This window comes from Rattus rattus, chromosome 3, assembly GCF_011064425.1.
Source record: "Rattus rattus isolate New Zealand chromosome 3, Rrattus_CSIRO_v1, whole genome shotgun sequence".
NCBI classification, from domain to species: Eukaryota; Metazoa; Chordata; class Mammalia; order Rodentia; family Muridae; genus Rattus; species Rattus rattus.
This window is the reverse complement of record NC_046156.1, coordinates 177356873-177496742: the sequence shown is the minus strand read 5'-3', so window position 1 is coordinate 177496742 and position 139870 is coordinate 177356873. Positions and strand designations below refer to the sequence as shown.

At 42.4% G+C, this 139870-nt stretch overlaps 1 protein-coding gene and 1 pseudogene across 6 annotated transcripts; both read right to left on the bottom strand.

Moving 5' to 3' along the window:
- Positions 1–11940: 11940 nt before the first annotated feature.
- Positions 11941–12583, bottom strand: LOC116896017 (annotated as a pseudogene).
- A 25447-nt stretch (positions 12584–38030) lies between these two features.
- Positions 38031–132022, bottom strand: Nnt (nicotinamide nucleotide transhydrogenase). Of its 6 annotated transcripts, none has more exons than XM_032898851.1 (22): positions 131380–131485; positions 127330–127532; positions 119430–119659; positions 116952–117169; positions 112319–112406; positions 107713–107801; positions 102475–102662; positions 85168–85301; positions 84409–84600; positions 83401–83554; positions 80612–80773; positions 79472–79582; positions 78370–78515; positions 76411–76606; positions 73850–74083; positions 72625–72785; positions 70510–70689; positions 60290–60449; positions 57429–57510; positions 42266–42384; positions 40860–40975; positions 38031–38902 (listed from the first exon to the last, which is right to left on the bottom strand). In XM_032898851.1, the coding sequence occupies exons 2-22, from the start codon at positions 127478–127480 to the stop codon at positions 38753–38755; spliced, it is 3261 nt and encodes a 1086-aa protein (XP_032754742.1). In that variant the 5' UTR covers positions 127481–127532; positions 131380–131485; the 3' UTR covers positions 38031–38752. The 6 variants fall into 6 exon arrangements, with proteins under 6 accessions (XP_032754742.1, XP_032754743.1, XP_032754748.1 ...); XM_032898852.1 differs by lacking the exon at positions 131380–131485 and adding an exon at positions 131884–132022 and having other exon boundaries at positions 38753–38902; XM_032898857.1 differs by lacking the exon at positions 131380–131485 and adding an exon at positions 131796–131813 and having other exon boundaries at positions 38753–38902.
- Positions 132023–139870: the final 7848 nt, after the last annotated feature.

Sequence of the window (139870 nt, the reverse complement as noted above, 5' to 3'; positions counted from 1 at the left end):
TGAAATAATTAGATAGTTATCAAAAAGATAAAAATGAATGCTATAGAAATGGTTCAGAAGTTAAGAACACTCACTGCTCTTACAGAGGGCCTGAGTTCTCTTCCCAGAAGCCACACTGTGGTTCACAACCATCTATAACTGCAGTTCTAGAGGATTCCAAGCCCACTTCTGGCTTCTGCAGGCACCAGGTACACACATGGTTTGAATGTGGGCAAATACTGAGACACACAGAATAAAAATAAATATTTTAATAAAATAAGAAAAGCTTGAAAATGTTTTTAACATCTATGCCATCGAGGACATGCAACTTGCTTCAAGATTCCATCCCTCCCCAGTTAAAATAGATATCATCGAGAAAATAAGTAACATCAACAGAGGAGGGAAAGGATGTGAGGATTGAGGATCCTTTGGTAACTGCTATGGGATGCAAATTTATGTGCACACTATGGAAATCACTACAGCAGTTCATTAAGACACTGAAAATGGAATTACCTTATGTCCCAGCTATACCATTCTTCAGTGTATACACAAAGGACTTGAGATCAACACACTACAGAGAGACTTGCACATCCACATTTATAGTACTACTTGTTGCAAGAGCTGGGAAATGACCCAGCCTGGATCTCAATCAAAAGATGACTGGATAAAGAAAATACAAAACCGGCCCTGTCAACAGTTATGAATATATGAGGGACCCTATTCAGAAATTGGATCATTTTGAACAATTTGTGTGTGTGTGTATGTATGTATGTGTAAAAGTTTAGAAATATATCAATTAAACATTTATTCATCAAACACTGGGTTTTTGCCAAGCTCTAGCAGAAAATAAGTTTATAAACTTACAGATTTTGAAATATAATTTCACTGCTAAAATGACATCCTTTAGGAGACAGGGAGTCATTATCTTTAAATTATGCCAACAGGTGGGTCCACCAAGTTCCAATGGAGTTGCAAATCCGTGGGCATGCAGCTGACCATGGTTTAACTCAGTGGCCACAGAAAAAGACATAGATGTGGGAAAGAGCTTTACAGGGCAGAAGGAGAGTTAACAAAAAGGAGAAGGAGACAAGAGGGATGGGAAGACAGCAAAGCAAAATACCTTATACACACAAAAGTTTACAAAGAATATGTTAAGTGTTTTAAAATATATATATATATATATACACACACAATGGAATTGCAATAAAATTAAATCATAACATCTGTAGGAAAATGGATGCAACTGGAAATCATTATGTTAAGTGAAATAAGCCAGACTCAGAAAAATAAATATCTCACGTTCTCACTCTGGGACCTTAATTTCAAAATTAGATATAGGTGCATGTGTACTTGTGCTTGTGCATGCGTGTGTGTGTGTGTGTGTGTGTGTGTGTGTGTGTGTGTGTGTGTGTGTTTGAAAGGTACAAAACTAGAAAGGGGATTAGGAGAGGAGAAAGAAAGATCCCAAGGGAAATGGGAAATAGAGAGGGTAATGGGTTACGTGGATAGCAGAAGGAATGCGATAGGAGGAGAAGGAAGAACGGAAGAACTAATTAGGGAAAGAAAAGATGATGCACTGGAAGTGGAGAGGGCACAAGAAGAGAAGTGGATGATGAAAAAAGGCAAAATAATCCTGACATATGCCTGAGGCTTCATTGTGACACCAACAACTGTTTTGTATACTAACTATAGTGATTTGAGTTAACTCCTATAAACTCAGACATTTGAATACTTGGTCCGCAAATAGGAGGCACCATTTGGGGAGGTTTAAGAATTGTGACCGTGCTACAGGAAGTATGTCACTGGGAGCAGGCTTTGAATATTTATACTCTTGCCCCACTTCTGTGTGTGATCTCTGCTACATGCTTATGTTGTACAGAATGTCAGTTCTCTGCTCTCTGCTCCCTGCTACTCAAGCACCAGATTTTGATTATTGTCAATTTAATTAGCTTCTAACTCATCCTTTTCTTCCACCAAAAAGTTACAAAGCATCTAATATGTGGTTGAATGCTAAGACTTTAAAGATGGCTTAGAGAAAATCCCTTGAGTGTTTGTTTGTTTGGGATGGGGGTTCTTTGGGGGGTTGTTTGTTTGTTTGTTTAAGTATAACCTATAAGAGAATAAATGTAGAAAAAAAGAAAGAAAACCAAATTAGTAAAGGACAGGGAAGGCAAAACTCAAAAAGACAGGTAAGAACTACTAAATAATAGTTCAAAAGTTCTCCAAGCCAAAACAAAAAAACAACCAAAAAACAACAACAACAACAACAACAAAAATGACTCCTATAATTCTAATTCATCTACCCAATAGCCCCTGAACAAGTTTTTTTTTTAACAAATTCTGATTAATTACACACCACTTTTTTGGGGGAAGGAAAGGATTTATTCAGCTTACACTTTCCATATTCTTGATAATCATCAAAGGAAGTCAGGACTGGAACTCAAGCAAGTCTGGAAGCAGAAGCTGATACAGAGGCCATGGAGAGATGTCACTTCCTGGCTTGCTTCCCCTGGCTTGCTCAGCTTACTTTTTTTTTTTTCTTTTTTTTTTTTTTTTTTATTAACTTGAGTATTTCCTATGTCCATTTGGCCAACATCCCCCTCCCTCCCCCCCCTGCCTTATGGGTGTTCCCCTCCCCACCCTCCCCCCATTGCCGCCCTCCCCCCGACAGTCTAGTTCACTGGGGGGTTCAGTCTTAGCAGGACCCAGGGCTTCCCCTTCCACTGCTGCTCTTACTAGGATATTCATTGCTACCTGCGAGGTCAGAATCCGGGGGTCCAGTCCATGTATAGTCTTTGGGTAGTGGTTTAGTCCTGGAAGCTCTGGTTGCTTGGCATTGTTGTATACATGTGGTCTCAGCCCCTTCAAGCTCTTCAGTTCTTTCTCTGATTCCTTCAACAGGGGTCCCTATTCTCAGTTCAGTGGTTTGCTGCTGGCATTCGCCTATGTATTTGCTGTATTCTGGCTGTGTCTCTGGGAGAGATCTACATCCGGCTCTGTCGGCCTGCCTTCTTTGCTTCATCCATCTTGTCTAATTGGATGGCTGTATATGTATGGGTCACATGTGGGGCAGACTCTGAATGGGTGGTCCTTCAGTCTCTGTTTTAATCTTTGCCTCTCTCTTCCCTGCCAAGGGTATTCTTGTTCCCCTTTTAAAGAAGGAGTGAAACATTCACATTTTGGTCATCCGTCTTGAGTTTCATGTGTTCTGTGCATCTAGGGTAATTCAAGCATTTGGGCTAATAGCCACTTATCAGTGAGTGCATACCATGTATGTTTTTCTGTGATTGGGTTACCTCACTCAGGATGATATTTTCCAGTTCCAACCATTTGCCTACGAATTTCATAAAGTCATTGTTTTTGATAGCTGAGTAATATTCCATTATGTATACCCACATTTTCGTATCCATTCCTCTGTTGAAGGGCATCTGGGTTCTTTCCAGCTTCTGGCTATTATAAATAAAGGCTGCTATGAAATATAGTGGAGCACGTGTCTTTGTTATATGTTGGGGGCATCTTTTGGGTATATGCCCAAGAGAGGTATAGCTGGATCCTCAGGCAGTTCAATGTCCAATTTTCTTGAGGAACCTCCAGACTGATTTCAGAATGGTTGTACCAGTCTGCAATCCCACCAACAATGGAGGGAGTGAGTGTTCCTCTTTCTCCCACATCCTCGCCAGCATTTGCTGTCACCTGAGTTTTGATCTTAGCCATTCTCACTGGTAGACACCACTTTTATACTATCGTTCACCTCCCGTCTGCCCTCTCTCCAGTATCACCATTAAACTCACTCCCTTGTTTATACCTTTAGTTTTGTTCTCCTCTCCTGGATTCCTAGTGAAACTCTAGTTCTACTTGAATGCAGCTCCCCACATACTCTGTACAAGCCTAAGCAATTCAGTTTGCTAGGAAAAAAAAAAGTACATCACCATGCAACAAATCTCACTTCACGGTTATTCTCAGTGATCTATAAAAAGGCTCCTAATACCATGCAGCAAGTCTCACTTTAACTCCTCTATTCACTAACCAATGCTCCTGGAACACTTCTCACTTCAAAAACACCTCCTCTGCCCCTTTCCTCTCGCTGAGAACAGAACCTATCACAACAGTAATTTCTACATGTTCCCCGCATCCCTTCTACCACTCCATATATTCTGCCTTTCTGCCTACTACGTATGGTGACTTTAATCATGTCCTATGCAGAGTCAACTTCTCCACATGGTTGCCATCTCCGGACAAGTAACTAAGACATCAGCTCTACAGTTGTTTCTTTCTACTCCTTTCTGGATTGCCAACTTCCCTCTCTCTGCTTCAACAGTAGGGGGCAGTATTTTCTTTCCTTTTCTTATGAGTTGCTATTCTTTCCTAGTTCTCTTTCTATACTTGGGCGTGCTCTAATTCTATCTCCATTGCCCTTCTTTACTTTATACTCCACAACTTTTAGATTAAGAGCACAGAGCCTCTTCTATTCTCTAGCCATATTCTCCTTACCTGTTCTCAAGCCTCTTGGGTTCCATTTATATTTTCATGCTCTCCAGTCCCAATTTCTCCTCTGGATTATACAGAGTACTTGAAGTCAAAGATTTCACGAGAACATCCACAGAGAAAGATGGTCCAAGTATGAATCATAGCCCAAGTACAGAAAGGGGAGGGCCAATGTGGGAGAGAAATTCAGCATAAGTGTAAAACCTCAGACATGCCAAGAAGGATGTCTAGTCAATGGATGAATGGTCTGTGCAAGGTAAGTAAAGTATGTGTGTGCATGTGCATGTGCCTGTGCCTCTCTCTGTGTGTGTGTGTGTGTGTGTGTGTGTGTGTGTGTGTGTGTGTAAAGAAAACAGATCATCATAAAATACAAGAAGTCAAACAGGGAGTCGATCCTTCAAAAGAGTTTGGCCAAGTACAAGAATCACAGCCTAGCACAACTGAAGCAAAAAGAAGTCTGTGTTGCCATCACTATAGAGATAGCAGTTCAGTGTATCCATTCACAGAAGAGACCAGTGCAGACATGAGAACTAAATGCAATGATCAGCATAAACTAGAACACAGAGGATCCCGACACACTTTCTCCTCCAGTAAACTTGAGCTGTGCAATCTATGCAATACAAAGTGGCCTAATAATTTGTTAGAAAGGGAGCAGGTAGGTATGTAAGTATAACCATGTCTAGATCATAAAAGATGGAATACTGTTGCTCAGATGGTAATTCATTAAATCGCTTCCCATATATGGAGAAAGGGAGCAAAGGTAATCTAGACAGAAGTAATAGCATGTACAAATTAGAGAATCAGTCAAACAAATGCAATTTAGGGACCGAAGGTAATCAAAACAGTCTAATAAGATACTTTAAAGAGGAGATGATCAGAAGAGACAGATTCAGAACAAAGAAAATAAAAGGCTTGTAGTAATGAGGATGACTTACAGGAACACATCCAGTTCTAGGGTTAGATTTTCATTATTATGTCTGATTCAGAAATTATTCTTCACATGGCTCTGAGCGAATACTTAATATTGTAAACCTTCATTTCACCACCTCAAAAATAAGAAGTAGGTATTTTGATCTAATTTCAGAAGGCATTATGAGCATGAGGCTGATAAATGCTATCCAGAAAGAGAAGATGGGGTTGGGGAGGAAAGAAGAAGAAAGTGAGAGGAATGGAAAAGGAAGAAGAATTTTATACACACAGAAGCCAGGAGCTTCCTGTAGCTGTTTTCTTGCCCTGCTGAGATACTGCCATTGGACTGCGCCCTCAGTTACAGCCACTTCTGGTCCTACTACACGTCAATTTTTTGCAAAGTGACTAAAACATATTTACAAACCAGGAGGCTCCATAGGGAGGTTGAACACTAGACCAAATTGAAGTTTTATAAAGACAGGAGGGGTGAGTTGCCAAACTTACTTACAAATGCAGTGCATGGCCAGTGTGTCATATCCCATGATTTTATCTTAGATATGATAAAAAATGGAACATAATAGCTATGGGTGAAGCCTGGTAGCTCATATATTTACGTCTAATTAACAAGTATATGTTAAAATGAGCTGTCGAGTGCCTGTCATTGTAGCAAGCAGGAAGCTGGGATATCAAAAGTTTAAAAACATGGGAGATCTTCCCATCTTCTGAGGTCTTCTTCAATTTCTTTCTTCAGAGACTTGAAGTTCTTATCATATAGATCTTTCACTTGCCTGGTTAGAGTCACACCAAGATATTTTATATTATTTATGAATATTGTGAAGGGTATCATTTCCCTAATTTCTTTCTCAGCCTGTTTACCCTTTGAGTAGATTTTGTTTGAGTTAATTTTATATTCAGCCACTTTGCTGAAGTTGTTTATCAGGTTTAGGAGTTCTCTGGTAGAATTTTGGGGGTCACTTAAGTATACTATCATATCATCTGCAAATAGTGATATTTTGACTTCTTCCTTTTCAATTTGTATCTTTTGACTTCCTTTTGTTGTCTGATTGCTCTGGCTAGAACTTCAAGTAATATATTGAATAGGTAGGGAGGGAGTGGGCAGTCTTGTCTAGTCCCTGATTTTAGTGGGATTGTTTCAAGTTTTCTCCATTTAGTTTGGTGTTGGCTGTTTTGTTTGCTATATATTGCTTTTACTATGTTTAGGCATGGGCCTCGAATTCCTGATCTTTCCAAGACTTTTAACATGAAGATGTGTTGTATTTTGTCAAGTGATTTTTGAGCATCTAATGAGATGATCATGGTTTTTTTTCCCTTTGAGTTTGTTTATATAGTGGATTACGTTGATTGATTTCATATATTGAACATCCCTGCATACTTAGGATGAAGCTTACTTGCTTATTGTGAATGATCATTTTGAAGTGTTCTTAGATTCGGTTTTTGAGAACTTTATTGAGTATTTTTGCATTGATAGTCATGAGTGAAATTGGTCTGAAGTTCTCTTTCTTTGTAGGGTCTTTGTGTGGTTTAGGTATAAGCGTAGTTGTGGCTTAAAAGAACAAATTGGGTAGTGCTCCTTCTGTTTCTATTTTGTGGAATAGTTTGGAGAGTACTGGTATGAGGTCTTCGTTGAAGGTCTAATAGAATTCTGCACTAAACCCATCTGGTCCTGGGCTTTTTATTTGGTTGAGAGACTTTTAATGACTGCTTCTATTTCCTTAAGGTTTATGGGACTGTTTATATGGTTTATTTGATCCTAATTTAACTTTGGTACCTGATATCTGTCAAGAAAATCATCCATTTCATCTAGATTTTCTAGTTTTGTTGAGTATATGCTTTTGTAATAGGATCTGATGATTTTTTAAAAATCTCTTCAGTTTCTGTTATGTCTCCCTTTTCATTTCTGATTTTTTTTTTAATTTGAATACTGTCTCTGTGCCCTCTGGTTAGTCTGGCTGAGGGTTTATCTATCTTGTTGATTTTCTCAAAGAATCAGCTCCTGGTTTTGTTGACTCTTTGTATAGATCTCTTTCTTTCTACTTGGTTGATTTTAGCCCTGAGTTTGATTATTTCCTGCCATCTACTCCTCTTCAGTGAATTTGCTTCTTTTTGTTCTAGAGCTTTCAGGTGTGCTCTCAAGCTGCTGATATATGCTCTCTCCAATTTCTTTACAGAGGCACTCAGAGCTATGAGTTTTCCTCTTAGCACTGCTTTCATTGTGTCCCATAAGTTTGGGTAGGTTGTGCCTTCATTTTCATTAAATTCTAAAAAGTCTTTTATTGGGGCTATACCCGCTATACTACTCCTGGGCTTATACCCAAATGATGCTCCAACATATAACAAGGACACATGTTCCACTATGTTTATAGCAGCCTTATTTATAATAGCCAAAAACTGAAAACAATCCAGATGTCATTAAACAGAGGAATGGATACAGGAAATGTGGTACATTTACACAGTGGAGTACTACTCAGCCATTAAAAACAAAAAACCAATGGCTTCATGAAAGTGGCAGGAAATGGATGGAACTTGAAAAAATCATCTTGAGTAAGGTAACCCAGTCACAAAAAAAAAAACACACATGGATATGTACTCACTGGTAAGTGGATATTAGAAAGAAAAGAAAAAGCTTTTAATACTCATGATACAACTCATGGGCCATATAAAACCCAAGAAGAATGAAGAACAAAGTGTGTATGCTGTAGTCCTACTCAGAGGGGGCAAGAAAATAATCACAGGGTCTGGGAGGGAGAAAGGAGGGGGTGGGGATAAAGGCAGCAGATGTGGGAGGAGATGGGGGAGAAGTACAGAAGATCAGGAAAATGAATGGAGGTGTTTAGCAGTGGGGAATGGAGAGCTGGTGGCAGCCACTAGAAAGTTCCAAGGACCCAAGAGGTTCCCAGGACCCAACAGGGATGACATTAGCCAAAGTACCCAACAAAGGGGAGAGAGACCCTGTAGAGACCATACCCAGTGGACAGGCATGGCCCCCAGTTGAGGGATGGGGCCACCCACCTATCTCAAAAATATTAATCCAGTATTGCTCCTGTCAAAAGGAAATGCTGGGGCAAAGAGTGGAGCAGAGACTGAAAGAAAGGCCATCCATAGACTGCCCCACCTAGCAATCCATCCCACATGCAGACACCAAACCCAGACACTATTGCTGATGCCAAGAAAAGCTTGCTGACAGGAGGCTGGTATAGCTGTCCCCTGAGAGACTCTGCCAGAGCCCAATCAATAAAGATGCAGATACTCATAGCCAGCCATCAGATTGCTCCTGGGGACCCCAATGGAGGAGTTAGGGGAAGGATTGAAGGAGCTGAAGGGCTTTTCAACTCCATAGAAAGAACAACAATATCAACCAACCAGACACCCCCACCCCAGAGCTCCCAGGCATTAAACCACTAACCAAAGAGCACACATGGAGGGACCCATGGCTCCAGCTGCATATGTAGCAGAGGACGGCCTTGTCAGGCATCAATGAGAGGAGAGGCCTTTGGTCCTATGGAGATTTGATGCCCCAGTATAGGGGAATTCTGGGGCGGGGAGGCAGGAGTGGGGAGTGGGAAACACCCTCAAAGAAATGGCGGGGGAGAGAGGATAGGTTTATGGAGGGGAAACCCAGAAGGGGGATAACATTTGAAATGTAAATACATAAAACAACCAATAAAAAGAGTTTAAAATAAATCTGGGCTACATAGAGAAAAGACCTTGTCTCAGAAGAAATAAAAGGAAGGAGGGAGGGAGTCATAGAGGGAGGGAAACGAAAAAGGGAGAGCATGGGAGAAAGAGAAAAGAGAAGGGAGGAAGGGAGAGAAGGAGGAAGAAAAGGTGAAAAAGGGAAGAGGAAACACTAAAAGTTCCCACATAGAAAATTTGATGCGGTGGGGGAAAGACCTCTCAAGAGCCCATAATCTAGAAGACATGTCTGACAAAGCCGAGAATTTCTGGAGACAAGTGCACAAGGGCACCCCAGTGAGGCTATAGGACCAGTGGTAGCATAGCCTTCATCAAACGGAGCTTCAGGCCAGCACACCGTGGCAGAACAGAACACAGAAAGAAGGCTCTGCCAACCGAAGCTTGAGTCACAGACCAGAGAGCACTCAGCATGTACACAGGGTGTGGAAAGAAGAGCCACCTGTCAGACGTTGGTTTTTCCCCGCCACAGCTCATGTGCGGCAGTATCATCTTCAAATTATGAGGGACAGTTTCATTCTATAACTACCCAGGCATGCAGAACGCCAAAGAAGGATAATAATCTGTATTGAGAAGTTAATGTCTCAATAAGGCAAGCCAGTTAGGAAATGTGTCATTTAGGATGCTGCTGCCTTTGTTTCTAGAATTAATTGAATTTTCTTGATTAAACCGATGTCTCAAGAAAATGGACGAATACTGGAATGAGTCAAAATGGCGTTTCCATACTAGTTTTGTCATACATGGGCTCTTCAGTCTAGGAAAAGGTTTTGAACTTCTTTACATCTTTACAAGTTCCCATCTTATCCCAAAGCATAAATACCGGCAGACGATTACCATTAGTGATCACAAAAAGATATGACTTAGTTTTCACACGTCATCCCCTGGGGTGCTTTTTCCTAGGTGCCTGGAAACAGTCTGTTCCTAGCTTCCTTTCGACGAAGATGTAGAACTCTTGGCTCCTCCAGCACCACGTCTGCCTTCACACTGCCATGCTTCCCGCCATGGTAATAACGAAACTGCAAACCAGCCCCAATTAAATGCAATTATAAGAGTTGCCTTGGTCATGGTATCTCTTTACAGCAATGGAAACCCTAACTAAGATACCTGCTCTGTTTGAAAGCAATGGAGCATAAGCCTATCAATCATATCATAGGGTAACAGTAAGGTAGAGTAAGGAACTCACTATCTAGATCTAGCTTATGACTTACTCATGATTCTTATATATGCATTTAAGAATTTTTTATTTTATTTAATCTTTTTTTTCACACTCCAGATTTTATTCTCTTCCTGGTCCACCCTCCAACTGTTAGACATCCCATACCTCCTCCCCACACCCTTGTCTCCCCTGAGGATGTCCCCCACCTCCCCCCCCCACCCAACCAGACCTCTAAACTTCCTGGGGCCTCCAGTCTCTTGAGGGTTAGGTGCATCTTCTCTGATTAAACCCAGACCTGGAAGTCCTCTGCTGTATATGTGTTGGGGACCTTATATCAGCTGGTGTATGCTCCCAGGTTGGTGGTCCAGTGTCTGAGAGATCTCAGGGGTCCAGGTTAATTAAGACTGCTGGTCCTACTACAGGGTTGCCCTCCTCCTCATCTTCCTCCAGCTTTTTCCTAATTCAACCACAGGGGTCTGCAGCTTCTATTCATTGGTTGGGTGCACATATCTGCATCTGACTCTTTCAGATACAAATTGGGTCTTTCTGAGGGCAGTCACAATAGGTCTCTTTTTGTGAGCACCCATAGCTTCAGTACTTGTGTCAGGCCTTGGGGTCTCCCCTTGAGCTGGATCCCACTTTGGACCTGTTGCTGGACCTCCTCTTCCTCTGGCTCCTCTCCATTTCCATCCCTGCAGTTCTTTCAAACAGGACCCATTAGGGGTCAGAGTTTTGACTGTGGGATGGCAACCCCATCCTTCACTTGATGCCCTGTCTTTCTGCGTGGAGGTGGGTTCGATAAGTTCCCTCTCCCCACTGTAGGGCCTTTCATCTAGGGCGCCTCCCTTTGAGTCCTGAGAGTCTCTCACCTCCCAGGTCTCTGGTACATTCTAAAGAGTACTCCCAATCTCCTTCCTCCCAAGGTCGCCTGTTCCCATTCTTTCTGCTGGCCCTCAGGGCTTCAGTCCTTTCTCCCACGCAATACCAGATCATGTTCCTCTCCCTTCCCCAAGCCCCATTCCCTTTCCCTCCCAGGTCTTTCCCTCCCTCCCTGCCTTGTGATTGCTTTCTTCTCCCTCCCAAGTAGGACTGAGGTGTCCTCACTTGAGCCCTTGTTGACCTTTTTGAGTTCTGTGGACTGTATCTGGGTATTCTGTACTTTTTTTGGCTAATAGCTACTTATTAGTGAGTACACATCCTGCAAGTCCTTTTGGGTCTGAGTTCCCTCGCTCAGGATATTTTCTAGTTCCGTCCATTAAGAATTCTTTAGTTTGGCGTATCTATTAAAATGCTCCCTTTTTTCTCATATACATTTTACTACCACCGTGAGATTTTTCCGAAGGATCTGCAGCCCAAGCCTAGCATCAAACTAGCAGCAATCCTCCTGCCTCAGCCTCCTAGATATTTTCTTTTGAAGAATAGACCCCTTACACACTTCTCTTTTCTACTCAGCTACTGGTCAGCCACCGACAGCAATCTGTCAGCATTAGCTGGCCCCTGGCTGAACCTTCCTCCCCATCAACAATAGCCTCATTTCGTTCGTTCTTCCTTTCTTTCGTTCTTCCTTTCTTTTTTCTCTTTCTTTCTCTTTCTCTCTCTCTCTCTTTCTTTCTTCCTCTTCTTCTTTTCGCTGTTTCAAAAAGCTTTATTTTGACTTGGTCAAAGACTTGGGAGAGGCTCCAGGGCAGTTACAAAGCTGCCTAGTGACTTGAGTGGTTCATGCAGGAGGTCCTGAGCGGTCTGGTGCAGAGCAGAGGAGGAAGTCCCTGGGGAGAAGCAGAGAGCTTTAGAGTGAGGCACTCAAAGAGATACTCGCCCAGAGATGCAAGGGGCATGCCAGTCTGCGCTGGTTTTGACCCTGCCACCCTACAGAGGTGGGTCAGGCGGTTGCCCATCTTCTTGATGAGCTTCACCTCCTTATCCAGGAAATGTCTTTCCAAGAAGTCACAGAGGTGAGGGTCTATGCCCGCAGAACCCAGGGAATGTAGACCCAAGAGGTCCTGGTTCAGGTTCTTCTCTGGGGCCAAGGTAGCTTCCATGGCCTCCTGGGTTTTACTCCATTCATCTTGAGATGGCTTCTGAACATCCTGGAAGAGTGCCCCCACCTCCACCCCCAAACCCGTGATCATTCGGCAACTTGAGGAGATGCTCTGTGTCCTTGCTCTTATCCTCCGCCAATTCGTGGAGGAAGAAATGGCCTACGCCCTCTAAAGCCACGTCAGACCGATCAAAAAGGAAACCTATAGAGAGGTAAGTGTAGGAGACTGGCAGATCCAAGTTGACCAAGCGGTTCACCGCAGCTTCCACGTCGGTGGAATAATCCTGACGAATCTGAGAGGTCATGGCTGATCCCAGGTATGAGCCTAACCTCGAAGATGGTGAGATGGTACTGGCTGGTCCTAGGAGCTGAAGGTGGCAAGGAGACGGTCCAGGAGACTGCGACTGGAGGACTTGTAAGGCGGCTGGAAGCTACTAAACTGGAAGCAAACACTGCTGAAGCAAGACATAGATCCACGGGATCTCCAACGCGCTCCTCTAGTAGCTTCATTTCTATAACTACAACCTGAAAATAAACCCGTCCCTTTCAGCTAAAGTTTCAGCTTAGAACTTAAGTTGTCCCTAAATCTACAATTAGACCATAACTGCTTTAACAAAAACAGTGCTTAGTAAAACGCAAGCGAATTTTATGTAAGTAGAGAGAGTAATCACAGCTTCAAAGAGCAGGAAATAAACACGAAGTTAAATTGCAGTTTGCTACTACTGATTTATAACTTGAGGTGTGCTAGTGTCCCTTAGTAAGTGGAACAATAAAATATGTCATTGCTATTACATTCTGGAAGTCTTACAATATGCGGGGCCCTGTACTAAGCTTTTCACATACATTAAATTGTAGGAATCTTATGAGGTAGAAGCCAATGGCACTTTCATTTGTAAAGAAGAAAAAGAAAATATACATGGGCAAAGTACCAGCATTGCACAGGTCAGCTGATAGTTTCAGAAGCGGCTCTATGGTTTAAACTCCTCTACTGTTCAGTGCCCCAGATACAATTAAGAGAATGTTGATTATCAGACAGCATTAAAAATCTGGACGACGACCACACCCGCGGATCCCGGCCCGCAGCAGCTCTCTGCTCCCAGAACCCGTGGGAGAGATACCTTACCGCCTGGTCAGGAGGGCACTCCTGAGGCTGCAGAGCGGAAGAGACCACCAACACTGCCCACCCCTGCCCACATCCCTGACCCAAGAGGAAACTGTACAAGGCCTCTGGGTTCCTGTGGGGGAGGGCCTAGGAGCAGCAGGAGCCCTGCCTGAGACACCGCTGGAACCTGAAGGAAACAGACCGGATAAACAGTTCTCTGCACCCAAATCCCGTGGGAGGGAGAGCTAAACCTTCAGAGAGGCAGACACGCCTGCGAAACCATAAGAGACTGCTCTCTGCACACATTACTGATTCCAGAGGAAAGCACCAGAATCCATCTGGAACCCTGGTGTACTGAGGCTCCCAGAAGAGGCGGCGCAGATCTTCCTGGTTGCTGCCACCGCGGAGAGCCCGTGGGCAACACCCCCCAAGCGAACTTGAGCCTCGGGAGCACAGGTAAGACCAACTTTTCTGCTGCAAGTGACCTGCCTGGTGAACTCAAGGTACAGGTCCACAGGAACAGCTGAAGACCTGTAGAAAGGAAAAACTACACGCCCGAAAGCAGAACACTCTGTCCCCATAACTGACTGAAAGGGAGGAAAACAGGTCTACAGCACTCCTGACACACAGGCCTATAGGACAGTTTAGCCACTGTCAGAAATAGCAGAACAAAGTAACACTAGAGATAATTTGATGGCGAGAGTGTTTAGGAACCCAAGCAACAGAAACCAAGACTACATGGCACCATCTGAGCCCAATTCTCCCACCAAAGCAAACACTGAATATTCAAAACACACCAGAAAAGCAAGATCTAGTTTCAAAATCATATTTGAACATGATGTTGGATGACTTCAAGAAAGACATGAAGAACTCCCTAACTAAACAAGAGAAACAGAGAGGAATCACAAAAATTCCTAAAAGAATTCCAGGAAAATATAAATAAACAAGTAGAAGCCCATAGAGAGGAGTCACAAAAATCCCTAAAAGAATTCCAGGAAAACATAAATAAACAAGTAGAAGCCCATAGAGAGGAGTCACAAAAATCCCTGAAAGAATTCCAGGAAAACACAATCAAACAGTTGAAGGAATTAAAAATGGAAATAGAAGCAATCAAGAAAGAACACATGGAAATAACCCTGGATATAGAAAACCAAAAGAAGAGACAAGGAGCTGTAGATACAAGCTTCACCAACAGAATACAAGAGATGGAAGAGAGAATCTCAGGAGCAGAAGATTCCACAGAAATCATTGACTCAACTGTCAAAGATAATGTAAAGCGGAAAAAGCTACTGGTCCAAAACATACAGGAAATCCAGGACTCAATGAGAAGATCAAACCTAAGGATAATAGGTATAGAAGAGAGTGAAGACTCCCAGCTCAAAGGACCAGTAAATATCTTCAACAAAATCATAGAAGAAAACTTCCTAACCTAAAAAAAGAGATACCCATAGGCATACAAGAAGCCTACAGAACTCCAAATAGATTGGACCAGAAAAGAAACACCTCCGTCACATAATAGTCAAAACACAAACGCAGACAAAATAAAAGAAAGAATATTAAAAGCAGTAAGGGAAAAAGGTCAAGTAACATATAAAGGCAGACCTATCAGAAGCACACCAGACTTTTCGCCAGAAACCATGAAGGCCAGAAGATCCTGGACTGATGTCATACAGACCCTAAGAGAACACAAATGCCAGCCCAGGCTACTGTATCCTGCAAAACTCTCAATTAACATAGATGGAGAAACCAAGATATTCCATGACAAAACCAAATTTACACAATATCTTTCTACAAATCCAGCGCTACAAAGGATAATAAATGGTAAAGCCCAACATAAGGAGGCAAGCTATACCCAAGAAGAGGCAAGAAACTAATCGTCTTGGCAACAAAACAAAGAGAAGAAAAGCACACAAACATAACCTCACATCCAAATATGAATATAACAGGAAGCAATAATCACTATTCCTTAATATCTCTCAACATCAATGGCCTCAAATCCCCAATAAAAAGACATAGATTAACAAACTGGATACGCAACGAGGACCCTGCATTCTGCTGCCTACAGGAAACACACCTCAGAGACAAAGACAGACACTACCTCAGAGTGAAAGGCTGGAAAACAACTTTCCAGGCAAATGGTCGGAAGAAGCAAGCTGGAGTAGCCATTCTAATATCAAATAAAGTCAATTTTCAACTAAAAGTCATCAAAAAAGATAAGGAAGGACACTTTATATTTATCAATGGAAAAATCCACCAAGATGAACTCTCAATCCTAAATATCTATGCCCCAAATACAAGGGCACCTACATACGTAAAAGAAACCTTACTAAAGCTCAAAACACATATTGCACCTCACACAATAATAGTAGGAGACTTCAACACCCCACTCTCATCAATGGACAGATCATGGAAACAGAAATTAAACAGAGACGTAGACAGACTAAGAGAAGTCATGAGCCAAATGGACTTAACGGATATTTATAGAACGTTCTACCCTAAAGCAAAAGGATATACCTACTTCTCAGCTCCTCATGGTACTTTCTCCAAAATTGACCATATAATTGGTCAAAAACGGGCCTCAACAGGTACAGAAAGATAGAAATAATCCCATGCATGCTATCAGACCACCACGGCCTAAAGCTGGTCTTCAATAACAATAAGGGAAGAACGCCCACATATACGTGGAAATTGAACAATGCCCTACTCAATGATAAACTGGTCAAGGAAGAAATATAGAAATAAATTAAAAACTTTTTAGAATTTATTGAAAATGAAGGTACAACATACCCAAACTTATGGGACACGATGAAAGCTGTGCTAAGAGGAAAACTCATAGCGCTGAGTGCCTGAAAGAAAGAAACAGGAAAGAGCATATGTCAGCAGCTTGACAGCACACCTAAAAAGCTCTAGAACAAAAAAGAACAAATACACCAGGAGGGTAGAAGGCAGGGAAATAATCAAACTCAGAGCTGAAATCACCAAGTAGAAACAAAAAGGACCATAGAAAGAATCAACAGAACCAAAAGTTGGTTCTTTGAGAAAATCAACAAGATAGATAAACCCTTAGCCAGACTAATGAGAGGACACAGAGAGTGTGTCCAAATTAACAAAATCAGAAATGAAAAGGGAGACATAACTACAGATTCAGAGGAAATTCAAAAATCATCAGATCTTACTATAAAAAGCCTATATTCAACAAAACTTGAAAATCTGCAGGAAATGGACAATTTCTAGACAGATACCAGGTACCCGAAGTTAAATCAGGAACAGATAAACCAGTTAAACAACCCCATAACTCCTAAGGAAATAGAAGCAGTCATTAAAGGTCTCCCCAACCAAAAAGGAGCCCAGGTCCAGATGGGTTTAGTGCAGAATTCTATCAGACCTTCATAGAAGACCTCATACCAATATTATCCAAACTATTCCACAAAATTGAAAGAGATGAAGCACTACCGAATTCCTTCTATGAAGCCATAATTACTCTTATACCTAAACCACTTAAGACCCAACAAAAGAAAAGAGAACTTCAGACCAATTTCCCTTATGAACATCGACTTAAAATACTCAACAAAATTCTGGCAAACCGAATCCAAGAGCACATCAAAACAATCATCCACCATGATCAAGTAGGCTTCATCCCAGGCATGCAGGGATGGTTTAATATCTGGAAAACCATCAACGTGATCCACTATATAAAAAAACTGAAAAACAAAACCACACGATCATTTCATTAGATGCTGAGAAAGCATTTGACAAAATTCAACACCCCTTCCTGATAAAAGTCCTGGAAAGAATAGGAATTCAAGGCACATACCTAAACATAGTAAAAGACATTTACAGCAAACCAGTGGCTAACATTAAACTAAATGGAGAGAAACTTGAAGCAATCCCACTAAAATCAGGGACTAGACAAGGCTGCCCACTCTCTCCCTACTTATTCAATATAGTTCTTGAAGTTCTAGCCAGAGCAATCAGACAACAAAAAGGAGGTCAAGGGGATACAGATCGGAAAAGAAGAAGTCAAAATATCACTATTTGCAGATGATATGATAGTATATTTAAGTGATCCCAAAAGTTCCACCAGAGAACTACTAAAGCTGATAAACAACTTCAGCAAAGTGGCTGGGTATAAAATTAACTCAAATAAATCAGTAGCCTTCCTCTACACAAAAGAGAAACAAGCCGAGAAAGAAATTAGGGAAATGACACCCTTCATAATAGATCCAAATAATATAAAGTACCTCGTGTGACTTTAACCAAGCAAGTAAAAGATTTGTACAACAAGAACTTCAAGACTCTGAAGAAAGAAATTGAAGAAGACCTCAGAAGATGGAAAGATCTCCCATGCTCATGGATTGGCAGGATTAATATAGTAAAAATGGCCATTTTACCAAAAGCGATCTACAGATTCAATGCAATCCCCCATCAAAATACCAATCCAATTCTTCAAAGAGTTAGACATCTGGAATTCATCTGGAATAACAAAAACCCAGGATAGCTAAAACTATCCTCAACAATAAAAAAGGACTTCAGGGGGAATCATATCCCTGAACTCAAGCAGTATTACAGAGCAATAGTGATAAAAACTGCATGGTATTGGTAGAGAGACAGACAGATAGACCAATGGAATAGAATTGAAGACCCAGAAATGAACCCACACACCTATGGTCACTTGATTTTTGACAAAGGAGCCCAAACCATCCAATGGAAAAAAGATAGCATTTTCAGCAAATGGTGCTGGTTCAACTGGAGGTCAACATGTAGAAGAATGCAGATCGATCCATGCTTATCACCCTGTACAAAGCTTAAGTCCAAGTGGACCAAGGACCTCCACATCAAACCAGACACACTCAAACTAATAGAAGAAAAACTAGGGAAGCATCTGGAACACATGGGCACTGAAAAAAATTTCCTGAACAAAAACACCAATGGCTTATGCTCTAAGATCAAGAATCGACAAATGGGATCTCATAAAACTACAAAGCTTCTGTAAGGCAAAGGACACTGTGGTCAGGACAAAGCGGCAACCAACAGATTGGGAAAAGATCTTTACCAATCCTACAACAGATAGAGGCCTTATATCCAAAATATACAAAAGAACTCAAAAAAGTTAGACCGCAGGGAGACAAATAACCCTATTAAAAAATGGGGTTCAGAGCTAAACAAAGAATTCACAGCTGAGGAATGCCGAATGGCTGAGAAACACCTAAAGAAATGTTCAACATCTTTAGTCATCAGGGAAATGCAAATCAAAACAACCCTGAGATTTCACCTCACACCAGTGAGAATGGCTAAGATCAAAAACTCAGGTGACAGCAGATGCTGGCGAGGATGCGGAGAAAGAGGAACACTCCTCCATTGTTGGTGGGATTGCAGACTGGTACAACCATTCTGGAAATCAGTCTGGAGGTTTCTCAGAAAATTGGACATTGAACTGCCTGAGGATCCAGCTATACCTCTCTTGGGCATATACCCAAAAGATGCCCCAACATATAAAAAAAGACACGTGCTCCCACTATGTTCATCTGCAGCCTTATTTATAATAGCCAGAAGCTGGAAAAGAACCCAGATGCCCTTCAACAGAGGAATGGATACAGAAAATGTGGTTCATCTACACAATGGAATATTACTCAGCTATCAAAAACAGCGAGTTTATGAAATTCGTAGGCAAATGGTTGGAATTGGAAAATATCATCCTGTGTGAGCTAACCCAATCACAGAAAGACATACATGGTATGCACTCATTGATAAGTGGCTATTAGCCCAAATGCTTGAATTACCCTAGATTCCTAGAACAAATGAAACTCAAGACGGATGATCAAAATGTGAATACTTCCTCCTTCTTTAAAGGGAACAAGAATTCCCTTGGCAGGAAGGGAGAGGCAAAGATTAAAACAGAGACTGAAGGAACACCCATTCAGAGCCTGACCCACATGTGGCCCATACATACACAGCCACCCAATTAGACAAGATGGATGAAGCAAAGAAGTGCAGACCGACAGGAGCCGGATGTAGATCGCTCCTGAGAGACACAGCCAGAATACAGCAAATACAGAGGCGAATGCCAGCAGCAAACCACTGAACTGAGAATAGGACCCCTGTTGAAGGAATCAGAGAAAGAACTGGAAGAGCTTGAAGGGGCTCGAGACCCCATATGTACAACAATGCCAAGCAACCAGAGCTTCCAGGGACTAAGCCACTACCTAAAGACTATACATGGACTGACCCTGGACTCTGACCTCATAGGTAGCAATGAATATCCTAGTAAGAGCACCAGTGGAAGGGGAAGCCCTGGGTCCTGTTAAGACTGAACCCCAGTGAACTAGACTTTTGGGGGGGAGGCGGTAATGGGGAGGGTGGGGGGGAACACCCATAAGGAGGGGGAGGGGGGAGGGGGATGTTTGCCCAGAAACCAGGAAAGGGAATAACACTTGAAATGTATATAAGAAATACTCAAGTTAATAAAAAAAAAAAGTGTAAAAAAAAAAAAAAAAATCTGGACGACGACCAACCAGCTTTACAAAATATGTTAGGTAACAATTTAAATATGTTTGCTTCCAGTGAAGAGTCATGCTGTGTCATAAGGAGAGGGGGAAAAGTAAAGAAATCTTTTAATTCTCTATGTTTAGATAGCCCGCATCCAGAATTTGATGATTGCAATGTCTTAAGGAGTAATTTCTTTTTCTTCCGAGTGTTTGACATTTGTACCAGGAAAGAAGAGGAGGTCTGTCCAAGCAGTTGAACTTAACTATAAAGGGCTCCCTTAAGTTGTTCTAATTTTCATTGCCTTGTTTTATTTAATTCACAAATTTCTCATTTCCTCTTGAGTGAACACAGTTTAGTTTTTCTTCTCTTAGCCCACAAGCACCATCTAGTGAAGAAATGGCATAAGGACAGGGTGGTTCCCAGCCAAGGCCTTTGCCTGTTGTGTTAACAAAGCCTAAGGGCAGCCATTTCATCGTGACTAAGGACGGTGTGCTTGAGATGTGCGTTGTTCTAAAGTTGTGGAAACTGCTATTTTCATCCCTGTTGGTCTTTCTCCTCTCGATGAGTGCAGATGCTTGAATTCTCTTGGTTTTATATCACCCTACACCCTGCTTTTCCCCCTTTTCCTCATTTATCACACTATGAGCTTCTTACCGGCTGTTTGAGAATTTCATACAGTGCGTTTTGACCATGTGCACTCCCCTCCTCCATTGCCTCTTAGCTCCTATACACTCTTCTAATCATTTACCGAAGAGGAGATCTCCCTCAAAGCCCTTGCTTCAGTAGACTTAGACTTTGGCGAAATATATTTTGTTAAGTGTTGTGGTGGGGTATAGAGTGGAATTAACCATTTGTGGTCGGGAGGCACAAATGAGATTGGATGCTATTTTGTAGTTTCAATGGAAGGTGATGAAGACATACGATAGTTTTCTTACCTAACCCTCCCCTAGCCACAATCATTGATGACGTCCGCTGTATCTGTAAGATATAGTGATTTGTGCCAACTGCACACCGAGTGCTCAGGGATAGTGTACTAATCTGAATACCCATGAGTCACTGTCCCTATTAGCTGAAAAATACACCTAACGAGAGATAGCTGAGGGGGCAGAGCTAAGGCTGTGTGCAATGCATTTTCCCAGCATGTGCAAGGCTCTGTGTTCAATCAACCACCAGCACCACAAAAATCAAAATAGAGAGGCATCATCTGTACTTTCTCCCTAAAAGTATGTACATATTTATACTTAGATAATATTAATTGTATAATTGAGATAATTAAGACATCAACCAAAACATCTATGAGAATTGTTGTTAGCAGAAATTAAACAACTATAAAAGATAAAAAAAGTAATTCTGTATTTAAAACTAAGCTGAAGAATATTTTAGGCTTTCCTATAATTTATAAAAGTGCCTGGAAACTTTAACTGTTACTTACAAATGCATTTTTATGCAAAGGAGACTATCTTCAGCATTTACAAGGCCTTAAACTTTAAAGTGACATGAGATTTTAAAAGTGACATAGAATTATGTAAATTGTGTAATAAAAACATAAAATGAATTCAACATTGTGGAAAAAATAAAAACAGTAAACTTAGTGCTTTAATTTGTATTTAAAGAAAAAAGGAGAGTGTAGGAGATGTCTATCTTTGGATGGACACCTAAAATGAAAAAAGAAAGTAGACAAGTGTTCCCAAATCTCATATTCCTATGTTTACTTAAAATATCATCTCAAAAACTACTCTGAAACAGAAGACTTTACCTGCAAAATCAAAGAGGGTTTTGTAAAAGGCCTGCTCACCTCTGAAGCATGTTCAAAACACTGAATCTGTAATCTGCCATCACTGAGACATGAGGAAGAAAGAACACGAGAACTGCGACAACTTTAGAGGTGGGAGAACATACTCCTCATCAAAAAGTACCAAAGAAGAGATCTCACAAATAATGCTGCCCGCGCTTAGCTCCACTTCTGAGCGTACCCTTAAAGGTTCAGATCGTGAGAAAGGGAAAGGAGAGAACCACGCTCGCTGTGGATCAGATCTAGTCCACTAGAACAAGGGCTACCCAAGTTCAGCCATTTTGGTTTGGTGTGTGTATTGTACACGTTAATTTTCTATGTCTGTGTATTTGAACTTGACAAATGTTCTAAAGAATCTACCTGGGGACTCATTGTGGGGAGAAGGACCAATGGGAGGAGAAGAGAGATGAGGTCATGAGGGCATGATAAATGCATACATGTATACACGTATGAAAATGCTACAATGAAGCCTGTTGGTATTTATCGTTACTATATACTCATTTTTGAAAGTATCATCTCTTTTTAGAGGAATCTACCTGAAAAAATGTGAGGAAATGAGAGGTCAATATGCTGCCTTTATTACTGCTTCCACGTAATTGTCTCAACAGATCAAAAAGAGCTTCAGCCCACGTTGTTGACTTTTGCCCTAGTCTCTGCACAATGAGATTGCCTTTTAGACCTCAGTGAATGCAATGAGATGGCTGGTGTCACCACTGCAGCAGAAACAAAACCAAATGGAATAATCAACTCAGTGGACGCCAAACTCAGAAACATGATCTCAAAAAATAGAAAATTGGCCCGCACAGACTTTGAAAATTACAGAAACATAAATAGAAGAAAATGGACTGTCAGAAACATCTGTGTAAAACGGTTTAGGGTTTTAGATAAGTTCAGTATGAGAACACATAAATATCAAGAGTTAATGTGCCTACAGACCATATCAATAAAGGGGTAATTCCTATTGAGAAGATGTTTTCCAGAGTGTCTGATTACTGGTAACTCTTCTAGGAATGTCCAAGAAGACAGCATTCTCACATTTATATTCAGTAAAAAGGGAGTCATGGTAGACTTTCAAGAGTAATTGCCCTTAAATAATTAAGGTGAAAGCCAACAGAACAGACTCAAAAAGTAAACAACCCCTTTGGAGCTTTAGCTCAGCAGTTAGGGGCCCTTGTTGACCCTCATTTTGTTCCCCACATTCAGGCCAGGTAACTTGCAGCCACCTGTAACTCCAGTTCCAAGGGATTCGATGTCCTCTTCTGGCTCCCATAGGCTGGTGTGTGTGTGTGTGTGTGTGTGTGTGTGTGTGTGTGTGTGTGTGTACAATTAATTAAGAATTAAATTAATTTTAAGTTCTCATGATTTAGAGGAAAAAATAACACAACTAAACTCAAGCACCACATGCTTGCCACCTCTGGATTATCGTCCAGCTTTCCTTATGCTCTGCTCCTAATCGCCAGTAACCTTTGGAATCTATGCTCATCTTACATTTATTTTATATAAGAGCCTATCAGACAGACGTTTTTGCAACAAAAAAAAAACTTTCTATCATTTCTGCTTTAAAGAAACACCCTATGTAATAAGCATGGAACACTGAGACAGAATGATGGAGAACTCAGAGAAGAGAAGGACTAGGACTAAGAGAGAGAGAGAGAGAGAGAGAGAGAGAGAGAGAGAGAGAGAGAGAGAGAGAGAGAGAGAGAGAGAGAGCTTACCCAAGCCAAGTGATGCGATAGGTTTTTAAATTTCCTAGTAAGCTCAGCAGTTAGTGCAAGAATAACAATATGGTTCTGAAATTTTGAAGTGTTTGTAACTTGGTGCCATGCTGTGAACACTTAATTATATAATGAGGTGAAAAGTTCACATGAAAGGAAAGGGGAAGATGGATGAGAGAGACGCACACGAAAAGAGGAAGAGAGAAACAGAGATAGAACAGAGAAACAGAGACAGAGACAGACAGACAGACAGGCACCCAAGAACTCAAGAGCCACCTGCACTTCAACACTTCAAAGTGAGTATCTCTGAGCTTAGAAATGAATCATGTGATCCTTCTGACAGCAAACAAATTATTTTTTATTTCTACAAGTTATAGTCTTTGGGGAAATTTGTTCAGCTAAGTGCATGCACAAAATTAAGCAAAAGTCAGAGGGGTATGTTGAACTGTACCCTGCTTCCTAGTATCCTGAAGACCTCACAAACTGTAAGGAGCTTCCACTGTAGCAAGATTTTCCTTAGAAAATCTGTGCTGACACTGTAGTGCTGTGGTTTCAAATGCAGCCAAATGGCCCAGGTTCAAATCCTGATTCCATTATCTGCTTAATTAATTGGACCCATATCTGAAAACGGGACACCTACACAAAGAGTGCAGCTAGTAAACTATAACACACAAAACCCTCCAGACCTTAGGCACCAACTATAGCCAGAGCTTAGCAAATGCTTCCTAAGTGTTAGCCGTTGTGAGCATCTGTACCTGGACAGCAATGAGGGAAGTGATTGCTAGAGGGAGGGCATAAGTCAATGAGGATGAGAAGAAACAGAGAAATACATCACCAGGGATTGGCTGACACATATGCCTCTCTGTATGAATAGGAGGAAACGTCTCTACGTCACTTCAAAACCATATGAATGCCAAAGAACTTGATAAACCAAACCAAAATAGGTCAAACAAAAACCAATTTATGGCGTTTCAAAGTTCTATGACAGACATTAGAAAATTCAGTTCAATGTATCGTTCCTTCTCGATGAGTCACAGTGCAATTATCAATCGAGTGACTTTAAAAAGAAAAGCATACTACTTTAATATTTTCAAATTTTATGTGGTCCATAGGAACCGCTCTTTTGACTGTTACATGCCGTTAATATCGCACTTTGGGAAAGGCTACTGTAGGGCAGTCACCCCCAGATATTCCGAACTGAAGAACAAACGGAAGCCATCACTACGCAAATGAAACCAGAGGCTTTTGATTCACTCTGCTCAGAGAATTATAGAAATGCCACTCTTGATTTTCATATTGGTCAAGCCCTGGTTGTCATTCTTGCTCAACCCATTCAAAGTCAGGACGGTAATGTTAAAATAAAAACCTACAGTTCCATAGCTTCCTTTTCTCAGCTCGTATTGGTAAACCCACTATAAATAATTCTGCATGTAAGTGAATTACCACGGGCTTTAATGAAGATTAATTTGAGAGCGGCAAAGTGTATGGAAGCGCTTTAGTTCTTCCTTAACAAAGCTGAAATTATTTAATTGTAAAAGAAAGGAAAGCTTTTAACTATTATTGCATGGAAAAACGGGAGTAATATTTATTGTATCCTAGTGATGGTTTTACAATGCATGCCAGTACAACGCAAGCCCTTCCTTACTTCTGCTTCTGGGAAGGATTGTTCATGGGCTAGAAATTAAATGGATGAGGCATTGTACGAGAGCCCTCATTATTCCAGCGAGTCTTTATTTCAGTACTTTTAGCTTTAATTTTCCTCCTGAAGACATCATAGACCTTTAGAACACCAAGCTTTTTTAGCCCCCAATAAAGCATCAAGCTCAGTGTAAGGATTTCTAAAATACATGGGAATGTGTATGAAATTCAGAGAGAGCAAAACCTATTAACAGAAAATTATTTCCAAAATAGAAAGGCAAAAGGGAGGATTTAGTTGCTTACGATTTTTGTTCAAGCCTTCATGAACTCCTTTAAGTAACTCTGAAAGCATCCGGTGGTCAGTGGGCTGGACCTCAGTGCATCAGGTCCCCTTAGCACGTCATCCCATGGTTTCAGTTATATACAATTAGGCACAGTACAAAGTTACTAATATTTTCCCGCTCCTTCCACTCCTTTTGTTGTTATTGCTTGGGGGTAACTTTGTTTCATACTGGATTGTATCTTGTCCTATAGCCTTTGTTTGTCTCAAACTGTCTAAGAAGCTCAGGGTGACCTGAACTGTCCTATCTTCTTACGTCTGCTACCCAAGGGCTGCAAGAATAGGCGTATGTCACCAAATCCAGTTTGTCTTGACGCTTTCAAGTGAGAGAGACACTATGGGCCCATAACTTTTGCTATAATATATTTTTAATTATTGCATTTTCATATTAGTTCTTGTTAATATCTTACTAGGCCTAATTTATAAATTTAATTTTATGATATATAGGAGAGATATATATGATAGGAAAAGATGCATGTGTGTATGTTTGTGTCTCTGTGTGTATAGTCTGGTATTATGGCGTCAGATATCCACTGGGATCTTGGAATATATTCTCTACAGATGGGTGGGGCTTATGTAGCACAGTGAGCAAAGCATACAAGAGCTCTGTCCCCTTGGAGCTTTTAATACTTCATAGATAAACACATGTGAAGATGGATGGTTAGGAGCAGTAACAGCTCTGAAGATGGGATATTTGGCATTATGAGCATCTATAATGGAAAAACTGACTCAGACATCATGAAGGTCAGGGACTATTTCTATAAGGAAATGCTAATGGAGTCAACAGGTCCAAAAAAAAAAGCACAGTGAAGCACACATGTAGTTCTAGCTACTTGGGAAGCTGATGAAGGATTGAGTGCAGGAGTTCAACATCAACCTAGGCAAGCAAGGTACCAATCCTGTCCAACCTCTTCTCTTTATCTGTCTGTCTGTCTGTCTCTGTGTCTGTCTGTCTCTCTCAATCTCTGTTTCTCTCCCTCTCTCTCTCCTTCTCTCTCTCCTTCTCTCTCTCTCTCTCTCTCTCTCTCTCTCTCTCTCTTCCTCTCTCTCTCTCTCTCTCTCTCTCTCTCTCTCTCTCTCTCTCTCTCTCTCTCTCTCTCTCTCTCTCTCTCTCTCTCTCTCTCTCTGTCTCTCTGTCTCTCTCTCTGTCTCTCTCTCTCTCTCTCTCTCTCTCCCTGTCTCTCTCTCTCCCTGTCTCTCTCTCTCTCTCTCTCTCTCTCTCTCTCTCTCTCTCTCTCTCTCTCTCTCTCTCTCTCTCTCTCTCTCTCTCTCTCTCTCTCTCTGTTTCTCTCTCTGTCTCTCTCTCTCTCTCTCTCTCTCTCTCTCTCTCTCTCTCTCCTTCTCTCTCTCTCCTTCTCTCTCTCCCTCTCTCTCTCTTTCTCTCTCTCTCTCTCTCTCTCTCTCTCTCTTTCTCTCTCTCCCTGTCTCTCTCTCCCTCTCCCTCTCTCCCTCTCTCCTTCTCTCTCTCCTTCTTTCTCTCCTTCTCTCTCTCCTTCTCTCTCTCTCTATCTCCTCTCTCTCCCTCTCTTTCTCCTCTCTCTCCTTCTCTTTCTCTCTCTCTTCCTCTCTCTCCTCTCTCTCTCTCCTTCTCTCTCTCCTTCTCTCTCTCTCTCCCTCTCTCTCTCTCTCAATCTCTGTTTCTCTCCCTCTCTCTCTTACAGTTATTAAAGTTGAATGAAAAGCTAAAAACAACTGTGTGAAAAAACAAAAGAGCCAATCAGGGGAAAGTCAATACAGACAATGCTTCTTATCAATGAGGTCCTGGGGAGGTAGCTACTCTCTGCTGTTTCCTGGGAAAATTAAGTGAGCAACTAACTGTGACCCAGTCATAGCTGACAGAGAGTAGCATTCTGTGTCCAAGGATATTTGCATGTTCGTTCTTTAAGCCAGATGTTCTTAGGCAGATAGGGAAAAGTCGTATTTCTATAATGTGGACATTTTCAAGTGGCAGGACAGGCTATAAAACATATCCTGTGGTAAGTGGGGGTTGACAGTGTCTTCCAAACCACCCTGCCCACAGAACCATCAGTTCTTCCACAGGAAGATGAAAAGGGAGACAAAAGAAAGAAATATAAAAAAAAAAATTAAGGAGCAAGACAGGAAAGTTGTCACACTTAGGTAGTAGACAATTTTGTAGAAGTGTTTTGTTTTGTTTTGCTTTGTTTTGAAAAACTAAGTTTATTGTTAAGATTTTGCCATCGCTTGTCTTCCGCTGCTACATAACAAATTATTTGTAGCATAATTCATTTTTTTCCAGGACTTCTGACCAGGCTCTTTTCAAGGCAACACTGTTCCACGTGCAGTGTGCTTATTCATCTGCTCTCAGCATATATGCCCAACGAGGATTAAACTCCAAGGGACTGTGTTGCTAGTCTTGTGCTAAATCAAGCACAACATAAACATGACACAACACAACATAACCTAACAACATAACATGACCTGACATGACATAACATAGCATAACAACACAATTTGTTCCCAAGAATGGATGTGTCTCAATACACAAATACTAATCAAGAACCCTTTTGTAAGTCAATTACCAATGTCTCATAGGCCAATATGAGCCACATATTCAAGGCCAAAAGAAAAAATGATGGACTAACATTTGTGAAAACAAATGTTATGACATATATGTGTGTGTGTGTGTGTGTGTGCACTGTCACCAAAATGTGATTAAAACATTTAGTCTCCTTTCTTCATATCTATAAATATGTATTCCTGTGCTTTGCCAGAGAAAGAATAGATGCTTTAACTGTTGAAGTGCCCATGGCGCTGAATTGCTCTTTTGAAAAAGATTCAACTACTTTGTTAGAAGTGGTTAAAACTATTATAAGATGTTTTGATTATTTATAAGTTCAATAACTTATGCCATCTGATCTTAACAATAACCAAATTAGCTCAATTTCCTGCTCTTAATCTGATGAAAGGGAACTGTAGCAAAATAAGGTCCAATCCAAGAGCTGTAAGCAATGAGAATGAAGGTATTTACTAAGAAGGTGACTTCACACAATTGTGAGGGTTGGTGTAGGTGTCAATGAAAAGTTCTCAGCTGTTTCTGGTGGTGGCACTGAAGTGACTACCATGGGGCAAGACTGTTGGCTGGACATGCAAGGACAAATCAGACACCTTGTCTGTCCCTGTACCTTCTTGGTACAGAGACAGATGGGACCTGCTACCCTTCCACAAGCAACTGCCGGTAGCCTTTGTCATGAGAGCAAAAGGCTAAACAGAGCTTTCCAGCAGAAGCATGAAAAGCCATGGTCCCAGATGTTGCACCAGACAAGCCATCAGCCCCAAGATGAGACACACTGCACACAAAGCTGTAGATATCCCAGGACTTGAACAAATCTTCAGGACAAAATGGTAACTCCTTCACCTCATGCTCCAAATCTCATACAATTCTATTGGAACTGAGCTAAAATTGAATGAGGAAGGAAATTCTGACTAAATCAAACTGCAAAACTAGAGCCACTGGCAATCAGAAATGAGGTTGCTTATTGCCTAATAAGCTGATCTTCTGAGGTCAAAGCTAGCAGGCAAACAGGACCCCAGAAGACACACGAGCTGGTACAACTGAATTGCCGGTGCCTGGTTTCAATTGCCTGAGTGTTTTCTTGGTAAATTGAGCAGTCTGTAAGACAAAGAACATGATGTTCTTCCTTTACTCATGCCCTGACAAAGGCTGGGTAAAAAACAGATTTAGAGAAATACTGGGACTGGTTTTTTCTACATATATAATTTTTGCCTGAAAACAGTCTTAAAACAGGAGGTTAATCTATGTCAAAATCAACAGAGGAGGGCCTACAAGACACCCCAGCAGGAAAAGGCACTTGTCAACGATCCTGACAGCTGGAGATTGATCCCTTGAAGCTGTGGTAAAAGAAGCAACTCTCATGTGTTGTTTTCTGTCCTGCACACATGCACTGTAGCACACACAAGTGCACACACACAGTCACACATGCATGCATACGATAGAAAGGGGAAGAGAGGGGAAGAGAGATGGAGATACATAGATGATAGAGATAGATAGATAGATAGATAGATAGATAGATAGATAGATAGATAGATAGACAGACAGACAGACAGACGGACAGATGGACAGTCAGACAGATAGATTTAAGAAGTTTTATGGACAGCTTCTAGTTTATAAACAAATTTTGAAATATAGAATATTGGCACTGGAAAGAAGGCTGAGCAGTTATGTGTGAATATGATTCTTGTTCAAAGACCCAAAACTGGGTCCCAGCACCCATCTGGATGACTCACGACCACCTGGAATTCCAACTCCTTGGGGTCCAGTGTTATATTCTATTGCCAGACGTGCGATCCTTCCTTGTGAGTTCATGGAGGTCTCAAAACAACATAGCTATTTCCATTGCTCTTGGTTGGTCTCCATTAACTAAACAGTAAGACCCTACTGCTGAAGACACCATGCACTTTGCTTGCAGGATATGGAAAGTCAATCAGAAATTGACCAAGAATCTCTTTCCCTGGTGTCTAATTTGCATACAAGATGCAATGCAGCCTGCTGGGTAGAAAAGACATCAATGGTCTTACTCAGCACTATAGGTCATCCATGTTTGAAAAGCAGTCTACCAACCCAGCTATGTCCCTAGCCCCAGCTTCTAGTGTGAAGTGCAGCTCACTACATTTCTTCCAAAAATGACACATCAAGGGTCCATTTGACATCCCCATCCCCATTTTTAATCTACAAGAACCGTGATGATTTGTATCCCGTTCTACCTCTCTGTCTCATGGACTATGGAAGAGCCTATAAATGCTTATCTACAGCCAGCCACCTCACTCCCAACCTGGATTCAGTGACAAGGCCCCTCATCCTACTGCTCATTTCCAAGCAGAATACCTGTCGTGCTATGTCCCTGTATCCTCCTTGCAGCCTGTTCTAATCCTGTTCTAATGTCATTGAGCAGCATGGTATGAAAAGATTAGATTATGATAGCTTTAAACATGTTTATCTTTGTCTCATCTTATTCCATTTCTTTTCTGGAGTGGGGGGATGATATTAATGCAGGAGAGCAAAAGGCGTATGTATAATATTGGAGCCATGACACTTATAGGAATTACCATGCATTGATAATTTAAGGGAAAGACGCGATTTTTGCCGTTCTATCTGCCACAGAGTAATTATAGAAAGTTTGTGGTATACTTCGCTCTAGCTTCTCCAGTGAAAATTGCAATTAGTAACACACAGAGAAATTGCTTTTAAAAACTATTTCATGAGTATTACATCAGTATGAAAAAGTTGGACGACCTAGAAATGCTAACTTGTGTTCTTAAAACAAGAAGAATTATCAGTAGAGTGGCAGTTTGACCTTTCTGTCTTTGTTTCCTGTGTGCTCCAACTACAAATTAATGATTCTTCTCAAAATTTGGCTGTAGATGTAATACCAAAGTGTTGCTGATAAATGACTTGAAATTAGATGATAAGGCACTTTTTAATCCTCGTAGGACAAAGGAAAAACCCTTCCCAAGCCAGTTCGATGTCTCACTAAATTTCCTAAAATACAAATTTCTGAAGCAATTCCATCCTCTCACCAGATGAATTAAATAGATCTTCCTTAAAATGTCTTTGCTTAAAACATTTGGATGACCTTCACGCCAAATCATTTGAACAGGGTGTCTAGTATTTTCCTTGTGTGAATAGCACTAGTAATGGTCTTACGTGAAGGCCATTAAAATTTTCACCCTAACTATAAATGGAAGTAAAAGGAATTGTTTTCAGACTATTGAGTGTATCATGTCCTCTGCCACCTCAATCCAAACTGATTTCACCAGGATAAAACTCCTTTATTTAAACCAAAGAATAGAGGGAAGAAGTCAGAGAATGCAAAGGGGCAAAATACATCTCAAACTGGACTCAGATCATCTACCCTAACGGTCACTTGCTTTCAATGTGTCCTCAAAAGAAAGACATGGACAAGGAAAGACCTTTACGTAAAGTTGAATTTCTAGCTTTAGGGAAAATTCATGACTCAAAAGAGGATGTAAGTTCAGTTGTATGAGAATAAAGCCATTTTCTTGGCACATCTGAGTCTGTAGACTGTGAGGGGGAAAAACATCTTCAGCACAAAGTTGGATTGGAATAGATGATGCAGGAAACTGAACAGGGCAAGCCAAGCCAACATAGGGAGGACCGCACAGCATGAAACCCAGAGGGTGGATGTTCTGCTCTTAAAGATGAAGTGTTCTCGAGGTTCTTGTGTAGGAGGCAAAATGGTAGCAGCTAGGGGAGGTGTGGTGAATCAGTGAATGAAGGTACAAGCTGCCAAAACTGACATCTTGCATTCAAGTCTATGAAGAGAAACACCTCCTGTAAGTTGTCATAAACTACACACACACACACACACACACACACACACACACACACACATGCACCCACACATGCACACATGCACACGTGCACATGCACATTGACACACTAAAAGTTCAAAACAATAAAAAAAAAAGGTTTTCTATATTTTATTAAAGTTTGGTTTGGGCTTTGCTTTTTGTTTTTTTCTTGAGACAGGGTCTCAGTATGTACATAACCCTGGCAGTCCCAGAACTCACTTCTTAGGCCAGGCTGGCCTTGAACTCAGATATTCCCCTGCTTCTGCTTCTCAAGCACTGGGATTAAAAGCATGTACCACTACATTCTTAAATACTACTATTTTCTCCTATAGTAGTAGTATCTTCTTGACCAAATAATGGATGAGAGTCAAATAATGACTCTATTACCAATAACCTTCCACAAGTGACCAAAAAACAGTAGGCACTCTGGAAATTAATGTTTTCCCATCACATTGAGGGTAGATGATATCTTTAGCTGGAATTATAACTGGAGTTTAGAATATATTTTTAAATAGTTCCGTTATTTAGTTTAAATGGTTCTTCCTTTTCACGAATCCCATCCTTTCTTTGATTTGTTTCTGCTTAGCAGAAGTCATCATGTAAATGGACTTTATTATCAGCCTGATCTAGATTGAAGTCCCGTGGCCATTTTTCAAGATAGGATGCACTTAAACCCAAAAGGTGGGAAATATGCCAGCCAGTATAAAGTAGCCATTAACCAGCAGTTACTCTCGCTGCTATCTACCTGATGAGAAGAAGTGGAGTCTGTTTATCCAGAATCAAAAAGACCTAAAGAAAATGGATCCTGAACAGAAGTGAGAGTGAAACAAACATAAATTTAATTATCCTTCTGTTTTGGTTTCCTTTCTGGTGCTGAGATAAAACACTCTGACCAAAAGTAGCTTAGGGGAAGAAAGGGTTTCTTTGGCTTATAGTTCTAGGTCACTGTCCATTATTGAGAGAATTTGGGGCAAAAAGGTAGGAACCCAGAGGCAGCAGCAATGAAGGAGCTGGCTGGCTGGCTGGCTGGCTGGCTGGCTGGCTGGCTGGCTGGCTGGCTGGCTGGCTGGCTGGCTGGCTCACAGGCTCCCAATTAGCTACTGTTCTTCTATAACCCAGTACACCTGCCTGCAGACGCCACCCCCTAGAGTGGGCCATCCCTCCACCATCAATTAATAATCAAGACAACCTCACACAGCCATGCGCACAGGCCAGTCTGATCTAGACAATTCCTCAAGTGAAGTTTTCCTCTCAGATGACTTAGCACTGTGTCATGCTACAGTTAAAGCTAACTAAGATAACCTTTTTTCCTACTTGCATGATCTTAGATACACACAATTATATTTATATAAACTTAGATACAAGTATTTTCATACTTACTTTATCAAGAGGTAACTAACACTCCAGATGTGAAACACTGGCCAGGAGTGATTCGTTATGTAGAAAACATGCTAATCTGCCACCACCACCCTTGGCTTCTCCGGCCTTTCATTTGCGCTGAGGGCCTGTGGCTTTCCAGGAAATCCTCTAGGCCTTCAACAACAGATTGGAACCCCTGAATCACCCAGATTCACGGACTGAACAGCCGTCAAGATTTCAGCCTCTCTAACATGTAGACAGCCATTTTGCACTCCCCAGCCTGAGAGATGTAAAACCCATTTCAAATATACATTCATTCTACCAGCTCTGTTCTTCTAAAAGGCTCTGACTATCACACTGTGCTTATTTTTCCACCTCTGTCATAACAATCATCAACTACTCTCTTCGTTGGATTTTCATTGCTGTGGAGAGACACCATGACCAAGGCAACTCTTACAGAGGCAAGCATTCAATTAGGACTGGCTTACGGTTTCAGAGGTTCAGGCCATTATCATCATGGCAGCATGCAGGCAGAATGGTGCTGGAGGAGCCGAGAGTTCTACATCTTGATCCAAAAGCAGCCAGGAGAGGACTGTCTTCTACCCTGAGTCTCTTCCTCTCTGGGTAGAACTTAAGCATAAGACCTCAAAGTCCAACTACGCAGTAACACACTTCCTCCAACAAGGCCATGCCTACTCACAGCACCACTTCCCATGTGCTAGGCACATTCAAACCACCAAAACAACCTTATATTTAAATTTATATTTAAAAGCTCCTCGTATTAGCTATTTCAATTCCTGTCCCATACATTACTATGTTGCCAGTATAAATATCTAAACTGGTTTAAATCGTGAGGGAGGAAAAATGGATCTTTGGCTCAAGACAGGATTTCTAAAAAATAAAGTTTAAGAACAAGAATTTTGAGTGCTTTGACATTCACTTGAGGCCTTTTTTTTCTTTTTTTCTTTTTCTGCTGTGTTGATCCAATAGTTCTAAAAGCTTTGCTTGGGTAAGTTTTGTTTTCTTTGTCGATTAGCTGACTCCTCTTTTGAGAATCTAATGATCATCTAGATTGTGCAAGCTGCCACTGCTGGAATGGAGGCCTACGGTTGGGCTTGCTGTGTGTGGAGGGGATACGTGTGTTTCTGGCCACGTCTTATATTCTAACCCAGTATTTCCTGGCAAAGAGCTCAAAGCTTGCAAGAGCTAGAAACTAGGTATTCATAGAACTACCCTTCTCAGCTATACTAAAGAGCTCTCCGGCTTTCCAACTTTCGAGTGCTTTGGTTCATACGGCTTATGCCATGGGGGACTACAAAATTTGCCTCTAAGTTAGATGAGCATATGAGTTATGAGTTATTAATTACAGAATAAAGTTCTGGGATCAAAGAAACTAAACAAACCCCTAAAGCTAACTGATGCATAATATATTCCATATTTGTGTTGAATGAGAGAAGACACTGGGATATAAAATGTAAGGTCATGATGGGTGGAATAAGAAAAGTTAGGACTCATTTTCTAGTCACCATCAAATAATCAATACTTACTGATACTCCCTGGCTTGGCGAAGCGCTGACACCTGCTGCATGAAGGAACCAGAGGTACCTGCCCTGTTTCAATCCCTAGAAGATGTCTATAGAATGATGAGGAAGAACTATATGTAGCTTATAAATGTGTGTGTGTGTGTGTGTGTGTGTGTGTGTGTGTATGTGTGTGTGTGTGTGTGTGTGTAAAGGCTTATGCAATCTTTACTTAGGTGAGTAATTTAAAAACCAAACTCCCAAATGAAAACAGGTAAGAGAAAAATTAAACATGGCCAATAAGACATTTGAAGAGCAAATCAGATTGTAAGACACAATGATCAATATATTATATGTACACGTGTACACAGACACACAGACACACACACATACACACACACACACACACACACACACACACACACACACACACACACATCACTGGGCTTGGATGTGATTTATCTTCCAAAGGTTCGATCTAAAGGGCTATTGAGCCCCGTCAGGGCAGATACCTAGTGAAGCTAATTGAGTCCACTCTAAGGAATAGAATGCTGCTGTTCTGGGAAGTGCATCAAGTCTCCTAAACTTAGGTTCATTTACTCAAGACTTGATTTTATAAAAGTATCAACCTGACTTCTCCCCTTTTGCTAGCTTCCTCCCTTCCATTTGGACTCCACCTGCCTAAGGCTTTGTGCTTACAAGCTACTAGATGCTAGGGCAAATTGTTCCAACTTTCTGGCCTCACTATTGAGCCAAGTAACTTTGGTGTTTTTATAGAAGTATTCATTCCTAAGTATTTAAAGTTCACAAAACAGGGCTGGAGAGATGGCTCAGCAGTTTAGAGCTCTGACTGCTCTTCCAGAGGTCCTGAGTTCAATTCCCAGCAACCACATGGTGGCTCACAACCATCCATAATGGGATCCGATGCCCTCTTCTGGTGTGTCTGAAGACAGCTATAGTGTACTCATACATAATAAATAAATAAATAAATCTTTTTTAAAAAAGTTCACAAAACAGATCTAAGGGAGTTGAATATAAAAATATATCAAAGAAAATATGGATGAATCATACCTGACAGTTGTATGACTTGTCAGGAATAAAAAAATTAAATGAGATTTTTATAAAAGTCTCAGGTCGGTTGTTTTGGGGGTTTTGTTGGGTTTTTTTTTTTAATAAAAAATTTTTTTTGTGGGTTTTAGATTTTGCCACAAATAATGGCCCAAGTTCATCCAACTTTTTGAAGAACTTTTGTTCTTATTGGGGAGCTGCCTTGGTTTGGGTTTTGAGATAGAACTTATGTAGTCTGGGCTCATTTCAAACTTGCTCTATGGCTGAGTCTAGCCTTCAGCCCTTGATCCTCTTGCCTCTGCTGCCCCAGTGCTAACACTGGAGGCACGAGCCACTACTTCTTCTGGAGGAATAACCTAAGGAATTATATACTTGAAATTTTTTTTAAAATAAATCTTTTATCTATCTTGTGCAGTACAGTTAAACAAAACCAATTAGATCAAGAACTGGATGGCTAAGGATTGGCAGATAGATAGATAGATAGATAGATAGATAGATAGATAGATAGATAGACTTACTCTTACTGTAAATAATAAAAGTAAACAGTCTGAGTGTGACTATTCGTTTGTTCACTTTCTGAGACTAGCTTCTATGTCTCCCAGAATGGCCTGGAACTTGCGATCCTACTGTACAGTCTCCTAATTGCTGCTACTCTAGGCATAGGTGTGCAGCCTGATCCTGTTTTGCTGCTACTTGTGTTTTCCTATTGGAAGGCTCCAGAAGGCCAGCTAAGAACAGAGCCCAGTCTTAGGGCCCAGGGCTTGTCTTTAGGATGAATGCCAGACACTGCCTTCAGGGTTGACGCCCATAACTATGCCTCCCTTTTCCCTGTCTACAACTAAAGGGGCTTTGCCCAAAGCAAACCAGGCCTAGTGCCTTCACCCCTCCCTTCTGGACGTCAACAGCCAGTAACAACACAGAGGCAGCTCCAGGTGTGGGGACCACGAGTCTTTGCACTTCTCCCGTTCCCATGAACTCTCAAGGAGTTATGCACATGCGCAGAGCCCTTTCTTCTGCCTCTAACAGCCCCCTGGGGAAGGCAGAGCTTCACTAACCCTTGTAAAATGGTGAACACCAACCAATCACTGCAAATTACAGTTCCTCATTTGCCCTGGCTTTGGGAAAACTCAAGCTTCAGCCTTCAGTTTGGCAAATGCCCTTTTTTTTTTTTCATATAGTGCCATGCTCTAGATATTGTAATTAGTATTTAAACCATCAAGAAAGACATCAGAGTCGAGAAGACCAAGGTTCCTCAACCTTGGCACTATTGATATTTGGGGAGTAGATCATACTGTGTACTACACGGTGTGGGGACTGGTCCTGTGCACTTAGAATGATCATTTACCAGCATCCCTTGACTTTTATCCATTGGATGCCAATAGGATCCGCCAGTTCTGATAACCAAAAGTGTCTCTAGATACCACCGAAAGGCATCTGGGAAAAGAAGCAAAATTCCTCTCAGTTATTTAGATTTAAATTGGATTTTGGAACTACTTTTAAAATTCAACTTGCTACTTTCTAGAAACGCATACAGTTGCTTTAAAAGGAAGAAAGGGATATGAATAAAGATATTGTTTGATTTCTTCTAATAGAACTTTTATGATAAACTTGAAGTTACTAGTGATGGCAGATCCATTAGTAAATTGCATTTATTTCTTAGACATTTAAGAGAAATCTTTGCTGCTCTAACATCTTCCCCCTTCCTTTTCCCTCCTCTTCTCCCTCCTCCCCCTTTGTCCCCTTCTCCCCTCCTTCCTCCCTCTCCCTCTGCCCCCTCCTTCCCTTCCTCACCCATCCTTTTTCTCAAGCGCAGCAAACTGAACTTGCTTATATACCTAACAGATATTGTGCAATATAAATTTGGTAAAGATGGGCAAATTTTAACTGGTAGTCTTCAGATTTAGAGACAGCAATGTATAGGCTTTTCTGTTTGTTTTGCTTTTCAGTACTGAGGATTGGACTCAGGACCTCACACAAGGCAAGCCCTCACCAATTAAGCCCTAGCCCCAAGCCTTATATGGTTTAATAATTGCTTTGGGAGACTTGGTACCAAACTGAGTGCCCAGAAAGACAGAATCCTAATAATGTTCCACATTCCTCTCTACTTAAGAGCTTTTGATATAAAGGTAAACTCACAAAGAAAATCTAAACTTCTATGAAAGATGTCCCTTTTTGACTGTTCCTTGAAGATATGGCTAAAAATACTGTTACAACTTTTGAGTATCATCCAATTATATATGACCTCACAAACCACAATGGCTTTGAAAAGCAATTGCATCTTCTAAACAATGATGAGAGGTTAACTCTACCTATTACAAAGTAGTAGGTCTTCCTCCAGTGTTAATTTTAGCTCTTTGTCGTCAGAGTCAAGTCTACATCACTTTGAGAACATGATGAACTCATTTATTACTCAAATGGTTGCATTCCATTTAAGAGCACTTAATACAGACCATTCAAGAACACTTAATTGATTGAAATTAAAGAGACCAATTGGCAATGGGACTTTTAAAAATACAACTTATTCCTTTGAAGTTATTACTTAAACTATCTAGATCTTCTACATATTAAAATAGAAGTGAGAAAATAGATCTTTGGAATCTAGAGTCTAGAGTGAAGGCTAATAACCTGACATGGAATTGGCATGATCAATTCAGACTATGGCTAAAATGCAAGAGAACAGGTCAGGAGTTGATCAAAGTTTCAAAATTTGTCACATTTGGTGGAAAAATAAAACACTAAATGCATGTGCCTGTGATGATCAAACTGCGTAATATTCTTCAGACCAAAGCATATCCTGAAATCTTGAATATTCAACTTCTGAGCTCATTTCTAGCTCCCGAAAGGGGGTTGCAAAATCCAATGGGATTGCATCTACAGTGAGGCCGCTCTCTCACTGCTGACAAAATACTCTGCTTTTTGGCAATGGCAATGATAAACAAGTAGATGATAAGAACTCCCGATGCTTTTTGAGAATCAAGGGTTGCTGATCTTGAAAATCTCCATTGTTTTCTGAAGCTTCTTTCGGGCCTTGAGAGCTTTGCTCATCTATAAATGTCTCATTCTCTGTTCCTGCAACCAAAGGCACTGGCTTGATTGTCAATATTCACTTTTGATAGGATTCTCGAACTTTGGCCTGCAGAGCGTCACATGTCTTCTTGGCGTCCCCCAGAAGCATGGCTGTGTTAGGTTTGTAGAAGATTGGATTGTCCACTGCAGCGTAGCCAACACCGAGGGACCTCTTCATGACAATGACCTAAGAACCAAAGATGGAAGAAATTATACTCAACAGGACTGGGTAGGCTCAAAGCGTTGCCTTTTTCTGGTTTTGTTGTTGTTTTAATTCCTATATTACTTTATGACTTTCCTTTATTTATTTAATACATAAAATTATAAATGCACAGTTACAAGGTACAGGTGACACCTCAATACATGTGAGTATTAGTCAATACTTAGACCAAGTAAAACATGTATACCTCCTCTGACACCCATCGTGGATTAATGGTGGCAAGAGTCAAACTACTTCATTCCAGCATGGTGAAATCTACAGGACATTGCCCAGAGAACCCAGCTCTGCAAGACCACACAGGATTTCTTCCTTGAGTGTGAACACGGCCTGACCCACTATTAATTATTCAATAGAGAGATTTTAAAATACACGTGGAGTATTTTTAAATGTATGTTTACATTATATTAATGACCATTTTTAATCATACTCTTATGCCTGCTGGAGGGAAGTTTGTGTTAAAAGTTTATCTTTGAGTGATAAGATTGCGGTGGCTTTTCATCCTTGCGCTTTCTTCTACAGTCTGTGAATAACATTTTCTCATTGGAAAGGTAACACTGTGAGCCCATCTGCTTTCTGTGAATGAGCTAAAGAAAACACACTTGATGCATGAGCTTCCACTTGCAAAATACAACGGAGTCCGGAAATGGTAGGATTCTTGCCTATCACTTCAGAGTAAACTAAATCAGAAAGTTCTAGGACAAAGGCATGTCAAAAACAAAGTAGCTTCTTTCAAGAAGGGAGTTAAAAAGTAACAAGACGTTTGGACCAAGGACAAGGATGGGGTTCATTGCCCTAGAAACAGTGTAGTAACACAGATAGACATTTGCAAATGTCAACCTGCAAATGTCAGGTTGGTTCTTAAGAAATCGAAAGCCTCCATATGGTCTTCTAGAACATATGATATATTCGAAAATGAAAGCTTTGGAAATGTGTTTGTGCCTTGTATGACCTCAGTACAGCAATGCAACTGTGAAGACTTTCAAATATTGACCACGGGTACGATAACGGCCTTACATACATGCACAAGGACGTTTCGCTCAACTCAAACAGTACATCTTAAACTCGTGTATTTACAATAAAAGAAACAAAATTAGTGGGGAATGCTCCCTATGTTACTATAATCCTTTTAAAGCTATATTTTATTTTATTTGTGGGTGGGGGCCGTATGTGCACACGCATATTTTGGAGCTGGAAGATGTTGGAAATCTAGGCTGCTGAAGTTACAGGTGGTGCTGATCCTCCCAGTGTGGGTGCTGGGAACTGATCGCTGCTTAACCATGAACCATCCCTCCAGCCCCAACACTGCCATGATTCTTATAGTGTGTATGGCCAGGAGCAGTAAAGAAACCTTCTGGATCAGAGGACTATTTAGAAGCCTTTGAATTCTCTAAAACCTAGCACAGCTAGCTGCTCGAAGGAGACATATGCATGAGCGAAGCTTCCCTTCTCGGGCCATGTTATTGTTTGGATTTTCAAATCACCTCTCCGTTAGACAGTCCATAACAGCATACAAATACCCCATAAAAAATAAATTGGAAAAAAATGTGCTCGCCTTGGTATATGAAGGCAATGATACTGAGTCACTGTCCCAGAGGGAAGCCATCTGCTTCGATGGACTGAATCTGGAACGTGGCCAGACACATTCCAGTTGCTCACAGCCCTTTACTCAGCTGTGGTTACAGATTTTCTTAATCCAGCCACATAATTTCATCTGGTTCTACTCACAAGGCGGCGGCGGTCACTCAGGTTCTATGGTGTCCTGGGAACAGAAGGAAGCCGGACACGGGGACCTGCCCCTTACGCTATGCTTGTACTCCTGAGCCTCCTAAAAGGCATCGCCAAATCTTGTTGAGTGACCAAAGAAAGTTCTACGTGTATGTATTTCAGGGGACTGTGAGAAGGAATGGTAAGTCTAAAATTGTACCTGTTTGGACTTCCAGACCTCGAGGACTGGCATGCCTGCAATAATAGAGTTGGGGTCTTCCTGAGCTGCTGAATTCACGGTGTCATTAGCGCCAATGACAAGAACCAGATCGGTATCTGTATTGGAAAACAGAGGGGAGGGGCAGAGAATAAAAAACACAATGGGTCGTTCGCACTTCTTTTTAGGCAAATTACAGCGATATTTTAACAATAATAAAACCAAATTCTTCTAAGAGGCTAACTTGTGCCGGGTACTACATACGGCTTTACCAGAAAATGTCAGAGAACTAGAAACCAGCAGGGGGACCTGCACAGGGCTTTACCGTCCTGACTCAAGCCTGCTCTGTGATGCTTATCTTCCCAGTGGATCTACCTAATCTGACTTTATAATTCTTTTATTGTCCCCAAATTATCTTGCTCTTCACATGATTTTATAAGATCTGAATCCATTTTCAACTCTCGAAATGACCAATTAAGATGCAATCTGATGTCAGAAAACAATGTCTAAAAGTCTGTACTGTATTAAAGCTGTGTCCATAATTCCTGGAACTGGCTGGTTTTACACATAATTTAACAACAGTTAAATTTAAAAAGGAGCGTAAAATTAAAATGGCCTAAATTCCCTCTTTAAGGACTATAATTTAAGTGACCTAAGCATGTTGCCAAAAATGCCATGTGCATCTAGACATACACACAATCTCGTTGTTGCTTTTTTCCCTTCCCCCCTAATAAACAGTGTTTTCTTTTTAAGTTTACAGTGGATACTTGCCAGAGGGAACGGGTCTAATTTTAACAAACATGATCTTGGGCCAAACGTCATTACCATTCCACATCTACACAATGACAGCTATAAAGTACAGTGCCTTATCTTATGAAGTCCTAGTACTTATAAATGAAGGGGGAGGGAGAAAGGGAGGTAGGGAGGAAGAGAAGGGAGGAGGGAGGGCGAGAAACCGAAAAAGGACACGAGCTACTTCACTGATCATAACTTGGTACAAGGGAAAAACAGTAAAGTTTCAGACACCAAGAACTCATCCACAGAAGCAGTTCTGTAAATGAGGACACTGTGGCAAACATGCAGTTCAAAGCTATGAGCTACTGAGAGCGGAGATCTAGATTCAAAGGCCAGATCTGCCCAGGTTTCAGACTGACCTATGCACTGTGTCCTGGGGTTCTCAGAACCATTCAGCACTCACAGAATAAAATCTAACTGCGCTTCTGACAGAGCTGCTGCGGCCCTAAATGATGCCCTCCACTTATTTCATGGTGAACTCGTAGTTACTGTCTTCACATCACTCTTTATCAAACTTGGAAGTCTTTGCTAATCCCATCGTATTCCAAATAGAGTACCACCTCATGCACAACATTTAAAGGGTAGTTAAAGCGCACCATCACCCCACTGCTTACCTGGGAAATCACTGTTGATCTCATCCATTTCTAGCACAATATCATAGGGCACTCCCGCCTCGGCCAGGAGCACATTAAGCTGACCAGGCATTCGGCCCGCAACTGGGTGGATTCCAAACCTGGACAGGAGACAAATGAACAGCTGGCCTTACTTGATAGGCCAAGTGTACAGAGGTCCCAGTGTCCCCTCCGAATCTGCACTCCTTGTTCTTGGCACCTCTGCTTTCTCCTAGCTATATCTGATTTCTGCAAGCAGAAGGGGAATTCGGAGAGATATATGGCCATTCTACAAGTGCTGAGGCTGGAAAGTCCAATGCCTTAGGACTTAGAAACCATAACTGCCCTCGTAAAAATAACACCGTAACTTTGGAACTTTACTCTTCCATATATGTCTTAGGTGCCACGAACTTTCAATAGTATTAATTAAATAATACTCCCTCCTTGCATTTAAAAGGCATTATATTTGCTCATGATGCTTTCTGATAAGTCCTAATCTCTTAAAACAGTAAGTTGGACTGGAATTGTTCCCAATTTAAAAGTTAACATCATTCCAACAAATGTTGCCTTAATGTTCAACTGTAGTCCCTGTTGTAAAAGGTGGAGAAAAAAATACGATACACAGGGTGTTAAAGATTCACAATTTTTCAGGGATTGATGCTAAACATCACAAAGGAAAAGTGATAGGACACACTGGAGCATTTAAAGACAGAGTACACAGCACCCAGAGTTCTATAGCTAAAGCAAGAAGCTGGAGCCTTGATCCGTCTCTTCTGACCAGACACACGCACTGTCCTTTGAATATCCTATTCCTTGGCCACCATGTTTAGCTCTCAGTACCAGGCACCATGCCTGCCACATAGGAAGGGTTCACAGAAAGTGAATGAATGAATTTGGAGAAGAAATGCCATTTGAGGGAGGGTAGAAAGACAGGGACAAGGCCCTGAGAAGGGAAAGCAGCCCTCCATTCCACAGTTTGGCCTGAGCTTCTCACCAGCTCAGAGTCAGGAATTCCAGCACAAACATTTGCTGCGAAGGCTGCCTGCGTAGAAACAATATTCCTTTTACACAGGTATTTCTAATCGCAATGTTAAAATGGCAGTGAGTTACCCTTAAGCGCATAGATCATCCCTCATCACGGACGCTCCCTTTTGCAGTAGAAAAAGAGACCCACGTTTTACATTTTACAGAGACCCACAGCTCAACAGCACAGAGGAGAGACAAATGGGACGTCTATATCACAACCCTCCCGTCAAGGCCCAGGCATATATGTGGAAGAGGGGAACGAAAGAGTGTAAGGGTCGGAGGTAGCAGATGGCTTCAAGGAAACAGCATTCTTCAGACGCAACAGGACAGGTTGTGGACAACAGACAAACACATACAAACTCAGAGACTATGGCAGCACACAGTACATGTTCACGCCAGAAAAAAATCATCCCAGCACAGAGGAGGGGAAGTAGGTACAGAATCCCAACCCTAGCTCTTTGGAGAGGGAAAGTCAGTTTTCCTTAATGAAGTGGCATCGAGTCTCTCAACCACACTCCAGGGCAGGCATCACAACACAGACCGAGCCCTGCAAGGTTCTTTGGTAATTTTTGTTGTTGCTGTTTGTTTGTTTGCTTGCTTGCTTTTGAAGAAAAAAAGAAGGAACATGAACTTAGATGGGTAGACAAGTGGGAGAGAATGTTGAAGAAGGGGAATATTGTATGAAATTCTCAACAAATTAAAACATTGGGGGAGAGACTTGTGCCTATATGGACTTACTATTTTCCCAGCCAAATATATACATTTTTTTAAATCTTGCAGGAACCCCTATTTATAGTGAAGGATATTTAATAACACCCCCTTATGCAACCCTTGTCACATGTATATCTGACCAAATTAAAATCCTATCGAAATGATTATCCGAGCCTCTATATAGTCCCACTCAATCCAAAAGAGGGGAAGGAGTCTAGAGCGATGGCTCTGCAGTTAAGAGCACTTGCTGCTCTTCCCAAGGATTGGAGGCACAGCTCCTAACTGCCAAGGTTGTTCACAGCCACCTCTAACGCTAGCTCCAAGAGTGCCCTCTTCTGGCCTCTGTGCATACTGCAGGAATATGCACACGACTCCCACAGGACCTAAATGTTTACCTTGAACCAACACAAAAAAACCCTAGGATAATTACAAGATAGCATCTAAGGCTATTGGGATCAGAACACGGAGAGAGAATGTATAAATTAGTCCGCCAGAGTAACATTTTAGCTGACAGCCCAATGCACACTCCATGTTTTTCTTTTAGAATCCAATGCTGTGTCGTGTGCCTTTTTGGTTCCAATTTTTTATTTAATTTTAATTTGCTTTTTGTTTTTAATACTGCCTTTGTTATCTTTAAATTTCTCTGTCTACCATCTTTATGCTTTAATAGTGATGTCTTGGACCAAGTTAAAAATAAATCGAGACTCTTGGAATATATTAGCTCTTGCTCTAACATCTAGATTAGCTACAGACTGCAGAAAGACAATGTTTCTGTTTGGCTAGTTGTGACGGGTAAATAATCACCAACCTAACCATCATGCTACAATGACTATCCCAAAGGAAGGATCATTTTATATATCTGTTTGCATAATAATTTATTACCCTGAGCTTTGGGGCTCTGTGTTTGGAGCAAACTACATGTGAGATTATTAAAAGAGAATGCCAATGTTTTGAGAGAAATAACAGAGCACACTCAAACTTGTACAAATATATATGCATGCTGATGAGTCAACATGAGTTTAAAACAATTCTGGCCCTTGTGGCTGGCTAATCTCCAAAGTACATATTAACATTAATTGTATTAGACAAAGGTTGGCCATAACCAGCAATTTCCACGAACTGACTGGCCAAAGCTCATCAATGATCCATCATCACATGAGGAATATCCAGACTCTAACGCAGAAAGACTACCAGCCTTTTGGTTCTTCCCTTTGGAGCAGTAAAATGATCCTCTATTATGCGCATACTTTAAAAGCTGAGTCAGCGATCCCTGACCACAACAGGGCTCTGCAAAAGGAAAATAACTGCTAACATGGAATCACGCACCCCGGACTTTCTTCATCACCTCCTCCTACACCATGGATGTAGGATGCATATGGGCATCATGGCGTTCCTCCCAGCAGCAGCTCCTTGAGCATAGGAGCCAGGCCTTGCTGGTCAGTGGCCACAATCCCTGTGCTCTACCTCAGCCCTCACTTAAAAGCAGAAGGGTTTAGATGGCAAATCCCACGAAAACACACTGGTTAAAAAAAATCCTAAGTCTCTTTCTGAAGGAAGAATTTAAGGTTCAGGTAGCAGTTAGTTCTCATTGCACAAGCATTTGGACAATTGACTTAAACACCCCTCAGTTACCTCATGTGGATAATGGGGCTGGGAGAAAAACCTCTATGAAGGGTTGTGGGGATCTAAACAGGAGAATTAACAAATTATTTTGCCTGCAAAGTGCTTTATATCAGCACCAAATGGAGGCCTTAGTAACTGTAATGGTTTGGACATGAGCGGCCTCTCCACAGAATCCCATATTTGAATGCTTGGTCATTAGGGAGTGACATTACTTGGGAGGGATTAGGAGGTGTGGCCTTGTTGGAGGAAGTGTGTCACTCAATGTGGACTCAGGTTTCAAAAGCCCAGGCCAGGCCCAGTGTCTCTCTTACCTCCTGCTGCCTGCGGATTCAGATATAGACTTTTCAATTACTCTTTCAGCAGCACATCTGCCTGTGTGCCGCCAGGATTCTCGCCATGTCTAGTTAGACAGACTAAACCTCTGAAAGTGTAAGTAAGCCCCAACTCAAAGCTTTCTTTTATAAGAGTTGCTGTGGTCATGGCATCTCGTAACAGAATGGAATACTGGCTAAGACAGTAACAGAGTATTACCGTATTCTGCTCAAATATACCTTGGTAATAGGGATGTTCATTACACTCATCGATTAAGTGTATATTTCTTAGTGTTCACATATTTCAAAACAACACACATTTTTACCCTACAACAATGTTAGGTTGTTGGTTTTTTTTTTTTAAGCAACATTCTAAGTTTCCTAATTTTTACCTTGAAGTGCTAACATAGTGTATACTGAGATAGTCCCCTCAAAGCAGGAAGTTCTTTGTACCTGAATCAAAAGAAAAAAAAAAAACCCTAGAGAAATGATACCATCAATATAGATTAAATCCAATAATTATGAACATTGCACATCAGACTCAGTGCAAACCTGGTGATAGCTATTATTCACACGCATGTTTATGCTGATAGTCAAATTTCAAAAGGCTACAGTTAACCATTCAACAGATACCAGTAGGCAAAACAGTGTTGTTGATCTATTTGACAGACACGCAAACATCAGCACCGATGTTAGTGCAATCTCTATAAGTATCTTCCAGCGCTTTCTGTCATTTTTGTCTTTCAACTGTGAAAATCATCGTCTTTGATGGAAGCTTATGTAACAAAGAAGCTTGGCCCTCCGTTACCAATTAAAAATAGGCTCCAGCCCTTTGCGGGGGAAAGTGGAACAATGCGCTCTAATCAAACAGCCCAATCTTCTGGGCCTCTTTAGCCAAGAAAAAATAAAAACGGGTGAGAATGTGCATGGAGCTGATCGTGAATATCAAGTAACTGGATAAAGTCTGGGAAGGGAGCAGTTCGAAACTATCACTTCCTTAAAGATGCTTTGACAATCCGCGATGACATAAGCTCCACTCTTGCAGCATTTTCCAACCTCGCACCAGGTTTTCAGTGCCATATGTTTTAAAGGAGTCACGACGGCATCGATGCCCAGGATGACAGACTTTGAAAACAGTACCTCCCAACCAGAGTTCACTGTAGCAGCTGCTCTTGGGCATGTGGGGCTATTAAAGATAATAAAATATTCCCCCACGTGGGTCTGACCACAACCATCCAAATAAATCCTATTTTCCTGTTGACATTATGGAAATGTCTGTCTAGGTCAGCTGTGAATCATGGAGAACGGTTTGTTGAATCGAACGCTGTAGACAAAGAGACTCAGTGCAGTGGGCCCTGCTTGAAGCTTCTAGCATTTTCCCAGCTTGTAGAGGCTCAAGCTTCAAACATCGAAATGCTCCCTGGATGGTTTTTAAAGACGTACTCTATAACCTTCAACTATTTGGCTTTAAGTCTTTTTTAGTCTGTGTACAAAATCACTTCCATATTTAGTACCATTGAAGGGTTAACATCCCTTCCTTTACTGTGATTTTTCATTTTAAAAGTAAACTGTATAAGAAAAGCAATGCATATTGACCGTATCTTTGAATTCTGCCTTCCCAAATCCACACAGTTTTCTTAAGTATTTTGGAGACTGGTAAATTAGGAAAAAGACAAAGAGAAAAGTAAAAAGAGGATTGCTAGAAATCTACTTCTGTTTTAAAACCATAAATATTTCTAAATCATTAAAACTGTTGTCATGACTTCTAGTAGGTGGCCTCATCCAGCCTTTATATGAGGGTATATGTGTAGTTTTACTCTAACTTGCATGTTATGATTAGTTGATATCCCTGGGAGGCCTGCTCTTTTCTGAAGGGAGATGGAGAAGGAGTGGATCTTAGGGAGTGGAGAGGAACTGAAAGAAGTCGGGGGAAGGGAATTATGGTCAGGATGTATATGACAGAAGAATGGATAGACAGATGATAGATAGATAGATAGATAGATAGATAGATAGATAGATAGATAGATAGATAGATAGATAGATAGATAGAAACTGTTGCAAATACTTGTAATTTTATGTTGCCTGGGCATCCATTTAGAAGACAGCACTAGCACATTCAAGAAGTACAGCTTAGTCCTTGACATTTTCCAGCTTTCTGTCTCCTGCTCCCTGAGGCTGATACAGATCCATCCCTACACAACTGGGCTATGCAATCTCACCGCTGTAGCCATAGATTCCTACCCACTCTCTCTGAACTCATGAACTAGAGCTCCTCACAGAGAAATTGCTCAGGTACTGCTTTGAACCTTAGCGAAGATCTGGGCGTCTAGGTATCTATCTCTTTGTCACCTCAGCTGCTAGGCTGAATGTGATGGTTTCTCTTCTAATATTCCCAATTTGGCTTAATCCTCACTCCTCTTCTATCTGGGATTTATAATAAACTGTTTCCATGAATCACACAATTTGTTAGGCTTCCTCTTTTATCTAACGTGACCAACACACCCTCTCCACTGCAGGCCTCTCCTAGGGACCGGTCACCATGATTGAAATTTACTAGGTATATATGAGTCAAGAGGCACAAGGGGACCAACCTATAATGAACATCACAGACTGGCCATCCAGGCATTAGATCATCCATCAAGAGAACAATGTCTTATGAAAAGCACACTATAAACAGACTTGCTACCTATTAGGACTCTAATCCAGGTCAGGGCTAGATTTAAAATCACTCTTCTAACAGTGTAGAGAAATTTTAACCCAGCGACATGGCTTCTGTGGCAAGGAATCACATCCAAAGACCTTTTAGGTCTATGTGATCCAGCTGGAATGAAGACAGTCTCTAGATTACAGTAGGATCTGGCTGGGACACAGACACATCCTTAGTACCCACCTTTAATCCCTAACAGTGAAGGTAAGGTTAGTTTGTAGACAGAAGAAGCCATATTTGAAAGTGATATCTAATTGAGGGGCAAAGTGATGAATCAAAGATTTGATATCTATCTATCTATCTATCTATCTATCTATCTATCAAATAGAAGAATGAGTCAGATAGAATATACCTGGACAAGTGTATTCTATGTATTTCCACAAGGACAAGAAAGAGAAGCTACTTAAGAGCAGCACAGGAAGAGAGAGGAGTGGTGTATGTGTGTGGCAGTTTTACCAGAACAGTTTTACAGAGACAGGTTACAGAGAGAATGAGCTAGGCACAGGTGAGGACAGAACGAACCATAGAATGAGAAGGAGCTGAAAGACTAGAATGCATTGCCAATGTTAGTATGAGGCCAAGCAGAGCAATTCAGTCAGAAGCCCAGAGAAGCCAGATTAAATCAGTCAGCTTGGAAGACTAGACTATATAGAGCTAGAAACTTCCAGGCCTACATCTAAGGATAGTTTGAACAAAGAAAGAAACGCTCTGCATATTTGCACAGCTTGGGGTCCAGCTCTCATCTCATCCCATCATCTGAGGAAATAAAAGTGATGTCTATATACCAGAGACTCTAAATCCAAGTTAGAGGAATATCACCCCTTAATAGTATACTAGACTTTAAAGATCTTCCTATGACCTTAAAGCCATCCTAGGAGAGGAAACGGTTATTTGGAGTTAGAGCAGTTATGTATACATGGTGTTCTGTCCCAGAATGTGTTGGAAATCTTACTATAAATGCAATAAAGGGTCCTTCAGGGACCTCTGTATTCTAGATTTGCATGTGACAATAATCCATTCTGAAGAGGGTCCGGTCCCTATAAACAATACAAGAGTTTGTTACTAGAGTCAGTAGTTTTACATTTAGTTACACATTTCTCCTGTAGAAAATATAGCAGTCTGAAAAGAGAAGGTCTTTCGGTCTATCAATTACTTTTTGATAAAATTTTTTACTGACAGTCATAAGTTCCTTAAAAACACAAAGGGAGTTTTTTAGTTGTAATTTTAGCAAATTGTTTTGAAATAAAAAAACCTTCTAAAATATGAGGTCAGCATAGTGAATGCTATCCAAATCATCTTTGATCACTTCCAAGACAAGCTGGGTGGGACTAGTCTTTTTCATCAGAAGAGAATCATGTTAATGAGGAGATATAAATCTTCATGGCTAGACAGCTGCTGTCCATAAAAATCAATCACCAAGAAACATCATGCGGTCACCCTCTCTGGCAAAGTTTCATAAGTGAAACACAGATACCGCACTGTCTAAAATGCTGAGCACTATAAGAAGTTAGACAAAGTCACTCGTATGATTCTAAATGAAAAGAAGCACTTCATTCAACTTCCTGTGGCTTTCCTGCATTCGGATTATGCTTTACACCTCCCTTTCTTCGTGTGAAGTCAATTAAGAGTTGAACTACTACTCTGACTGCTATCTGGTGGCCATTCGTATTCTTTCCTTGCTTAGGAAAAAAAAAATGGTATGCAAGTCAAAGAGCTTATGAAAGGGTCCCATACTTTTTCTAACATAGAATAATGGACCCTGTTCTTCCAGTAAAATTGAAGAAATGCTTGACAGTCTACAGCCATGTTTTCCCTCTGGCCCATGTAGCACACAACATCAGGTACACAAAGATATAACAAGTCCTCCAGGTGGATCAGGTGCAGGAAACCAAGCTGAATGTCAACACATCCCTCTACAGAACCTCTGTATTTCCCATTCCAACAATACGTGTGATCCAGCCTAGCCTTCCTATAACTGAGCTGAACCCAGATATCTAGCCTAGAATGGGAACCTCATGACTACACTCTTTCTTTTCCAAAGTAATTAATAAAAAATAATTAACAAGACCATGAGTGGCCACATTGGAATGAAAACTAAACTTAATTTCTGACTAATGTTCTACAATATTATATTCTGGCATATCATAGACATTTAGTTAAAATTATACACGATTTCATCTATTTGCCTGGATAATAATCCTGTTGGATGCTCTTGGGATACAACAGCTAACGAGCACCATAAAATGAAAATTATAAACAAGATACAGAGGAATTTGAAGATGAAATAGGAAGATGATATTTATTTGCACTGTTCTGTCCACATGGATCTCATTGAAGAGTTATAGTAAACTGAGTTTATTAGAACTAATCTTGAACCAGAAGTTAAAAAATCACCCTGATGGTCAGAAACATTTACTTCATCTGACAAAAGTATTCCTCACACTGACAGCATGCTTGGGGGTGGAGTGGGGTGGCATGAAGATTCTAAAGAATGAGTCCTAGAAAAGACATTACAAAGTGCCTAAAATTCTAGTTGTTTGCACAGACAACCTTGGCTTGCCAATCTGGAGAGGGTAGAAGATAGTTGTAATGGCTATTCCTGGTTGTCAACTTGATAATAATCTGGAATAAACTACAATCCAGGATTGGAGGGCTCCCCTGTGATCCAGATCTTGAGGCTGGGAGATACGAGTTTCTGACCTGGATCGTGGCATGGAGATCTTGAGACATAGTGGCTATGAATCCCAGGAGACTAAGGCAAGATCTCTGAGTTCAAGATCATCTGGGACAAATTCCCAGATACCGGCATAATGGCACACACCTTTAATCTGAAATGCACCTTCTGCTGGAGACCTACATAGGGACATTGGAAGAAGGAAGATTCGCTCTTCTTTGCCTGCTTATCTTGTGGGTCTGAGCAACTACTAGAGCCTTGGACTTGCCACTCACAGCTGATCACTGTTGGGGAGTTGGACTATATATACTGTAAGTCATCATAACAAATTCCCTTACTACATAGAGACCACCCATACGCTCTGTGACTCTAGAGAACCCTGAGTAATACAATAGTCAAGCCCCAAATGATCTTGAGAGAAAGCTGAGACTATCAAAACCCATCACTGACTTTTTTTTTAATGTGCATTGGTGTTTTGCCTGCATTCATGTCTCTGTGAGGGTGTTGGACTTTGGAGTTACAGACAATCACAAACTGCCATCTGGGTGCTGGGAATTGAGCCCAGGTCCTCTGGAAGAGCGAGCAGGCGGGGCTCTTAAACACTGAGCCATCTCTCTCCCCTCAATGACACTCTTCATCCGGGGGACTGCTGACAATCCTATACAAAGGGTTCAAATCTTCATGAGTGAGTGCATGTTCTTGCTTTGCTTCTCCTCTCTGCCACCAAAGGTTTAGTGATTTGCACAACTGCACAAGCAACCTCGATCTCACCCTCCTCCCACCATGCTTTTCGAGCCGGCAAGTCAGCCAAGGGCAAGCTAGCAGAGCACTAGCTAACTCATGCTGTTACTCCTCTTCCTCTTTTCAGTTAGCATCTGAATTTGCCACAGGCATCCCCCTTCTCAGAGGAGAAGGGGAGGGGGGGACAGGAGAGGTACTGGGAGGAGGTGAGGCTTCAATCGGGATGTAAAGTGAATAAATAAATAAATTTATGGGAAAAGGGAAAGAAGAAATGTCCCCCAATTCAGAATTAAATCCTAAAATCCTAGTACCTAACCTCTCAAGTGAATGTAAGCCCTGTACCCTGTACCATTTGAATGAGAATAGTTCCCATAGGCTCATATGTTTGAAAGCTCAGGCTGCCAGTAGTGGAACTATTTGGGAAGAATTAGGAGGTGCGGCCTTGCTGGAGTAGGTGTGGTCTTCTTGGGGAAGGTATATCACTAGGGGTGGGCTTTGATGTTTTCAAAAGCCCATACCAAGCCCAAGCTCAATCTCAATCTCTCTCTCTCTCTCTCTCTCTCTCTCTCTGCTCTCTGTCTCTCTGTCTCTCTCTGTCTCCGTCTCTCTCTCTGTCTCTCTCTCTCTCTCTCTCTCTCTCTCTCTCTCTCTGTCTCTCTCTCTCTCTCTCTCTCTCTCTGTCTCTCTCTCTCTGTCTCTCTCTCTGTCTCTCTCTCTCTGTCTCTCTCTCTCTCTCTCTCTCTGTCTCTTTCCCTCTCTCTCTCTCTGTCTCTCTCTCTGTCTCTCTCTGTCTGTCTGTCTGTCTCTCTCTGTCTCTCTCTCTGTCTGTCTGTCTCTCTCTGTCTCTCTCTCCCTTTCTCTCTCTCTGTCTGTCTTCCCCCCTCTCCCTACCTTCCTCTCTCTCTCTCTGAGCCTGCTGCCTATCAGATCAGGATAGGCAGGTGCTTGGATCAGGATGCTACTGCTCCACTACCACGTCTGTCCGCTTCCTGCAATTATGATCACGGGCTCTGAAACTACAAGCAGCTCCCCCAATTAAACACTTACTTTTATAAGAGTTGGCTTGCTCACAGTGTTTCTTCACATCAGTAGAACAGTCACTAAGGTAAGCACTAAGAATTTGGATATTTTACTCACTGATCTATCCCCAGGACCTAGAATAGTGCCTGGAGCAAAAAACTACGCAATTATTTGTTCAGTGATTGATCATCAATATGAATAGTCATATCCTTAAGAAAAGAGTGCTATAAAACTATCATCAGACTGCCAGATAATGTTGATCACTATTTAAATTCTTGCTGTAAAACTATCATTAGACTGCCAGATAATGTTGATCACTATTCAAATTCTCTACTAGACCTGGCCCACTTTGCATTCCTTTTATAACATCACAAATCTGCATGTGGTAGCTCTTTCCATGCCCTAAACATGACTCATAGAAACCTGAACTCTCCCTATTTGAATCTAGAGATTCAAAATAGTTCATCTTAAAGTATGCTGAGGAACTGATTACTTAGGGGGAAAAACAACACTTTAAACCATAGCCACACAACATAAGAAGACTGTAAAACATTATTAAGCTACAAATATCACAGGCAAGTTGATGTGTTAAATGAAGTAGTTTACACACACACACACACACACACACACACACACACACACAACTTTTTTTAAGCCTACAAAGTTTATGCTATTTGTACAGATAATTGAAAATGTTCCTCTCCTGGCTCTATTCACCTTACAGTGACACATTAAATGGAATTCACTCTTTTATATATAGTTTTTTTTCCTTTATAACTATGAGACTGGGGAACTGGGCTTTTATAACTTTGCATTATTAATAACCAACAAATAAAATGCTATTGACAAGCTATTAATACATACAGCTGAATAGTAACCTAAATGTAAGAAAGAAAATGAAAAAAGAAAAGAAACACTGAGAAGAGGGCTTAGCACTTAAGAGCAGTTGCTGCTTTTCCAGAGGACCAGGTTAGATTTTCAACCATCTATAATTCCACTCCAAGAATAACTGACGCCCTCTTCTGACTTTCACAGGCACCAGACGTGTATCTAGTGCTTAAATATACATATGCAGGCAAATACCTATACAAATAAAATTAAATTAAATCAAATTTAAAAGTAACACATAATATCAATTAGTCGATCAAAGAAGTCAGAAAGTGTTTCCACAAAATCAAAAGGACTTCTGCAACAATGCAAGTGATAACCCTTTAGAGAAAGAAAATCAAGTAGTTATTAATTACAAATAAGGAAAATAATACAACTTTCTAACATTTACTGCTTAGAGATGGTATTCCTGATTTATATTGAAAAGACCGACCCATAACCAACCCAAAGTTTGGGAAGGAAAGAGGAAAGAAATATCTGTGCTATTATACGCTAAGGTTTTTATCTCTAAAACGTTCAAAAACCAGCATAAGTTTTGTGAGCTGACTGACTAAACAACTAACAATCAAACAATATCTTAAGCACTAAATTTTCATGACATTGGCGACCCAAAATGAGTTCTTGTCATGAAATGCTGTGTGCTTCACTATAACCTCAAGCCTTTGAGAGCATGTTATGACTGTGGCCAAAGCGAAGGAAAACAGTAGTGTCTCTAAGTCAATCATGGGCCATGAAAGCCAGACAGACTGTATGACAGATGCGATTTCTCTTGGCACCACTCGGGCGTGACTAATTGATGACAATCGTATGTCCACATTGGCACGTTTCCACGGGGGAAGTGTGTGAATATGTCACTACATCTGGACGAGAGGCATGCTGGGGTCCTGAGGCACGAAGACCTCCTAACCAGGGGCCCAGCAGCTGCACTCAATGAACACTGTGGGAGCCACAGAGTGATGAAAGGGGAAATTGCCACAAACTGTAAATACAGACTTATTTCATTAAAATACGAGGTAACCGCGTAGCTACCTCTTGTTCAGACATGTGACTCTATATAAAAAAAAAAACCTATAACGTGTGTGTGTGTGTGTGTGTGTGTGTGTGTGTGTGTGTTTGTGTGTGTGTGTCTGTACTTGGTCAGTAAAAATCTTCATTTTCCCTATAAAAAGATGATGATGCACACATAAAGCAAAATCAGAGTTTACCTGACTTCCTTATTAAAGAAAATCCACACAGAAACTAAACTGGGAAAGTCAGACAGACAGCTGTCATCATGTTTAAAAGAACAGTTCCTTTCCATTTCATTCAACTGAAAAATCCAAAACGCCAGGTCACAGAGCCTATGCTGGCCGAAAATCCAACGGCATAATAGTGAAAAGCATGATATAGATTATATATATCACATGTAAGTCCATCTTGAAAGTGAAAGGCAGATAAACATAAGCCAATATCTATAACTCACAACTAGTGAGATCAGACTAAGTAATAATTTTATTCTGACTCTACATTATGAGTTATAAACAAATTTAATGGTTATTTTTAACAAGTATTTTCAACAATTATGCAAAACCATGGGGTGCTTTTACAAATATAAAAAGTTTCTATGATGTTCACAAAAACACTTCAACAATCTATAATTTATAGCTGGATGTATTGCCTTATGGATGTATAATTAAATGTCTTATGAACTTAATTATTCCTCCTATGCAGAAATACATATATGATGATTTTTCCATTTGTGTTTGTGTGTGTGTCTCTGTGTCTGTCTCTATATGTGTGTGTGTCTATCTGTGTCTCTGTTTCTCTGTGTGTGTCTGTGTGCATGTGTCTATGTGCATATGTCTCTATGTATGTGTGACTTTCTGTGTGTCTCTGTGGGTTTCTGTTTGCACATAGGCCTAAAGTCAAGAAACTGCCCACCTTCCTGTAATGGGGCTTGCCAATTAGGCTGTGCTCACTAGCCAGTGAGCTCTCAGGATCCATTAGTCTCTATTTCCTCAGCAGTAGGCTTACAAGAACATACCACCATGCCTGCCTTTTTACATCGGTGCGGAAAATCCACCTCAGACCCACACTTGTGCAGCAAGCACTCTGCCTACTGGGCTACCTCCTTGGCCCTTAGATAATGAGTCTTCATTCCGCACCCACTCTTCTAATGCGGAACTGATTTTCTAAGCTGTCCTGTTAACCTCTGCTGAACAGTGAGTAACAAGAGAGGTATGCCACATCCAGGCCTCTTTCACTGAGGATAACCAAAACATAAAGGCCATCTTCCATGCTCTGTTTTATTACAATTGCCACTCGGCCCCTAAACACTCACAGGGTGATGGGAGGCGTTACTAATATCTTGGACTTTTCCACATGTGGATTGAATAAAGAAAGTCATTTCCTTTTTAGGAAAACCATACTTTAACACATCCTTTTCACTTGTAGGCTTGCAAGTGCTTTGAAATGGAAGACTCTGGCTAAGAAAGAAAGAGCAACCAGATAACTGATAGGAAAGAAGAATAAATAACAAAAGAAAGAGTCATTTTCTAATACTTGGATGAAAAACTAAAGTCAATGACTTTTCTTATCTCTTATTTTAATATCACCACCCAATAAGAAAATCCTCCACATCGAAACAATGTTGGTCCCTTCTTCCATAAAGTGGCATCTTGACACTTTGTGTACTGAAAAGCACACAGCATAGATTGTGGGCAGGGATGGAGCAATGGTAAGGGGGAAAGAAGTAAAATTCAGCTGACCCTAGACTGGGTAAGTAATTTCTGCTCTCATCACCTATGCCTCTTAGAATCATGAATGGATAGGACATTCAAAACCAAGACTGATTCTACATCCAGTTTAGCACAGACACTCTGACAAGTTCTAGGTCTGGTTGGGTTTAGGTCCACTTTCTCGTCTGCCCCCAAGACAAAAGCATACGGTTGACATTCAAAAGGAACTATTGGTAACAGACATTAACAATCTGGTGCACATACGTTAACATCCAAATGAACCAACTCCATTCAATGAAGTATCTTGAGCCTCTTATTTATGCTACCAAGTCAACACAACTGCTAATGAACCCGGAAAATGGACAGCAGCGTTCCTAGGAGGGAAGACCTCAAAAGCTCATTGTCTTTCCTAGATGCCAAGAAACAAAGTCCCTTAGCGGGGACTCAGAGAGAAAGCTCAGCACCGCAAAGGCCATTGAGCTCTTCCTCTGAGAGCCCTGTGTTTGTGCTCCTTGAGACCCATGGGGAATGATCTAGGTGTGCACGGTCCTCCACCCCTCAGCTTAACCCCCTCCCAAGAACATTCAGCACTCAAAAGGCAAGCGGCAGCGAGAGCAGCGCTGAGAGTTTGGAGGCTCCGTGACAGCTTGGTCTCTTCCCCTGGGGTCACTTGTCTTACCTGTCACTTTTTAAAGACCCCACTGCGCCCTTCTCATCGCAACCACATGTTTACACACAGTGCACTGACCTGACTTTCTTGCCTTGTTCGGTAAGCATCTTCACCAAATCAGCAATGGGGTACTGAGCTTTAGCCGCACAGAGCCCATATCCTGTGAGGGAACAGAAAGAACACAAAAGAATGTGGTTTTATCTGGGACATCTCACTGATTATAACCTCCCTCTGGATCGAACCATGTTTCTGTGACAGCATAGGCAGTTAACCAGACTACATGATTTATAGTCTGGATACTTTGAAACTCAAAGCCTAATGACGCCCTCCTTAAACTCTCAGTAAGTCTCAGGCTGCAAAATGTCCCTGCTACGCACCATGTGCCCACACTGGTCCATGCCCACGCCCATGGGCTTTTCAGATGTGGATATGTCTTGGATGCCATTGTAGTCCTGTGCGGATTGCTCCTGGCTTTGTTCTATTCTTCCTCTGGTACCCTGAATGGTTTTTCTCCTTTGTCACTAGCCACATCTTCCCCTGAGGCTTTCCATTTGTCCACTGCCTCTCCTTAAATCTTAGCTCACCCCAGGGTGGGAACAGCTGTGCTGAGTCCTCCTGGTTTGACCTAGAGCTGATCTCCAGTATAGCATGATCACTGTTCAAACCTAATATCTTCAAAGAATAAGAACTGAAAACCCTTCTCCCCCAACTCTTCTGCCATATTTAAATAAATAAATAAATGGTCCTCTCCACTTAAGGTTTGTAGAGGTATGACCTAGAATGTCCGTCCACTCCCTTCTCCCTTAACTCTAAGACAGTGTCCATAGAACCTGTATGCTGACTTACAACCATTAATACTCTTCTGGTTCTTCTTGTCAAATGCCAACTTTTGCTCTAGCTAGCATTTCTGCCTTCTCCTACCCACAACACCATCCATCCTCGAAGGCTCAAAACGATTCCTAACTTCCCTTCAACCCTTCTTAGGCTCCACTTTAGGAAAAAGAAAATGTGTCTATACAGTTCAGTTTGGGACTATCAGAATACATGTGGCAGTATTTATCTCTCTGACTCCTAAACTAGGATAGGCAGTTCATGAAGGAAAGATACCACATCCCGTCAATCCTCATACTTTGCACACAGGCATAGCCTCTCAATAAGCCACACCCTTGCCTTTTGGCTAGGACAATTCATTCTGCAGGTATGGCCCAGACATTACAGTGTGTTTCCTCACACTGACTGGCACCAGTAGTCTCAGCTCCGTAACAACCAAAATCCACTGTTCAAATGTCTTAAAGAGTAACACTGCCTATATTGAGGTGCGTATTAAAATATCAAATTTGCCTAACATTTGTTATTTTTATTGGACTACATTCTCAGCCAGTAAATTGTCCACATGTCAAGTCAGTAGTCTTTCTTCATGGAAAACTCCCAGAATGGCAAAACAGAGTTAAAATCTTAATCTGACATTCTGTGACAAACATGAAAAATCGAACTCAGTCACACACATTAGGAACTGTGACCAAGAGGTATTAAATGACTTGGTCTGTACTATTCTGGCTGTTAGAGACAAAATTAAGGACAATCAGGACATATTGGGACTCCCGTGACAAGTTCTTTACAGTCCACCACTTTAATCAGCCAAAACTATAATTACAAGATGAGCTTTCTCTCCTAAGTCATACTATCTAACATGATCAGAAACCATGCATTAAGCCTGCATAATTCCTAACAACCATCTAGACCTCTGTCCTTACACTCACGTGACTGTAGTCCTCACCCCTTGTCACAGAAACTTCACTCTGCAACCTATGGAAACCACTTCAGAAAACCTCAGAGATTCTTGATGAACTAAATATTTTTGAAAAGAGAACAACACTTACTGGGCCTATTGAATGAGTCAGACACTTCCATATGCTACCCTTAATTTAATTTTACATACCTTAAAATTAGCAATAAACGAAGCGGAGTTGGGGATTTAGCTCAGTGGTAGAGCACTTGCCTAGGAAGCGCAAGGCCCTGGGTTCAGTCCCCAGCTCCGGAAAAAAAAAAAAAAGAAAAGAAAAGAAAAGCAATAAACGAGACTCAACAGTAGCTTAGCATGTATACAGAAGCTCAAAACGATGTCTGGAATCTACATCAATTGATAGAATATTTATGCTATTCTGAAATATTGATCTGAGAGTACCTAGTATTCTCAGTGACCACTCCATGGCCACTGTCTCCACTGTGTTTTCAAAAATAAGGAGGTCCCTAGGGCTAAACAGGCCCTAGCCCTAGAGGAAAACCTACTAATATTAGCTGCTAATGGGACATAGTATTAAACTGACTTCTAAAGACTTACTTTTATTCCCATAGATCTCGTATCTCTCAGCCTTCATCTATGAAGCTTCTACCTGCACCGTCATTAACAGAGAGACTCACGACTGCCTGAGGTGCAGAGAATAAGAAGCTACAGGACACCCCATTAGGTGAAACATATTTACTGCAGTCACTCCTCCCAAGGCCCAGGGATCATTGCAGAAGAAGCAGTAGGAATCAGTAGGAATCAGAAGTGGTAGATGACTACAAGAAAACTTTATCTCTGGGCACAGCAGGGCTGCTACTCATACAAATTCACAGTGGTTGTCACGGCATACACAAAGCCTATGCGAGTCCAAGTCAGACCACATGTCCACCAATACTTGGGTGGCACAAATGCTCTTGATGAGTTAAGAAGAAAAGAGAAAGGTAGGTGAAGAGAGAAGAGATGGCTCGTGGAAGGACTGGTGATGAATCTGATCCAAACCTGTATGAAATTCTCAAAGAACTAACAAAACCTTTAATGAGGAGGTTACAATGTATCTTTTTCCTATCGATATAATCAATGATAGATTGTTAGGTTTTTCTAGATCTTGCTTTTATTAATTAATTAATCTATTTATTTATTTATTCATTTTTACCTGGAGTAATAACAATGCTGTTAGCTTCCCGGATCATCTCGACTGCATTGTCCAGGTTGATTTCTGTATGTGTGCCGGAAATTTCCATGGGTTTTCCACCAGCTGTTGAAGTTGTACCATAGCCTCCGAGAATTACATTTGCCAGGGAACGGTTCATTGCCTAAAGAGCAAAATCAGCACCTATGAGAGTCTAATCCGTGGAATTCTTGGGGAATAGCATAAATGTTTTGTACATGAAATTCAACATCATTGTAAAGGAATGTGTCTTAACAATTAAAGAATTTTAGCCAGGGGTGGCTCCTAAAGTCACTTCAAAACTTAATAATAAAGATACCTACCTAAGAGCCCTATCAATTTTCCAACCGGGTCAATTACACACTAATTATGTTTTCAACAAAACAAAAACAAATGTTTTAATGCAAATAACATATAAAATACAGAAGTTAATTAAATTTTGGATGTACTATTATCGTCTAGATACTGAATAACCAACTTCTCACTCCATATTTACATGTACTTCAGCAGAGTGAAAGAGAATGAGAGAGTTGCAAGGAGAAAAATTTTCACGAAAAGGCCTCATGTATCTCTCCAGTAGGTTCTGCTACTGTGTTCAAGCTGTCAAAAGCCAGCCAGATGATAATTACACATTTCGTTTAGAACTCCTCAGCTTTCTGCATTCAAGAAAGGAAAAATACGGACGTGGACACTCGCACTTTCCAAATCTATTACAGCTCCATAAAATTTTATATCTGATTGTCACAGAAGCAGACGGACTCATCAGTAGCATTCTAAAAGTGGCTCGCCTGCAAGGACGTGGGTAAGCAAGGCAATCCACTCTTTCAGTCTGTGCCCACCCTTTACCCTAGGAAGATAATCCCAGGAGAGAATTCAGAGAAAGCCATCTCTCCCTCCTGGTGTGCTCATCTGTGATCACCCATGGATGAACCTGCACAATGCCCCTAGACTATAAAACAGGCAGGAAGTGTTCTAGTTTTGTCAAGATAGCTGGCAGGGATGTGGTAAAAAGAAAAAAAAAAAAACAAAACTAGATGTTTTGAGGAACAAAACACATTTTAAGAATTCAAATTCCTTACTGTTTTAGTTAGGATTTCTATTGCTGTGATAAAACGCGATGACCAAAAGCAACTTGGGGAGGAAAGGGTTTATTTTGCTTACACTTCCACATTATAGTCCATCACTGAGAGGATCCAAGGCAGGAACTGAGGCAGAAGCCATGGAGGAGAGTTGTTGGTTGGCTTGTTCCTCATAGATTGTTCGGTCTACTTTCTTGGAACATCCAGGACCACCGGCCCAGGGGTAGCACCATCTACAGTGAGCTGGCCCCTCCCACATCAATCTTCAATCAAGAAAAATGCACCCCAGGCTTGCCCAACAGACCAGTCTGGTGGGGGCATTTCCTCAATTGAGGTTTCCTCTTTCAAAATGACTCTTGTTTGTATCAAGTTGACATAAAGCCAGCCAACACACATGCTATTCATGAATCAGAGCATTTTATATGATGAGTAATTTATGGGGAGAAACAAAACTCAAAAAAATCTTCAAGACTTATTTTTTATGATTGTAATCCACTCTATCACTTAAAAGCTTACAATTATCAATCTATTGCTTTTTCAAAGACAAATACTCTATTTTAAAAGTTTTATTTAAAAAAGAAGCATCCAGAAATCTCCAATAATAGCCCATCAGGAAAGAGCAGAATGGTCCATACAACAGTAATGAGGCCAGTGACAACCTTGTAGAGAGAGTTACACAGCTGGGGAGGTCTAGTAATAAGAAAGAGGGAGAAGGAATGTGGAAAATAGCCACACTTTAATAAATAACATAAATTTCAAAGATGATGGATAAGAGGATAAGAAAATTTTTGATGTTTTGAATTAACATCCTAATCCCAGCCGGGCAGAAAGTTTATAAACTTCTGAATAAAAAACCTGAAGCAGTCCTAACTGGGACTCCCCAGACATTCAACTTTTGATGTCTATGAATCTTTTCCAGTTTTGATTACAAGATTCTGAGATTTAACTCTCAAAAATAAATGTGTTCGACTAAACTCTTGTCATTAAAAGTTAATCTGAAAAGCCTGTTTTGGGAGGGCTGAAGAGATGGCTCTGTGGTTGAGAGTGGTTGCTGAGCAAGTATGAGGACAGGAGTTTAGATCACAGTTGCCACCACCCCACCCCCAATACTAGGCATGGCCCCACACACTGCAACAGGACTCGGCATGAGACCCTACCTCAAAGGATCAAGTCAGAGAATGAGAAAGTTAGACTCTCAGTGCCATTTCTGCCCTCCATACATATAGGCCATGCTCATCCTACGCACCTATGTGCATATGTCATGCACGCATGCGCCTCATGCATACATGCACAAAACAATGTAGACGTGGAGGTTCCCATTACAGAGAACTTTTCTCCAACGGACAAAGAGTCCACTTCGCTTTACAGCAGAACCAACAGAGCAGGGAAGCACAGAATGCAGAGATCATGTGTGAGGACAGAAGCATTATCGTTCTAACTTGGCTTAAGAAAAAGCATCGTTTCTCCTATAAAACTGGACAGGGGAGGAGGGAAGGACTTCTGAGGACATTTAATTAAAGTGCACTCACTTGGGATGGAACTTGGGGAGAAAAAATTATGGTTTAACAATCAAAATCTGCTTGTTAAACACATAAGCAAAATTATATCACCATTATACTAATTCCAAGTGGTCTCTTAAAAATTACATTACTTTTCATCTCTTAATTTACTGTTGCAACATTGTGTTTGCAACAAATGTTTAGGGTTTATGGCTTTGTGTCTCTTCCCACCCCCCCCCTTATTCTATTTCCTTCCTTGTGTAATTCATGAGACTATCCTGTGGCCACTTATCCACACATTGAGGGGTTCCCAGATTCCAAGACAAAAAAAAAGGTTGCCACACTGTCCAAAACTGTTCCTTTTGAGCTAATACGTCCTATAATGAAAGTTATGTTCAACATTAAAGAGATCGTTAACTCCCATAATTCTAGCTACTCGAAAAGAAATTATTCGGGAGACAAAGAAGGGTCATAAAAACACCCATAACTGAAGCAATAGCATATATACCATTTAGTGCTGTCTCTTGTCTCGATGCTCTGTAGATGCTGATCAATCAATCACAGAGAAATAAAATAAAATTCTACTTGGCCTGGCTTTTCACTTACTTCATCATGCTCTAACTCAACTTGAAAAGAAAGATGAGGAGTCTTTCCTTGTCTGAAAAAAATGCTTTCCCAGTTTGGAAGAGCTCCACCTGCCAGGTACTAGACTGAGCAGAGACATACAGAGGCACATGGAGCATGACTACTATAGCTTGGTAAGAAGCAAATCAAGGAACATGTCAGCATTTTTCAGTTTTTATTATATGGCTTGTTGAGTAACCCCAGCACTGGGCTCAGAGCATGCCCAAGAGAATTCATTGTAGAACAACACTTTGATTTTGGACATTGTTGGTTAGTCACTCAGGGACCATTCCATCTCCTCCCACATAATAAAACCACCCTGCTTGGGTTTGGACTTGCATACTGTGCTTCAATAAACACTAAAGAAAGTCAATATACTAGTACCATATGGACTCTAATGGCATCTGCCTCTGTAACCTGTTCATAGAGGACTCCAAACTAATAAATAAATAAATAGCTGTCTCCTGAGAGGCTCTGCCAGAGCCTGGCAAATACAGAGACAGGTGCTCGAAGATAACCATTGAACTGAGAACGGGGTCTCCAAGTTAGAGAAAGGACTGAAGAAGCTGAAGGGGTTTGAAACCCCACAGGAAGAACAACAATATCAACCAACCAGACCCTCCCAGAGCTCCCAGGAACTAAACTACCATCCAAAGAGTATACATGGAAGAACCCATGGCTCCAGCTGCATATGTAGCAGAGGATGGCCTTATCGGTCATCAATGAGAGGAGGGGCCCTTGGCCCTGTGAAGGCTCAATGACCTCATGTAGGGGAATGCCAGGGCAGGGAGATGGGAGGAAGTTGGTGGGTGGGTAGGAGAACACTCTCATAGAGGCAGGAGGAGGGAGGAAGGGATAGGGGGATTCCAGAGGAGAAATTGGGAAAGGGGATAACATTTAAAATGTAAGTAAAGAAAATATCCAATAAAAAAATAATAAAGTTCTTTGCTGTTGTTTAATGAACACTCAAGGTTCATTTATGAATCTATGTATGCCTCCTGGATCAGGTTTCACAGACACGAAGGTGTGCATCTTAAAACACATCCTATACAAAATGAAACTATTTCCCACCTCCAAAACTACTGTGGGGATTTGACAAACTCATATTTGTAAATGACTTGGCACAAGAGCTGGAGTATTAAAATAACCTTGAGCAGCCAGTATTTCATCATTTTTTTTTATTCTAAACTACCCTGAGCTCTTAAGCACAACTCTTTTAAAAGTTTCTTATAATAAACCAGTACATGCTACAAATCAGTGATGTGGGTGTAGTCGGGGAGTGGGGGGTGTCAACTATACGAGAAATTTAGGATGGATCTACTTTAAATGCCTAAAACTATGGCTGGCTTGCTTTTGATTGGTCACTCTCTGTTTTGCCATTGCAGGGGGAAGTGCGGGGAATGATGGAAGGTACACACTGACAATAAGACTTGAGCCTGCAGGATTCTCAGAGATCAATTCATCAGGATCAAGAGCCAACAAGCACTCACATTTCAGACTGATTCCTTGTACTGATAAAAACCTAACAAAGGAACACCGCAACCATTTGTTCAAAACGTCTCATTCTATGGGTTTGGAACTATCACAGTGTAGCTATATGTTGTACTAATGCGTAAGTGTTTAAAAATATACTAGTTAGAGAATCAAACATTACAATAGCATAATACATTTCAAAGAGGATGAATACAAACTCAGCAGTCCAGAATTAGAATACTAAATGTTAACAGTTAAATGATGAATGGGAATCGTGTCCTTTGTTTTCCTTTGTCCTTTTCTAGCCCTCCAAATACCCTACCATCTTGTACTTTCATAACTGAACTTTCTTTCTGAAATAGGATCTTCATAGGTATGAGCTGGCCTTGAAGTCTCTACGAAATCCCGGCTGCACGTAAAACTCATAATTTCTCCTTCAGCTTCCCAATTACTGAGGTTACAGATGTGTGCTGCTGTCCTCGACTTACAGTAGCTTTGTTTGTTTGTTTGTTTTTGTTTTTACTATACAAGCTTGGCTTGCTTAATACACACTACATAGACCAGATTGGCCTCAAACTCAGAGGTCTGCCTGCCTCTGTCTTTGCTTTCCAAGTGCTGAGATCAAAGTCAGGAACTACCACATCCAGCCTTGGAGTAGTCTTTTTAATTAAGCCTTTCACTGCCCTTAAACCCAGATGAATAAAAAAAATACTATTACAGAGTATTAATCTGATCCAATATATTTATGGTCCCTGACAACCAAGGCGATATTTAGTATAAGAACTCAAATAAAAAAACTATAAAGAATTAATGGGAATGGTATGTTTAAGGCAGTGGAATTAGAAAAGAAACAATGACTGGGAAGATACCCTAACATGTGGACGGGCAGAACAAAGGGAGAAAGATGACATCATTCTACAAGAGCACACAGAAGAGAGTATGTCTAACAGGCACCTTTTACTGGGCAATTTGTTCTCGTTACTGTTACAGAGAAGTCACTGGAGGAGTTACTGTTACAGAGAAGTCACTGGAGGAGCTACTGTTACAGAGAAGTCACTGGAGGAGTTACTGTTACAGAGAAGTCACTGGAGGAGTTACTGTTACAGAGAAGTCACTGGAGGAGTTACTGTTACAGAGAAGTCACTGGAGGAGTTACTGTTACAGAGAAGTCACTGGAGGAGTACTGTAAGAGTACCTGTGGCTACAACAATATGGAAACTGCATAGGAAAGAAAAGGCAAGACGTAAAAGACACAGATCAGAACCTTGGAACATGAGCTATGGATGGTAAATATAGGAAAGGTGCTTATGATGCTGTCCCAAGAACAACATACAAATCCTTCTCCATATCCCCCTATATTGATATGCTATTAGCATTGATAGAATTTGCCAGGCAAGGTGGTGCATGCCTGTAATTCCAGCATATGGGGGCTTGAGGCGGGTGGATCATAGTTTAAGGCCAGCCTGGGCTAGATAGTAAGATTCTGTCTAAAATGAAAACAAAAAAAACCAAAAAAAAAAGCCAAATAAGATAAAATAACTCAAATCTTGCAATTCGATTTTAAAACTCACTTTTCTGGCAAATCGCCTTTAAATAATAATGACAATCTGCTGCCCCCTGCTGGCCATTCAAACTCTCCAAATGATACAAAGTAAAAGGCTTTAAAAGTTCCTTTTCAAAGAAAACTGCATTTGTAAAGAACTAGATACAAGTTTCCTTTAAAGGTATTGGCAATTTAAACACCCCAGAGCCTTGACGTTTTCAACAGGGTATAAAATTTCCAAATTCCAAGTTTTTTAAACTACTTGGACTACATAATAATTGGGTTGTTTTAAACTTGGACTGTCAAGCCCTGTGTTTTTACAAGATGAGCAAAACCACAAAAACACTTTTATTACAAAAAGATAACTCCAGTGTTTTAATTGACATGGTATCTCTCAATTAGAGCCAAGTAAAATGCTGAAATGCGAAAATGAAGGTTTTATGTAACCTGGGGTAACCAAAGCAGCCAGGTGGAGAGCTATCACACTTGTCCGAAAGGCTTCTTTTTTATTGTTGTGTGACAGATGGAGACTATTACAGAGATCCACGGCTGCTCAAAACAGTAAATAAGTAACCATGCGACGCCCAAGGCCAAAGGAAACATTTGCAAACCTTACACCTAAAGCTCAGGAAAACCACCAGAAGGGGAGCCGGAAATCTTGTGAGAGCCTAAAGATGGTGCCTGCTGCTAAACAGTGCCTCCTAGACATGACAAAGGGAGCGCACCCAGGAAATCTCAACAATGAGGTTGCCTGAACAAGCCAGGGTCATGACAGCAGCTGTGTGTCAATATGGATGGGGGAAGTTCCACGAGGTTCCCACCCCTAGATGAAGGTGGTCAATGGTACTGAGAAAGGGAAAAGCCACTTCCTTCAGGGAATCCCAAGCGGTCAGCCCTGGACACTATACATTCAAGCAGCATGAAATAGACTGGGTGTGTTGTCTACACATATAAGAAAGGCCTTGAGAGCTTCCAGGGACTTGGCTGACCCTGGGCTCCAACTGCATAGGTAGCAATGAATAGCCTAGTAAGAGCACCAGTGGAAGGGGAAGCCCTTGGTCATGCCAAGGCTGGACCCCCAGTGAATGGGTTGCTTGGGGGGAGGGCGGTAATGGGGGGAGGACGGGGATGGGAACATCCATATAGAAGGGGAGGGGGAGGGGTTGGGGGGATGTTGGCCTGGAAACCCGAAAAGGGAATAACATTTGAAATGTAAATAAGAAATATCCAGTTTAATAAAGATGGGGAAAAAAAGAAAAGAAAAGAAAAGAAAGACCTTGAATTTTCGGGAGACATGGGAGATGTTGGAGAGGGGAAGGAAGAGAGAGTGACAAGTTCAATTAATGTACATTCAAAAAATAGTACATTTTTAAAAGAAAAAGCTCTTGTTCTCTCTTGCTCTTGCCTTACTGCTCCTGCTCTGTCCTCCCATCCCCCTCCCCCTCTCTCTCCACATGCACATGGCCAGCCTCTACTTCCCTCCTCCTCCTTCTCTTCTTCCTCCTCCTTCTCTTCTTCCTCCTCCTCCTTCTCTTCTTCCTCCTCCTCCTTCTCTTCTTCCTTCTCTTCTTCCTTTTTCTTCCTCTTCCTCCTCCTCCTCCTTCTTCTTCCTTCTTCGTTCTTCTTCCTCCTCTTCTTCTTCCTTCTTCCTTCTTCGTTCTTCTTCCTCTTTCTTCTCTTCTTCTTCTTCTCCTCCTCCTCCTCCTTCCTTCCTTCCTCCTCCTCCTTCTTCTTTCTCTTTCCTCCTCTCTCTCTCTCTCTTCCTTTCTTTACCCCTACTAACCTCTTAACTCTCCATGCCCTGAATAAACTCTATTCTATACTATTTTTAAAAAACAACTAGGTAGCTGGAGAGGTGACTCAGCAGTTAAGAGCACTGGTTGCTTTTCCACAGGTCCCAGATTTGAGGGCCAGCATCCCCAAGGTGGCTCATAGCCCCCTGTCACTCCAATTCCAGCCCTCTTCTGGCTTCTGCGGGTACCAGGTATTCAAATGATACACAGATATGCATACAAACAAAACACCCATACACAAAAACAGTCTTTTTAATTAATAAAAAAAAAAAAACTGTAGCCAGACACACTACCTAACACTGGAGGCAAAGGCAGGTAGAGCTCTGAATTCGAGGCCAGCCTGGTCTACAAAGTGAGTTCCAGCACAGCCAGGGCTACACAGAGAAACCCTGTCTCAAAGAAATGAAATACATATATATATAAGCACAGGGGTATATAATCGTGTTATTAAGGTATGACACATTAAGGTTATCTGTAAACCTAAGATGTGTTTGTAAGCTTTGGGGTAGTTTTTGTTAAGTGAGCTTTTCTTTTTATTCAAATGTTCAGAGTTGTATCTCACATACTCTTGGTAAAGATATAATCACTGAAAACATTGCAGGGTTGTTTTTTTTTTTTTTAACTTGTTATAAAGCACTGCAAGTGGGCTTCAACAGTAATCCAGAACAGTCCTGTAGGGAATAACTATTAACAGAGCTCTAAGTCAAATTTAGAGTTATTTGCAAGATACATTTTGCTATCAAGAAGGGAATTAACAAAACAAAAAGGAAGTTGGGAAGTACTTATGTTGCTACTTTTCTGTTCTGGATCCTTCTATTACAGAAAAAGTCTCATTCACCATAAATTTTCAATGATAGGCATTCTCATAGATGAGCAGGAGAAACCCAGGTCAGAACAAGCTGTCTGGAAACACACGAGTATAGAAAGCCTCTCACCGTGAATGCAGTCTTTCTAAGAACTCAATCTTACAAAACTGAAAACGCACGGATGGGGGAGATCAAGTCCCACCCTAGCGGAGGAACTGCTGCCAACTGATGGCCTCTCAGGGACTCAAAGAGGGAGCTGTAGTCCCAGAGAGGCCACCCATGCTCTAGCAGACCGTCCTACACCCATGAACACTGAGTGGACTGAGTGCGGGAGGGGGGGACAGTTAAAATTTTTAAAAAAGGAGCACATGAAGTTGGGAAGAAGCAGTGGTTCTGGGGATGTGGGAACAGTGGAGGAAGACAATGGAGGTGGATTTCTTTTTTTCTTTTTGAGACAAGGTCTCACTGTGTAACTCTGGCCAGGCTGGCCTCAAACTGACAAAATGCTCCTGCCCCATCCCTGCCCCCACACCTCCCCTCCTTCCCCCTCCCACCCCTGATCCCTCATCCCTTCCTTCCCCCTCCCACCCCTGATCCCTCATCCCCCTCCTTCCCCTGCCCCTGCTGCCTCTTCCCAAATAGTTGGATTAAAGCATGTGCTGTCCCACCCATCAAAGGAATGAATTTCATCAAAATACATATAGGGAAATGAAATTTTCAAACAGTAAAGTAAAACACATGAAAAATGTCAAAGATGTGCTATGCACAGAGATAAATTTAAAAAAGTCAACCTAAGCTGTGAAGTGCTGGGAAAAATTAAATGAACTTTGTATATCCACATGACAGATCACCATAAAGCCCCTTAAATAAGATTTTAGAGGCAGAGTCTTTCATGATTAGAAAGAAAAGACTATCGTATGTAATATCCTAAAACTTAAGTGAAAGCTAGGTACAGCCTATCCTGCATTCCTGTAACCCAAGCACTGGGAAGAGAGACTACAGCAGGAGGAACGAGGGTTCAAATCCCCAATTCAAGGCTAGCGAGGGGCCTGTCTCACACCACAGAAAGACAAAAGGATTCTGAATGGATAAATACAGTAAGGTCAGACAAGCAAAAGCACAGTACTATACAAACAAGAACCGGAAAAAAATCCTCCCCTAATAAATAGTATGTGTTACTCTCCAGATAGAAACGGCATTAGAAGAGTTTTACTTTTTAAGCTTTTCCCAACTCCTTAAAGATGGATATCTTTAAGGCAGTCTTAAAATTTTCCTCTAAAACAAATCCTCATATTTCTGCTGAAAATAATGAAAACCAGTAGATCTATTTCTACTGCAAACAGAAGCGGCGAGCACTTCTCCGGGTCACTTCCTCTCTCATTTCTTACCACACACATGATGTACGACAAGATGGCGCCCGAGGAGCCGATGAGCGCTCCCACAATGGTCAGCAGGTTGTTGTTGAGCAGGAAGCCCTCCGCACACAGAGCCCAGCCGGAGTAGCTGTTTAGCACAGTGATAACAACAGGCATGTCAGCACCGCCAATGGCAGCTGTCAAGGTCACACCCTAGCCAGAAAAAGCGAAGGAGAACCCGACGTGAGCACGTGCAATCAAGCCTCTAACGTTCAACATCCTGCTTCTTAAACATTCTAATTTTTTAATTAATATATATATCCATCATACAAGTTCTCGGTGATGACCAAGTCTCCTATATGATCAACTCTCTCGTGGACTGTAAAGACTTAGTCCCACCCCCAAAAATTCCCTAAATAAAAAAAGTGATGAGAACTGGCAGAAACTGGAAAGAAGTCTCCCTTGGAAAAATGAAATATACCAATGAGTGTCTTGATATACCCAGCTCCTGATGGCTTTAGACTGAAGTCAGGGCCCAGCTGGTATCAAGTAGAGGAGACAAAACTAAGGCCATCAGCATGGTCTTACTTGTTTGACGATCCAGAAGACATGTGTTTGGTGACAAAGACAGCTGAAGAGTGAAAAAGAAACATCCCACAAAGGAGCAGTCTAGAATGATTTAAAGGAGCCCCAAGTGCTATACATAATCAACACTACCCAAATCTCTAGTTAACACTTAGACTGTCCGTCAGAGGCCAAACGATTCTGTTAAGGGTAAAATAACAACATACGTCATTGTTATGCTATAAGAGAACTTCAGTTTAAGCAAGTTAGCTGCTCCAAAACAAAAATAATGTTAAAAAAATTAAATTATAAATGGTTATCAATATTCGAGATGAATACAACAGAGTCCACTGCATCTAAAAAAGAGCACAAACAATGTGCATGATGGAACCCAAAGCTATTAAATACAAGAAAGTAAAAAGGATGGGGGAGGATTTTCACTACTCGGTCTGTATACCCTCCATTTTTGTGCTCTGTTTCTGTGTGAATATATAAGCCAAACCAATATAAAAATATCTTTGGGGTTATGGGGATATTTTCCTATTGGGTATAAGTTCCTTTTAAATATATTCATCATTTCTCAAAAGTGACAATTCTTCTCATTTTAAATTTCTTTATTATTGGTTTGAATATAGGGACTTCTGCTTCGTCAGATTAGAAGTACAAAAATTATTTCATTTAAAATAAAACAAAACAATCATCACCAGATGAGACAGAGGAAAGCCGGACTATAAGGCACACAAAGAGAATTTCAAGTCATTTTTCAGTGTCCTATAGTGTCTGTACTGAAGCCATGGCCTGACTACATGATAACTCACCAATAAGTCTCATTCGTATGCCACAGGTCCTGTCCTTCTGAGCCAGGGTCAGTATTTGGTAAGGAATCACTAGACAGCTAGCTCTGTGCTGTAAGTTTTTTTTTTTTCTCAGCTTAAAATATAAGGACTATCTACAAAGTATAAACCAGTCTAGAGGAATGTGAAGTGAGAATGAGTAACAGAATTTCATGTAACAGCATCCTCTACTAATAAAATCCCAAACTGAACACGGAGACAGAATCTCTGTCTACATCGATATGTTATGTGCAAAAGTCAGACGGGAGAGCGAGAAAACCCACCACAAAGAATGAACCCTCCCAGTGAATACACAGGGTTTATTAACCGCACCTCATTCTACATAATTATTGGATTCTATATTATATCTTTTAAGGAACATGTGAGCAACTTATGGGCTGTGACCACCTTACACATATTATATAAATCTCAAAGAATTATCTGCAGAACCTGGCAGAGTAGGTGCCTACCAAACGGAGTTAAAAACCCTTGGCTTTTAAAATTCCTGTTCACCAGCAGGTTGGTAGTGTGAAAATTCCGGAGCAATAAAGGTGTCAGATGTGATGACTCTCAAATATTCGATTCATAGAACGTGATTTTCTTCTCATACTTTTTAAACTTTAAACTTTGTAACCAATGGTTAGACCTGTTTATTCCCTTGGGGATCTTAAAAGAGCAGAAGCACGACCAGATTGTAGTCTAATTCCCAGCTCTTTTCTCCGTACACACTTCTCCCTCTCCAGGTACTTACCATCAGAGTAGAGAGTGCGGACACAGAGCCCAGACACATGATGCCTGTGGTAAAACTAGGGTCAGCCATAAATGGGATTATTCCCCCCATGCTAGCAGCCAGCAAGCCTGCATTGAGCGCGTGCCTTCCAGGGAGCAGCAGAGGGGCTGACTTCAGAATACCTGGGCCAAAGCAGATCGTAGTCAGAGCCTAGAGTGTGCTGTGGGAAACCCCACACGTCCCTTAACCCTAAATTACCAAAATGTAATATCAGAATCATGGTATAGTACTTCAGATACCGATGTATAGCACCAGATATGAAACATAAAGGCATGTTAAGAGTTCTGTATGTAACAAATTAGCAGAGACAGGAAAATATGGTTTGACTTAACTGTTCTTTTCCCCACACTGACCACATGCTCTGTCATGGAATCTTAAAAATTGATTTTTTTTTCCCCCTGTGTGACCAACACAGGAGTTGTTAAGTGTGGTTTTGTTTATTTACAACTTCAGTTCAGAGTTCTGGGACATTAGCATTTCCAATGCTATCAACTGAGCCCCAGGGAGAACCCTTGTTAGCTATTTCTAAAGAAAAAGCCGGAGACAAGAATGCCATAGACTTGGAGTTCACTTATGATTTTTTAAGCTTAATGGAAGTTTACCCCACTTAATAACTTTATTATCCAGAGGCAAAAACATATTTTTACATCACAAACGAGTCTCTCTAGGGACTCGTTTGTGAGTGCACCACACAGAGGCTCTCTGGGTTTTTTTCCCTCAGCTTCCATTTTCATGATTCCACGTGACAGTAGTAAAATTTGCCGTGGCAGAGCGCTAAAGCCCGCGCTGGTTTTCAGGATGAGTTCTGTCAACCAAACGCATCCAGTAAGTGTGTCTCTACTCTAGGAAACAGGACTTCATTTCCACAGACAATATATAGTCATGTCTAAACGAAGGCTACAGAGTTGTTTCTTTGTTCATACGTGTTATCAAATATCCACTAATGTCTACAAATTCTTGTGTACTGATTTCCATTACTACCTGTCTGCAGAAAAAATTGTCACAAAGCTTAGACTCTCTAAGAATTAGAATGAGTCGTCATTTTCAGGGGGAAATGTTTTACATGTGTCCGAGTGCTACACAAATCACTCCTCACTTCTGCAGGGGTTTTCTAAAATTGAGACAGACCCATGGGTACCCTGAAGAATAGACATATACACCCCACACATTATATCAAATCGCTTACCCTGTAATTTTCCGTAGGCAACTAGAGACCCACTAAAGGTGACTCCGCCGATGTAAGTGCCAATGTAGGCCACAATCTTGGTGAAATTTGAAGTGGCGTCCATTGCGAAATGTGGATACTCCACGATGTACTCGGCCATGCACGTGAGCACCGCCGCCAGACCCACTAAACTGTGGAAAGCAGCAACCAGCTGAGGCAGGTCGGAGATCTGGATCCGCTTTGCAATCGCCAGTCCTGATGGAGAACAAAGGTCAAAGGCACAGTAAACCTGACAGACCCATGGGAAAGAACAAGCACAAAAACAGAGCTTACATCACTGTCACAATGACATTACCTGGCTCCCAGTACGAACTTGAATGTTCCTACAAGGATGGTGTGGCGGGAAAAATACTGGCTATATGCGTATCGTGTCAAAATAGCTCCTTTTCTCGCCTCATCTAACCGACATCAAATAACAGCGTACGGCATCAGTGTGTGCTTCCTCTCTCATAGGCTCCGGATACATCCTGTACACACGCTTCTGAAGGCCACTTAACGCTCCAGCGACACCTCCTTATAAGTCCTTACGACTTACGCACCTCCCTGAGTGAATGTCCCATGCTCTCTTTGACCAGGGCTTACACCTATGCATGGCACTAACGGACGGAATTTTGAGTAAAACAGAACTAAGCTTGGGTTCCAGATTAGTAGGGCTAGAGACAAAAATGAAAGATAAATCCCAGGTAATAAATTCCCTAATTCTAAAGGATTTTAACTGAGGTAGTGAGGAGAAACAAGGAGTGGGGATTCAAACACTTGTTTAAGATCACAGGTAAGCAATTTCCCACCAGGAACATACGACAACCATTTTCCTTCAAGTCGGAATTGTTACCAAAGGACCCACTTTTGTACTTTCCAGAGGAAGTACAAGAGGAAGCCTAAAGCAAATGCTTTGTTGGGAAATATGCAGCAGCCAGATCACAGGAGGGGAGGTGTATATATGACTTTATATAAAGGTGAGTGGTACAACTTTCAAGTAATAAAATATACAATAGTGGGGGTGGGGTATGAAGGCTGGAAGATAGCATCAGATCCCCTGAACCTGGAGTTAGAGGTGGTCGTGAGCTGCCTAAATGTGGGTGCTGGGAACTGAACTCAGAGCTTCTGGAAGAGCAGAAAGAACGTCTAAGCACTGCGCCAGCTCTCCAGCCCCAACATATGCAGCATTCTTTATTCCAAGTTCCAAAAAGATTCCTGACTTTTCATAGCATGACTCTGGTAACTTCTGCTAAGTTCTCATACCTGGAGCAAACCTAGAATTTTCAACCAATAAGCATGCTTCTCACATAAACATCAGCAAATATTTTACTTATATTTACAGGTATAATGAAAGAAAAGCTAAGGTTCGTGGTACAAACCATAAGATGCAAGTGAAAACTTTGCCCCTGTAACAACTATGTGGGGGACTTCTTCACTATGGTAACAGTTTCCAAGCACAAGAAGAATATTTGCTTGTTTTTTTGTAAATCACAATTTAATAACCACGGTCATATCTTAAGCCTAAGCTATATTAAATTTTTCACATCACTTTCTTAGGTCTGTCCATTCTTCCACCAGGAGCAATTTCAACCTGCCAATTTTATGTCATTGAATGAGATTGAAGAAGAAATTGTAACAGCCTGCCGTTACTTAGTACTTCTACATAAACATACAAGAGGCATAAACGACCTCGAGAGAGTATTAAAGAGTCTAGTACAATAATTACAATGCAGTATATGTTATTAGTATTACCTCTGTTTCTGGTGTAATTTAAATTTGGGGGGATTGTTTTGGTTTGATTTGGTTTTTGTTTTTTTTGAGACAGGGTTTCTCGTTGGACCCCTGGAATTCACTCTGTAGACCAGGTTGGCTTCAAAGTCCTAGAGATCCATCTGCCTCTGCCTTCCAAGTGCTAGGACAAAAGGCATGCACCACCACCACCTGGCTTGTGTAAGTAACGGTTCTATTTTAAAACCAGCTCACAAAATTACTGAAAATTTGACAAGATCTCCAACAGAGAGTAGAGAAGACACTCTACTTGACACAACAGGAGAGAAGATTAAAACGGGTTTTTTTTTAACTCAGTTACACGTGGTGTTTGAAAGTTTAACGTTTAAGAACAGTCCTCTACTGAAGTTTATAATCAGCAGAACAACAACAACAACAGCAAAAATGAGCCTACATGTGAGCATCCCAGTCCCCCACCCTATAACCAGTAATGCAGGTCGCAATCAGTAAAAGAAAATTAACTTCACAACACTTGGGGTTTTTCTTTTAATCACTCTCTAACCCAGTTGACACACTTCCCCGTGTTTTACAAATGCTGTATCTGAGTAAGAATAACCTGGGTGGTGTTTACCCTAGGAGGAATCCTCCCAGCGATGCATTCCTCAAATTAAGCCCTCAGTGTTAAGGAGCTCTTCAGACCTGAGTCTCCAAACTAACTCTCTTCAGACATATGCAGGACACTGAGTGCATATAAAGACAGAAACCCACAAGCACTCACCGATGGCACCACCCACCGCCAGCCCACAAGCACTCACCGATAGTGCCGCCCATCGCCATTGCTCCGGACATCTGAGCTAACAGCTGTGGGTCCGGCTTCAGGCCTCCAAGGGTAGCTGCCAGGCCTCCTGCAACCCCAATCATGCCCAAGGCATTGCCGAGTCGAGCTGTTCCCTGAGTGGAAAGGCCGCCCAGGGCCCCAACACAGCACAAACCTGAACCCAGGTACATGATCTTTACAAAGGAAAGAAGAGAAAGACATTATTAATGTCTTTGGTCTGTTGGCTCGGGGAGAGTCCCTTGTGGAACGTAACTCTCTGACAATTTAAATTCAGACAGTCAACGGACGTGAATTCTTCTAACACTTCAAAAGAGTTTCTTACCCATTAGGAAAATAAAAACATGACATTCTCTGCATTGTACTTAGAATTACACCATTTATACAGGCTGGCTGTCTTCTGGGTTTGATAGTATACACAAATATATAAAAAGTACCTAAATTGAAGTGAGGTACTTTATTGTTACATTTGAAAACAGTAAACACGTCTAAGTGCTAAGAGACAATAATCCCTGTCACTGGTGCCATGAGTCATACATGAGTCATGTATATGCCTTACTTATACTGTAACAGTCTCATGGAAGCCTTTCGAGGAAGGACCCACTGTCCCCACTTTAGAAAAGGTGGAAGTGAGGCGTTAGGAGATGACGTAATTTCTCCAAGGTAAGATCAGAAAGTAGAAAATCTGAAGTTCAGATCTGAGTCTCTAGACTTCCAGCTTCCACTCTTCTCCAAAAAGATCTTGTCACTCTGGGAATACCGCTCATTGGGAGCACAGAAGAAACCAAGAAAGACATGATTTTATTTTCTGCCATCCGAGAAGATGAGACCCAGTGGCATTCACTGGAAAGCAATGTAAAATATGTAACTCACAGAAAAGCCTCAGCTCGTTTTATATTTTACCCTGGAACTTTCTCAGTTCACACCTGATCGTTAGCATACAGCATAAAACTGGGTGTGCGCATGTCCGCTTATGTATGCAGGTCAGTAGACCACCTCTGTGTCCTCTCTCAGGGGCCATTCTGCCTTGTTCTTTGAAAGAGCATTTTCTGCTTTCCTGGAGACGACCATGTAAGCTATCTCTCCTGGTCATCAAAGCCCAGGGATCTGCTTGTCTCTGCCTCTCCAGCACTAAAATTACAATACCTCGCCCAGTGTTTTCTACACAGGTTTTGTGGCTCAAACTCATGCCCTCCTGCTTGTGCAGTTAGTGCTTGACCAACTGGCCTATCTCCCTACCCCTTATGACAGTGGTTCTCAACCTAGGGGTCAAGACACCTTTGGGTTCAAATGACCCACTTGGTGTTGCCTGAGACCATCAGAAAACAGATTATTATTATTATTATTATTATTATTATTATTATTATTTTTATTTTTATTTTTATTATTATTATTATTTACATTATTGTTCATAATAGTAGCAAAATTGCAGTTGTGACATAGCAATGAAAATAATTTTATGGTTGGGGCTCAACACAAACTGAAGAACAGTATTAGAGGGTCACAGCATTAGGAAGATTGAGAACCACTGCCTTACAGGGTAAAAAATGTTAAATTCTATATTGTCATAAGTGTATTGCATAATGTCTTTTGTTAACAAGCAGTGATTGTAATGTATCTGTAGAGGAGGGAAATATAAACCTTTCAAATTGATTACTGGTTACTCTATTGTGTCCTTACAACAATCCAGCCAGGCACCCCGGAAGGTACTAATGCTCTTTCTGCATGTGAAAACCTTAGAAACTAACAACCGAGCCCACATCGGCTCCTCATCCTTAGGACACTGGGATGGTCTGTCTTGAACTGGGTGTTTCTAGGTCACCACTGTATTTGCTGACCGAGCCGCATATTCTTGATACTTGGAATTCTGCTGGTGACATTAATTCTAAAAGGGAGAAAGACACAGTAGTAGAAATGAAAACTTTCAAAGGTCTCTTACTTCTTCGATGTTATAACCACCATAGAGAGCTGCTAAATATCCCCCAACGAAGGTGCCGCCAGGGAGCAGATACAGGTAATTGTATTCTGGAGGGTCCGTGGGTCGCTTGAACATGTCCAACATTCTCTGAGTCACCAGAAAACCACCTTACCACAGCAAGAGAAACACAGAGGCAAGAGGTGTCAGGTCAGATAGCATGACTTTTTTTCATATGCTACAATTTCTTTATTTTAAGTATACGTTTATCACTAAGTATCACAAAGTGATACTATTATTTCAAGTAGTATTTTGAACCTCAAAAGCAAGAATCACTCTATTATCAAAGCCAGTTCCCTTAGGATGGATGAATATGGGGAAACCCTAAATACAGTTAGGAAGAAAACTTGCTATCAAAATGTAGGGCCAACTGGTTCTGCAGGACTAAAAGTAAACAGCCACGTAAAAGCTTGAAAACACAATGGGTCAAAAGTCAGTGTTTTCTCTGATAGGTTACTCTTGTTTATCAAATTCTGTAACAAATAATAATGAACATATACTGTATCAATAGTCACCTGGTCCCTTGGACCCATAAAGTAATTTTTAGCTATAAAAATAGCATCAGATGAGGGTCATGCATGAGTGATGTGCTAGCCTTTCAGGAACACACCACAGTCGTGATAAGTCAGTAGACTACAATCTTATCTGCAGTTCTACTCATTTACAGATGTCACAGTGACAGCGGAAGTCAACGTCATCCAAAACTATGCGTTCCATGACTTCCCAGTTAGTTTCTAGCAGAACACAGGTAGCTGAGGGTATGGAGGGATTGGTTCTTTATCAATACAGTTTCTAACCATTACATATAGGCAAGATATTTGACTTTCCTTCAAAAGGAAAGAGCGATGTGGTCTGAGAGAAGTCATTTTTACAGGGACAGTTAAATTCCTAAACTCACAAAGTCTACTTTATACAACTTGATTTTGCTTTCTACGTCTTTGTCAAAAACAGCAATCTGAGCTCTTTCCTCCTCCCCTCCTCCTCCTCCTCCCCTCCTCTTCCTCCCCTCCTCTTCCTCTTCCTCCTCTTCTTCCTTCTCCTCCTCTTCATTCTGCTCTCCTCCTACCTGCAATGTTGACTGATGATATGAATGTAGCAAGAGCAGCAAGACTCTGGGAAGTTGTGGAGGGATAAAAATGCCCTCCCATCAACGCCAGCCCACCAACTGCAGTCAAACCTAGAAAGAAAACATCACCATGGTGAATAAGTTCAGGAACCTCTCCAAATCCAATGTGAAAACCCAAAACGCTTGTCACATCAGGATCCAATATCCAAAGTCAAAGCAGCCTTCTTACGACTTCATCAAAAATGGGAAGGACAATCTTCCTGATCAAAAACATGGATAAGCGCCTGTGCATCTTTCTTACTTGAAGACGATCGTGGTGAAAGGTTAACACACCCTGCTCCCTTTGGCATAAGGATCTGACCTTCAACTTGACTAGAACACTGCTTATAAGGAAATGTGACTGAAAGAAACACTGTAACCAAACTAAAAGGAACTAAGCATGGTCTGAAGATACTGATCAGGTTGCCACCAATTTGAGCTTTCCTGTATACAGCACATTTTAAAACTGGACGTGCTCCCGGCAGAAATTCTAGGTGGTATGCCTACGGCATTCCAAGAGATAATCACGCCCTCAGTCATGCCGGCTACTTAGATGGGGCTCGTTCCCTCACATCTAAACCATTGCTAGGAGTCAGAGAGAAGTTCCTTGCATTCGCATGCACTGCTGTGTAAGCTCTCACCAAAGAGAGGTGCCTGGTAACACTTCTTGACAGGCTGGTTCCTTACCTCTAACCATCATAGCCAACTAAAGCCATATGCAGCCTATCACAACCTTGCTAGATTCAATGTTTTGTTGATTCTAAGAAGAGATCCTAAAGGTTGTGGTAACTGATTCTGCAAAACACTCTCCGGTTTTAAATTTTACCATTGGAATCCTTTCCTTACAGTACATGATAATTGGAAGTAACATTAATGGGTCCATTAATGGGTTGGAAAGGGGAATGCAGGAAGGGCCGACGTATTCTATGACATCCGCCTTGACAAGCCCGCTCGCCCTTGGGAGTCCCCAAGTCACTACAGTGACTGCTGTAGACACCAGGATTTCATGATTTGAAGCTGACCTTTATAAAGTTCATTGAAACTACTCCCAGGGCTGCAAAGGCCATGACGGCCTAAGAGGTGGAAAGACAAAGGACAAACCTGAGATAGCATTGGTCACAGACATCAGTGGTGAGTGGAGAGCAGGGGTCACTCCCCAGACAGTGTGGTAACCAATAATGCCCGCCAGGCCAAAGGTGGTCACCATCTGAGAAAAGGCTAGATTGGGGGCCACGATGCCCAAACCTAGCATCCCGGTGAGACCTAGAGGAAGAGAGAGAGAATGAGAGGGCCTGCAATGGCCTCAGTAAAATTAAAATTGCATGCTCATACCCATACACACACTAAAGAATAGTGTTATAAATTCTGTTCCCCTGCCCATAACAAGCAGACTTATAAGACACCTGACCACTGAGATGAGGGAGAGGACGGACAAATATCTACCCAAAGCAAAATGCAAAGATCTAGCAATTTTTATGAATCGCTTTCTTAGCAATGTGCTCATCTCCCCGTGCCTAACTTTGTCCTTGTCTCTGTTTTTACCGTTTCCTGGCGGGATCACATGTGTTTAGACAAGCATTTTTATTCCAGAATTGCAGGCCTATAGAAGAGCCACAGAGTGCTTTCTACTCGGGTGGGACATAACCTTTACAAGGCAGGACTTTTATGAGGCCAATTTCATGTCACTCTCAGTTGTGGCTGAGACAGAGAGGTTTTCAAAGACCAGGAAGGATTTCATTCACTCCAGCACCTCCCCAAAACATATGGCTTCCACCCACCCAGCCCAGGACAGAAATGTTGCAATTGCTCCTGAATCTGGACTGGAGCGCTGGCCAGGACAGTCAGCTCCAGCCTCAACACCAAGTCAGCAAACATAGTTTTACAAAGAAAAGGGGGGGGACCTACAAATTAAATTAAGAATGTGCAGAATACAAACAGTCCGCTCTGAACATACATCTTTAATTATCGCCTTCCTTAATCACAAACATGTGCATGGTTGTTCTGCCACAGAGGAAAGGGTTACCTAGTGGACAGTAAAAGCAGAAACACTGGACTACAGGAGAGCTGGAAGCGCCCTTTCCTGAATGAAAGGCCTTGGTATCTTGGCAGGACCAAACACCTTCTCAGTGGCACAGCTGAATGAACAGCTGCAGAATGACATTAGTTTTACTTTAAAGCAACTATGTGTGTGTTTGTTTGTTTGTTTGTTTGTTTGTTTGTTTTTCAAAGCAGCACTGGCTCTCCTGGAGCTCACTGTGTAGACCGGGCTGGGCTTGAACTGAGTTACCTACCTGCCTCTGCCTCCCCAGTGCTGGGATTAAAGGTGTGCTCCCCCACCCACCCACCCAGCAAGTTGACTCTTCTCAATGTAGATTTACCCACTCATATTTAGTATCTCAAAAGTCCTAACACGTGGCCTGTTGAAACTCTGGAGAAGAGCCAGATAAATGTTCTGGCTTTCTAGTTAGTGAGAAGACACTCTATTATATAGGGTTATGGTTAGTCAGACTTCCTTAAGTCAGATAGAGTAGTTCAAGGCCTCATCCTCTGCCTGCTAACGGCCTGCTCGTAGACATGCCACGCAGCTCTCTGTGCTTCAGTGTCCTCAGTCATAACATCATTAACCCTCTATGCCTCAATCTTTTTAGAAAAGAATGTAATGGTATCCCCCCATGTCTGAGTTTTTCTAAGGCGTAAATGAGCTACGGTATATGGCGCACGTAGCAGAATGGCTGGTGCTCATTAAATGCTAGCCTCTGTTATGATCAGGAAGTACTAACTCAGCAAAATACATAGTGCCCCATGTTGGGTAAAGGCACAGAAAGTATTAACATGTAGGGAGGTTTTCCGACCAACTCTTTATAATTATCAGAAATCCCTCACCTCAGTAAGTATGACAAAATAATATAAAAAATATAAATCATCACATACGCCATGCCCCCTTTCCTTCAGCATCTCAAAGGGAAACGGAAACACCCAGGAGCAATGCAATCATCCTATTTCCTTTTTATTGTTTTTTTTACAAGCGAGTGCAAGTAGGGACACTACCCGTCTACTCACAGCGTGCACCAGCAGAAGCTCTGCAGGCATCTTGCTGAGCCTTGCTCTTTATTCAAGGAGAGTTGGACATTTGGCTTTAAAACATCTGGGCTCACATGGGAATTCAGGGAATGCTGAGCCTGCAAGAACCCCGTGCGCCTGGTGCTCCCTTAATTCGTTATAGTTTGCTTTTGTTTTTGTGTTGAGGCTAAGCAGATCTAAGCATGTTTAATTCCTTCTCTGAGGAAGAAAGCAATTTCCAATCAAATACCCACATTTCTCACTATTCTACAGTAATTCTCCAGTGACTTCACAGAGATGAATCTAAGGAAAAAAACCTGTGGTCAGTTATAAAGAGAGAAATCAGAGTTAAAATACTAAACTTCCCTTAGTAGGTAACTTAGGATGTTAGTCTAAAATGCAAGGCTGTCCTTACTTCGTACCATTTCTAACTCAAACGAGCATTTGGTTCCTCCGTCTTAGCCAATTACATAACAGCCACAGCTAATGGTTTGCCAAGCACAGAAGGACCTTAAACAGATTTCCTTACATTTAACACCAGCACACCCGGACACTCCCTGTGACTCACAGCTTTGACATAGGTGATATATGTGTCAGTACCCTCTGTGTTACTTCATGCTTCACTCCAGTACTTAACACAGTGCCAGAGTTATTTTCGGTAATCACTGTGGCCTCCAGGTCCACAGAGGAGGGACAGGTAACATGTGGTAAAGTCAGACCTATCGGGTCCAATACAACAGAATCCACCAGTATTCAAATTACTCGTCGTGGCAATTAACATCCTGCATACAAAACTCGACTAGTGCTGTCTTAGCAAACGTGATCCTCACCTGCTGAATACACGGATGCTGTCCTCAGTGTCTTCGTGTACATTGAGACAGTGCCTGCCTTCTCCGCTTCCAGCTCAGCCACGGTCTTCTGCTTGGCTGGGGCTTCTTTGGGAATATTTTTTGGTGTGGGAGCTGGGAAAATCACATTGCCATCCTAACCAGTATTAGGAAATAACAGTTTTTAAAGTCAAATTGGCATTTCAAAATGACTTACAGAAGACAGCGCATGCTTAAAAAAAAAAAACAAACTGTAACTATAACTTTAATATATATAAATTCATATACTTTACAAAATGGGTATATGAGTGAATAACGTTTGTGTTACACATATGTAATTTATATATGCCTGGGGCATATATAGAATACCGCTCAAACCCTGAAAAGTAAGCACAAGGGGAGAACGATCCATTTTTACTTTACTAAATTTCGGTCCCTGGTTTTCAAAAGTGATGCGTGTTTTTCAATGACTCCTACGAGAGTCTTTGAAATGCTTTCCTTAAATCGTACTTGGTTTTTACACAATTCCCACTGACATGCCAATGCACTGTTAAAACACATCTCTATTTCATAGTGGAATCTTCATGGACGGAAATCCCAAGTCCAGGTTACATTAAGAACACAGGAGAGCAGCAGCCATGGCCCTGTGCTACCCCATGGCCGTGGGCCTCAACAAGGGCCACAAGGTGGGGAAGAACGTCAGCAAACACACCAACTTCATGCGGGACACGATCCGGGAGGTGTGCGGCTTCGTGCCCTACAAGCAGCGCCCCATGGAGTTGCTCAAAGTGTCCAAGGACAAGCACGCACTCAAGAGTGGGCACGCACATCCTTGCCAAGAGAAAGCTGGAGGAGCTGAGCAACACTGAACGTGCTGGCAGTCGTGAGGAAGGCGGTAGCCAAGAAGGATTAATGAACCCTCTCCCACTAAAAGATTCTTCTTATAAAAAAAAAAAAAAAAGAAGAACAACAACAACACAGGAAGAAAGGGAGGAAGAAAGGGACCTCTACCTTCATCACCACGGTTCCTCGAATGACGTGACTCATTGTACCAAAGTCAAAGTCATCCTTCACTTCAAAGTGAAAATTGTCCTTGTCGGGGCTGATGGCCTTCAGGAGCTTGGTGATGTTGTTGGAGTACAGAGTGCTAGCCTGAGTGGCCATGCGGCTGGGGAGGTCTGTGTAGCCAATATGAGTAATTCCCTAAATGAGAAAGCATATTGTCACAAAGGTTGGTTCCCTACACTTCCATTCTCTCCAGCACAAGTCTCAAGAGCAGTTGGGGCTTCGTTTAGGAAGTGCCTGTCTTTGTAGATATAGACATATATACTTACAAACATAAACACACATTTTTAAATGAGTTTTAATTATTCCCATTTCTTTTAATCTTTTTCCAAGACTTCATGGCTTTGCTTTGTTTTGTTTTGTTTTAACTTTCAGACTTCAATTTTTCCAAATACTTAAAGGAATATAGTACCCCTTACTGAAGATCTGGGGTACAGCTTGGTGGAAAAATACTTGCCTAGCAGCCATGAGGCCCTGGGTGTGGATCCCAGCACTAAAAAAAGACATTTTCAAAGAAGGGGGACCCTCAACTGCGGGGTGGGACTAGGACCAAAGAAACACTGAGGGAGGGATGTAGATGTAATATGATCCAATACATTGTATATGTGTGCATTGAATTCTCAAAGGACTAGTAAAAATATTCTCTAAATTTCACCAATCACTAAATATCAGAATATAGGGGTAGAAGATGCTTTCTTGCTATACCTTATGAACGTAAAGTTCTCCCGGTTTAGTTGTTTCAAAATTTCCGCCGGCCTCAGCAGCTAAATCCACAACAACTGAACCTTCCTTCATGGACTCGATCATTTCTTTACTAAATAGAACAGGAGCTTTCTTACCTGGTCAAACCAAAGAAAATATTACAAATTAGTATATTTTTCTTTCTTTTTTTTAAATGCAGAGAAATCTTTTTTATGTACATATTTTTACATTTATTATATGAGTACACTGTAGCTGTCTTCAGGCACACCAGAAGAGGGCATCAGATCTCATTACAGATGGTTGTGAGCCACCATGTGGTTGCTGGGAATTGAACTCAGGACCTCTGGAAGAGCAGTCAGTGCTCTTAACCACTGAGCCATCTCTTCAGACCTAGTATATTTTTCTAATGGCAACAGTAGTCTCTAGGATGGCTACAGTGGTCTCTGGGCATTCAAGGTTTGATTATATGAAAATTCAATTCTTTATGAGATACTCCTAAGACTAGGACACAAGTGAGACGGGCCATTCTCTTTGAGAAAAGATGTATGTGTGGGCTGCAGAGAGGACACCATTCAGCCGGCGAGCAGTCCTCACCACATGCTTGGCCTGAGTGATCTCGGCCACGCTCTTCCCAGCTGCCTTGCATCTTGGACCATTTACCGAGAGATTTTACTTGTTCAAAAAGAATACGTAAAATAAGCCATTATGGAAACTATGTTCATCCATGCTGAACAATTCACAAAGGTCACACATGTCAAGAATACATTCAGGACTAATTTATGAATTATGAAATAGAATATTTCCATTCCTCTTAGCAAATGTCACCAGATTTTCCAACTCATTACCTACCTTAATGTAACACAGGATAGCGACTAGAAGAGACCAGAAAGTGCTGTGAAATGCACTGCCTGGCTCCAAAGGGATGGGAAGAACGCCTGTACTTTTATTCCCCACTATTGATCCTCGGTCTACGCAGACAATCCTATCTATATCTGGTGCTGGAAGTGCAGTAGATAAGCAGCTATGTTCCCTGTTCTCATGGGGCACATTCCGCTCATGTGATATTTCACAGTTTAATTTCACAATGTGTTTTACGAGGCTTTCACTAGTTCCTACAGAGCAACAGTTCTCACCCTTTGGGTCATGACCCCTTTGGAGTTTAAACAACGCTGGTCATAGGTTCACATATCAGATAGTCTGCATATTAGATATTTACATTATGATTCATGACAGAAGCCAAATTTCAGTGATGAGGCAGCAACAAAAATAATTGCATGTTTGGGGGTCACCACAACATAAGGAACTGCATTAAAGGGTTATGGGATTGGGAAAGTTGAGAGCCACAGATATATATGTTTGTGTGTGTGTGTGTGTGTATATATGTAAATATATATACATACATACACATGTATATATATGCTAACAAATACCAGAACCAGAAGAGAAATAGACTTGCAATATTGGTAGAACAGAAACAGAACACCAACAGCCTCATTTCTGTCCCTCACTTCGCTCCTTTTTTTTTTTCTTTTCTATTTTTCGGAGCTGGGGACCGAACCCAGGGCCAAGCGCTCTACCACTGAGCTAAATCCCCAACCCCTCCTTTTTTTTTTTTAATTTTCAATTTTATCTTTACATGTTTTAGTTTAAAAAAATGGAAACTTACACTAACAATTAAATACTACATTTGTATTAAAGTCATCTCATTATGAAAACAGCGAACTAAGATACATTCCAAAAGGAAAAATAAAACTTATTTGTAGTGCATTGGAAAACAATTATAAAGATATGTATGGGTATTTGGGGTTACCTCAATCTTTTTGGTATAAATTTCAAACAAGAAGCCCAAAATGAGTCTAGATCCTTATTCCTGAAGGCTTTCTTTCTCCCCTGAGTGAACAGTCCTTTCTAACACTGCCCCTCACTGCTTCCCCTCTGGGCCATCCACTGCAGCAAAACCAGACTGGCTACCAGAGGATTCCTTAAATGACATGAGTCTCCTTTCTGAGTCTCCATAAATGAGCAAGAGTCAAGAGGCATTTCCCCAAGCTCCTTTCTTTCCCCAAAGAAAGCAAAGGCATCTTGAATATTTCCCTGAGCCCTGAGAAGGCAATGCATGTGAATATCCAGTTCCTTTTCCATAAGAAAACCCAGACTTCTCTGCTCCCCAGAGGCTGGTAATTGTGAATCATGGTGGCTGCATCCATAAGAAGGCAGATCTAAAGTGCTTGGCTTTCCAGATGTGTACTTTCCAGATGTGTGCTGTCATCATCACCCCAGCCTTCTGTCCAGAGCTGTGGCTTAAATGGGCCACCTTCCTGGACAGCTTTTATTCCTGCCTTGTTTACAGTCTCTGGACTTGGGCCTATAGGCCTGAAACCAACCGTTCGAGGTGTACGATGACCCCCTCTGGCTTCTGACTAAACAGAAACTGTGGCTGTTGGTGCCAAATCCTTACCTGGCACCTAACTAATTTGTTCTGCCATAGTTATACTAGATTCTTCAGAGACCTTGAAAACTACCACTGTAAGAGACATCACGGAGCCTAAGATCTCAGGCTCCTCAGAAAACGTGAAAGGTACAATCCATCTTCTCTAATTTTATTTATTCAACTTTTACATATTAAATTTGTCAGCAGCTGACACAGTCTTTAAAAACACCTATGCACATTGGTATCATGATACAATTTAGATGGTTTGGATTTTATTATTGTTCTGTAATTCAATCATTTTTAAGACAATAGCATATTATTCATACCCTAACTTAGGGTAAGGACTGTAGGGTATCATGAGAACCATTTGAAAGCCTTGCCAGGTACAGGGACACATGCCTGTACTACAATACTCATACAGTAGGGGTAACACAATCAGAAGTTCAAGGCTAGCGCTAGTCACATAGTAAATTCAAGATCAGCCTATGCTACATCCCTCTCAAATCACATCCCTCTCCCCACAAAAACCCAGCACGTCATGAATAAACCACAGAGGGATAGTTAAAAACATGGAATATGGGCTAGATATCTAAAGAGGTCAGCCAATTGTCTAGAGTGCCTGAGACCATGATTTCAACCTCGAGCACCAAACAAGCAAGGAAACAAAAAGACAGGATATAACTGCAAGCCAAAAGCGTGAAGCAGAGCGCTGAGATGGCCCAATGGGGAAGAGCGTTAGCCACCAAATCTGAGGAGCCGAGTTTGATCCCTGGGACTCACGTGTAAGAGACGACCGACACCCACAAGTTGTCCCCTGACCTCCGCTGGACTCCACTGGCACTCAAACATTCCCTACCCCCAAATACATATACACTTAAGAGAATTAAAATGCAATTTTAAACTGTATAACAGGATATGTGTGTTTAAAATACACATACCTACTTTATATATGCATATATAAAATATCCCATATACTATATAACTTGTTATAAATTTATTCCATCATATAGCATTTGCTAATATCACTTAAGTGATGAGACTAATTATTTCCTTCTCTGTGCTTTTGCTTATCTCCCGAACGTCCTAATTTAACAATGAAGACATCTCAGTAAGGGCTCCGAGAACACAGTGAAGGACAGAACAGGGCAGCTGCCTACAAGCACTCACATGGGGATTAGTTTTTTGGGGTATTTTTTTGTTTTGTTTTGGTTTTGGTTTTTTTTTATTCTGGAAACATCAAAAATAAAGATTGAAAACAGAAGGGGGAAAGATAAAGCCAAAAGAGAAGCAGGATAGTGAAGAGAGTTCCAAGTAAGCAAATCCTCAAAAGAATAGGTCAAGAGGAAGAAAGAATGGGAAGGCGATTTCCACATCGTATCTTAGTGTAACAGCCTAGTAGGATAAAATGTAACTGCACGGTATACACAGTATTGAAAAACAAAGGAAGGAAGGGCAGGAAATGGTTTTCTGAGGTTGGGGAAATGTTTTCTATTCAAACTGAACTTCATATTTTTAACTAAGGTCCAGGTAGATCATAATTAATCATAAGAGAACTGACACAGGAAAAGAAAAGGGAAGCAAAACCCTTCAGAATCCCTCTCTGGTCTGTGGACTTAAAGGGATTTCCTAAATTTCCTAACAACAACAAGGGAAATTACAAAAGAAACAATAGCCGACTTAAATAATTCCAACACTGGGGGAGCCAACTCCCTTTTCTGACTTCTGTGAGCATCTGGATGCCTGTATACAACACACACACACACACACACACACACACACACACACACACACACACACACGGACACATGAACACACATGGACACAAACACAGACACATACACACACAGCAAGATGCAATCACAGAGGCACAGAAATACATACAAATACACACATACACATGAACACACATGGGACACACACAGTAAAACACAATCACAGAGACATAAACACATACACACACAGACACACACAGACACACACAGACACATACACACACAGACACACACAGACACATACACACACAGACACACATACTCACACACAAAATTTTTTTAAAGACCAAACTGCCCCACATAGAGTTGCAGGTCAGCAATGCATACACAGCAATGCATACAAGATTGTGTCTCAAATAAATAAATCTTTAGGGGAACATAAAGAAAATAAATGAAAAATATTTTAATTCACAGAAATTAAATTAAAAAACAAACTATTAAGATCTTAAGAGAGGCCTGGAGAGAGGGCTCAACACTGAGAGCACATACTGTTTTTGTGGAGGACCTGCGTTGGAGTCCCAGCCCCCACGTCAGGCAGCTCACTGCCCGCAACTCCAGCTCAGAGGAGTCCAGTGACCCCCACCCCGCACAGACACAAACACACACTCAAGTAATAATAACTAAAAAAGGTATTTTTTAAGAAAATGGTTTTGCTTCATTTTTAAAAGATCTTAACAAACAATATAAACACATGACTAATTCAAAGACCAGTCACAGCGGAAAGAGGAGGACGGGGAGGAGGAACAAATGTTTACCCCAGGGAGAATAGAAAAATATAAGTATAGAAAGGGAGACATTTTTGGCTTCTCAAACTAAGAGTTAAAAGCAACACAAGACTAGAGATGGGAGAAAGCGGATGCTAGAAGCTAAGAGTGGGCAATAAGGAGCGAATATGACTGAAATATAGTATATGCACATATAAAATGTACAGTTTATGTATGCTAATAAATAATTAGGATACTCCATACTGAAATGAAACAGTTAACCGAACAATCACAGTGAGGTTATGAACAGCACAATCTTTCAAGAAAGCAGTTTGTCGGGTGTGTGTAAATTAGCAAAAATATGTTCCAGAATTCACCACTGCCCCCCATTAGTTTTACTTTTAAAACCCTTATTACTTTGGAGAAGTAGATTAAAAATGCTGATAGAGAAACTAGGCAGAAAATGTTCAGTATTGGTTTTAAGCTGACAGAAGGCAGAAGTAAACTGAAACTTCAACTTTGGGCATAGAGCTAAAAATCTGGATTTGAAAAGAAAACTCTACACAACCATTAAGCCAATCTGACAGAGCTCTGATCATTAGGTTGCATCAAACACTCCCATCCTCGTACTGAGCAGTGGGGGAAATGTGTAACATCTCGATCCCCATTCCCCGAGCTGTAAAACTGTACTGAACAAAGACTGGATGAGAAGGAGAGAACTGTGAGCAGTGTGTCCAGCTAAGCTGAGAGATCGCAGGTTATTTTTATTCTCTGCTATGCTGAGAGTTGTCTAACCTTTCTTTTTATTTGGGGGGGGGTGGGAGGGTGGTGTGGTCTATGCACGTGTGCTTGTGTGCGCACATGGGGTGGGTTATTGGAGGTAGGATGCTGCACATGCTTGCACATAGAAGTCAGAGGTCAATGTTCAATGCTTTCCTCTCCAAATTGTTATTGTTATTGTTGCTGTTGCTGTTGTTTTAGAGAGGGTCATTCACTGAACCTGGAGCTCACTGATTGGCTAGGCTGCTTGGTCAGCAAGCTCTGGGAATCCCTGTCCGGACCCCAGCAGCACTGGAGTTATAGCTCCACAGGCTAACAGGCTTTCATGAGTGCAGGAGATCAGAACTCGGGTCCTTATACTTGCTTGCATAATCTCTCTCCAGCCCCACAGACTATTTTTGTTTAGAATATAAAAGTCGTCTCCTTGAATGATCACAGCCAAGTCTTGCTTTGAGAACATGGCTTGATATTTATTACCAGGAAAAAAATTAAAATAACTTAGGGGAAAACAATGGGCTGACCTATTTATTTCCAACCGAAAAAGCTCCGCGTGGATTGACCTGGTCTTCCCCACTACAGCAGAGCTGTGCTTAGGACAACCCTTAAGAGGACAGAGACAAAGACAGAGAATGGGAAATTCTATGCAGACTTCACACTGTGTAACAGCAAAGTCCAACATCCACTGCAAACGATAAAACAAAATAAGAACTTGGTATTTTCTAGGACATAAACGCAGAAGAAGACAGAGGCGCTACCCAAAGCATGGGTAGGAAGTCTGGGAGGGTTTACGGGTTTCTTGCCTTTTAAGGTACACAGGTTTTCCCATTCTAAGGCATGGTTTTATTAATTTAATCATTTATCTAAAAGAGATAGGATTTACAAACAGGCCAGGATTGTTACATTTTCAAGCACCACCCATCTAAAATTAAATAGTTTTTTTTTTTTTAATTAACGAGGAGAAAAAAAATCATTTCCTGGCAAGATTTTTCACTGAGTGAACGATTTGACACAATCTTCATGAAATGTTTCTTGATCTTTCTGGTTCGTGGACATTGAGTTCCTCTAGTAAGGTTACTCAGTTCCTCCCCATTGGGAGTTATTTCCATTCTTCTGCCAAGACAATGGTAGGACATCAGCGCTCACAGTCAATCATTCAGACGTTCATTCATTCACTGATTCAGCCAATGACCACTTAGTGCCCGACTACCACATATAGGTCAAATCTAAAAGGAAATACTCACTTAAAGCTATTTTTAAATTTAACTTATTTTAAATTTTAAATTAAGACTGCTTTTTAAAATTGATAAAAAAATAAGTATTGTAAAAATCAACGAAATGATTCCTGATGATATTCTGCTATGCTCATACATCCCTGCCTAGCCCAGTTGTCATCAGAGAGGCATCATCCAGCATCTGTTGGGAGTAGATGCAGAGACCCACAGCCAAACACGAGGCAGAGCCAGAGGAATCCTGTGGAAGAGGGGAGGAGGGATTGTAGAAGCCAGAGAGGTCAAGGGCACCACAAGAACACTGCCCACAGAATCAACTAAGCAGGACTCACAGAGACTAAAGAGACAGTTGAGGATGGCGTATGGGTCTAAGCTAGGTCCTTTGCACGTACGTTATAGCTGTGTGGCTTGGTGTTCTTGTGGACTCCTAACAATGGGAGTGGGGCTGTCCCTGACTCTTTTGTTTGCTCTTGGGACCTTTTCTTCCCACTGGGTTGCATCATCCAGCCTTGATCTGAGGGTTTGTACCTGGTCTTATATCTTAGGCCATGCTTGGTTGATATTGCTTGGAGGCTGCTCTTTTCTAAAGGGAAACGGAAAGGGATCTGGGAGAGGTGGGAAAAGAGGGGAAACTGGGATGAGTGGAAGGAGGGGATATAACGCATGAGAGAAGAATAAAAAAATTTTTTTAATTGTCATGGCTTAAGAGCTTAACTAAGATGAGGTTAGGGGCTCCTTTCTCTGGGGACAGCAGCAGAACGCTAAAAATCTCATCCGGTGAGGGCTATGGCTAAGTTCTAGAGCCCTTGCCTAATATATGTATGAGGACCTCAAACTCTAATGCCCAAATAAACGGATAAATTATCTGAAAAAATAAAATATGCCATCTTTGGTTCAATTAACTGCTGTGTGGGATAGATGTTTCCCATTAATGCAAGGTCTCTCTGAACCTCTGTGGTAGAACATAAATGTGACTACTCATTCTATAAACAAGCGGTTTTTGATGTAAGCACACATGGCTGTAACTCCTATAAATTGTATTTGCGTCAGACACAACAGTTACGCAGCCTAACTTGCTATGCAGCCAGAGCGGACACTGGGGATCCCCTGCCTCTGTTTCCCAAGTGCTGGAGTTGCAGACATGAGCTCCTAGAGTCATCTAAAATTTATCTTGAGATGTTAATGAATGTACAGAATCCTTTCATAATCATGACTTTCTCAATAAATCTACAAGCATTCAAATTAGAAGCTATCAAAAAAAAATAAGTTACAAAATTCTGAAAACAGTTTCAACAACTTACTGACATATGGCAAAAGGATATATAGCCTTGGTTTCCCTACGACAGTAAATTCAAAAAGTCATTTCAGTTAAACTAAATTACAGAGACTAACTGTTTCCTGGAAGATTTTATAATGTACCTCCTGAATAAATCACGGCAAACACGATCATCTAAAATCAATAAATTCTCTTGGGTTCATCATATTGGAAAAAGAATCCAATCTGCGCAGGCAAATTTGATCAAGGAGAGGGGAGGGAGGGAGGGAGGGAGGGGAGAGGCAGAGAAGGAAGGGAAGGAGAGGAGGGGAAGGGAGGGATGGAGAAAGGAGTGAGGGGACAGGAGAAGAGAGGAGGAGAGGGAGGGGAGGGAGAAAAGGGATGGGGGAGAAAGGGGGAGAGAAGGGGAGGGGAAAGGAATTAAGAAGAAGCCACAAAAACTATTAAGAACAAAAAGACAGCAAGATGAAATGGATTAACCACAAGTTTTTATAATGATTCCAAAAAGCACAGAGAATTATTTACTGGAATTACTCAATGACATGTAATCATGGGGAAATTCCTAACTTCCAGGCCTGCGAAGCATCAAATTAGAGGCTCAAGAAAAGCTTTCCGCCTTCACCCAGCATGATAAAGTTAACTCTATACTCACAGATGCACGATATATAGAATCTGTTTACCTAAAACCAAGGCAGACTTGTCACAAACAAGCACCACAACAGTCTTAAATGTAATGCACCGCTCTGTGTTACCTAAACGTAAACCTGAAGCCGTCGAGAAAACAGCACAAGCGTCAGTGTTTCACATATTTCGAGATTTCATTCTACACTGGGTCTGTGCCTATAATCCTAGTGCTTGGGAGATGAAGGCTGGAGGATCAGAATCACAACCTAACCATAGCTGCAGAGCAAGGCCAAGCAAGGCCAGCCTGCGTCATAGGAGACCCTGTCAGAAAGGAGGAGGAGGAGGGAGGAGGGAGAGGGGAGGAGAGAGGGGGAGGGGGGGAGGGGGAAAGGGGGGAGGGGAGGGGAGGAGGGAGGGGAGGTGGGAAGGGGAGGGGGGGGAGGAGGGGGGGGGGGGGGGAGGGGGGAGGGGGGGGAGGGAGGGGGGAGGGGAGGGGGGGAGGGAGGGGGGGAGGAGAGGGGGAAGGAAGGGAAGGGGAAGAAGGAGGGGAAAGGGGGAAGGAAGGGAAGAGGAAGAAGGAGGGGGAAGAGGGAGAGGGGAGGAGGGAAGGGGAGGAGGGAGAGGGGAGGAGGGGAGAAGGGGAGAGGGGGAGGAGGAAAGGGAGAAGGAGGAGGACAGATCCATTATAACAAGAATCTTTCAGTTACACACGCAAATGTGAGTATGAACTGTCCCCCATAGCCTTGCATATATGGGGTTTAATTGCTAATGGGACTTGGGGAAATGACTACATCCAGAGGGCTCTGACCTGGCATATAGATTAATCCCTTGGTAGATTCATACTATGATGATATATTTGGAATCTAGGAGAAAATAGAAGCTGGGTGGGCTTCTTGGAGAAATGGGTCACTGAGGATATCTATGGAGAGTTCCTTGGTCTAGCTTCCCTCACTGCTCCTCCTCCTCACCTCAAGTTTTCTTTTCTTTTCTTTTCTTTTTTTTTTTTTTTTTTCCGGAGCTGGGGCCCGAACCCAGGGCCTTGCGCTTGCTAGGCAAGAGCTCTACCACTGAGCTAAATCCCCAACCCCTCACCTCAAGTTTTAATTGTTTCAAAATCATTACATCAAGGAACATCTAGTTTCACAAAATTCACCAGAACAGAAGGAGAATGAGGTAGGAAAGTCAGATATAATAGAGTAATTATGCACACCAAGGCCGACTGAAAAGCAGTCATGAACAAATGAAATCTATACAGCCGTTGTCCAGGGCTAACTATGTTTTACAAAGAGCTGCCACAGGCTACTGAGATATCTCACCCTGGCCTACAGTAGGCGGTCCCTTATTTCAGATGGCGGACCCCCTAGGGGGATGTGTCTCCTGCTTCTCAGGGTCCCAGACACCATCCTTTTTTACAAGGAGCTTCTGTGGGCTTCTGAGATGTCTCTATCCTGGCCTACTGCTGGCAGTCCCTGTCATGGTATGCTGTCCCCAGCACCTCCTGTCCACCAGGATCTAAGGGACTCAGATGCATTTGTTGGGTGGTGGGGATGCATTAACATACCCTTTAGAATTTGTATGTTGATTCCTATGAAACTGACTGAATTTGGAGAACGGGCTGTTAAAGGTATGACAATAAAGTTAGGGCCTGAGCCTAACTTTACTGGTATCCTTAAAAAAGGAGAAATTAAATGTCAAATGTCAAATGAATGTACACACACAGAGGAGAGAGAATAGAGGCCTGAGAAAGGCAGCCATCTTCCACCAAGGAGAAAAGGCTTAAGTCTTCAACCAAGGAGAAACCAATCCTGCCAACAACTTGATCATACACTTCTAGACCGACCCCCTCCAAATGGTGAGCAGATAAGGTTTCTGTTGTTTAAACTATCCAATCCTATGAAAGCCTTAACAAACTAATACAATGTTAGCTTACTCTTAGACACACGGCTAGTCAAGAACTCCTAGCTCCGTTCACAAGGCTCTCTGACCCTGTGACAGGTCTCAGCAAAAGAACTGGAAATGAGGGTGTTGTGTGACACTCGCAGGCCTCCCGTGCACACTCCTCAAGCAGAAACCGTGTCCAGAATGACCTCCAGAGCCCCATCATAGTGTAAGCAGCACTTAATGAATCCCCACATGGTGGGAATGAGGTCTGTTAACGTTACGTGGGCAAAAAATAAATTTCTACAATAACCAAAGTTTTACACGCTTGTGTTATAGCAAGATATAAATCTTGCTCTTATAAACCTAAACTCTTGTGAATGTAGAGCCAGACTGTTATAATAAGAACGAACGGAGCGGATGGGAAGTGATTGGGAATTCAGAACTGCTATGTGGTAGGGATAAGACGTTAATGGTAGCTCAGCCTTAGGAGCGGTCTCGCCTCCCAAGTCATTCTGTTCAGGGACTGGCAGGGAGAGGAACGTAATGCTTCTCCGTCTTGCAACATACTTTTGGAGAAATAACAGGCAAAACCAGAATATAACTCTGTGGCGTAGACTTTCCTAACAGAACATTTGTTCAACATGGCTCGGCAACCCATGAAGTGTGTCAGACACACCCTAAGAAGTCAAGACTGACAAATGGTGGCGGAAGACTCCAGGCTTCTGGGGTTCCCCATCTGATGACAAGCGGCCCTATCTGTGTTGAAAGCTACCCAGAGGTACGGAGACAGCCTGTGGTTACCAATCCTTGATGTTGTAACATAGAAGCATTTCTTGCTGTCTTTTAAAACTCTCAGAAGTAAGCGGTAGTGTGGAGGCGATATCGTAAAATTCCATAGAGTCAGAAACTGCAAGGGAGGGAGGGGAGCGTGAAGTACAACTTCAGAAACATCAGCCGGTGCTCACCTACACAATGCAGTTTTGACTTCTAAAATCATGGTGTGCACTAAGAGGGAAAAAGCCTCGGATCGATGGACTCCGCTGGCTTTTGAAAAGCATTGTGCAGTTCCACAGCAAGAATTCTCTCAGTGGAATTCCAGCAACAAGTGTCAGTTATTGTTGTATGTGTCTCCTGTCTGAAACACCATCTTTTCAGACTGTTACCCTATCTTACCAAGACCCAGCCAGGAAAATGGGCAGCATCAGAGGCAGAATCGTCCACGATTCTATGTAGACCGCAGCATCTCAGGCTGAGGCCCATCAGGGGCTGTCTCCTTCCCAACTCTCACCCAGTCGTGGGGGATTTAAGTATTCTGTGACGGTTGTTTTATAGACCCTAACTAGGACAAACACAAAACCTACCACTACTTAGAGCAAATCTAAGTGTACGTGGCCTAAGATGTTACAATTTATAATCAATGAATACCTTCCCTCCTGACAGGGCAGCTCACAATTCCCGAACACCCTCCACTACTTCCTGATGCCGGTGTCTGAAAGGGCAAGCTAGCTACCTCACACTGCAGACCAGGCGTGTGGTCTAGTTTTGTACTACTTAGGAAATCTAAGCCTTAAATTAGCTTCTACATTAAGAGAGAGAGAGAGAGAGAGAGAGAGAGAGAGAGAGAGAGAGAGAGAGCGCCAACAGAGTGTTCTGCCCAGCTATCTTTAGGTCACCTTGAAAGAATAAAAGTGAACATGCCAGCCACCACCCAAGGAAGACACACAGGACTGTGAGTCAAGCAATACTTACTGAGCCACTGCTGTGCTCGAAGCACTGGGGCAAGCATTGGCCATGACAGATACGGTGGGAACAGACACGTTCCCCTGTGCTCACAGGAGGACCGGGCAGTGTACTAAGTGTGGTGTGAAGCACCAGCAAGGCGCTGTGAGTGCAGAAGTGAGTATCCGCTGCTCAGCAGGATGCCAGAGGCACTGTAGGAGAGGCAGCTGGATAGGTGAGGGTCCAAACCTCAGGCAAGAACAGGGAAGGTGTGTCAAAGGGAAAGGCGGCATGTGGGACGTTATGAAAGCGCCTTAGAGGATCTGAGGTGATAACTGACCCGCAGACACTAGTTAGCATAAGTTTAACATGAAACCCAAAGGCTAAATTTGGACCAAAGATAAAAGAAGGAGGGGAGGAAGAGAAGAAGCGGGAGGAGGGGGAGGAGGAGAAGAACAACAACAAGAAGAACAAGAGGCACAAGAAGAGGAAGATGACAATGATAACGATGACAATGATGGATGATGAGGACAAGGAGGATGAGGGGCAGTAAACGCATCACCAAGGATATCAACTTTATAACATGGGTACCTGGGAGTCAGGGGCTATGATCTAACCTTGGCCAAGATAGATGACTTCAACTAAGGATGCTGGGAGCCTAAGTGGAGCAAGACATAGACACCGCTATTAAATAAAATCTCAGGCCTTCCAGGAGCTATGGGCCACTAAATTGAAAAGAGGAGATGGGGGGCAAGAAAGCTATGCAATCACAGTCTTCGTGGATTTTTATTTTGGTGTGTACAGTGTATGCGTGTGCGGGTACATATATGGATGTGTGGACCCATGCATAGAAGGAGTCCATGTGGGAGACCAGGGGTGAACATCAGGTATCTTTCGCTAATGCCTTCCACCTTTTTTTTTTTTTTTTTTTTTTAGGAGACAGGGTCTCTCATTGAACCTAGAGCTGCCATTTGGCTAAACAGATTTGCCAGCAACTCTCCAGGATGCACTATCTCTGACCTTCCCTGCCATCACTGGAGTTACATACGCGTCTCCACATCAGGCCTGTACACCAGTGCCAGGAATCTGAACTCAGGTGCCCATGCTTGCGTGGCAGACTCTCCGCCCACTGAGCAGTCTCCCAGCCCTGATCATGAATTTTTAACTGGGTTACCATCAGGACAGATTTTCAGTGTAACAGAGGTCGTAGTTTCTGCCCCGGTAAATCTAGCAAAGACGGGACAGGGACAGGGAGCTCAGTGGCTTTCTCCTCTGCACTGGACACCACTGACAGTGCAGCTAGCCATTCCTGAAGCTATTTGCACTCAGTAAAACTCTCACCTCTAACTCATCACCAACTACTGGAGGCAGCACAACAAGTACCTCCTTCCACAACTATTTCAGTCCACATACACTGTATGCTGATTAAGTTCTCACTTTCCGGTTTTGTTCTGTTTTTTTATTTGCATAACTTAAGCCAGACAGCCTTTTGAGAGCAGACTCTGGAACGATGGATGTACTGAAAAAACTCACTGCAAACGTAATATAAAGATTATGACTTTGGAAAATAGGAAAAGCAGATTAGCAAAACCTCTCTCACTAGTCTTCAAGATTACCCCACGGTTGACCTTTCTACTAAAGTACACTGGGTAGAGACCACTTGGAGGGAGAGGGGAAGAGGGAAAAAGAGAGGGAGGGAGAGAGGGAGGGAGGGAGGCAAGGAGAATGGCCATCTGTAATCTTACAATCCCAGTATTTAGGAGTCTGAAGCAGGGGGATGACAAATTCAAGGCCCCTCCGAGCTATGCAAAACCCTGTCTCAAAACGAGCTATGCAGGTAGGCACAAAAGGTCAGTATATCCACCTAAGGTCGAAAGTTGCATCACTCAAAGCTTTATAATCAATAATAAAAATATATACTGTGTCAAAATGGCTACCATTTCTAGCTTCCTGTCTTTATTATTCTTTCAATGAGTAAGTGTCTTAGCGCCCTCTGCTGGCCACTTGTTGCATGGCATCTCCTAGCACTGCCTTCTCCAAGGTGCAGACACTACCAGTTAGATGGCTAAGGCACAGGTATCCTAATTCCTTCTTGGGAGTCATTGTCACAAAAGTGGGGGAGGGTGTCCAGGAGTGCTCTCCTGCCACTGCTTGTGTATGGTTTCCATCATAGCTGCCAGATTCCACAAACACCATCCAATGGCTTCTGATCTCTATCCACCACACATACTCAAACATAAGCCTCGTTTCTCCACTCCGAGACACACCCATGGGACGCGCCCATACCACCCTCCTGCCTACCCGCCTGATCTAACAGCACTCTGGCTCCCCTACCATTTGTGTAAACGGAAGTCGTAACAAAACCAAAAACAAACATTCAAACAAACAAAAGAACTTTTGTTTTGGCTTGGGACAAGAACAGAGATCTCCACCGATTTCTGAAGGACCCTAAGCAAACTTAGGCCATTTTCTGCTATGTACTCTGCATGCAAAGCCATGTTCTCGGAGCTGGTGAGTATAAAGCGAAAATGTCTCTCAAACCTGAAAACTACTGAAGATGCTCTAGCTTCTGTAGGATCAAATATCCACCCAAACACCATCGTTTACATAAGACAAACAAGCATATCCATTTCATTAGTGCGGAAACTTGCTTTCATGTTAATAAACGCTAAAAATACATATAAATAAAAATGGCTTTCAAATAAATCTCTTTCTGATCTATTTCCAGTTTGAAATTTGTATGCCTATCTACCCGGGCTCATGGAGAAATTTCTCCGGCAAAGGGGTGGTGAGTTAAGTCGGGGCCTGAGTAGAATCAAGTGGTAGGAACCGTGCTCCCCTTAGTTCTCACCGTCTCACTCGTTTTCATTCAGGAAGCAGAAAGAGTCTCGGGCAACGCGTACAGAACTTACCGCTCAACAGGAGAAGCGAAGGATGGGGAAAGAGGTAGGAAAACACAAGATGTGTCCGTCTCAAGCTACACTTTCCTGGTGAGCCAGTGTGTATTGGTTTGATATTATGCACTGTGCATGGACACTATATAAAAAACGTTAAGATTTAAAAATAATCCCTGCCATCAGGGACCTCACAATCTGGTCGATCAAAACAAATGCACCAGGGCTGGGGAGACGCTCGGTGGTGAAGAGCATTTACTCTTCCTGGCAGGGGACCAGCACCCATGTCAGGTGGCTCTCAACTGTCCCTGACGCCAGGGAATTCAAGGCCTTCTTCTGGCTTGCACGGCACTGCACTCACAGAGACACGTACACATGCATGCAATTAAACATAAAATAAATCCCCTAAAAAAAACCTGCAAAAAAAAAAATTAAGAACAAAGTGCCACGTCCTTAAATAAAAACATTCCCTGCAGATTCCATAAATACACGCATATACACAGAAACACCTTTTCACACAGAACATTATCACCGCAGTACTAGCTATGATGAACTCCAATGGAATTTCTGACTTGTCTTTTAACTCTTTAGAGTTTTCAGGTCTTTTTCTACCATGAAAGCATAGTCCCTTAAGAAGGGAAAATAGATTAGCACTTCATGAAAAATGTGGTAAAGATGCCGCTTATGAATGCAATGGTGTGCATAGGAAATAACCTGTGATGTAAGCAGAGTTACACAAAAGCACACACTGAAAGGAACCACGTGGTGTTATCAGTGACTTCTGGATCTGGGAACTGCAGTGATTTTTGTGGTGTTTTTCATTTTTTCTAGGACTTTTTTCACAAAGAACAAACAAACAAATTCCCTCTGTTTAAATTCTAATGTGTGCAGAGACGTGTGCGTTTCTTCACCTGAAGTCACTGTAGAGTGAAACCGAGCTTTTTAGCCCTAGGTCACAGTCTGCTGGAGCTGCCCTGTGGTGACGGTAGCAGCCCAAACACACAGGCGAAGTGTCTGTGTGTTAGAGGTCAATACCATCGCCACCTTGGTGGGGAACAGGAAGGCTCAGCTAATGGCGATTGTCCATTGAGTTGGTGTTCCTCCTGCCTACCCTGTGTCACAAGATGGGGGTCCCCTACGTCATCATCAAGGGAAAGGCCAGGCTGGGCGCCTGGTCCACAGGAAGACGTGCACCGCTGTTGCCTTCACACAGGTGAACTTGGAAGACAAGGGTGCCCTGGCTAAGCTGGTGGAAGCTATTAGGACCAATTACAATGACAGATGTGACGAGATCTGCTGCCATTGGGGAGGCAGCATACTGTCCTAAGTCTGTGACTCACATTGCCAAGCTGGAAAAGGCAAAGGCTAGAGGACTTGCCACTAAACCGCATTAAATGTACACTTAATTTTCCTGTACATAAATATAAGTATAAAGTTATCATCCATGGAAAAACATTTTTTAAAGAAATTCAAACACTAAACACTTATTCACCCTTGAGCTGGCTGGTTTTGCTTGTGCATAGGGGTGTGTGGGTGTGAGGATGGGTGTAGGATGCGTTATCAGTTTGAAGCAAGAGTTATCTGAGAAAAGGGAACCACAATGGAAAAAAGGCCTCTCTAGTAAGCACAGAGCACTTTCTTAATTAGTGGTTGGTGTGGGAGGGCCCAACGGACTGTGGGTGGTGCCACCCCATGCAGGCCGTCCTGTGCTGCCTGAGAAAGCAGGCTGAGCAATCTTGAGGGAGCAGGCCAGCAAGCAGCACTCCTCCATGGCCTCTGCGTCTGTTCCTGCCTCCGGGTTCCTTTCTTGAGTTCCTCCCCGGACTTGGATCAGTGAGTGTCACCTCAGAGTTGTAAGCCAAAACAAAGCTTTACCTTGCCATTGCTTTTGGCAATGGTGTTCCATCGCCACCAGTGAAATACTAACTAAAACAACAGTCATTCAAATGTGGATGTCTTGTTTCTCTTTAAAGATAGCATTTACTAAGTAAGTAGCACACCTGGAATCAGAGCTGTGCTGATCAGGATGTCCACTTCCTTGCATTGCTGAGCAAAGAGCTTCATTTCCGCTTCAATAAACTCTTTGGACATCTCCTTCGCGTATCCTCCTTGGCCCTCACCAGACTCCTTCAAGTCCACCTCCAAGGGTTCAGCACCAAGGGATTTGAACTGTTCCAAGGCGGCAGCTCTGGAGTGTTGAAGGGAAAACAGTAGGTAATTCCATCAGGGATGTAAAGTCCTCATTTACGCATTACATTTTATTTTTTTTTTTTTTTTTTTTTTTTTTTTTTTTTCGAGCTGGGGACCAACCCAGGGCCTTGCGCTTCCTAGGCAAGCGCTCTACCACTGAGCTAAATCCCCAACCCCTATGTACACATTTTAAATCAGTGGTTCTCAGCTTCCTGATGCTGCGACCCTTTAATACGGTTCCTAGGTTTAGGGTGACTCCCAACCATAAAATCATTTTCATCGCTACTTTATAACTGTAATCCTGCTACTGTTATGAATCATAATATAAGTATTTTTGGATAGAGGTTTGCCAAAGAGGTCTCAACTCACAGAACCGCTGCTATAAGTAAACCATACGAAGTTCAAAGTGAAGAGTTTAGTTTGCTATCTCTGGCTTGATTGTTTCAATGACTTCTTAGACACAGGCAGTTCTTACATATTTTTTTCTCAGGGGTAAAAACAAGAATTCCAATTTCTACTTAAACAAAAAAGAGAATGTCATTATTGCCAACCCCAATTATGTTTCTTTTGATCCTAATATTGATAATGATATGATATCTGATATATATTAAGATTTGCTGTCACAGGCTGGAGAGATGGCTCAGTGATTAAGAGCACTGACTGCTCTTCCAGAGGTCCTGAGTTCAAATCCCAGCAACCACATGGCTGACAACAGTCTATAATGGAATCCGAAGTCCTCTTCTGATGTGTCTGAAGACTATGCACATACATAAAAATAAGTAAATACATAAATAAATTAATTAATTAAAAAAGATTTGCTCTTACTCGCATCACATAAGTTGAGGTTTTCCTATTATAATTGTCCTGAGTCTGTTCTCTTTGTGAGCTTTTTCCCACACAAATGGCTTTTATTAGAAATACTTTAATATTCAAATAAAGTGATTGGGGAGGAGCTCTGTCTTCATAAGTTAGTAGACTGGTTTTAGAAAGCAAATAGATATAGTGGTGCATGCCTACAATCCCAGAATGTAGAGGGCGGAGACAGGAGGGGGAATGGGATTTCAAAGAGAGTCCAGACCATATGAGATGGTGTCTCAAAGGAAAATCATAAGGAACAAATGGTCAACTATAAAGCGCCAACATATTTAGATCATGCAAAATATATTCAACTTGAAATAAAGAAATAAATGGCACCCAATCACTGTACTTAGAAAATGGGAGCCAACAACAACTTCAGAGGTGGAAATCACCACTATCTCAGCTCTACAACAAACCTCCAGCATCCTAGATGACAGCAGTCACAGCAGGTGCCCACTGCAAGTACAAATATGGTCACTGAGATATTTTATATAGTAACCAGGTGTCCCCGTGAGGCTCAGCTTCCTGCTCCCGCCACCAGGCCGCCACTCTGCCTTCATGGACTCTTATCCTATAAACCCTTTTACAAGCTGCTTGGGTCAGAGTGTTTTATCACAGCAACAGGAAAACAGCTAGTCCATCAGAACTAGTGGGACACATACGTCACAGAACTGATGCACAAAGAACTCACAGAGACCATGGCAGCATGGTCATGGCCTAGAGCAGGTCCAAACCTGCCAGGTCAGCATCCCAGCACAAGAGGGAGAAGTACGCAGGCGCTCTCATCCACAACCAAAAAACTATCTCCAAGTACCAAACTCCCACAAAGGAAATGAGCTCCTCCAGGGCAGTCTTGGTGGGTTCACCAGCCACACATAAGGGCAGGTCCCACGCCAGCAGAAGCAAAAGAAGCTCAAAGGTGTTTCTGAGATGGTTTGGCTCATGTCGCTCTGTCTGGGCATTTTCTACCTTTCTACTCTTTTGCTTGTATACTATGGTTTCTGCTTTTGTGTTTTTATAGGTTTCGTGTGTCTATGCATGTGTATTTATATGTGCCTGTATGCATGTACCTGTGTGAGTGTGCACATGTGTGTATATGTGTGTATGTTGATGTGTACATGTGTGTATATGTGTGTGCATGTGTGTATGTGGGGGGGTGTGCATGTGTGTATGTATGTGTATGTGTGTGTATGTATGTGTACATGTGTATGTATATGTGTGTGCATGTGGGTGTGTACATGTGTGTGTGCATGCGTGTGGGTAAGCGTGGGGTATGTGTGTGTACATGTGTGGGTGTGTGTGTGTGTGTGTTTGTGTGTGTGTGTGCACATGGGGTGTGTACATGCATGTGCATTTGTATGCATTTCTCATTCTTTATTTTATTTTTAGACTTTAGTGGGGGTGTGCTCATTTTTTTTTCTTGTCTCTGTCATTTTTACTTGCCTGTTTGTTTTCTTGAGCGAGAGAGAAAGGTGTGTAGTTGGAAGGATGGGGAAGTAGGGAGGATCTGGGAAGAAATGAGGATCAGAGTATATTGTATGAAAAAACATTTTCAATTAAAAAAAGGAGAAAAATTAAATCATAAAATCTGCAGGAAAAAGGATAGACTTGAGATATATAATGTTAAGTAAGGTCACTCAATCTCGGAAAGGAAAAAAAAAAAAAAACAAGCTTATGTCCTCCTTCACAGTCAGAACCTAGTCTATAAAATATACATGAATATCAATATATGCAAACAGATGTATGCACGGGTGCAGAATAACACTGGCAAAGAGAATAAGAATGGGATGCCCACAAAAGGCACATGAGTCATGAAGAAAGACAGAGCGCTAGATGCTTTTCTAGTCTTAAGTCTGTCGTGGCTTCTTTCTGTGGTGCGCAAAAAATATAATTGATAATTAAACTGTAAACACACAGCTTCAGAATGGCCGTTCTAGCTAGAATGAAATTCAGTAAGATGGATGGAGTTCGGGGCTGAACAAGTGTTTGCTTGAGTGCCTGAACTAATCAAGCTGCATGACGTCTTCATTACATCACAATGTAGTGTGTTACTTTATGGTGATTTTTATAGTAAGTAAATAAATGACAAATGAAAGTAGGATCTTGGTTACCTTTCAAGATAAGACACCGGGACCCAGCCAACTTATAAAAGAAAGCATTTAGAGCTCACAGTTTCAGAGGGTCAGAGGCCATGACCACTGTGGTGGGGAGCATGGCGGCAGGCAGCTGGGCATGGTGCTGAAGCAGTAGCTGAGGGCTCACATCTTGAGCACAAACATGGAGCAGAGAGAATGTTAACCGGAAACAGTGTGGGCTTTTAAGATCTCAAAGCATGGGGTTGGGGATTTAGCTCAGTGGTAGAGCGCTTGCCAAGCAAGCACAAGGCCCTGGGTTCAGTCCCCAGCTCCAAAAAAAAGATCTCAAAGCATGCCCCATGTGACACACCTCCTCCAACAAGACCATATCCCCAAATCCTTCCCAAAGCTTTCCACTAAATGCTGACCAAGTACTCAAACATGTGAGCCTAGGCAGTCCTTCTCATTCAAACCACCACAAGCGGACTGAACAGCAGCTGTACTCTAGTCACCTATTCAGTTCATGAACGATGACACCAGTACACCAAATGCTCAACAGCTAACCTGGCAAGTTTCAGATCATTTCTAGGTCAAAATATATCTACTGCTACTCTAGTATCAGTATCCATTATAATGGAACCACAGACAATCCACTTTCTAAAGGCTTGAAGGTTTGGAAACTCTGCACATCAGCCGACACTACAAGTAAAGGAACAGAAGCAATGTCACTTTTGGCCCCAACTCTCCTTAGCTGAAGTCATGACTACTCTGAAATTGCCTCATTTTTCTCGTGGAGGTGACGTGGATTCTATAAGCACCTCACCTCCCTTCTCTAAGGTCACGGAAAAGCTGTTCACTGTGTTCTATGAACGTTCACTCTGATAAGTCACGTTCTTTCCAACTTTGATTTTTTTTTTCTTATATTCGTGATTGGGCAGTGTAAGGGTATGGTTCAGTCAGTAGAGCACGTGCTGAGCACACATGAGTCCCTTGATTCAACCTCCAGCACTGAAAATTAAATTAAGAAGACTGCCAGCCATGTTGTTGCTCCAGTGCCCTCACTTATAATCAACATATATGTGTTGTGAACCAAAAAAAAACACAAAACAAAAAACAAAAAAATCAAACAACAAAATGATAACTGGACTTAATAAACATTTAATAAATGCTGGTATCTGGGAGCTGGAGAGATAGCTCAGTGGTTAAGAGCACTGACTGCTCTCCCAGAGGTCCTGAGTTCAATTCCCAGCAACCACATGGTGGCTCACAACCATCTGTAATGGGATCGGAGGCCCTCTTCTGGTGTGTCTAAAGACTGTGAAGGTATACTTATATACAGAAAATAAATAAATCTTTAAAAAAAATTGCTGGTAGCTGGCATCTTCATCAATGAAGGAGAACTTTCATCCAACTCCTCTTGGCAAACAATGGAGGAAAATGTTTTATGGCTGTCTTAGAGAAGTACAACATACACAGAAAAATGGTTTCTCCTACATCTTCTATAAGCTCCAGAGAAAAATGCTCAGCTCTCCCCTTATGTCTGACCCAGATGCCTTAGCAAAAGTACTGCAATTGTAGTTCCTGTGTGGCTACTCCTAGGTAAAAAGTGCTTTAAAGGGTGGGTCTGTAGGTCAGTGATGGAGCGCTTGCCTGGCAGGTATGAGAATGGGGTAGGATCCTCAGTTTCCCCAGATGTAAGTGTTTGGAGGCTGTGACACCAGTTTAATCTATTTCTATCCACTCAATGCTAGACAAAGTGTCCTCCCAATGTACCTGTTAGCTTTGCTCATGCCCAGCCTGGTGCCCAGAAGCATTCTAAAGATTAAAGGGACAGAGTAAAGCAACATGCTACAAGTTCACTAGAGACAGCTCTGGTCCCATTGCCAACGTACAAAAAGAACTATGGCCTATTAATTATCAATGACTTTATTACTTCTGGTAAATAATAATTTTTTTTATTGAGCCAACTTTTAAACAGCTAAAAGAAAAAACAAAAACATTTTTAATTGGAACAAACAAAGAGGAAAGCATTATCATCTCTACTGTAACAATTACAAATGCCTATTTCGTAACAAACGTTTTTGGTTAAATATTAATCACTAGTCAAATGCTCACCTTGTATCAAATCCTCGGACAACTGCGCCCATTGACTTTGCTGCCCCTGCAGAAGCGAGCCCGGCAACGCCACCGCCAACTATCAGGATCTGGGGGGGATGGGAGGGGGGAGAAAGAACAAGCAACGTTTTAAAGCTTGTTACCAGGTGATGACAAACGATCACCAGGCGGCAGCTCCTGGTGCCTGGTACGTAGTTAACACTCAACTGATGGTGCAGATCAGCCTGCGAATGCGACAAAGGGTCTATCCTTCCGCTGACTCCTCGGCGTTTTTAAAATCGATCGAAGAAATCTGCCAGCTGAGGACAACCTTCCCTAAAAATAACGCCCCGGTCTTCAGCAGCGTCTCAGAGCAGAGGCCTTGCAAACACAACAGTGGCGCACGCGTTAAAGATTGACCCATTCCTTCCCACTGTACAGAAACTACCACCAAAACACCAGGATGCTATTCCAACTGTCTCTCCCTCTCCAAATCCAAGGCTTTCCTGGGTTCATAAAACACAGAAAACCACGTCCAGGGTGGGCACGACCTTGACAGAACATCTATGATAACTGCTATTTTTTACTTCTGAAGATCTGGGAAACACACAACTGAGGACCATCTTGAATGATCTATATCTGAAATTTGATACAATACTAGTAAATCTTGGCACAGAAGGATCTGAGCCAAGAGACCCCAAGAATCCCACAGAGAGTCCAGCCTCCCCAGCCTGCAGAGAAACACTGAAAACACTGTTGCTTCTGGCCTTGAGCTGGCCTTCCTGAGAAAACAAGGCAAGTTATGCATCCCAGAAATGGCTAGATTGAAGGAACCCCTTGTTCCTGTAGGAACAAGCAAATGTCACCCACAGAAACAGATGTTTGTAAATACTCGCCCACCTATCAGGCCCACACTACTTCTGCTTTTCTAAGAAGTCTATGTTATCCAAACTGTGTGTCCCTGGGACCCCTAGGCAGTGCCTCAGAAACCATGGCAAAGAATGTTGATGATGATGGCTTATTTGGGACGGAAAAGTCCACAGAAACTGAGTCAGATAGGGACCTCAGCAAACAAACATCAGAGTCTAAACGAAAAGCACCAACCCTGTTCTACACAAAGTCCCAATAACTCAAAAAAAAATCATAATAACAATAACAAGTATAAGAAACTTACAGGGGGGCTGGGGATTTAGCTCACTGGTAGAGTGCTTGCAAGCGCAAGGCCCTGGGTTCGGTCCCCAGTTCCGGAAAAAAAAAAAAAAGAAAGAAACTTACAGAACCGGGCTAATTATCCTGTCAAGAAATAGCGCAGATGCATGAAACACTCTAATCATATTCTAAGGCAAGGAGGGGGGGGCTGAAGGCCATCCTAAGCTACAGAGAGAAACAGTATCTCAAAAACAAAAGGAAAAGGACTGAAAAGGATACATGATTACAGTTAGGAGAAATAAAATTCAAGAGACCTACTGTACAGCAAAATAGCCTGGCTAGGGAAACCACTCAGTGAGTAAATTGCTTGCTGGACAAATACAAGGACCTGAGTTCAGATCCACAGCCCCCATGTAAAAAGCGAGGCACAGGGATTGGGGATTTAGCTCAGTGGTAGAGCGCTTGCCTCGCTTGCCTAGCAAGCGCAAGGCCCTGGGTTCTGTCCTGAGCTCTGAAGCAGGGAAAGAAAAAAAAAGCGAGGCACAAGGTGGAACATCTGTCTTACTTTGAGTTGCTATAATATAACCTGTAGGAATGACCCTACATTAGCCAGACAGACCTTTGGTTTCCACATCGTGGATCACCCTCCACCTTGCTAATCATTCAAGGCAATGGTTTATATCATTGGCCCAGGGAGTGGCACTATTAGGAGGTGTGGCCTTGTTAGAGTGGGCGTGGCCTTGTTGGAGTTGGCATCACTGTGGGGGTGGGCTTTGAGGTCCTATGCTCAAGTTCCACCGAGTTAGGAAGAGAGTGCCCTCCTAGCAGCATGAAGAAGACAATCTCCTCCTGTCTGCCTTCAGATCAGGATGTAGAACCCTCAGCTCCTTCTCCAGTACCACATCTGCCTGCACGCTGCCATGCTTCCCACATGATGATGATGGACTGAACCTCTGAAACTGTAAGCCAGCCCCAGTTAAATGTTTCCTTCATAAGGGTTGCCTTGGTCATGGTGTCTCTTCACAGCAATGAACCCTAACTAAGACACATTTCAAAGCTGGAAGCCTTCTTTTCTAGAACACACTAAACTCCATTTTCCATTTCAGTATCATATACACGCTGCCCCCTTTGGCTAGCACCTTAAGTCCTGAGTTCCTTTTCCCTTCCTTCCTGTCTCTGCTCAGATGCCAGAGCCCTTCCTATACTCTAGCTTGGGAAGTTAGCACACTCTCATTGGTTATCGTCCCATCATCTTGATCATTCTAACTACATTACATCATACACTCATCTGTGTTTTCCCGTCTTCGTCGTGACATGTAACTTTTATGCAGTAGGAATGGTGCTTGTCTTGTACAGGCTTGTCACTCACTGTTCTTCCCAGCACCCATCCATCACATGCATTAAAGTGGTTTTAGTTCATTTTAGACAAGTTAAAAAAAAAACTCTGTTTAAAAATAAATTTAAAATATTATTCGTGACAAGCCCCAACTATACTCAATTCTTCTACTTTATAAAATGATTTCCTACAGCAAGCCAGTTTCTTAGGCTGAGTTTATTTCTTAATGACATTTTATTATTTGGTGGTAGGGGAGGGAAAAACATGTCACGGGACACATGTAGAAGTCGGAGATAACTCATGGGAGTTGGTTTGCTTCATTTTCCTTCTAACAGTGGGACCCAGGGATTGAACCCTGGCTCATCAGGTTTGAAGACGGAAGAAGCCTTTTCCCCTCTGTCACTGAACTTAAACACCAGCAGACACAGTCCCCTCCCTACCTCTTAATAACTTGGTGACTCTCCTGTTAAGCCTCTTGGGGTTTTCGTTCACTTTTTAATCGCACATTACAAGCTTCCTCTCAAATCCCCACCTTTGTAAAACGATGCTAATCAAGACTAAAGTGTCGGCTGGCGTATCACTGCATTCGGCCAGTGTAGGGGCAGCATCGCGTTTCTGCCCAGTTTGAACGCCAGATGTCTCCTCACGGTTATGCAGTAAGATAGATTTTTACATTTCAGATACAGGAAGTTTAGCGTCTTGTGTGCCATATATCTATGGTGTTCACACACATGTTCTTGCCACACATCCTGGCCTTTGTTTAAAGGACTTGCTTTTCTTTCCATGGTCTGCTTCACTCAAGGCTGCTTGGGTTTGGGTTTGGGTTTGGGTTTGGGTTTGGGTTTGGGTTTGGGTTTGGGTTTGGGTTTGGGTTTGGGTTTGGGTTGGTATCAGGAGTTGCCTTCAGCAGCGACACCATTGGTCACTGTTGCCATGGCAATGGCCATACAGTCCCAGTAAATCTTTTGGCTCAATTCCCAAGTCCACCTGGGAGCAGTTATGTCAGACTCCAAATGAAAGGCAGACATCTTCTGCCTTCTTCCTCTTTCTCTTCTTTCTCTCGTCCCTTCCCCTCGTCCCATTCTCCCATTAAATCTCTCCACGTGGCACCATGTTGGCTTGGTGTGTTCTGTCCAGGCATGGGTTTGGGTTTGGGCTTAATTTTGGTTTTGGTGTTGGTTTCCCTAGCAGATTTATTGGTAGAATTGTTCTGCGTTTGTAAAACAAGTACTTAAGAGCAGAAAGTAGGCAGATGGATGACTCCATCTACACATCTTGTTTCCTATGCCTGGACTCGGGTTTATATTCACTGGACACCCTATCGAAGGGCCATGACATAACCCCCTAGGCTGTACCCTCTCATCTCTCTGCTTGTCATTAACCTCTCTTCCTCCCTCTACTCCCAATCGGGATTCAGGAAGCAGCCCCCTCCCAATGTGCCTTGATTGGACCACCTCCCATAATCTCCTGTCCTCTTGATGCCCCTCCATACCCTCAGCTGACAAGACTGAAGAAATCAAACAAGTGTTTTCTACAAACTAAGGTACAGTAATCAGGAAACACAGATTTACTGAATAATATCTTGAAGTTCTTTAAAAAGTAATACTAAATTCACCCACAGATCTAGACAAAATCCGTTTTAAGAATTCAAATAAGTCAAAAACTGAAAAGGCAAAAGGAAAAAGACTAGAACTTTTGAAACAAACAAAAAAGCCAAAATTTCTTTTTTTTTCCAAGCAATATTCAATGTTCAGCTCTAAAACGTCACTTTAAATTTCTAAGTATATTAACATCAGCAAGGCTAACACCCAGCAAGATATTTAAAAATAACCATATTTTATGACACCTTCAATTTGTCCCATTAAAAAACACTGGAAGTGGGGCTGAAGAGAGAGCTGAGAGGTTAACAGCACTGACTGCTCTTCTAGAGGTTCTGGGTTCAATTCCTAGCAGCCGTGTGGTGGCTCATAATCATCTATAATGAGATCTGGTGCCCTCTTCTGTCATGCAAGCATACATGCAGGCAGAACACATATACATAGTAAACAAACAAATCTTAAAGATAATAATTATTATGTATAATAATTATAATTATTACTATAATATATATGTATATATTGAAACACTGGAAGTTATACATACCTTCGCTGGGGGGACTTTTCCAGCAGCTGTGATCTGACCAGTGAAAAACCTTCCAAAATGATTGGCTGCTAAAACAACAGCCTTATAACTGAAAAAATAAACAGACAGCTCCATAAAATAAAAGGTAGAAAGTCCACACATTACTACAACTTGTCAGTTACATAGCTTCGCAAGCATAATGCCGGTATGGTACTCTACGGAAGGATTATTTCTGAGCACTGTTTATATACTTACTGACCTTTACAATCAGCCTCTGAATGCCGACAATTACTACACTTGCTTAGGACCACTTGACCACGGAGACTCAGCTAGTTAGCAGCAGAGCGAGGAAGACCCTAACCAAAAAGCTACTCAGCGGCTTCCTAACAAATACAGCAGACTAGCCAAGATAGAAAAAGTAAAGACATTACACTAGGGGAGGTCTAGATTAGCTGTGACATTGTATATAATAATATTTCAGACTCAGAGGGGAGAAACCACTACCTTGGATCTGTAGTGGGTGAAAGCCTGGGCTCCTGAGACAGACCAAATGAACAGATCTGAGCCTGAGCAACACTCTCCTCATCTATGCAATCAGAGCCAAGGAGTGCATCAAGCTCTGAAGGCTACTGAGAGAATGAAGTTAACACGGGTGAAATACCCAGTGTGGTTCTTGTCACAGGACAAATGCTTGGTAAGTACAATTTAACTACAGAAACGAGTTATCCAAAAAAACCAACAGTGAGCCGAATCTTTTCTTTAATAGGATGTCTGGAGCACACTGCACTAATCCATTTCCACATTGTCTTTACTTAGTTAAATACAACTATTCTAATACTAAGACTCATGTGCTGGCGCCCTTGTAGTTGTAATACTTAGTAAAACAATTAATATAAAAACATGCTGTCATCACTGCTACTGCTGTAAGTTAGTCATAGTGAAGCAGAAAAAAATATTCTCAAGATGGAAAGTACGCGTTTCTAAACGCTCCATTCTGTCTAAGAGCAACCTGCAGTCCATGGCCCTAATGGAACCTACTGATATTGTCTCGAAACATGCTGTTTGCTCAAACGATTCTGCAGCCAAGAGCACTGTTCCAGAGATGAGGACAGAATCAAGAGCAGAACTCTGCATGGTACACGTTAAGCCCCACCTTGCGAAATGGTCACTCTTCCAGTCACTAAATATGGCAACAATTTCTTTTGGCCCCTGGCATAGATTTTATACCATAAACAATATTTTTAGTAAATCGTTTGCTACCTTATACTAAGGAGAACTAAGTGTGTTTCTATTTATTTATCGCTTGTATGTGTTCGTGTCAGAGTACCTATGTCAGAAGACAGAAGCTGTGATCAGAAGTGCTTTATTGATTGATCTATCGTGGACAGCCTCCCCACCCCCCAGTTGTGTGAACTTGTTTTAACTTTAATGAAATGACAACCCATATGAGTGGCGAGTTTCATACGCGGCGTATTTTAAATGTTACACCTAAAACAGGAAACTCGGGCCTGCCAGGCAGTTTGGTCCCAGGACCCCACATTTACCAAGCTGAATAGTGGCAGAGATGTGTAATCCTAGCACTGCCTTGGCAGCGATCGGGTGTGATGTGAAGCTGGGAGCTGGAGATCAGAGAATCACCTGGGAGGTGACAGAAGCAGCTAAGCCTAGGGTACAAAACTCGGTACGAACAAGAGACCCTGCCCCAGTAAGACAGAAGAACCTACTCCAGAAACCTGTCCTCTGACCACCAGATCTCCTTGCCGGACTCACGCATGCACACACAGATAATGATAGACTTAAAAAAGAAAAATCTAAGAGCCTTCCAGTTCATGCAAAACTCTATGAAAAGTTTATTTATATTGGGTCCTCCCCACCCCCCAACCCCCAGACACTGTTTTCCCTTTAAATGCTTTCATTGGTGTTTCAATCATGTTAGCTCAAGATTCAGTTCAGTTAGCTTCCTTGGGAAGCTTATTTCATAAGCATTGCCCTATCTCCAGACTGGTCCCACCCTCTCAGGTAGGCGGTGGTCATTCCAGTCCCTTGCAAGCAACTGGAGTATAGCCATCTTCCTGCAAGCAGAGAGGAGCTTGGAACGCATTTCTATGTGCCGTTCCACACAGGACATTTGGAGTCTTTCCCATTCTGTGGGCTGCCTCGTCCTTTGATTAACGGTTACCTTTACAGTACAGACACTTTTTCATTTCATGAAGTCCCACTTGTTGACCTGTGGCCCTGTTTCCTGAATGACTGAGATGCCATTCAGAAAGTCCTTTCTGAGCCCAGATCCTGCTCTTTCCCTCAGAGGCCTTAGAGATTCGGATCTAACACTGAGGCCTTTGGTCCACTTGAAACTGATTTGAGTTCTGGGTAAGAGGGAAGGATGAACTTTCTTCTACAGGTAGATGTCCAATTTTTCCCAGAAGCATTTATTAAAGATCCTATAATTTCTCCAATGTGGTTATTTTTTCTTATCTTTGTGAAAAAACAGTTGACTGTAGGTATATGGATTATGGGTTTTTGATTCTATCCTATTGATCAACATGTCTATTTCTATGCCAATACCATGTTGTTTTACTATGGAACTATGGTATAGTTTAAACCAAGAATGTTTTTAATTGTTAAGATGTTTAGAAAAGCCATATGGTAACCTACTACTATCATAGGTATAAATATATATATATATATTTAATTGAAGTTACTCTATACATGGGGATAATATTCCTCCCAGAAGCATATGAGTTGGGGGGTGGGAGGGAGCTCAGTATCAGGGTTAAGGATGGATAATAGTACAAATGTTATGTTGATAATAACTGTTTTCTGAGTAGAATTAAGGCCTGCTCCAAAGAAAGAAACTCATACCTGGGTACTTTAAATCTGGCCAAGAACCCATGATTGGAGCACTCATAAGCCCGAGGGGTGAACCTACTGCTTTTAATGTGCTAAATGGACAGATACCAAACTGGCATCCAAATGCACGTCATTGTGCCCATGTATCTGTGCAGCTCCTAGATCACATCAGAGAATCTTCTCCGTCTAACGGATAGCAGTTACTGCAAAAATTCGATTGGTCAAAGTGCAAAGAGCAAGTGTCTGTCAGCCACAAACAAGGACACAGCTCTATACACCTCCTCCCTCCAGATCTCCCAGAGGACCACAGCAAAACAAGGCCTCCTGAGGAAGACCAGACCACTGCGATCACGAACTCACAGCAGCCGAGGCCACCCGTGAATGCATGACCAAGTCAATCAACACTTCAGCACGGAGGATGGGGGCTCCCTGACCTCGATGTAAAACAGTAGATTCCGGAGAAGGAAGCCTCAGGGTTTTTTTTCTTTAATAATGTGGTCCCTGGTAGGTCAACCATGCTCTAGACCATGTCCCTAGACCTAACTCCATGGCCCTGCACCCATGAGTATATGGCTCGCACAAAGTGGACTGGGGCTGGGCAGTGACTCTGGAAGAAATTAGGGGGAGGAGTGGGGAGTAAATATGAACTAAAATACACTGTATTCATATATGAAAGTCAATCAATTTTTAAAATATTCTGCATTTTTGCTCTAAAAGAGAGAGAGACAGGGAAGATAGCAGTGCTGACAGGCAAGTAAGATCCACTGTCACTGGGGCCCCAGAAGTGGATGAGCTCTAGTCAAAAAGACAGACTGTGACAGGACAGGAAACTCCCCTCTAAATGGAAATTTTCTTAGTTCAGTAAATATTTCCTTAGCTTTCTTAAGAAACCCTAAGCAAGATGAGCGACCTAAGCATACCCTGTGCCTATAACCTCGGCCCTCAGAAGGCTAGAGGCAGTGGGATCACAGCTTTGAAGCCTGAGACTCCCCTGAACTACACAGTGAGTTCTAGGCCAGCCCGGACTACACGGCTAGACTATTTTTTTAATTACTTAATTAATTACAATACAGTATGCTAAGCACCCCTAATATAAAAGTCCAAAGTCAAAGCTGTTCCACGTGGGGCCCTGACATTATCACAAGCAGAGTGTCCCATCCCTAACATCACTGGAAACATGTAACGGCGTCACAGGTCAAGCACAGAAAACCAACATGGTATTTAAAACATCCCAAAGGAGGAAAAGACCTCCTGAAATGCGCCATTTCATAAAGAAAATTACCAAAATATATTTACAAAACTACCTTCAGGCTATGTGTCTACAATGTATGAAAAAGAAAGTGTTTGTGTTCACTTGGAACTCGGGTCCAAAACACCCCATTCTATGAGTATTCCAAAATCTGAAAACGTCAGAAATCTGAAGCACTTCTGATTCCAACTTTTCAGTGGTTCTCAACCTATAGTACATTAAAGCACATGAAACTGCCAGTGTCCAACTATTTGAGACCTGTTAAAACAACCATTTCAATCTGATGCATATACACACAACATAAAATACAGCCTCCTCACGCAGACACTCTGACAGCCTCTTCCTTTGGTAGGTGTAAATTCTGCTTCTAACCCTAAAGATAGGACATGTGACATATATGACTGTGACTACTGTGAAAATTACTAAAACGAATCATAAGAACTGATTTGAGTGTAAAAACTTAGTCCCCGACAGTTATGAAAGTTTAAACTCTGTGAACGCCTGTGCTACCTCCCTGTGGTTTGGGTCAACCGATATGGGAAAGAATATACCTACCCAGAAATGTTGGCCATGGAGCTGAGAGCATCATAGCCCTGAGCTATTGTCACCCTCGGAACCTGGTCCATCGCCAGAACTGTAGTTTTTCTTTCGGAGAGTTTATTTAGCAAGTCTGGATTTTGGGCTGGGTAAATGAAGCTAATTAGAGTTCCTGAGGGCTTTAAAAAGTCAGCTTCGTGAGCACCTAACGCCGGGTTCACCATGGGGGCCCTCACCTGAAATGAAAACCAAATCACAGATTAAAACTACCTTCACCATGTTTTTTTAAGCTAACAGGACAATTTACATAAGGCACGGCCTATTGTTTAGATAGTACTTCTGAGAGAAATCGTCCATCAGTTAAGCAAGGCAAAGCACATGATGTACACTATCTATCCTGTGACTGATGACCTGTGACCTGTCCTGGGTAAAGAGCACACACTCAGGGAGTGCACAGCACCAGGTCAGCTGTGACAGCTCAGAGTAAGGGATATTACAAAGATTTTATAGTAAACCTGGGCTCCCCAAACTTACTGTTAAATCTGTTTTAAAAGTATGAGATAGGGTTGGGGATTTAGCTCAGTAGTAGAGCGCTTGCCTAGCAAGCGCAAGGCCCTGGGTTCAGTCCCCAGCTCCGAAAAAAAAGAAAAAGAAAAAAAAAAGTATGAGATATTAGAAAAAAAAAGACAAAAAAAATTTTCGCTTTATGTTCCAAGACTCAATCCAAGGACAGGAAGTACTAGCACACATTTTAATCCCAGCACCGGAGAGACAAAAGGCCAGCAGATCTCTGTGACTGGAAAGGCAGCCTAGTCCACAAGTCCATTTAGAAGCCAGTAAGGGCTACATAGTGAAACATTGTTTCTAAAAACCAAACAAAAAGACTCAATGCTTACTAATTTTGGCAAACAGGAATACATAGGGTAATGAGGCATTACCAAGGTTGTCAGTTAAAGACTCTATGGTACAGATTTATGTCACTTTAAGTTCCTATAAAGGAACACAGTGTAAAGGAGCATCTCTACCAAGTTAAATTACTCCAGCTTCAATCCATTGTTCTGAAAAGAAGTTTCGCTATATTTGTTTTGCTTGCAATGAGCATAGGAGACACAGTCTGTAGGATTTACATTTTAAATACAAACAAGAACACTGTTTCCATCACTTCCTATCATGGCTTTTTTTTTCTTCATTTACCCATTGTGAACCTAGGCTGAGAACTTGTAACTCTTAGAGCAGGAAGTGTGGTTCAGTGGTGGAGGACTTACCTGGCATGTGTGAAACTTCCAACACACACAGACAGAAAAAAAATCTATTTCAGAGATTAAGAAAACCTTGAGGGGCTGGAGAGATAGCTCAGTGGTTAAGAGCACTGACTGCTCTTCCAGAGTTCAATTCTCAGCAACCACATGGTGGCTCATAACCATCTGTAATGGGCATCTGATGTCCTCTACTGATGTGTCTGAAGACAGCAACAGTGTATCCACATACATGAAATAAATAAATAAATCTTTTTTAAAAAAAGAAAGAAAAAGAAAACCTCCCGACTGCTGAGTCAATTCTACTGGCCCTCATCAAAGGCTCAGCTGAGACCACTGGCAGCTGAGATGTCAAACCGAGTGAACGATTCCCTAAACCAGGTTCCTCAGAACAGGATCGGACTTGATTCAATGGAGAAGCAAGCCCTGGGTCAAATAAGTTATGAATGGAAGGAAAATAGCTTCATTTTTACACGAGCTGAGTAGAAGTCTCTTTTAACTGACTACATGGCCATTTATACACAGGCTTCCCACTCATGACTAGATGCTACTAGGATGGAAAGGAGTTATTGGACGCAGCCCAGGATACTGTGTGTCGTGTCTAAAATCTGAAGGCAGTCATTTCCCCCACATAGTGCTGTTCGAGAAACAGCATGACCATTCTGGAGAAGGAAGCATTGGGCTGAGTGACCCATAGGCCAATTGACTTTAAAAGGTCTTCAGATACCATACAGCAGAAATTTACATGCTAAGGAACTTTATAACTAAAAAAAAAATGAAGTAAAAAAAAAATCTACCCATATACTCTGGTTTCTCTTCAGATCATATTAAAAAAAAATCTACCCAGCTAATGCAAAAATGAAAGTCTTCATTTCCCTTCTATGGTTTTGTTGAGAAAAGAGAGTATGACTTTCAAATAGGAAAGGCTGATGGGTAATGTTTAAGGTGATGAATACACAAACTGCTCTGATTTGATTTTGTACATTGTATATACATTGTGATATATATGTATCACTTATATATGACTGCATGAATATGAACAATTATTATGGGTCAATTAAAAACAAAAAGAAGAGCACTAAGAATTGGCAGGGCTGGGTGTGGTGGCTTTGATCCCAGCACTGGAGAGGCGAAGGTAGGTGGACATCTGCGGATTCCGAGCCAGCCATGGCTATTCGCTGAGACCCTGTCTCAACAAAAGACATGAAACTGTGAATGAAAGAGAGAAGAGAGTAATTACTTTGACCACCAGATCAGAAGCCAGAACTTCCTTCGTCCCTTGGATCTGGGCCCCTGCTGCTCTGTAGAGATCATCTGGGAATTTGGAAGCTTCGCCTGCTCCTGATTCCACAACAACGTTAAAGCCCTGCTTGACCAGGGCCTGGACACCAGCAGGAGACAAGGCAACTCGCTTCTCATTTTGGAAAATCTCCTTGGGGACCCCAACTGTCAACTGCTTATATGGAATTCCTAAAAGCAAACAAAACCAAAGTTTAGACAAAGGTAAAAAGCGTCTTTTGGAGCAGACTTCAAGAGAGGGAAACGGGCAGTCTGTTTTTCAAAACGTACCATGCACGATCTGCTACTGAAAATAATGATTCACAATCATACCGCTTACCTTGTTTGAAAAGTGATAAATTTTTGGACAAACTGTCCTGAATGCACTAAATGTTTTATTTAACTGACGGTCTCTCTTTAAGGCACATGATAAGCTTAGTCTATTCTTAGGAGGAAAACACCTGAGTTGAGAAATTGTACAGCATGCCCCTCCTTCACCCTCTGGGGTCACAGTCTTCCCATCCTGACCTTTAGTAAGACAGAATAAATTACTGCAGAATAGCCGTATCACATTGATGGCTGCCATAGCAGAAGTCCCTTTCCTGTCAATTTGGCCAGAGGAAATTCCTTATAGATTTCCAAGGCTGAATCCTGAGACTTGACCAGCAGCTGAGAGGCCAGCAACCAGGTCAAAGAGAGTCACCAGACAGGCCAGACCTGAGAGAAGCTGGCAGCCACTGCCAATGACGTGACTTACACAGGAATTGTGGATCCAGACCAGTCCATGTTGGCCAGTTATTAACCTCCCATGGTGGCTAGTTTAATGTCAACTTGCTACAAGCTAGAACATTTGGGAAGAGGGATTCCCAGTTAACAAAATTCCTCCATAAGGTTCGCCTGTAGACAAGTGTGTAGAGCATTTCCTTGATTAGTGATTGATGTGGTAGGCCCAGCTCACTGGGGGCAAGGTTGAGCGAGCCATGAGGAGCAGCCAACAAGCAGTGCTCCCCATGACCTCTGCTTCAGTTCCTGCCTCCAGTTCTTCCCTTGAGTCCCTACCCTGCCTTCTTTCAGTGATGGAGTGTAACCAGAAAATCATAAGCCGAGATAAACCTTTTCCTCCCCGAGTTGCATTTGAGCATCATGTGTTACCACAGCAACAGAAAAGTAACGAAAACACCTACCCAGTCATGGTCCCTCCTAGGAGGTTTGAACGGAGAAGCCGCATGAAGGCTAAGAGAGTAGCAGGTATGGAAGTGATTTGTAAGCACAGCCACGCGATTATCAGGGAGAAGTCAGAGTAGCCCTGGCAGGCACTGTGATATGGCTACTCAGAGAAAGACCCGCCATAACTAGGGAACCCGGAATGCATTCCACTTCTCCAAGGTAATGGAGGGGATCCTGGGACCCCAAAAATCCATACAGCACACCTTACACAAATTATAACCTGATTGTCATTCTGCTCCTTACGACTGAAAAGAAAGCATGTAACACAAACATCTTTATGTAGAGTTCAGGCGAGCACTACCTACAAGACACCAGCTTCTTCTTCTGATGCTTTAATCAACATATATATATATATACATATGAGATAGGGTTTCTTTGTGTAGCCTTGGCTATCCTGGAACTTGCTTTGTAGACCAGGCTAGCCTCAAACTCACAAGCTCCACCTGCCTCTGCCTTCAGAATGTTGGGATTAAAGACATGTGCCACCTCTCCCAGCTATTAACATATTTTTAAACATTATGTTTCTACATAGGGTTTACTATATAGTTGAAAAAATCCATTCTTGCCACTGAATATTTAATAAAAATGGATAAAATTATAAATATGGAGTAACTTATTGAGGCTTTACACAGATTAAGGCAACTTGAACATACTGGCACTTGAACATAGTCAGACAAATGCATATTTTCTACCTAAAGAGAGAGAAAAAGAGGAGTTTGGCCAATATTAGATCCATGTGTAAAATGAAGTCATATATGCACATCTTAGGAGTTTGCCACTCATCTGAAAAACCTCAAATAGAAGCCCTGTATTTGGAAATCCAAGGCAGCTACTAAAGATGACAGAGTTGAGTCGAAAGTATTTAGGAGGGCCAGCAGTGGTGGTACACACCTTTAATCTCAGTTCTTAGGAGGCAGAGGTAGGTGGGTTTTTGTGAGTTTTAGGCCAACCTGGTCTACACAGAAAGCCAGCCAGGGCTAAAAAGCAACACCCTGTATAAAAAAAAAAAAAAAAAAAAAAAAAAATGAGGCAACTCAAAATGGCTTCTACTAGCCAACTATGGGAATCTGAGTATAAAAATAATGAATGGGAGCTGGAAGGATACACTGGTCTCCCAAAAGACCTAGGTTCGATTCCCAGCATCTACATGGTGAAATCACAACTATCTATAACTCCAACTCCAGGAGGTTCTCTTCTGGCCTCCATGAGCACCAGGAATATATGAGTACACAGACATTACATGTAGGTAAAAAAAAAAAAAAAACCGGCATAAAATAAAAGGAAAATTTGTAAAAGAATAATGGACACTTATGAAGAACACTTCCTAGGGTATTATAACCCATGCATTAAGGTTGATTATCGGAAAAAGTACTAGGTATTTTAAAGGGCATTGCTCAACTTAGAACATGCAACGGGATGGGCAGAATAACAGCGTCCCAAGAATATCCATGTCCTAATCCTTACTACCACTGAATACATCATGCATGGCACAGGAGAATTATGATAGCAGATAGACTTAAGGGTTGGTAATCACTGGGCCTACCGTAGGAGGACTATCCCAGGTTCTCCGGAGAGCTGCAGGGTAATCATAGAGTCCTTACATGTGGAGGACAAAGAGTCCTAGTCAAGAAGCAATGTGAGGATGGCACATTGACATTGTCAAGATGGAAAGGGGCCACGACCTGACAGGTGAAGAAGTTCTGCAGCAGCTGAAAGCTTTAGAGAAACAGTTCTCCCCTGTGGTTCCCAGGACAAATGCAGAACTGCCAGCCCTTGGACGGAGGCCCAGGGACAACTCCTTTGGACTTTGACCTCCAGCGGGTAAAAGGCCACAGGCCTCTTAGTATTTGTTACATCAGGATTAGGAAATTAACACATAAGGGAACCAAGTGCTTATTAGCAAAACGAATATGTAATGGGAAGGAGCTTTATCCCACTTACCCGGGTCCATTTCAGGGCAAGTGACCAACAGAGAAAATTTGTTTTCTTTATAGAAAAACTCTGGCTGATAAATGAAGGAAGAATGATGGAGTTTCGCCCTTTGGAGAGCCCTTAATAGAATCATGAACGTAGTTAATGGGCATCAGTCAAATGGCAGGAAGAATCTGAGTGGGAAAAGCTGATCATACCAGACAGACCACAAGGACAACACCTACACTATCCCAGTTGTCTTCCCGATGCAGTGCAATAATATTCAACACTGCTGGTGAGGTATTCTTGCCAGGAATGTACCCTTAAGCTACTGGAGCCTTCAGGTCTGGCTAATGTTAAAAAAAAAAAAAAAAAAAAAATGGGGGAAAAAAAAACCACAGAAACTCCCTTAGTCATATTTAGAACACTGGAAATTCTACCGAGCAACAACTGTATTTATCAACCAACATAGGAGAAAATAGGGAAGAGCAGCAAAGACTGTAAGTAACCAAGCGGTAAATACCTAACCAGCCTGTCTGATTCCCAGTAATAAAAAAAGAAAAAGAAAAAACGTCTTTTATATATCTGAGGATGTTAGAATAGAAATGTGTTTGCTTGGCCCAGAGAGAGAGACACTATTAGCATATATGGCCTTGGTGGAGTGGTGTGGCCTGGTCTACATAGCAAATTCCAGAATAGCCAGGATATATATCAAGACCCTTTCTCAAAAAGAAGGAGTGGAGGAGAAGGAGGAGGAGGAGGAGGACAAGGAGGAGGAGGAGGGAGAAGGGAGGTGGAGGAGGAGGAGAAGCAAGGAGGGAGGAGGAGCAGGAGAGGAGCAGGGAGAAGGAGGAGGAGGGCAGGAGGAGCAGGGGAGGAGGAGGAGCAGGAGGAGGAGGAGGGGGAGGAGGGGGAGGAGGAGCAGGAGGAGGAGGAGGGCAGGAGGAGCAGGAGGAGAAGGGGGAGAAGGAGGAGAAGGGAGGGAGGAGGAGCAGGAGGAGCAGGAGGAGCAGGAGGAGCAGGAGGAGCAGGGAGGAGCAGGAGGCAGGAGGGGCAGGAGCAGGAGGAGCAGGAGGGCAGGAGGAGCAGGAGGGCAGGAGGCAGGAGGAGCAGGAGGAGCAGGAGGGCAGGAGGGAGCAGGAGGAGCAGGAGGAGCAGGAGCAGGAGGAGGAGCAGGAGGAGAAGGAGCACGACGAGGAGGAGGAGGAGCAGAGGAGGAACGGGAGGAGGGGGGGGAAGAGGGGGAGGAGGGGGAGAGCAGGAGGGGGAGGAGCAGGAGGGGCAGGAGGAGGAGGAGCAGGAGGAGCAGGAGGGCAGGAGCAGGAGGGGAGCAGGAGGGCAGGAGGAGCAGGAGGAGGAGCAGGAGGAGCAGGAGGAGGAGGAGCAGGAGCAGAAGCAGGAGGAGGAGCAGGAGCAGGGGCAGGAAGAGGAGCATGAGGAGGATCAGGAGGAAGATGAGGAGCAGGAGGAGCAGGAGGGCAGGAGCAGGAGGAGCAGGGAGGGCAGGAGCCAGGAGGGCAGGAGCAGGAGCAGGAGGGCAGGAGCAGGAGCAGGAGGGAGCAGGAGGAGGGAGGAGGAGCAGGAGGAGCATGAGGAGGAGCAGGAGCAGGAGCAGGAGCAGGAGGAAGCAGGAGCCCAGGAGGAGGGCAGGAGGGAGGAGCAGGAGGAGCAGGAGCAGGAGGAGAGGAGGAGCAGGAGGAGGAGGAGGAGCAGGAGGAGCAGGAGAAGCAGGAGCAGGAGGAGCAGGAGCAGGAGCAGGAGGAGCAGGAGGAGGAGCAGGAGGAGCAGGAGAGGAGGAGGAGCAGGAGGAGCAGGGATGAGCAGCAGGAGCAGGAGGAGCAGGAGCAGGAGGAGCAGGAGGAGCAGGAGGAGCCCAGGAGCAGGGAGGGCAGGAGCAGGAGGGCAGGAGGAGCAGGAGGGCAGGGGCAGGAGGAGCATGAGGGAGCAGGAGAAGCAGGGGCAGGAGGAGCAGGAGGAGCAGGAGGGCAGGAGGGCAGGAGGGCAGGAGGAGCAGGAGGGAGGAGGGAGCAGGAGGGCAGGAGGGCAGGAGGAGCAGGGCAGGAGGAGCAGGAGGGCAGGAGCAGGAGGGGCAGGAGGGCAGGAGGGCAGGAGGAGCATGAGGAGCAGGAGGAGGAGGAGGAGCAGGAGGAGGAGAAGCAGGTGCAGGAGGAGCAGGAGGAGCAGGAGGAGCAGGAGGAGCAGGAGGAGGAGGAGGAGGAGGAGGAGGAGGAGGAGCAGGAGCAGGAGGAGGAGGAGGAGGAGGAGGAGGAGGAGAGGAGGGAGGAGGAGGAGGAGCAGGAGGAGCAGGAGGAGCAGAGGAGCAGGAGGGAGGAGCAGGAGGAGCAGGAGGAGCGGAAGCAGAAGCAGAAGCAGAAGCAGAAGTAGAAGCAGAAGCAGAAGCAGAAGCAGAAACAGAAACAGCAGCAGCAGCAAATGGAATTCCAACTAACATTACTTTTTAGGCCTCTCAGTGTTTTAATTAAATTAATATTTTATTAAAGATAAAAAAGAATCCTTATCTGTTAAAAGAAATTTTATAGACAGTTGAAAACTAGAAATCAAAAGTTAAACAGGGAAGATTTATACACATTGTCGCAGAGGTCTTTGATATCCATAGGTCTATTCACGAGGACAATCCTCGCGTCCTCAACAGTCGTTTGCCTCTATCTTATCAGCTCTATCACTGGCGACCACGGCTTTCCCAAGGTGATTAAACAAAAGTTTCTGAAGATAAACTTGGGAGCAATAACAGAAAGGCACACTGCCAATAGAGATTTGTCACCTGAGAACACGGAACAAAGCTACGAAATCTATTCAAGGTAACAGCTCCTCGGTGACTAGAAAGGAGTCTTGCCAGTCCTAAGAGGGGAAAGAAACGTTCATGCTGTCCTTTCACCCTAGGAGCTAATCGCCATCCTCAGCCGGGCATGTTGCCATCTGGAGTAAAAACTAAATGCCTAAGTCTTCCTGACAAACCTCCACACGCTTGAGGTCCGGCCAGTGAATGACAGACAGTATACTAGGATGGTCCTCAGGAAGAATCCTAACAGAGAGGTGACTCAGCTTAGAAGGTGACCTCTGGAGCCTCTCCTCCTCCTAGCCTGTACCTACAAAAGGATCAAGTTGAGATTCCTACTACGGAAAGCCTGAGAGGCCGTTGGAAACCTTCACTCTTGCTTACTGCGAGCTGAGAAGACAGTGATTTTGAAGAAAGAACCGATGTGGCTCTTCCAGTTTTAAAAAGGGTATTCACATTGCCATGCACAGGACAGACAGGAAGAGGGCAGAGGCTGAAAGCACAGGGACTATTTAGGAAATTAACACACCACTTGAGTGGCACAGATGGTCTGAACCAAAGTGATGAACGTGGTAAGGGGGGAGCTGGAGAGAGAGAGCTCAGTGGTTCAGAGTGGTGGCTGCAATTCCAAAGGATTCACATTTGGTTTCCAGCATCCACAACAGGACATTAACAATGGCCTGGAGCCCCAGGAGACCCAACACCCTCTTCTAGTCTCAGAGGACCCATATGTGCACATACACAAAGCCACACAGACAGATGGATGTCTGGATGGAAGGATGGAAGGAAGGAAAGAAGGAAGGAAGGAAGGAAGGAAGGAAGGAAGGAAGGAAGGAAGGAAGGAAGGAAGGAAGGAAGCCAAGCTAAACAGTGGCTGCTAACAGCATGTGGGAAGATTAACATCTCTGACCTGAACAGCAGTGAGGTTGCTTTTAACTAAAGCAAAGAACATTACTGTAGGTCAGGAAACACTTCCTTCCTAGATCCTGAGCTGTGAACTCTGGTACAATTCTCCAAGTCCTTCTAGGAGCAAAGGAAGGGCTGCGGTTATTATAGTATAAGGCTCCCAAATACAATAGAACCAGTTAATCTTTCTCTTTTCCATTATTTCTTAACATCTCTGTTGGTAATGGCAATCTGGAATTTCTATTAAGTTAAAATATGAGAAAACACTCTTGTGGATTTGCGCTAATGCTTGTACGATGTTAATCAGGTTCCCAACATAGCATGAGAATCCACATGTAAGACACTGAGGGTCCCTGCCCCCAGTTGGGTTTAGTTGATAAATAAAGTTGCCGGTGACCAATGGCTGTGCAGGGAGACAGAGACAGGACTTTAGGATTCCCAGGCAAGGGGACTGCATGAGAGAGGAGGAAGGAATTAGAACTGCCATGCTGGGAAAGGAGAGGACCAGGCCTGATGGCTACAGAAGAGAGAGCACACCAATCATGTAAGAGTCAGGGAAGAGCACACACACACACACACACACACACACACACACACACACACACACACACACACACACGCTGTGAGTCTAGGACAACAACAATAGAATATAGATTTTAGTATGTAATAACTCAGGAAGATCGGAGAGCGGGGAGTTAGCCATGTGGAGGTTTGAGAGTGGCCCAGCCATTAAGCTGTTGAAGACATACTAAGATATAAATGTGCATGTGTGTCTATCATTTGAGAACCCAGAACATCGGGGCAGGCAACGAGAAACACACTGCTGCTGCTGCCGCCGTTACCAGATTGATTAGAAAAGAGGTTAATAACCAACTACTACAAAACACTCCTTTGGGTTTTTGTTGCTGTTGATGTTGTTTTCTGTTTTAAATGACCGCGCACAAGCACCAGGCCATAAAACTTAGTGAGTTCTCCTTGCATGTCTCAAAGACCTGAAGCACTCGGGGAAGTTAAGTTTTACCTGGTTTTGCCGGGGATTTACACCACAGTGCCTGGTGGGTACGAAATGTTCGTAAAAAGTCTTTCTTCCCAGGTAGAACCTTACAGGACCCCAAGTTGCTAACGGAAGGACATAAACAGCCAGTCACCACCGTTTTCAGTAGATGTGCCATGTTGCTTTGCGCTCCCAACTTTTCAAATCCCCAATTCCTCGAAGGTGGTTTACTAAAAAGAAAGAGAAGAACGTGTTTATATGCAAAGAAAAAAGTTACCTTGTCATCTGAGCATGAAAAAGCATAAAAACTGTCCATCTGAAGAGTCTGCATCTGGAACACATTGGTATACTGCCACCTACATAGAATTTAACTATCAAGTCTTTTACTTATGGAAAACACTTCAAAAATCTGTTTCTGGTTCAGCATTTAAAACTTGAAATCCATTTTCTACCTAGAACTGGCATTATAAACCCAACATTCAGTTCCAGGCCTGAATCACACAAGTGTGTGTGTGTGTGTGTGTGTGTGTGTGTGTGTGTGTGTGTGTGTGTGTGTGTGTGTGTTTCTATATACACACCTACACAGATAAACCACATCTTACACTAAAGTTATCCTCTAAGTCAACATATTTGTCAAAAAGTTATGTACAAAGTTACATTTGAATTTCCCTTAAGCTATCTAAAAAAAAAACAGGCACTAAGTCATACAAAGCACATTGCTGTACTTAGCTCTTCCAGTGAGATCACATGATCCATAACTAAATGAACATAGGAAGGGAGGGAGGGGGGAGAAAAGTAGGTCCCATAATATCTTTACTAATTCAGTCAGTAGCCAGTTTAATTTGCAAGTGTTTTATAATAAAGTTTATTTCACAAAAACATGGCCAGTTATTGCTAATTCTAGCAGGACTGGGTGAAGTATCACTCTGATTCTTTAGCTACCTTTGCCCTCTTTGGCAGATCCCCAGGGATGCACAGCCTACACTTCCCATGTTCCTCTACTGAATTCCCGTGTTCCTCTACTGCATTCCCATGTTCCTCAGCATTTGTCATTGCTTTGAGAATGGGAAGAAGCAGAGGAACTGAGGCCTATCAGTCAAACCCGGCTAACATTACCCACTATGCCTACAGGCACTGATCCATGAGATGGACTCTCACGGGACCCAGCGTGATACCCAAGCAAGCTCTACAGTCATCCTTGCGGGCAGAAGAAGTGCTTAGCTGGTTTTAAATCTCAAAGCTGTTACTACAACATCCTAAATAAACTTTAAAACACTGAGAAGGAACATCGGTGATGGGAATTATCAATCCAGGAGTTGCCTACATTAGATGCCCTTTAATTCAACAAATGTAGCCCGAGGACGGAATCTCAGAGGCCCTTTCCCTTCTTGGGTCATCCCAGCTCCCTGCAATCACTGTTCTCAGTGAGTTGATAAAGCTTCCCAGACTTCATCAGTAAATAAATGAAACTGACCCAAATGGAGCCCCGCAGTACCCAAGTCCGCCACTTCCTGATTGTTTAACCTGAGTTACTTTGAGCCTCAATCCACTAACCCATAAAAGTGGTAGCAAACAACAGCTTGCTGACGTCTTTTTAGATTCTAGAAAAATCCATGACTGCCTTGCCTTCTTGGAAAATAATTTGACATAGAGCAGATCCCACATCCCCAATAGGGGCATCCTGTATCAGAAGCCCAATCTAAAAATAAAACATTTAAAAATAATACTACTTTATTAGGCATTAAACGCATAAATCAAAGATCAGGAGGTTTACAGGCAAGGAAAGTCCATTCCACTCACCCTACTTTGAATATAAACAGTTCTGGAAGGTTCAGAAAATATCTGGACCACCGGCTAGTCCCTGTTCACGCCCACAGAGTTACATTTCTCCCTTTTCTTCACTTCGAAATTCTCTATGCACTTCCGTGTACTTCTCAAGCCTTGAACCAATAATGAATAAAATACAATTTTGCAACCCCAAGTTTAAAAGAATAAAATGCCTGTGTTAGCACGGCATTCGTCAAGTCACTTGATGTACGTTATAAAGACAAGTGCCTCCCTCCCCAGTGATTGATGATTGCTGTGTGTAATGCCAAGGACAGGATCCAGAACCACACACTTACTATGAGAGCACACTGCCCCAGCGTTAGCCTCCCCCAGCGTTAAAACCCTCTAGAGCAGCGGTTCTTAACCTGCAGGTTGAAACCCCCTTGGGGGTCAAATGACCTTTTCACAAGGGTATCATATCAGATATCCTGCATATCAGACATTTACATTACACTTCAGAGCAGTAGCAAAATCACAGTTATGAAGTAGTGACAAAAGTACTTTTATGGTTGGGGGTCACCACGGCATGAGGAACTGTATTAAAGGGTGGCAGCTTTAGAATGGTTGAGAAGCGCTGCTCGACAGTAAGTGTAGGGTCAAGCACCTGACCTAGCAAAAGAAGACAGTAAAGAGACTAGAGTATAAACTCTGGCTTGGAAGCCCCTTCTCCATGTTATGCTAGATGTGTCTTCTCAAATCACCCAGCTTCTCTGTACCTGATTTCCTCGTCTTTAAGGTCATAACGACAGTGAAAATCTACCTCATAAAGTCGTGAGTATTAAAGGAGCCAAGTGCTCTGATCATTGGTTCGTAGAGAGGATTAACGAACACAAGATCCTGGTAGGTTATTTTTCTTGGCTCAGTACTTTGCATTAAACAGAGTAAGTCAGTTAATACTTTTCGACTGAACACTTAAATAACTAGGCCTGTGCGTCCTGATGCCATTCCACAATACATTTCTGAAACAGGAGTTTCCAGACTCTTTCCCTTGAAAACAAAAATTTCATATAGCCTTGTAGAAAGCTGACCCTATCAGCAAAAATCAACCATTTGCTGATCCTAGAATAATCCTAAACTGTCCTTTCAATAAACACAAAAAAGGAGAAAATGGAGCTGGGGTGGTAGCTCCCCAGCACTGGGGAGGTTAAGGCAGGAGGAGCAACCCATGTTCAAAGCCAGCCTGGGCTACACAGAGAAGTTCAAGCCAGCCAAGGCTACAGACCGAGATCTTCCTCGTCTCACAATAAAAAAATATAATAAAAATAATAAGGTAAGAAAGAAAAAATAACCGATATTTGCCCAAAAAAGGGGGTGCAGTGGGCAAGTAAGCCCCATACCGCCAAAGTTTTCTAATGACTGCACAGGACCACAGGACAAATAGAGGACGCTTGCAAGCATAAACAAAGTCATGCTTCTAAAAGCTAGGCATACCGACAAGGACACAATACCCTATCCTGGCAGGCAGTGTGACCTCGCCCAAAGCCACTGGTGCCTTGGCCCCTGTCACAGGTGCTGCCCCTCCCTCAGCAACTAAACTGCCACCCACTGGCACGTGCAACTGGACCGCTATTTATAACCTCCTGTGGAAGCCCATTGGCTGTGGCTACATAGTAATTACTGTGCCTCTCAAGTTTGAACCAGCTCTGCCCAGGCCTACACCCCGACTCACCAATCCAAACCCCTCTCTCAGTCTTTAGAAACTGGCACTCCCTACCACCAGTCAGCCCTGACCTACACTCACATCTTTTCCTACACACTCAACTGGACACCCTGCCTGAACGCTCTCAAGATTCAAGTACAACTTCGGAGCGCTCAGCTGTTAATTCTTCTAGTCGCACTTCTAGTCATGGAAAGTCCTCAATGACCTCTCTTCCAATTCCTGCTAGGGTCAAAATGACTACATACAACTTTTGCAGTGCTTGCCCCCACTCACGCGGGGATGCAAGATCTGTACCTGCACAGCTGTCACTTGGTTACCTTGTCCTCTGCCGCGACCCCGTTCCCACCTCCACCCTCTCATTCCTTTCCATGTCACCCCAATGGAACGCACACATAAAAGGAGCCCCGGAGGCACCATATTCCTTCTCCGTCTGTCTCCTGCAAGAGCCTTTGCACCCCATTTGCTAGACACTGTCGACCCCGCCCCCCTGCTGTTCTCTCTCGGGTCCCCTTCGCCAGGGGACCCGGGGTCAGCTCTGGCTGCCCGCCTTTTCCAGCAGCTCACCGGCGCCGCCGGGTCGGTTGGCTCACCTGGACAGGCAGGCGGGACAGATGGTGACCCCAGGCTGCGAGCAAACGCCACGCCGCGTTGGCAGACCCGGGCTTGGCCCGCGGCGCTGTGCCTCCAACCCGGAAGAACAGCCCCAACCCTGAGGCGGCGGCGACGACCACGTGACACAGCACTGCTCAGACCCAGACCCGGACCCGCGCCCCCTTTCGGCACCCCCTCTCTGCCTTCCGCTGCCTCCTGCCAAGCCTTTTTCGCCCGATCGCCAGTGTGCAAAAGAGAAAGCGACTCCACCAATGCAACCTTACAGCGCAGCAGCTGGTCCGAGACAAAGGGTCCTTCCTCTCCGGGTGGCCGCCGAAGCCCCTTTGTCTCTACCAGGGCCCCAGGCCTGCAGTCCTGCCCCCTTGCTCTTGCTCAATCCGTCTGTCAATCAAACCTGGTGCCAAGCACTGCTACTCAAGTTTTTAGGAATTCGTTCCTCTTCTTCCCCCAGGAGACTAAGTTACAAAGTGTGATTTCCTCACCCGTCTCCCAGCAGAACAAATAAACGGATACTATAACTCCACTCTTGGGGCCGGACTTTCGTCTAACTCTCTAGGAAAAAAAACCCAAACTTCTGTAACTGGAGAAGACTTAGGCGGGAAGAAGCCCAGGGCGGGAAAAGGGGCGTTGTTTTTCTATTCTGGACGGGGGTTGGGGGGAGGTGGGGTTAAATTCTTCACTAACGAAGTCAAGGCCTGAAAAAGAACACACACGTGTGCATATTTGGCTTCCAACAGCGAAGCCAGCCAAGAGGAAACCCTGCGTTACTACTAATATAGGCAGCGTCTAGAATGTACCGATAATTGACATCCTTGTCAACGTTCCTGATTAGAGGAAATCAAAACATAATGACCTAGTTGAAGGTTAGTGACTAGATTCTGTTACTTGCTCTGCAGGTGCATTCTGATTAAACTTACCCAATGCTGAATCTAAAGGAAATGTCAGTGTAAGATTGTTGCTTGTTTGTTTGTTTTTAACTGAAATATTTTAACAGGCAGAAGAAAATACCTGAACCACAGAGTACCCCTTATTTAGAGAATGCCTTGGGTTTTAAACAGCAGAAAGGGCCGTAAGGCTAATGGATTCTGCACAGCAATCTGGAATAAACTTTTCCAGTGGCAGAAAAACTAGAAGGAGGAAAGGACTCAGCCCTGTTTTAAAATAATAATCGCAAGTCAATAGATAGAGATACTGCAGGTACAATGAGACAAGTCCTAAACATTTAAAACTCTGTGCTGAGGACTGTGTGATACGGTGTTCACATGCAAGGCTCTTCCACAATCAGCAAGTCTAGCCTCTAAGGACATCTGCCTTCATACTCTGTTTCCCAATGCTTTCTTTGTTAGTGTTGTTTCTGTTACTACCCCTCCTTCATTTTGATTAGCATTCCCCTGTCCCGTTCCCTCCTCCATCTCCTGCCTCTCTAATGGAACTGGTCCACAACCAACATTTCCCCACCTTCGTTTTACACAATATTCTACCATCCCTCCTTCCTTGTGGGAACTCCCCACCCCACTAGCCTTTTTCTGGCTTCCTGGAGTACTCCAAACACACAAAACTAATGAATTGAAGTTGCCTTGCTCTGTATAATATTTCCAGTTTCACCCATATAACTGCAAATTTCTTAATTTCATTTTCCTTAATAGCTAAATAAAATTACATGCTGCACGTGCACCACGTTTTACTAGTCGACGTACATCTAGACTGAGTCCACTCTCTAGCTATTGTGTATAGTTCAGCAGTGAAAATGGATGCACAAGTGAGTGTCCCTGTAGAAGGATATAGATTCCTTGGTGTCTTAGCCCGTGTTCTGTGGCTGTGACCAGATACCATGACCTTGGCAACATTTATAAGAAAAAAACATTTAATTGGGGCTTGCTTACAGTTCCAGAAGTTTAGTCCTTTATCATCATGGAGGGGAGCACGGTGGCAAGCAGGCAGGCAGAGTAACTGAGAATTCTACATCTGGATTGGCAGACATCTGGAAGAGCTGGACACTGGGCCTGGGTTGAGCTTTGGAACCCCCAAAGCCCACTCCCAGTGACACACAGGCCACACCTCCTAATCCCTCTCAAGGAATGCCACTCCCTAATGACCAGGCATTCATACACATGAGCTTATGGAGATCATTTCTATGCAAACCAACACACTTAAGATACATGCCCACAAGTGGTATGACTGGGTCATCTTTGAGGTTTTTGGAGGGAACTCCAGACTGATTTCTAAAGTAGCTACACTAGTTTACACTCCCATCAGTAGTGTATGAGGGTCCCCTTTCCCCATATCCAGGTCAGCGCTCGTTACATTAGCATACACAAAAATTAAATCCTGTCAACAACTATAACATACCATTACCATCAACATTAAAGCCCGAAAGCCAAGGAGGCACCTAATGGTCAAAAGTTAAAGTGTAAACTGAAGCTGAGAAGATGTGCTACTAAATGTTGTGTTTGCCCTGGTGCTGTTTGCATTTTGATGTTAATTCTGCTTCCTCTAGAGGGGCTGTCCTGATGAAGAGTAGATCACAGGTACTCAGGTGAACCTTCTCCTCATTCGACTGGTCAGATAAAGGATGAACCTATAGATTGGTCAGTGGAAGGGGAAGGTGGGACTGGAGGTCTCAGAAGGAGAGAGGAGGAGGGAGAAAGAGAGGGTGGAGGAAGAACAGGCGGAAGTCAATATGGAGCAGAACCACATAGCCTAGAGAAACTGCAAGCAGCAAGGGGTCTCATCATAGGGGAATTAATTAGTATAATGACAGATCTGCCCAATCTAGGCACAGAGTTTATAAATATATTAACTGAGTTGTGTGTTTTGTATAGGGCTTTGCCACAATAATTAAACGCTTACCTATAAGCCCAGTCTGGGGTGCCAAGACCCTGTCTGAAAAAAAGAAAAAAATAAATAGATTTCCATCACAGTTATTGTATTTTGCCAGCACTTTACTAGTTCAAGCTTCCCTCTTATAAATCTAGTGGTTAACTGGTTGGGTTCACACCTATAATCCCAGCACCTGGGAAACTGAGGCAAAAGGATTGCCCCGAGTTTAAAGTTAGTTTGAGCTACATACTACTGGGCTAGCCAGCAAGAACTGTCTCAAAAACAAAAACAAACAAAACAAAAAGAACAAAAAAAAAAAAACAGTGACTATTATTTTTGGCTAATTGAAAGGCTCAATCAGATAAAAGTCTTTGGTGAAATCTAACAATCACACACATAACAAGTTTTAAACCATCCTTAGGACTGGTAGTGTGGCTCAGATGTAAAGCGCTTGCCAAAAGACCCAAGATGTTGAGATTAATTCAATTTTAGGATGACCAATCAAGAGTGTTTGGTCCCAGGAAATAAATATATTAATGAGCTCAGTGAACTGAGGCTAATCAATATTGATTGGAAGAAAACTGACACCAGGGCTGAAGAGATGGCTCAATGGTTAAGAGCACTGGTTGCTCTTCCAAAGGTCATGAGATCAATACCCAGCAACCATGTAGTGGCTGACGACCATCCATAATTAGATTTAATGCCCTCCTCTGGTGTGTCAAGGACAGTGGGGTTATATACATAAAATAAATAAATCTTTTTTTAAAAAAAGAAAAAGAAAACTGACACCAAAAAGCCAGCACAGTGTCAACTGACAATTTGATCTATTTAAATAAAAGCACTTGTACTGGGAATTACTGTGAGTGTCTACCAACCTAACGTAAGCCGGTAACAGTTGTATCCACTCCTGAGTAGGCTGAGGAGCCTAGGAGTTGGAGAGCAGCCAGATCAGCATAGCATGGCTGCAACCCTTAAACTAATTCAGCACACTTGTGTGGGAAATGTTAACTATAAAAATCTTTATCGATGTAAAGATAAATGGTATATTTGGGGGCCTGGGGAAACAATTAAGGCTAGAGACTCCATTAACAGCATCCTAGGGCTTCAGTAACAAACTACCATGAGGGAGTTCAAGCGAGGCCACCCCAAAACACTCCTTTAACATATTTAAAGATTGCTCTTCAGGGAGATGGCAGAGGGAAGAGTAACTGAAAAGCTGCCCCTTTGGGTTTAGCTTGCACTCGCGGTCAGAGTAAACAGCAGATGCTTGCTAACTTTCCCTGAGCACCGTATACCAAAGACCTTTTCACTGGAGGAAGAAACTGGGGATCTGACACTGGCCCAGAGAGAGATGGACAAACGTGGCCTTCTGAAGACAGACTGCTACCTTGGAAGCTATCAGCCTGATAACATAACCTTGAGTTGGGTGCTTTTTTTCTGCCTTAGCTCAAAATGCTACTTAAGCTTTGATTCTCCTGCCTTTGAGTTTCATCCAGACGCATAGCATATGCCTTCCATACCATAACAATGCCTTTAAAAAGAGGATAATGGGTTCGGACCCCAGCTCCGAAAAAAAAAATTTAAAAAGAGGATAAACAAAAATAATTTCAAAGGGTAGGAAAGACACTAAAAGTTCTATATAGTTCAGCACTTAATATACTTCTGAGCATTTATTCCAGAGAAATAGGAATTTATTCTCTCATCAAGACCTAAATGTGAAAGTTGGTAGTAAATTTAATCTAAATGTTCCTGCTGAATAGTGAATGGACAAATGGACTGCTTGCTTGGAGATCATTGTACTTGACCACCATGAAACATTACTGAACAAAGAAAAGGAAAAAACAACCCACACAACTTGGATGAGTTTATGTTAAAAGAAAGCCAATCTCAAAGGAATTCTATTACTACAACAGTTTAGGGAAGCCCTGGGTCCTGCTAAGACTGAACCCCCAGTGAACGTGATTGTTGGGGGAGGGCGGCAATGCGGGAGGATGGGGAGGGAACACCCATAAAGAAGGGAGGGGAGGGGTTGGGGATGTTGGCCGGAAACAGGAAAGGAATAACACTCAAATGTAAATAAGAAATACTCAAGTTAATTAAAAAAAAAAAAAAGAAGAAGGCTGAAGGAGGTCTCTTCGGTGTAAAAAAAAAAAAAATACAAAATACAAAATTGTGGAAATTCAGAGTAGATTCATGGATACCAGGGTTTAAAGAAGAGGTGGGAATTTCGGAAGTAGATGTGATGCGAACAGGTAACTGAGGGGCCCTTGTGGGAATAGAGATGTCCTGTGATTTTGTAAGGGTCCATGATTTGATGAAGAATGATACCCTGGTCCTGCTAAGACTGAACCCCAGTGAACTAGACTGTCGGGGGAGGGCGGCAATGGGGGAGGGGGGAGGAACACCCATAAGGAAGGGGGAGGAAGGGATGTTTGCCCGAAACCGGAAAGGGAATAACACGAAATGTACATAAGAAATACTCAAGTTAATAAAAAAAAAAAAAAAAAAAAAAAAAAAAAAAAAAAAAAAAGAATGATACCCTGGACTCAAATAAACGCAAAGAGTGTTTTATTCTGCAGGAGTCCAGCATGCTGGGGCCTCCCATTACTAAGGTAGAGAGACAACCAAGCAAGCTGGAAGACCTGATATAAAGCGAGTTAGGGGAATTCTCGGGTAGGTGACCTGTATCTTCATCTGTTGAGTCCATCTCTGCAGACATTCTATTGCTGGGGTGTGGAGGACTGGAAACTGTTGCTGGGGAAGTCTGGAAATTACTGCTAACCCATTGTCCTTGCTTGGGGTAGGGGAGGGAGAAAGCGTTGCCGGGGCGGGGGGCTTCTGATGGCAGGGCAGTTTTCTGACTAGCTGCCTGAAACCTGGGGCGGGGTGGGGGCTGGGGGGGGTCCTAGTAACTGACTTGCCTGGGTTTGCCTGGGTTTGCCTAGTTCTTAAGCCTAGGCTCCTAAACTGCCCGTCTGAAGCCTGTGTGAAACCCTCCTATAACTTTGCCAGATGCTAATATTGTGAGATGCCAGGAAAGAAGACAGAGGTTTTCTCTTTTAAACCTCACAACTGTGTGGGAATCTAGGACTACCTTACGTAAGATGCTTAATTAAAAGGCTAATCCTAGAAGGTGTCGTTAAAGACTAATGGTAGAATCTAGGAAGAAGGATGTATGAACCTATGATTTCTTTTTTAATTTGCTGAATTCTTAAAAAGGTTCCTAGTAAAGTTAGAAAAAATAATATATTAACTCCTATACTTATTGTGAGACTAAATTACAAAGAGTCTCACAATTCAAGGGATAAATATAACAAAATTATCCCAAGTATCTAGAAGTGCCTCTTTACCTGTAGCTTAATTTGTTAAGTGGTTTCTCATCTATGGGGCTTTTCAGAAGTAATATGGCTTCCTGGTTCAGGAAGCCATCCTGAGCTTGGAGACAAGAATTTTTTTATAACTCTCTGCCTTCTATCCCATCTTTATTCGGTGTTTTCAAAGTTTATTTGTCCCAGCAATGGTCAAATTCCTCTCCCTGATGGTCTGTTTCTCCACAGAGTGGTCAAGGTTCATTCTCTAAGGATTACATGACTCAAGCATTCCACACTAAATGTTACATCTGCTGCTTCATCCTCCTGCTTCTGGAAGGGGGTCAGGAGTGTCCTCTGTTGTCCCTAGCTTTTAAGGAAGGGACAAAGTGCTGTGGCTGACGGCATTAATTCAATTGTTTTTAAATAGTTCAGGGGTGGGAATAACTACTCTAGGGGCTTAAACCTCAGAAATCTGGAAGTACTTACAGACTCATACCGATTGTTAGGAATGTTATGTTTCCTAATCTCTATAATAGGTGTAAGAATATAAAAGCATAAGCCATTGTTGTAGTTTGAAGAAGAAGCGCCACTCCCTACAAAGCTTATGGGTTGAAGGCCTGACCCTCCTCTGGGTGCCATAATAAGAGGTACGGGTGACAAAGCATGCTAACCTCATCAATGGGCTAATGCACGATGAGTCCATGCTGAACAAGTTGCTAAGATGCAGGGCCTGCTGGGAGGAGGTGGACCATTTGGAAGCATGCCTTTGAAGGCTATATCTTATTGCAGGGCCCTTTATGTCTTTATTTTTGCTTTGCAAGGTCCATGAGATAAGAAGTTCTGTTCTTGCATGATGCAGGAACAATAGAGCCAAGAGCCTGCAGACTGATACCTCTAGAACTATAATTCAAAATAAATCTGTCCTCCCTTAAGTTGATTTATTCATGTACCTTGACAGTATTGAAAAGCTGGCCAGCACAGGCATCCCCAGGACAGAAGAATAACTATATGATGCTTGAAAGTTTACACAACAGTGTGACATGTATTATTGCCGTAATATTTTTCTATTGCTAGGAAAGGACACTATGACCAAGGGAACTTTATAGTGGCTTACAGTTTTAGAGGGTGAATCCACAACCATCATGGCCAAGAGCCTGGCAGCAAGCCAGCAGTCATGGCACTGGAGCAGTAGTGTAGAATGATGTCATTACACAGGTGAAGACAAGATAGAATGAGGTCTGTCATTGAATGAGAAGGAAGGATGGACAGGAGAAAAGTTTTGGAGAGGAGGAAGAGACTGACGAGAGGAGGGAGAGGCAGCCAAGAGAACATGGAAGCGGATGTTAAGATTCCTCTCTGCGCATTTACAGGTTGTTATGAATAGTCTTAAGGGATGGATATGTACAGGGCTTTGTATGTCTAGGTGGGCAATTATATCTTATCAATTGGATCAGAGGTTATTGTGTTGTGTGTTCTTTCATGTGGCGATTTAAGTTCAAGAGAGTGCATGGTGGCTGGAGACATTAGGCTGCCACGGAATTGGGATGTGTATTTCTGGCATGATGGCAACCTGCCTTGGGAACTGGATGGGTAGAGAGATTGTTGCCAGGCTCAGAGAAAAGCCTTTGGCAGTGTGATACAGGATGGAGCAAAGTGGGTGAGAGGCTTCGCTGACTGAGATGAAGATATCTATCAGATATCTTGGAGCACTATGGTGCCAGACCTAGTGCAGGGTAAAAGACAGCACTTTTATATATAATTTTACAGCAACACAATAGCTGTAAGCTTATATCCTTATCCTCTAGTAGGAGGCAGAGAGAGCTAACTGGGAATTACATGGGCTTCTGAAACCTCAAAGTCCTCCCCCTAGAAACACAACTCCTCCTAATCCTTCCCAAAAAGTTCCACCAACTGGGAAGCATTCAAATATATAAACCTATGGGGGCCACTCATTCAAACCACAATTACCTTATTTGATTATTTCAGTGACTATGAAATGGGTATTGCTAGTTCTGGTTGTTTTTTTGTTTTGTTTCGTTTTGTTTTGTTTTGTTTTTCTCGGAGCTGAGGACCGAACCCAGAGCCTTGCACTTGCTAGGCAAGCGCTCTACCACTGAGCTAAATCCCCAACCCCGCTAGTTCTGTTTTAAGAAAAAGAAATTATGGTCTGATACATCTAAGGCATCTAAGTTCTCAACCCATGGGTGGCAACCCCTTTGGGGGGAGGGTGGTGGGAATTGAATACCAGATACTCTGCATATCAGATATTTGCATTACAATTCATAAATCTCATAGATGAGACTTAAATACAGTTCTTAGCTTCAGGTTTGTTGAGCCC

What these genes read in the sequence shown, in the direction of transcription:
- Nnt (XM_032898852.1), bottom strand. Translation starts at nt 127,480, where the DNA reads ATGGCACATCTACTGAAAACGGTGGTGACTGGCTGTTTATGTCCTTCC. An exon ending in TAAATCCCCGGCAAAACCAG is followed by an intron (nt 119,660 to 127,329) that starts GTAAAACTTAAC and finishes GTTTGCTTTTAG; the next exon opens with GAATTCCATATAAGCAGTTG. An exon ending in GATCAACAGTGATTTCCCAG is followed by an intron (nt 40,976 to 42,265) that starts GTAAGCAGTGGG and finishes TTTCCAATACAG; the next exon opens with ATACCGATCTGGTTCTTGTC.